General features: G+C 35.9%; 2 protein-coding genes and 1 long non-coding RNA gene across 4 annotated transcripts; all 3 read left to right on the top strand.

The window, feature by feature from the left end:
• The first annotated feature begins 285 nt into the window (after positions 1-285).
• LOC113500962 lies at positions 286-1,956 on the top strand. Its single transcript, XR_003401245.1, has 3 exons — positions 286-544; positions 1,107-1,265; positions 1,588-1,956. It is a non-coding gene; the product is annotated as an uncharacterized LOC113500962 (long non-coding RNA).
• A 51-nt stretch (positions 1,957-2,007) lies between these two features.
• LOC113500961 lies at positions 2,008-99,058 on the top strand. Its single transcript, XM_026881916.1, has 15 exons — positions 2,008-3,249; positions 24,835-24,873; positions 53,026-53,087; positions 88,555-88,671; positions 89,048-89,176; positions 89,394-89,514; positions 89,602-89,726; positions 89,811-90,859; positions 90,950-91,176; positions 91,380-91,553; positions 91,733-91,890; positions 92,186-92,344; positions 93,479-93,736; positions 94,772-94,899; positions 95,270-99,058. Exons 4-15 carry the CDS (start codon positions 88,582-88,584, stop codon positions 95,448-95,450), a joined length of 2,799 nt encoding a protein of 932 aa, XP_026737717.1. The 5' UTR covers positions 2,008-3,249; positions 24,835-24,873; positions 53,026-53,087; positions 88,555-88,581; the 3' UTR covers positions 95,451-99,058.
• LOC113500960 (uncharacterized protein K02A2.6-like) lies at positions 37,518-42,985 on the top strand. 2 transcript variants are annotated; one of them, XM_026881914.1, is made up of 2 exons: positions 37,518-37,706; positions 38,831-42,985. In XM_026881914.1, the coding sequence occupies exon 2, from the start codon at positions 38,842-38,844 to the stop codon at positions 42,727-42,729; it is 3,888 nt and encodes a 1,295-aa protein (XP_026737715.1). In that variant the 5' UTR covers positions 37,518-37,706; positions 38,831-38,841; the 3' UTR covers positions 42,730-42,985. The 2 variants fall into 2 exon arrangements, with proteins under 2 accessions (XP_026737715.1, XP_026737716.1); XM_026881915.1 differs by lacking the exon at positions 37,518-37,706 and having other exon boundaries at positions 38,806-42,038; positions 42,359-42,433.
• Positions 99,059-119,352: the final 20,294 nt, after the last annotated feature.

Here is a 119,352-nt window from a genome sequence, read left to right as displayed (position 1 = left end):
TAGAAATGTAAGAAGATACGTACATTTATGTAAGTATGGGATCTATGGAAGTAGATAAAAAAAATTGTGATGATGTGATAAACGATTCGGTTCAAGGTATAAAAACAAAAAAGTTTTTAATGGCTGTGATTAATGCATGTCTTTGATTGAACTCTTTACGACGCTTAATGGTTTTATGACGGGATTTGTCAAAGACGTTAATAGCGTGGCCATCGCGTTGAGATAAAAATGAAATTGAAAGAAAAAAAGATCTTAGTCCATTCTTTGACGTGATTTCCTTTTTATTAAAATTTCTCAAAGTTTTTTTCGATACTAAACTAAAAACTAAGTAACCATTTAACTTTTTATGATAGTCAAAACTGTTCAAAATTCATGAAAATAACTAAATGTAACTTAGAGTTTAATACAAAGCCACAAAATTACTCATCTATTTTAATATCAGGTGCTGTTACTGTAAATAGGACGTTTTCATCTGACTCAGGCAATGAACCTCGTCCCACGCGCTGCACTACCCTAAATATCATTATCGTACAGAATTTATGAAGTAAGTGGTACAAAGTTGCTTATCTGAAATGTAATGCGATGCAAATGTTATTTACATCTTGATAACTGGGTTTAGTAACCCTGCGCTAAACATTAGGCTATCAGGGAATAGTACTTACTCGATTACTTTCTAACTTAGGGTTTAGGAAAATTTGCTTGCACCAAAATTTGGCACTTAAAGGGCATAAACTTATAGTGTTTAGGTATTAAAACATATCTGCCGTCCCACTGTCCTTATGCACTCTTTTCAGAATGTCTACCACTATCTTTGCTAGCATTCAGTGTTCTACTTGCTACTTGAGGTAGCAAGTAGAACACTGAAAGACGCCTTTTACAAGTGATTATTCTCGTATACTGCCTTGATTGTAGCCAGAGTGCAGATCACATCAACACTTTTACAAAGAGGTAATGAAACCATCATTGTGTACAGCATTATTTATGTAATTCCAAAAACACGTGTTTTCTCCCTTAAAACAGCAATTTCTCGTTAACAAGAACCTCTCAATCTACAAATCTAAACACCGGATCCATCTGCAAGTCGAGTCCTTCTACTTTCTCCGTAGAGCGAGCATCCTTGATGACGTCACCTAATTTCTCCGGGCGTTTCTTCGGCCTTGATGCGAGATGCACGTGGCGGCCAGGATCCGCAGACGTTTCCCCTTGCTTGGTATGCTGGGCGGCGCTCAAGGCCAGGCGGTGCTGTGCGACGCATATTGATCGCGGTATAAGGAGTTTGTTTGATGTCAAATGTCAAATGATTGTAGGCTTGTTAGATCTTGGATCTTTTGATATTAAGTTTAACAAGTCAAACAGATGATGTATGAAAGGCAAAAGTTTGATTGCGTTAGCTTTAAAGATTGTATTTGTATGGTAAAAATGTATGGCAGTAAAAAGTATATCAAAAACCATTTATTGCAATATATTTTTAACTACAAACAGATTATTTAAAAAAATATATGTTTATGCAGATTCTGTACAAAATATTATAGCATATTTCAACCTGTAACCTTTTAAAATGTAAATACGTATTCAATCCATTCACAGTGCCCTGGTACTCTGCTACCTTCGTAACTTTAATTTCTACCAAGAATCGACCACATTAATACGAATGTAGGAACAAGTTGCTCGTGGAATGCGCAGGCGTAACTGACCTTTTGAAGCGGAGTGCCGACTGCAACACAATCGGCGATTACCGGAACACTTCTGCAGAAGTATGAACATGTGTAATCACCGTGATTATGAACCTGGTGATTGGCAGTCCACAAGGCAACCGTGACATGCGAAAATCAACCTTAAGTCCACGAATGAACGCTTTAGTTTGAATTGTGTGTCAAATGTTTTAGTACTCGTATTAATACAGTGATTTTAAACAGTTATGATAATATAGGAAGGTTAGTGTTGTTATAATTAGGTACGGCATAAATCTGGCTTGTTAGCGTTCCTTTTTGTTATTATGATTCGATATTAAGGTGTCAAGAGGTAGTTAGAAATATTATGGGCTAGTTACATGTCTGGTGATACACAGAAAAGGCGGGTTGGTATTCAAATATGTGTGAAATAAGTTACATTCGAGACGAATCAGGAGTTAGCATTCATGCTATAGACGCGGTGTAAGAAATTATATTCTTAGTAAATATATAATTCTATATTAGCAGTGTCAGTCACTTAAAGCAAATATGGCTGATATATGCAACAATCATGTAACCTAAGACTGTTGAGTTTGTTAGTATTTGGTAGTTTCGAAAGCTTGGGCTGATTGGGCATGTAAATATTTTAAGCTGCTTTTATTTTAAGTAACTGAGATCGACAGTATCGGATCATCACAGCTATCTGGATAACAGTTAATGAAAATTTTAATCAGATCTGAAGAGATTGATATCTTTCAACCACGACCTTATTCTCAACCAAAAGCCTCATAAACTTGATAACCATCTGTCGATACCGTTCGTTCTGGCACCTGACAGTACCCGTCCCTTGAGATGACCAGATCAATAGCTGTCGACCATAACCTAGGCTCACTCGGGAACGTGCGGCACTTTCCCTGCGATCGACAGCGACCAGATAACATCTCCCATCTTCATTGATAACTGGCTGCGGCATAGAGAAGGTGACGCAGATGTGTGGGTAGGCAGAAATAGATTGTAGGTATTTACGAGTAAAATGATAAACCTACTTTAGGTGCATGTATTTTTTAAACATGTCTGTATACTACTTAATTACATTACAACGCCATTACCAGTAGGGAGGTAGCATTTGAGTGTTTAGATATTTGGTAACCCTAATTTGGTGATGGTTAAAGGCCATAAAACAGACCTATTTGTTTATCACCGGCTTTTATGTCAAAAACAGTTTTTACATTCGAAATTTTCAATAATCGTCATCAAACTAATCCAGTAAAATCTCAATACTTAGCAGTATACAGCCAAACTTTATACAAGTCCGATCTACGTTATAATCTTTGCGCAGTAAACCGCGACCGCTTTCCACGCTGTGCGCTGCGCTCGCGCCGGCCGACATAACGGCGCGACTGCCGACGACGCGCGCACGTACTTCGACGCTGCGCCCGCGACGCGACGTGAGTGAAACACGCGTGTGAACACATACTTACGATTCTGTGACTGTGCCTGTGTTATCTCCCAGATTTCTGATCATAAAGGTTATAACTAATTAGTGCCTGTACAGTAAGCAGCTATTATTAATACAAAGGTAAGCTTTTACAATTTCGCGTGCTATTTGAAATGATTCCGCGTCTTTGATGCTGCAGGAATTGTTCTGCGGAATGTTATTAAGTATTATTGACTTTCTAATTGTGTTTAAATATGTTGATTTATACATTTTCTGAATTATTCACAACGCGTTAACATAGCCCCGTTTTGTTTTCTATTTTGCTTAGATAGTAAATGCAAAAATTAAATTTTAATAATTTCTCCAGACGTTACGTCTGCCTATTTCAAGTTTAAATATTCAAGTCGTTGTATATTTATAATGCTTTATATTTTGATGGTCGCAGTTAGCGCTACCAATATTCGTATGTCTACCCGCATTTGGACATAGCAAGGTCGACTTTTAATGGGTAAAAGTTGTTTTATATACTCAATTTGTTACAACATAGCCCAACTGCTTAGCAATGCATAATTTCAGAAGAGACTCGTTATAGTTTTTTCAGGACTAAATGATCGGTAAATCTATCTATCAGCAATTATAACATCCTACCAAAATATATAAACGATTCAAAATCTAAGCTGATGTTGTCATGTTTTTCTATCTCGGTAGTCTATGCAAATAGGTTATGTACCTAAGAAAATATACTTTACACATAAGTGACCATTCAAATTTTTTCTAACCTCAAACCGAATTTGTTTACCTTTATGTATTTTTGGCTTTAATATTTCCATAGTTTTCGCCATTGTTCCCACTTTTACCACATTTTATAATCACAACACAAAGATCACAACTTGAAATCTCTAACACCTCATTGTATTCTCGTCGAATCTGTCAAACGACAATATTAGCAGAACCAGTAGAGATCGGAGTGGCGCACCTGTGGATGTAGGCTAATGCCGTAAGATGCGCTAAATTATATTAATATTAACTTCTTTTATGTTCATCGCCGGTTTATGAACGACCGTGAATTTCTTCCGCTAGCTTCATTAAGGTTAGGTTTAAGTTATTTTTCAACTAAGATAACTCTGTGAAGATATATCGCAATATGTGTATTTTACTTTTATATGTTATGCAATCAGCGGCTCGTTACAAGTTTTCGTTGATGGTGAAAGCGATAAAGAAAGGTATGATGACAAATGACAATAGTTTTATGAGAATTTTGATTAGCTGTTTCGCAATGATAGCGAAAAATTCAATTTACGTAATTGCCACAGATACTTATAATGCCAGTGATTTACGAAAAATAGTCTAACGTATTAATTATGTTATCTAGGACAAAGCCACAATGGGTTTAAAATAAAATGAAAAATCAACTAAATAAGTTGTAGGAACCTAGTTTTAATAAAAATCATATTTGATTAATTCACTATTCATACTCTGACGTCACTAATTACTATCAATCTTTTTAAATATTTGCGTTATTGTCAAATATACGTCTCACTTAACAGTTTAATCAATGAATTATTTATAAATGTAATATGTCCTGTGTATCACAGCTAAAACAACAAGTATATTATGAAGGAGGCACGTTACTCGCGTTAATTATATTCTGTATAATATTACTAAACTGTACCTCAACCTTGATACATTAATGAAACATTTGCGTGGCTTTAGATTTATTATTTACTCATACTTGTTGGTGTAGTTGTAATGTTAATTATTAAACTAAGTAATTATGGAGACGTCTGGGTTATTCGGGTTCTACGAAAATCACAAAAAATAAGTAATTAATTTGACTAACTGTCGATTTCTGAAACACTTTCCAATTTAAACTATTTTTATTGACCATAAAACTGATGAAGGTCGGGTACGATTATATTATTAAGTACGATTTAATAAATGCAACATTTATAATTAACTATTTACCCGATAACCAGCTAGTTCCTTCGACAACAAACTATCAATTTATTAGTGTGATTACTACAATGTTGCTTCTGTATTTAAGTAGACTGGTATCAACGTAAAAATGTTTTTTCTCTCACCGCCCGCTTTCCACGCTCCATAAGCTCTGAAACATTGGCAATTACATACAATTAGTACATAAGCTGTGTCTACACTTGATTCCCTACTTCTCTGCGATTGGCGAAGATATCTTAATTAGAGAAAGCGGACTTAATTAATACGATTATCTTGTTTGATACGATGTTGTTTTATTAATTACGAAACTTGTCAACAAGAACAATATTACGTTACGTTAGCGAACTCTTTGTTTTTTTATACTCTTTGAATTTTATTATAAAATTATAAACGGCCGAAACAAAGACTGATAGGTGACAGTTCTCTTTCTGGCAGAATAATATTATTACAAAAATATTAATAATTATTATTAAAGTACTATTTCATATCAAACCCTTTTTGAATTCGAACCGCTAGATTTTCTATTACCGCAAATATACGGCTTACAAATTAGCCATAAAGAGCCTATTAAATAAGAATTCAAAACCTTGGTTACTCGACGTTAGAATGGAAATAATGCCTAATAGAGAAATACATGTTTGGCATATTTCGTGAGGCAGTAATATCGATTTGCTGGTTACAACGAAAATTATTGCATGGATCTAAAACCTAGTACCTGCTGAGAAACTACAAAGATGCAACATTGATTTATAGTAGTAACTTAAGTTTTGCTGATTGAAACATTAACCAAAGAAATCTGAAAGTCCAAACATTTTTTCGAACACTTGATCAATGCACATTATTAACATTTCCTTCAAATATCATCATACACAGACACACCATTCTTCTATCGAAAGATTCAGAACATTTTCAAGATCTATCAAAACCAAGTCTTACATTAGGCAACATGTTCAAGTACTCCAAACTCAGAACCGTCTACTGATTTGCTAATGAACCTCTATAACCTTTATTCCAATACTAAATGATTACTCAGAACGCTTAAATTCAGTAATTTATTCAAGAGACTACAGGATTGGTTAATTTCACCTCGTTTCTGGTTTCCCTGTGTAACGCGCAGGCGCTGCGGATAGGGAACCAGATAGTTAACGCAATACACAATATTGTCGCAACGTCTAATACCAACCAGTTTGTTTACCAATATAGTATCCTCAACATAAATAAAAATAATATATGTTGGTATAAATAATTAAGCAGACTTCTTGGTGTGTTTGAAGTTCAAACGTCACAAAGAAATGATATTTTAAATTTCGATTGATTTCTATACTATTTCTTTGTATTTTAAGTATATTAATTGGTAAAAAGTGTGTTTTTATGTCAAAATACAAAGCCTCAAAAATTGCCCATGTATTGCCCAAATATGTTGCACCATTTTAAAATCGACAAAACGTTACATTAACATTCCGAACAAGTAAATTTATATAAGAATTAATGACAAACGAATACGGTACCCATCATTTCCTTATCACAATAGCAGCCTAAATAACTGGCCGTTACGTACCACTTATAGCGTACTAAAAACCAGCCAGTTCGCAATACCAGAAAACTTAATAGTACAAGGTAATACTCGATATTCGTCGATGTCGCAACACCGGCGAAGTGTGGACATATTTCGACCACGCTATGTCACAGAAGTTCCCTGTTAGGCTTAATAGTATTAGTTTACGAAACTAGATAAATTACCCGCGCTGATACGTCGGCCGAGCAATTACTATAACGATTGGCACACGACGCACGCTCATAATTTAATCGATTTAATACGGCGTTTTTGTTTAGAAACATGTTATTGGTGTAAATAAGTGTAATACTGGAACAGTATTTTTGTCATTATTGTGTGCTTACCTCTTATTTACTACCGATCTGAAAGAAAAGCGGAATCAGAAAAGTAATTGCTACCGTTGAGTCACTAACAAGAGACGAATTTAACGAGTGTCTGCCGCCAAAGTGAACAATATCACAAGTGTTACATCAAGAATACGCAAAAAATATGTATAATAGTAACAGCTCCCATATCCACACAAAATATGTAATCGACACAACAATAGGTTTTCGCGGTGTTCTTGTGTTCAGTAAAGTTTCTCGTGTAACAATGATAGACATTGTAACGACCATATTCTATAACAATATGACTTCTCATGCGCGTTGCACCCGTTTTTCTTTACTAAGAGGTCATTTTATACCTCATTGTTAAGATGGCTGTAATGTTTCGTTAAATCAAATTTTACGTTTGGCGATTGGGTTCTCGACTGTTTTTCCTTATCAGTCATGTTAATAAATTAATTCATTATAACAGTACGCACATTTTCCATGAAGCTGTTTTCAGTTCTCTTAACACTCGCATGTAAAACTGTTAAACCTACGTAATGTAATACAACAGAACATAGAGATTTAACGACCTTGTTGACACGGTATTATTGACCGTTTTCATAAGAACAAAAGGTGCAGAAAACAATAACAGATATTGGCAACAGTTATTTGTGCAGCTGGTTCTAGTTACATCATACTTGTGTACTTGTGTAGTGCACAATGCGTGCTGCGTACTGCACAGATCTCGGGGACTGTGCAAAAAGTGTGGTGCGTTGGGTAACGCTAGTTCTCAGTACTCGCTGATATGTCGACGGGTAATTACTACATTGTTACGTAACAAGGATTATGATACTCCTTTTTTTGCGACTTACAGTTATATGTTCACGACATTATAAAAAGAACTACTAGCAGGACTGTGTATGTGCCAGTAGTAGAGGACGACAGCGAAATCTATTATGTTAGTGAATTAACTTAGAGTCGAAATAGATGCCATTTTCATTTATTATTTTGTTCAAATGTTTGATGGTGTTTTTTTCTTTGTTATAAACTAAACACAAATATCCGTGTTTTAATTTAAGCATAAAAAATATTTCTCTTGCAACAACCTCTATTGTAATGTTTAGGAAATACAGAACAATATTTAAATTATGCAGTAATTTGAAAGAAACGCGGAATCGTAAAACTGTTGTATAAAATATAATTTAAGTTGTAATTAGGGATTGTGAATCTTTTGTGTGGTACTTTATGGTGCTATTAATAATTACCCCGGGATAGTGAGTCACTCTCGATGCGATTTTCTAAATTATTTTTTAACTACTAGTCAGTAATGCATTTATTACGTAATGGTTAGCTTAAAATTATATACAATGGTTTGTATTTATAAAAATAATAGTTGTTTATTCGCTTATAAGTAAAATTTTGTGAAGTAAAAATACATATTAGAAATATAGCAAGTGAGACGTGAGGCATATTTCACTCCATTGTGATTCTTATAATAAAGTAACTCTTTGGCATAGTATCTATCACTCAAACAATCACCACTTTAATATAGTACCCATAGGTAAATGGTAAAATACAATGGGCATTACAACTGTGTAGTAAAAGTTGCGTACACGCATGATAGCGTATGTGATCGTATGTAAACGGAGCGTGCGAAGGGATGACACGTGGGAACAATATTATGTAATTTACGTATAACATCCACTATGTAAAAATAAGCACAAAATTGTAGAACATATTATTTTAGTATAAAATACGAGTTATATGCGTCATAATCAGCTTCTAAGTATTTGTAAAACTCAAAATATTTTGAGTTCTTTATTATTTTTTCTTAAGGTAAATTATATTGTAATGTCTTACCTTTTGAATATTGATTTCTTCTAACAATTAACGGCGAGGGAAAGGCAGTAGCAGGCAATGCATCATACATTAAATTTCTTTATTGTTTAAACCCGTGTGAGGTTATAGCTTTGTCTAACAATGATTAATTAAAGCTCTAAGCGCATAGTAACTAGTTTCTTTCTATTTATTTACATAGCTAATTGGAGTAAGTTCCTTTTCACATAGCATGTTAGATTTACATAATAACGTCTATAAAATTATAGAAAACTTACGAGATCTTATTATCTTTGAATAATGAAATATCTTCTGTGAAGTAAATAATTATAATAATAAATGTGCGATATTATTTTCCTAGGCAGTCACTTTTTAATTTTACACGACAACTCTTTACAAACTTTTCTCAAGCTAAGCACGCATGAGGTAGGTCTTGTGCAGCGGTCAGTGACACCGCTTAAGTATACAAACTTATAACATGTATAAATATAAAATAATGATGAGAACACTGCATTGTAAAACTTAGATAACAGATGTCACCGGCTGGCCGCCGGCGTATGTTCCCTCTCACAGCTCCCACAAGATCTCATCTCAGTTATCTCCGCAAGCCCGACAATGCTGAGATGATCCGGAGTGACGACACAGTCCCAGCTTATCTGATAGACAGCCTTCTTAATCTCGAGATCACCTATCTAGACTTATTACAACTATTATGAGTGCGCTACTGTTTCAGAACTACCCACGACAGATGGATGGAAATTGCAAAATATCCATGCAGCAACCGTGGATTATCTTCTAGACCTACATTTATTTTAAGTTGATTTTATGGCTTCTAGTGATTTCTTACAATTACTCAGAACTGGCACACACATAGGTGAACCAGCTCTATATGGTAAGATATCCTTTGCTCAGCTAAGTGATAACTAAAGCTCCATATTATTATACTCTTATGACTAGCTTGCTACAGTTGCTACAATTATAATAATACTGCAATAATTTGATACTTATTAAACGGATAATTTAATGTACTTTTCAGGAAGCCTCAAACATGTTTGTCAATCAAAACTGTATATTATAATTCCAATAGAACCTCCTAAACCTCCATATACACTAGTATATGTCTTCTAGATAATTCTATGTCTGTCTGTGTGACTTCCTGTCATTGCGAAGAGTTTTTGCTAAAATTGAAGAATCTTAGACGTCGCCTTGCGTGCTGAACGTTTAGCGGTCCTTTTAGTCTATGGAGCAAGTTAAAAACGTACGCGACGGATTTTACAAATTACTCGTTGGGACCAAAACTGTCAACTGCAGCGTGTGGAAACCGATTAATAAGCTAGACTAAACCGTAACACCGTTTAATAAAAAATATAATAGTACTTTTTGCATAACACTTTTGAGGTATCAGCGTCTTTACATTTTTGTGGTACTTTCCTCTATTCTCAATTTCGCTTGTCAAAGTTTTGCGATATTTATATTTTAACGATACGATTAATAACTTTCTTGATCGAGTTGCTATTAAATTAGTATTCATTGTCGCGTGTTCGCCGCGAATTAACTCGTTGCCGATATCTAACGATTCTATCATCTGTGCATTGAGCAGCTTAGGTAATGCCATACTGAATACTGGCACGCAAGCACGCTGATTTCAAATTTCGAATATGACAAAACAATTGAACAATACTTTTTGGTAATTTTACTTTTTAGATTGCAGTTTTCTTTGGTAATTTGAATATGGTAGAACTGAAAAATATTTTTCAATATACTAAACTTTTACTAGAAAAATGGTTTTGTCAAATGATAAACTATTTTCAATTTCAGTATATTTTAGAACAAGAATTAACGTCTATTTATAACTGTCTATTAGTTTTTTTTACTTTCCTTCATAACATAAAACGCCTTTAAGTTGTGCTAAGTTCACCACAGATATAATTGAACTCACACACACATACTCATGGTAAATTGCATAACTCACAGACACGATCCAGCAAGGCTGTATGATACATTTGACAGCACCGGATTAGAATCGACTACAATAGCTGTGAGTGATGGCTTAGTGCGGGACAGGGCTGTGTGGGAACGTAGACATCATTTGAACTGAATAATTAAGTCATTAAGAAGTGTTTTTTGAAGGATAAACCACTTGTTACAGCAAAGAGATAATACGAAATAATTGTATTATCACGTATTTGGAGTATTGTTAAAGACAGTGTCTCAAAATGCAGACTCCATTGTAATTGTATTACACCAAGTAATGTTATAGCTACGTTCTGCTGACTATGTTCTCTGAGGTCAAGGTTTCTGTAAAAAAGTTAACTAAGTATTTATTTTGGCGGGAATCTTGCGTCTTTTACGTTATGTCATTGAGAACTCTTTCATAAAAACCGTCGTTCAATGATTGAGTGATGTTTTTAGTTTCGCTGTTAATTATCACAAGTAACGGTTTATTTTATAAACAAAAAAGATTAATTAGCATTTTTTTTGTTGATAAGAATAAACCTCATTCTAAATTGGAATTAGCTTCAGATTTAGATTTTAATTATTTTTTCTAAGTGTTCATTCATACACCACGTTTTTTGGGATTTATATTGTTGTTCTAAGGTATCATCTACCAATACAAATAATAGCAAAAGTATTTGACCCATCTTCTAAGTATCTAACATGTTTAGTTTATCTCAACACCAGCCCCAAAATAAAGCATTCTACCTACAGTACTGTATTTTACATATTTTACAGTATACCTCTCGATTGCTCTTCTCAATCCTCTCATTCCGATTCTGTTAATCGCTCTGCTACAAACAATAACGGCATCGATTCATTTCATCTGTGATCTGTGCCAGTTGTTGCGCGGCGACGACCCAGTGCGCACCGCGCATGCGCCCGCGCCGCTACGCAATCACAACCCGACAGAGGTTTAATGGGAAAAACTGTTATAGCGTACCAAGTCTTGATTACTTTGTTGCACTTGCGTATTAGCTATGTTAAGAATTGAAATGAACTGTTAGACCACAATAGGATTTAAGAACATTATTAAGATCAAATTAGTTGAAAATTATGTAACTTTCTTTGCAACTTTGCATAACATATTGATCGATATCCAATAATGTATAGGTGTTTATCAAACTATATATAATAGATTTTCTATTGTTGGACATGAAATACTATGATTGTAACATAATTTAATTAATTAAACACGCAAGCTTTGACTTTGCCAACTTAACATATTTTTCTTAGGCTGACCCCTGCGAATTCTCACAATTTATATAAACCTATAAGTCAATAGGACTCACTACGTAGTCTGTAGTTAAGCTTTCTCAATCATAGCAGCGTCATTAAAAGTACAGTTATCTGTAAGTCAGTATAATGTCGCAGCGACATCGACGCAAACGCGATGCCGCTGCGCCTGCGCACTGCGCGACAACAACACGTGTTGTCCAATGAAAACGAAACTTATTGGTACCGCGCAATGGGGAATTTGACAGTTATGAAAGTGAACATTTTATTGGTTGTTGTACATATTACTGTTCTTAATTGACATTTATTAAAGTTTCATAGAATCTTAATATTTTATTCTTACAATAAGTCAACTGACTTATTTACTGGCATTAAAATGCATTCGATGATTTCCTAAGAATACTCCATTTGTTAGGTGCTTAAAAAAAGGTAAATAATTTTTAATGCATTTAATTAAAAGCTGTCCCGGCGAACTACGCACTCTCTAGCAGTTGACGTATGTACAATTTTTTTTTCCAATACGTATTCCCTTAATAGGCCGAATCGGTTTCGCTGTTTTGGAGTTCTTTCGAGACTGACGAACAACAATATTTTTTATATGTATATATACATATAATATATCATGTTATTTCATATAGAATTAGTTTTTGCAACACATTCGTATATTAAACAGTGTGTCAATAGTGTAACGTTATCTAAGCACATTCCGTTCCATTTTCTCTGTTTCCTAGTCGCTTGTATATCAGGAACGCGTAAGCAATAGTTTGTGAGAAGACAGATAAATTGTAGTATTAAGGCAATGCGATCTGCACATCATTATGTTGGTTGTGACTTTCGAATATAGGGTATTGCTATCACACTCTAGGAGTATCAAGACTTGGTTGTTTATTTAACGCTAGAAAAGGTTAAAATAGGAAATACGTTTTTTTCTCTGAGGGTAGTACATTTGGAGTGCGGTGTTAACCTAATCAATTATATTTATTAGGTAAAACAGCAAGAGCATATTCCAAAAAATATATTGTGGCTTTACGGCTCAAAATTTATATATTTATATTCACAGAAGTGGTATTCTTTCAAATTTCCGTAATCTGATTATCAAATATCCATATATGATACATTTCTATCAACTAGGCAAAAAGTCCACGGTAAACATTAAACACGGGTCGAACACAACAAATGTCTTGTCAAGTAACTAATGTTATTTTCAGTATAATTGCCGAGTATTACAGATTTCTCAACGCAATTATGAAATGTGTATCACTGGGTTGACATATAACCGCGGTATTTGCCGATACACCACTTTACGACTTAAAATGTATCGCGTAAAGAATGCGCAAGCGCACACGAACATTATACTTGAGTATATTGGTGTTTAGATAATTTTCTCATTTGTGTCGGTTTAGTTATTGTGTAGATTGGATGGACTTGATCGGAAATCATTGTTACAGTTTACTTACTCGTCGCTAAACTACTTTTTAGATGTTAGTGATCATTAGCGATTAACACGGTAAATCATAGAGACAGTTAAGCTTTTAGCCTGTTTTATGGTAAATTTATAATTTATTTATAAACTACATCTGTGATATGACATTCGTACTTTTGCATAAAATTAGTTATATTTGATACAGAAACCCCTTTTTGTTTAATTTGAGTTATGCGTTTATTGATTGCATATTACATTGAAAACACCCCATATCGAAACCCTTCAACTATTCCAGAAGTGTTAGTCTATTCAGTCAATTTATCGTGGTATTACGCGGCGCCACTGATGACGTCACTGTACGATACGTTTATGTTTTGTAACAGATATCGTGCGATACACATTAAGTTATGGCATCGTGATGTTTCTAATGCGAGCTGATTAATTCTCTACTGTTGATCGATAATGGTGGCTGATGCCGTGTTGTGGCAGGTTGTGGGCATTGCCTCAACTTGTTCTGATGTGCTAATCACGTTATGAGGAATTGAGATTATTTCGAAGATAGCTCAGTGCTGCATTTGTGAATATTTTAGCATTCGTAGATGTTTCAGCAAGTGGTAATGCAAAATTGCCTTAAATAATTCTACTAATACTACTAGAGGGTACCATAATTTCCCACCTATCACAGTTTTCTAGGAATTCGAGCTGTGATGGACAATATCCACAGCTAAAGTGCTGTGGATATTGTCCATCACATATCAAAATCACGATGTCTTATTACCATTCTGGTACTTCTTTCACCATAGGTTTCAAGCAATAAAAGTAAAAGAATAAAGTAGTTCATGAATATTCGACAAATCCCAAGTTTTTAAGAAATGTTTACCATTTCTTCATTTTCCTAGTTAAAAACAAAACATTATAGCTGTACACTACATCATGTTATTCTAACAGTAATTACATCCTTAATACAAGTTGCATGCAAATTAATCGTGCGACTTTTCCAACAAAACCGTTCGCTTTAGGTGATTATGAAATAATAGTCGCACATGCGTTTTTTCTCAGCTTGTATATATGCGTATAACAATACTCGCTGATTAGCTAGCTTTCTACGACGTGACGTAACACCGAGATAATTATTCTAGTGATTATAAAGCGTGTTCACACGAAACGTAACTCTACGAAACTGATGTCGTCAAAATGACATTTTTAGTTTATTTTGTTATTTTTTAATGTCTGAAGTTGAGTTGTGTGGGAATTGATGATATTGGTCTTTTGACAGGTTGTATTGTTATCTTGTAGTTATTGGAATATTGTCAATCGTTTAGTTTGAGGAGTTTTTGTTACGTGCGTGTGTTGTCAGATATTTTTGTGCAAAGATTTTCGTGTTGCCTAGATATTATTACACATGATATTGTTTTTGTCAATGATGTTAGCTGTCTCTCGAAGTATTTTAAAATTATCGTGTAAATAATTATCAATCGTATTTCTCCATCCATAAAAATTTGAATCCGCTCAGTTTGGAAAACTTTTTTTTTAATTTTGAAGACGCTACTTCCATATAGGGAAGTAGCGTCTTCAAAATTAAACATTCTCACATTTTTTTTAATATAGCAAACCTGACTTCACGTTGCCTGAGGCGTAAGCAACAAACTATGAACAGGGAAGTTCACAAGCTTCATGAAAAAGAAAATACGTCTTTCTCTTTTTGTCGCGAGTATTCTAATTGAATTACTTGGTCTATGGTAAACGTGCGTTGCGTAATGGTTCGCAATGTTCCCTGAACGAACATTTGTCGTGAAATCTAAATAGTAATATCAACAATATGTTTTAGAGCTTTTGTTTGTGTGTATTGCTTATTTAACACTTTGACTTTCTTTCTTACCTAACACTTTCTTTAACATCTAATACAAGAGAATGTTTAATTGTATACATTAAATTTATTTAGAGATGTTCTCTACATATAACCAATATGTATGGTAGAAATTAATTTATTTCACAAGATGTGAGTGTTTAAAAAAAAACAAAAAAGTGTGTGTGTACTTATGTACACTTTTTAGATGTTACACTTCTTTGACATATGGAAAAAAATAACTAAAATGCAGTAGTGATTAACAATGAATATTAAAATAAATCCAAAAGATTTTATTTAAATAAAAAACACCAAAATAATATTGAATTGAAGATAGTTGTCGATTTTCATGCCACGTAACTAACTTCACGATGTAGAATTTCAGGTGTCGCTGTGCGCGCGCATCGTAAAAATTCACTCTCATCATTTTTCTCCATCGCGTCAAAAGAAGTATAACATCAAAAACTTGATGATATTTTGTATTTATAACTTCGATCCTAAGTAGGTAATCACAACGTTACCGACTCTCCCAAAAATAAAAGTGTGATAATATGTTGTTGCCATTAAGTTTGGAACAATTTAAGATTCGTAATCTACAATTCATGATGCCGACGTCTGTATGTTTATGACGCTATTACGATGTTACGGCTGATCTGATTTGAATGAGCTTTGCTCTTGCGGTAGGATAGCCCATAAATAAGTACTTATGATACGGATGATACTATAAACACGCTTAAATGAGGCTCGGGAAACATCGATTATTGTGTGTATTTATGTTATTGTATGGAACGTAAAGTATCGCAGAAAGGAGCCAATAGAACAGGCGTAACTACATAGGGGAGAGCATTTTTTTTGTAGTTAGCATTATCACAATAAGATCTCATAATCGAGCGATATCATAATAATATACTCGAACTTAAAAATTAAGCGTACCGTACTTACAACCATTCTAAGGGTTGAACAAAACAATTTTCTGGGAACCGAAGTTCGGAGGTTCAATTATCGAAAATCGAAATTGTACGAAAATATCGAATAACCGAGAGGTTCCCATTGAACCGGCACATTCGAATCGATTACATCGAATCGGCAATAAATTACCGCTCCAATATTCGAGCATGGTAATCGTTACCGGTCCTGATTGGCCGGCGCGGCGCTCGCTGACCGGCGCATGCGCGACACCGCGTGCGCCCGCGCACTTGCGCAAGCTGCAGTGCAATGGAAAGGCTGCAGGCGGGAAAGCGCAACTTATACTCTGTTGAATTGATGTTTAATTGTAATGGGTAAGGGTTGGGGCGAATTGTTTTAAGGAGCTTAACGAAAGTTCTTTCTAATTTATAAAACAAAAATACTTAACAATAAATTGTCTGACACATTAAACCGTATATAGCAACAGTATCTTTTCGACGTAATAGTATCACTTCTTGATTCCGGCATCAAACTAATTCTAACTCTGCCTAACCAGAACCACCTCACCAAGAACCTTGTAACATATTCATAAAGTATCAACAATAGGTCAATCTGCCTCAAGCAGGTGATTAAAATGTGATACTGTTGGTGTTATATCAAGTTTTAATCATCTGTTCTTGATTGTGATTGAAAAGCAAACCGCTGGATCCCTCACCTTGGTCCGAGGTACCGAATTCTCCCACGGCAGCCGCGAAATGGCGGCGCTTCACCTTGGCGCGCAGTCGGCAGGCTATAACAATTGCCACAATTAGCCAATTGTTTCCCAACCTGCTGCACCCAAGGATCCAGATGATAGCAGGCCTGCTGATTGCAGTTTTGTGGTTACATGCCACTTAAATAAGCAAACAAATCAGTACTTATGACTACGTAATACCGGTGCAAAAGCTTTAAGTTTTGGTGGACGAAAAAAAAATGGAACGGTAGTCTTGAGAAAATACGAAGATAAATATTGACAGTAAAAAGTAAAACTAATGAAGATACTGTATAAGTAATACAGTATCTTCATTAGTTTTAATCTTTATAAAACTAGCTCCAACAACAACTTGCACTCCCTTTTGTTTTTGTGAAAGGGGTGAATTATATTGTTACTAGTGTAAAGCAATGAAAGCAAAAATCAAAGATTTTTTATAATAAAGGTATATCAATAAAAGTGCGTGGTAAGTATACGAAGAGCTTCGGGTCTGTGACCTCAACATTAATACCATAAGGTCTCCGGAGTGATGTAACCAAAACAATTTCATGAGTCATCGTGGATAAGAGTATCAACCACTAGAAGTTAATTCGCATTTGATTGTAATAATATCAGTAGCGGCTGATGACCTTTTTGAATTTTTTTCTTCGATTTGTTCACATGAGACTTTCCTAGCTTTTTGGCTATAAACTATTTCTTTTCGGATACTTCCCGTACACTTTTTTGTGTGATTGACGGTTACACCAGCAGTTTCTGTAATGTGTCCCACTGTTGAGCAGCGGTTACATATATAACTTCAGACCTTTCTCGGTCCTGAGCCACTTTAACGAAAGTGAAAATAAAAATATATCATCATTTTCAATCATGATCTACAATTTCATTTTTAACCTTAAAATAGGTACATGTTTATAAGTTTGGTAGCTTCGGCAAGAACCATACGCCCTGTGAAATATTTCGAGCCATAATTACATGTAGTATTGTTTCCATATACCCATATAGATAGGTACATACCTACCACACGGTCAAACTTTTTAAGGTTGTGGCCTCTATCGCCTCAGTAAGCGTATGGGAGATGTTTAATTATATAATTATACGTATTTTCACGTTATTATTACGCTGTGTTACGACTTACGTATCATGCTAATTACTGCGTTGCTTTTTGTTGACAGTGCGAGGTGTTTCGTTCATTAAGCAAGTTATTAAAATATAGTTTGTTTTGGAAAAGTTTTTCCTTATTGAAAGTACAGAAAGAAGTTTGCCAATTTTTATTTTTTAATACATTATTTAAGGAGTTCAATAAATTGTAGTTTATTTTTCTTAACTTTGTTTTACGTAAAGCCATGTGAACTTTACAATAACGACCTGTACATCAGCATACTGATATAATCTTAGGGCTATACATTAAGCTTCCCCAAGGCACATCCAACTGCTAATAAACTCTAAGACTAAACTCCAGAATAGCCGAGTGAAACAGGAACCATGTCCAGATACCCGATATTTACTCAAAACTATCGAGCACTTATAGAATCTGATACAATAATTACATAACTTTATGTTCTAACCGTGCGGGGTTATCGAGTGCCACTCGTGGACGTCTAAGTAGCTGTGTGGGGCCATTAGATACACAACTAATCCCCGGGCCACATTTCGCGCCTATCGGGGAACATCGCATAAATACCGAAAGGACACGGACGCCAATTACACATATCTGTGTGTTCTCAGGGTTGACAGATTATTAAATTTTCTCCTTATGTATTTAATAAGCTTGCTATTGTATATTAGAGGTGCTAAAGGGAATTTAGTTTTTGGAGCGTTTGTTTAAGCGCTTCTAACCTACTGTGCAGTATAATAAAATTACTGTTCTAGGTAGGTGCTCTATTAAACATATGTATGAGATCTACAATTATTTGATTCGTCCATTATCTTGTTTTGCTCTATATCTGATAGGAAAATATTAAGAAATTGTGTGCCTGTCTATTTTTTAGGCTAAAGCACAGCTTAGGAACTATTGATGTTTAAAATCTTTGTTACCGAATAATAACAAAGTTGATAACTTAGTTGTCCAAAATTGGCAAAATACAGGATCAAACTACTTAAATATCCATAAGAAATGAGTCATGATTGAAAGTAGATCCAAATATAATCGATCTGGTCTAAACAGTTTAAAACTAATCGGATCATTTATAATAGGTGGTGTGTAGATTCCTGGCAACCATTATGTTTTGGGCACGCACGCTGCGCCCACGCAGCCGTCCTCGCAGATCAGCCGATACTGTTGCTATCTGACTTACACGGCTTTATCTAATGATCTATCTGAGTTCTCGTTATGAGGCTTCACTTATCAAAATAGCTAAACCCTTATGGATCCTTTTTTCATATTGATTTTATGTGTTTTAAATATATTTTCTTGGCTTTTGTTGGTATGTGTGTGACTGTTACTGGAATTTTCAGAAATCCTTGAAAGGTATGTACATTGACTGATTCTAATACAGAAAATGTGCCTGATTATATTAACGACTTTAGTTGCAAATTTTTCAAAAGTAAATAAGTAAGACAACACACATTACAAATTACAATATTATATTTCGCATAGGTCTCACATTTTAGGAAACCCCTAAATAAAGTCATTAAGATAAATAAGCAGTAACTCAGAGTAAAGTCTTCTGATCAAGTGCCCACCCACATGATCTCATGTCAGCTTTATAAGCAATAAACACTGATACTGTAATCGCTAGCCAAGAGTTCCCAAAGTTAGGGTGGGGAAATAACGGGCCTTCAAGAATGAAGCATAAACTGTTCCTATACAAGGAATACTGGGCTTTGTTGGTTAATAACTCTTTAAGATTTTATCTAAGGCTACCTAACTTACGAAAAGTATAAAAGTCAATACTCAATACGTTTATTGCATTCCACAATGTGAACTTAGGTGGTAGGTACACAAGATACATTAGTTTTGGAGCATTGTGGGCCCTGTAGGGCATAACAAAAATAAGAATTTGGAGGAGGGCTATTAATAACATTTTCAGTTTTACAAATTAATAATAATATAGGTAAAGTATTTCTACAATTCTTATCTACATTTACATAACATAATTAGGTATGTATATTTCTTTATACGTTAAATATTCTAGACATGAGGGACCTAAGATAAGGTGGTCCAGATCTGAATGGCTGTTATATTCGTAAATAATTGATGATTTTTTGAGATGGTGCCTTAGATATAGAGGTACAAATAACATTGAGTTTAACCCTTAACTTAAAAATTTCAAGTCGATTATCATATTTCTTGGATCAAATTTGGGTACAAAAAGTATCAGAGTCGCAAACGTTACATCCATCTAGTCTTTGCGAGCCTCTGTTCCAGGCTATTACAAGCCGACATTACGAGATCATTCGATGCTTGTCATCGTTAAACATTTGTATTAGAAACTCCATGCGTCTGTGTATTGCAAATAGAGAGTTATTGCTATAGTAAATGGACGATTTAGTTCTCTTCTCATGTCGTTATGGCTTTCTTAGTCGACTTGTTAATGTGGGAATCACAAATATAAATTAACGGTAAATGTTCCTATGTTGTATGATTGAAGACATCTTTGTGTAAGTTCGTGGTTTGTCAGGCCTGCTTGAAGTATGTGGTCGTTTATAAAGGAGTTTGTAAGGCGGTGCAAATTTTCCCTTATAAAACGTTGTCAAATAGCGAATAACCTATTCCGTGTTAATTAAGATAGTACAATATACGTGATCTATAACTAATTGGACATACGAAACTGCAATCTGGTACATACTATTATTACTAACTGCGATCAATACTGCGAGCTCTATTACTAAACACACCGATTACTGCTATTAACGCGGCCATTAAACACGAGTACCTTGATCCACGTTCACACCGCACCCACCGTGTTTAATCAAACCTCCAATAATTGTAATTTCTACAATAAATTACAACTTTCACAAAATAAAAGCTAATTGCTTTCCGATGTATCCTAAACAGTTGCGTAAGGGATATGAGTTATTGATCTTACTTGGCCCCACTCACATCTGGTCACTGTATTAGTGTTCGAGGTGCAATTCGTTTGGCGATTGGAAAATTATTTGAATATTTCGGCGTAATAGAGTTCGGAGAAAATTTTAATTCGAGTCCAAGCTTAATAAATATCCGCAGGCATGTACAAATACTACTAAAATATTGTATACTCTATGATATGCGATTGTTCCAATGTCCTACATAATAAACAAAAAATCTCGGCTGTGAAAAATTACAAATTAAAGATTTTATAACTAAGACTTTAATTCGATTATAATTTTAGAGATTAGTTACAATTGGCAGTTCGTTTAATAATAATTCGATTTGAAAATATTTAGATGATTTGCTACGGAGGTTACCTGCTAACGAATACGAGAGACAATAAACAGTTTGACTTTTTAAAATAACGTGAAATTGCTACACTGACAATCATTTCGACTGTCAAATTTTGACAAATTAGCATTGGATTTTTGAATTCTGCTTGCGTAACAGTCGCGCCTTGTCGCGTAGTGAATGGGCGGTCTTAGCGCTAGTGAAAGCACGTCGCTGACCGGTACGTCTTGATGCTTGACATGTATTTTTTATTCTCATATGTTTGAACTTTGAGGTTACGCTAACAGAGTATAGACATGACAGTTGACATTGTTTACGTAACACATTGTTCTGTTAGAAAGGGCTTTCTTATAATATGCGGAAGAGTAGACCATCAATACTGATTTAAAACAATATTTATGTTTATGTAACATTCAAGAATGTATAGAAAATCTTATCTACATTTTTCTCGTGTACCTGTGGCTGTATTACCGCTAATGCTTAATAATTGTATCACAAGTATTCACAAGCTGTAGTTGGCATGGTCATCTAAATTATTGTTATAATCTGGAGCGATAATCTTAAGGTATCAAACCAGTACTTGCTGATTACCACGTCGCCGCTTGGACAAAGATAGTGCCGGTTAAGGGCTGGCAAACGACGAAGAATAAAAATTATTTAGTCAAATGAAAAACATTTACTTACGTGGTCTATTCTCACTCCATGTTTAGTTGCCTAACTTACTCATACAGAACTATTTAAACTGGGTAATTGCCTTATTGTACTGAATAAATAATGAGACACAACTCACACAACAGACTTCAGTAGTCTTTTACTTTGGTATTCTTTTTTTTTCAAGCATTGTTGCATGTAACTATTTTTCAGTCACAAAATTTAACACAAATTGCTTGCTCTCAATACGTCATAAATTCTTGTCATAACCGGGAAAAATGCAGACATGTCGGAAACTTCTAAAGAAATTAAAGTTCTGTCAACCCTAGCGGTGCCTACCGAACCCATTTGACGAGTGTGTCACTAATGCGCGGGCGGCTCGCACAAAGCCGCGTCCGACGTCCATATTACGTATTTACGTCCCACAAAAAGCTGGTAGCGCCACGATGTCACGCCGCATTAATGGGGTTAGGAATGCCGTCCCATTTCCGACAGGGTGTACCTGTATCTGTGTGCGAGACGTTTTTGTTTCTACGATTTAATGGCTCATGGCTTACCATCTTCTTTTCCAGTAGTATTATTGCAGCTGTCGAAAGAGATGCCGATCTATGCTGCGTAAAGTGCTGTCACACTTCCACAGCTGTGGTTGTAGACCCTCAGGTGTGATGTTTGACGGACTCGCGCGCTTTATGCGTATAGGCAAATTGTCGTCGTTTTGATCACATCGTTAAGATACCCGTGTTAAGGGTAATATCATCTCGGTTTAGGATTACAAGTAAATTCTTGTTCGGATTTAAGCCTTATGTCGTCTCGTTAGGGTTAAATTTAAGGAGTTTGAGTGTTTTATTTGGGAAATCAAGTTGGAAAAGGAATGCAGTGGAAAATACAGAATCTGTTTTATAGCATGTCCAGCAATCAAACTTTTTGTTGACCGACTGAAAGGTTGGATACAATTTTAAGGACAAGTTTAAGTCTATTTTATCGTCCAAAAATAAAATATTTAAGAAATAAAATTCAAAATTCATTTATTAAATTTTGGCTACTGAGTAACACTTCGATTATCAAATTACGTTAGACAGTACCAAAATTCAGCCACCTTCCTTTTTCTAATGACTTATCATGACTAGTGACTTAAAATACATAGAAGAGCCCACATTAAACCACTTTAAACTCAGCATGCAGTTATCTTGCAACGTAAAGTGTGGAGTACCGTAAGTTCATCGTATCAGCAATTCAAAGCAGCATCACACTAGAACAATTACTAGAAACATTGTAATTTGTGTAAAGAATTCGAAAGAACAGTTTTTAACGGACACGCATCATTCGTTACGTTACCGTCGTTTCAACGGTTCCAAAATGGAAAACGGTATCACATATTTTTTATATGAAGAAGAAATATAGGCTGGTAATGTAGAAAACTAGCTGTTTCTAGCGGACCCATCCATTACAAACCGAAAATGATTCCATAGGGACATAAAATCTAGATAAACAAGTATCCTATGTGTTAATCCAGATTGTAAACTATCTGTGTATCAAGTTTCGTCTAAATCCTCTCTGTGGTTTTTGCGTGAAAGAATAATAAAATCCTACATGTACACGGTACATGGATAATATTATTACAGTGACTAAGTAACTGTCAAGGAAAACCATGTTCGCATCAGGTTACTATGTTCATACTACAAAATTAGTATTTAACTAAATTGGATACTAGAAATATACCTAACTAGCTGTTGCACCCAACCTCGTTAGGAATTTTTGAATAATTTTCTCCGTTTTTGCCACATTTTCCATTCCATCTTCGGTACTATTAGTTGCAGCGTGATGTTACATAGCCCTTATATACCTTCCTCGAAGAATGGTCTATTGAACATAAAAAATAATTTTTCAATTTGAACCAGTAGTTCCTGAGATTAGCGCATTCAAACAAACTCTTCAGCTTTATATATTAGCATAGAAGTACATATAGATTTACGTATTCCTTACACGTAAATTAGGTACATTTTAAGAGAAAATCAGGAAAAACAATTACAAATATTGTTAAATGCTAGAAAGTAAATAGGGAAGTAATTATGAAAAGATCATAATAGGTGCTAATGTAAAAGTTGAAAGACGTTTTATGAAGGTAGTATGAAACGGTAATATCTATGGTTAATAAATATTAGTAATCATATTTATTACCGATAGATTTTATGTAACTAGTTTTGTTACATTCACTTTAAGGTTGGTTCGAATTCCGATTATACAATATACTCAACAACAAGAAGAAAGAAAGAGGAAAGAATATACTCATATGTTTTCTATAAACTTCTCTTAAACCTTTTCTTAAGGCTTTGATAAAGGTCGTCAACACTTATTGTAATGAATAATGTAAATGCCACACTATTGAAAAAATCGAGAGTTTTTAGAAATAGAAATTTTTTTTCAATTTCCTCTTCCCAGAGCCATGAAAGACCAAGCTTTGAAGAGGAAAGGCAAATTCTACTGCAATCTCGACCTAAGTCTGCAGTTAAGATCACTTTTTTGTAAGGGGTTTGATACATTCGGCTTGGTCGTAAAAACGGGTAGGAGTAATTTGGACGAGTATCGTTCAACAGTCTTGTCGAAACTAACCCATGTACCTAATTGTGAGGATCGAAGATTTTACACATGACGGCATCATCTTCTACCTTATTAAAATAATGCAAAGAAAATTGTGAAGCTTCAAAGCAGCCACAAGACTGCCCTTTATAAGATAAAAGGTTTATAGTTATGTGCACTTACGAGCGTGTTATTATCACTGCATCAGTCCTCAGCTCACTTGATGGTACCTGTTTGTTCTAAAATAACTTTTTTATTGTTGTTAATGTTTTTGTTCTGATGTTCTGGTGACAAGAATGTTTATAATGTGACCTTTTTCTTTCCAGATACTGTTTGGAGTTGCTTCTACTGTTCAACTGTGAATGGTGAGTCTTTATTGCTGTGCATTTGGATTCAGTTTAGCTTAAGAGTTACGACTTTATTTGAGTAGAGACGTTACCGAAAGACTTGTCTGAAAAATATGACTTACAACGATATGTTTCTTTTTGGCGTTTGGCAAAGATATTGTAGGTGCATCAGTCATTATGCACAAACCTTGCTTCTCTCAACAGCCATAACCATTAGAAACACCTAATGTTCAGCATCTATAGTCTAGAAACGAACTAATCTCCCCGACTCACCAAGTCATCAGTAATAAATCGATCTCGAAGTCAACTCTTCTTCAAACTGTGAAAATGAAGACATATATCATAAAAACGTCAAAATAAGCGCAACTTTCCTGCACTCATTAAGACATTTCACCCGGATTCTATCACCAACCGTATCTGTGCCAATAGTTATAGACGCCGCACACGATCACACTTGCGTATGAGTTGAGATGCGATTTTTTTGTCTTGTCGACACACTGACTCGAATGACTGCTGGTGGCTTGCATGCATTAGCTTGATTATCCCTTAAGAAGTAATCACTGTCTATTGATACCTTGGTCGATGCCAGGTAATCTCTTATGTCATTCTCACACATAATATACCGCTCACTAGATGTTCTAATGTTACGAATAGCGTTACTCACCTACCTTATTTAATGTTTTACCTTTGCATGCAGCTCTCAAAACCAACTGATCGCAATGATAATATCTCAGAATCACAAATCTAATTAACACGTTCGGTTCTCATCATTTTTTACCTTCCTTTAAATTTTATCCCTAACTATGTTGACAAGTTACAACGTAGACTATCTGGGACATGATCAGGATTATAATATAATCACTAATTTATTCTCACACGTATTGAAATTCGCTTGCAATACATTCTTCCGGTATTGAAATGTATAGTAAGTAGTAATATGTATAGTAATGTATGCTATATAAAACATCACTTTATGCCGTGGACAGTGGCTTCTTCCGTAGTACATAGTACAAGTTTGTTACACAACGCGGATCGAATACTAAAGACGTAGCAATATTTTTTGCTAGCTCACACATTTCAATGTCGATAAAATTATGTATTTTGATATTTCTTTTATTCCATCGAAATACATTGAGTGAATATCGCACATTATTACCGGTCTTGTTTTCTAAATTCTGAGAAATGTTTAATTTTTGTATCGAAATTTGATTAGCTTCTGCGGGTTTTCATTTGTGCCGTGCTTCCACACAATACTCAGTACAATTATTGACTTACTCAATTTTAACTATTATTGCAACATATTCATATCATTTGACTTAACATCGTAAAAACTTATGATTATGCAGCCAACACGCCTGCGCAGTTTCAACTGGACAAATTAGGAAATGCCAAGTTATTTACATTTAAATGATTGCGAATCCGCGCTGCCGCATGCCGTGTCCGCGGTACGAATTCTTCTTTTTACTATTTTTGCTTAGTAATGTCTCCGATAGATGGCGCAGTGGCCAATTGAGCGTGGCGATCGGTAATGGCGGGAAGCGCGCTGCGCAGGCGCAAAGCTTCCGCCGCTGGCGACACAGATGCCGTTTTAATGGTCAGAGAACTCAGTGACCATTACTAATATGCTTGAATGTACTTAAGGGAATGGGTCGACAACCGCACCGATTTTGTTGGCGTTTCTTAGAAAATCTTCCGAGTTTTAATTGCGGATTACAGACTGGACTTGGGCATTTCCTGAGAATTTGAGTTTGGTGGCTATCGCGAAATGTCTATTTAACGTGATGGGAAACGAAGTGTGAAGAGTATAATCAAATTAACTCTGATTTTTGATAAAGTATATGAGTAACATTATCCATTAGCTAAGGCCGAAAGCATTACGGCAACTGCAATACGGTGAAATAAACATAAGATTAGCGAACCTCATTTTCCTATCAAATAGAAGAAGCCTATATTTAAATGCAATATCCTCTAATGTAAGGCTTTTTCATTTAAATATATGATTACAACATAAAAGTGTTTAACGACAAACACTTGCCTAAGTGATGTCATTTACTTCGCTGCTCTTATTGACCTCATTTTTTTACCGACTCGTGGTTTTAGAAACGTGACCATCTTCAACTGTCTGCTTCACACGGTAAATGTGTAGATTAACGTGCTTCTAAATATTTGGGACAAAATCTTGAGGTCTGGATCTAACAAAGACTGCAAACATAATTTGAATTGAACTCATTACGAATGCAAAAAATATATATAACACACTATGGTGGTATGATAAATAGGAATGATGGATTATAATAATAGATTCCAGTAGAAAAAAACAAGGTTTTCATCTCCGATGCGGCACCACAAGACCGTGACACAATTTACACAAACATAATCGTTTAAAAAAAAACATAACAGTTGAATTGACGACCTCTTCCTTTTTTGAAGTCAACAAAAACTACTATGTAATGGATACGAAAAGGCAAAAACACTGTCTATGCTGATCATAAACACGCTCTGTTTTTTTCTAGATCTGGTCGAATTACTGAGCGTTCTGCTTCAATGGTTTTACACGTCTTCCGTTATTTATCTGAACAAGATCGATAACACATTCCGGTTTAACAGCCGGTAGTCGGATTGGCGACGATGCGTGTGCGCACGACGTCATACGATCTCATCTCGTGCATTCCGCTGCGCAGGAGTTCCCACGAAAGTGCTGAACTATTGAAGCTATGTGGAATTGCATGGTGGCAGATGATTGAAATTTTGATGGTGAAAATCAGTTATATGATGGGTGTTGCGAAGATGGTAGATAAAAAGACCCATCATACTAAATACACCTTTCATAATTCACTCATAATATAACAACACAAGATGTCAGAAAAAGCATACATTTTTCCTACTCCAGAATTGCGTTCATCTAAATATGATAGTTTACGTAATTATCAGATCAACTAAAAACAACTTTATTTATTTCATTATCTTTCTTTATTATTGAGAGGTACTACTGAAAGTGTTGAATAATGCGCACATTATAGAAAACATTCCTTTGAGAACCGCTCAGCTGATGAAATTCTCCATTGAACGGAATGATCACAAGTCACCAAGACTATTGAAACGGTCCAGTGATCAACACAATACAAGCTTCGCATACACATTACACAGTAATATAAATACACTCTTTATATGTGTGTTTCTTTTCTTAGTTATTGCAAGTTTGCGATAGACTGTTAAAAAAAAATTGTGTTCGTAATGGATTTTAAATGTCCCAAACGCATACACAATATTCAATTATTTTTTGACATATTTTTTTTTAAATTGAATTGGGAGACTAAGCCAGCATAGTATATGTGTACTAATTTGTGTATTTTGTTTACATTAAGTGCTCCGCAATCTCTTCGATTTGCCATTACCTACACAATATTGGCATACTTCAGCAAGCACTCTTTGAAAAGTAAATACGAACCGTTGATCGTGTGTATGTGTGCGTTTGTCCGCACGTCACTTATCAAGTGTGTGTGTGTATCGAGGCGCGACGCCGCAGCTTCTGCGTCGCGCTCCATTTCCCGCGCCTGCGCATTGCACAAGCCGGACAATGGTGATCCATAGCCTGTGCTGGACCTCTGCTCACCTACCTGTGTATTGTTTGAACCACCACAATAGATATGGATTATGACCTGCCTGAACTTGTTCAAATAGCGGTTACTATTTCTTTGATTTTAGTCAAGTTTACTTAGAGTCTGTGCAACGGTTTACGAGAAATGTGTGTATTTAAGGGGTGTATGAATATACCGCACATAATTCTGTAAGTTATGAATCACTAACAACTGACGATTTTATACATAATACCAACATTAACAACTCATCGTTATAACGTTTAGATTGTTATTTATTTATCAACAGTTACTGTGTAGGTGTTACTCAACACACGATTCACGGGCAAGCACGCGCAATTCAATTTATTTGAGTCATAAACGATATTTGTAACATCCGGGGTTAAGGCTTCGACGCCGATACAATTTCCCAGCTGGAAACTGCAATCAACAAGTATAACGGTTTGTGGATCTCTTATTCTCCATATACCTACCAATTAATTTCTGTTTGTTTTCCTATAGCTGAAAATTAACTATACGGATTTGTCTAATGTGAAATTTGAAATATATGTAGTAAACCAGGACATAAAAGTTAAGGAAAGAAGACAGTAGACTGAGTAGACAGAAGGTGTTTCGTGAAGATAGCTGGATGTTCGTTAGTATTTGACGCAAGAACAAGATAGATTGAGATCTAACTTGGCACATAGACAATTGGTACTGAGATTACCTTAATTATAATATTTACTATCAACTAACTCATGGGAACGTTACTATTATGAGATAAATGATAGCATTTAAGTAATATTCCGTAGCCTCAAAGTCTCACGAAACAGCTAACGGCCGGCGTCGAACTGGCTGGGCGAGCCGAGCGGCCGGCCCTGCATCACACGACCACGTGCCCATTGAGAAAGTCACATGTTTCACTTTCAATCATATGAACTGGACACTTTATATGCTGGGGATACACGTGTGAATTTAAACGTATAAAAATAAAGAATTAATTGAATCCTGCAAAAGTCCTTGCTGATTGAAAAAAAACTTTTTTTAAAATAAAACAACCAGTTGAAACAACAGTCTGGATATTTTTTGCAGTTAAAGAATATCCACTTATATGGAACATTGTTGTTGATATTATATTTTTGCTTTAAAAAGTGAAGTCTTCAAAAGGTTCTGTCTATACCTGCACGGTATCCGAGGCCATTCTAATTGAATTGCGTCACGAATTAATGCCGTTTAGGGATTTAATGCGTCCCAGATGTCAGAAGCAATCGATACCAAAGATAGAAGCAATTATTTTCAGTTGAGAAACATGTGCCACGAGTATGATTACTGACTGATCGACAGGTTCCATAACTGAATAGATAGGATTAGACTGATAATCTACCTTTTTACGATGTTCGCGAATTCATGCTTTGACCATTTCTCATAAGGGCAAGGGTTGGTAGAGTGAAATAGAATATTTTTAACTATACTTACCAAAAAGCGAAAGAACTAGTCAAGTTTATGGACTTGGAGAATATCTCGATAACATTCGCTTTCGTAAGCTATGTAAAACAAATGAAAGTTTCGTTCCCATCTCGGCTGGTCTGAAGCTTACAAAATGATTGAACACGATGAAGCCGGCGATCGGATCACAGATATCTTTCTCACAGCACCGCCGATGCATATTGCAACAACTCAGCTGCATTTTCTACGTCCGAGAGTTTCTCCTCCAGCTCACAAACAACACATTAGAAATAAATTATAATTACGAGACCCATCATTGCCATTTTCATTAATTTCAAAGAAGCTCTCTCTGCGTCCGTCGAGATATTATCTCTTAGTCACATTAAAGCGAATAGTAATTATTTATTGGAAACGAGAGAAATCTATTTAATTCCAAGTGTGTAACTTTAGTACCTTTGCCTTATAAGCACCTGTTGTAATATTTTTATTAACTTAGAAAGTTATCTAAGTTCGAAAGTGGTTTGGTGTTTATCAAATGGGAGTATGTGGTGCAAGTTTATTTGCTTCTTTTAAAGTTACTGGTAGGTGAGTTTGGACTTTATGGCGTGGGATTAGAGAATGTGGAGTTTTTTTATGTGTCTGCCTATAACTTTGTGATTATTGTGACAGTTGTTGCCGGCCGAGCGGTGTCTGGTCAATGCCGCCGTTGTTTTTGTTTGGCTCTCTGTAATATCACAGATTGCTCCATTTGATGTGTTTTCATAATACAGTGCGCCTATTGTTGTTTTATCTCATCGTAAACACATCACGGTTCGTAGTGACTTAAAAAGTGAAACTTAATTCACTTTCGGTTTAAACGGGTTTTTGCTATGACCAATGTAGATTACATGTGAAAAAAAACAATTAAGTTGGGTTCTAGTAATTAGTGGTCTGTACAAAAAAAAACTGCATCAAGAATTTATTACGGATTGCTGGTCATATTACCTCGACAATTTATTTCGAACATTTAATAATTTTAGTGAACTTAGTATGTAAAACAAGCTCCAAATGCAAATGCTAATTAAAGGTGCGATTAATCGTCTATCTCAATTACTTCAACAGACAAATATTAATCACTCAAAGCCGTGATTATCATTTTATAACCTTCACGTTTCAATACATTAAATCTAAATGCAAAATCACAAAGATCATTTACCTGTATAGCATTAAAACAACTTCTAATTCATTTATATGAAGCTCTACGAAACCGCCCTATACCAATGATTCTACAAGAACATAAAATCGGGAGAGACAATTACCCTATGTGTACAATCCAGGTTATAAACTACCTGTGTATCAAATTTATCCGTATATTTATCAAATCTGTTGCTTGAAAGAGTAACGAAAGTCCACCCATACAAACTTTAGTAGGATTTTTAAACTAAATTATATACTTTGGTTTTCTCTAACAGTATTAATAAGTCTCACTTATAATCAAATGCTCGTCTTTATAACATACCGCGGTGCAACCTCGGTTTATGTGTTATAAATATTTATAAGGCCTGACCTAGTGAGCAATGCTAACCACTGCGCTTTTATTCATATCAAATATTTATGAACATACGGCTAATGTGATGGCTAAATATTAAGAACAAACTTATAAAGATTTTAATTTATGGTAAGTAAAGGAATAGAGGCTTTTGATCGTTGCACATGTGGGAACTATGTTTCAGATCTATTTGGGTTTTGTTGAATACATTGAATTGTGTAATACACGAGATAATCTATAAGTTCTTTTTTTAATCAAATATTGTCATCTTGGAAAAAATATATCTATACTTACTCTATACTAATATATAAAGCTGAAGAGTTTGTTTGTTTGAAGGCGCTAATCTCAGGAACTACTGGTTCGAATTGAAAAATTCTTCTTCTTCTTCTTTTTTTGTTGAATATACCATTTATCAAGGAAGGCTATAGGCTATATAACATCACGCTACGACTAATAGGAGCGAAGATACAGTGGAAAATGTGGTAAAAACGAGGAAAATTTTAACCACGTGGACGAAGTCGCGGGCAACAGCTAGTTTTTAATAAAAATAAACTATGCGCGTGCTCACATGAAGACAATCATGTTCTAATACAATTAAAATTTTGACGTAAATCGGATGCTAAACCTCAAATAAATTTAACTGATTTAAGAAAATCGTTTGATAATACGATAAGTTATAACCACTCAATGTGCTTTCTCTGTATTATCCATATTACTTGTTAATATCGACTCTGTGTGGTTTTTCACAACAGCGTTCGTTTAAAGCGTGTAATACACTATAAAACTAGTCTGTAAGTCTATTAGTTTATGAAAGTATCCAGTTTCTCCAGAGTGGCTAGAAATTGTCCAGTCATTCCCATTAAGATGCTCGGGCTTACCACCACATCTTGAAGATTTGCTGGTTTAGGTGTGCAAGAGGGACGTCGCTACACCCATGTAGCGCGTTGTCGCTTTTCCACATTAGCAATAGTACCAACCGTTTAGATATGAGATTTGTAGAATATGTATCGCTAATCGAATACACAGAATCACGTGATACGTCTTAAAACATGCTATTAAAATTGTCACTTTTTACGGGGTCTGTATGAGATGTTGGAGGCCCTCAGGTCTCCATCCCCTACTATAGCTCTCAATAGTGCAGCCATAAGAACTAGTATTACATACAGTTGATAAAAGGTGTGGCATTTTATGTGTAGGTGGCCAGTTTTCTTAATTTACTTTGGCAATATTTTTCCCATATATTGCTGTGGTGCTGGAGTTTGGCTTTCTCTCGTTTAGTGCCTCCTTGATCACAAGTTTTCATATCCACCTCTCTTGCTAACCATTAAAACATCCTTATTACTAAAGATTATGGTCTCGTACCTTAGTTCATGTGGTCAGGTTCTCTTATATGGGCTTAAAAGCTTTAAGTGCTAAGTACTTTGATTACATAGTCCTTGCCCTGTAAGATGTGAAATTTATGGATGTTAAATCATCCTTAATTATAATTAGCTTGACCAACATGAGCTTGTGATAAATAATTTTAGAATTTACGTCACTTATGTGCGTTTATTATAATTGGATTAGACTTTGTACCAAATGAAGGCAGATTTTATTATGATGGTGGTAGATGGCAATAATAGCTAACCCGGTTATCTAAAAGAAAACATGTAATTTGTGGTCACTCGTCTATTACTGTGTGGTCATTTGAGATCGGCCACAACATCACCACAATGCGTTTCAGTTCAGTAATGTGAAGTTGACTTTATAAATGGTTCTGTTATGAAAGCATCTTTGTCTAGAGATTTACTCTCTGCGGTTACTACTAACTTAGAAAACAAAGCAGTTTTAGAAAACAGGAGATGTTTAAACCAATTATTTCATGCAATAAGGGGAATAAAACAATCGAGATGAACGATAGTTCCTGCTTGATAAAGTCTTTTCGAGCTTTGAGACACTGCCATGGTTGGCTGCAGTTGTTTAGTTGCGAAAATATCCATTTTATGTATTTACAGTACTAGTACAGGTATCTGGAATATATATTAATATCCTATTCTAGCAAACTATTATAACTAGTTAGAATTATTTTACCTGGCTTTACATAAAGACGGCAAAACATTGACGAAGTTCGATAAACGGGAGCATTTTGGTTAACTCCATAGATCGTAAAGCAATTAACATAGCAATCAATGTATTTCAATGCAGGTTCTGCTTAAGGAAAGGCTTTTACTCAACAATAGGACATTTACGAAGTGTTAGTATTATATAACCTGTGGTAAGGAAACACTAAACACTCGAGGAAGCTGCGAAAACAATATGAAATTAGTTTTACGGAAACATTTCCTGTATTAACCAGGAACACAATTAGCCACTTAGAAACCACAACAATTCAATTATTGTCTGCAAAGGATAAGCTTGAAAATTATTGCTAACTATTCGAAAATATTGATATATTGTGTGAGGAAATGGCTAAAGGAAATATCGCTACCGTTGTACGTATTTATGTTACTTCTTCTACTAATACTAAGTACATCTATCATGTTTTCGGGATCTAAGTAGCACTTAATTTTTAAACATGTTATGGGATAATTGTATAGAAGGTCCGAAAGTGGAATGGTTATTGGATTTACGTCTAAGTTTTCAGCATTTTACATGCAGTGAGTTTGTGTTATTACGTGTTACGTTATTGTGTTATTACAAAGACTTGCGGTGTGTATAAAGGGTCGCATCTAATATCTAAAGCATACATACCAACTATACTGACTAATTTATTTCGGTTTTATTTTATGTTAATTTATAGCTTGCTGCAAGAACAATACTTAATTGACATCGCCTTGAACAAATTCTGCAGTAGAGTAAAATGTAGCTCAGGATATACTGGTATTTCATTGGACACCGGTCCAACAAGAACAATGTTAATATAGAGAGAAATCGCTTCAAACATGTTATTTGTCTTTCTACGTGTTTACTTAAAATTGTAACGAGAAAGTTAAATAGCATTATGCTAATACGAACGAGAGTACTGATCGTGCTTTCCCTGCAAATATTGGTACATATTGGAGGGAAAATGTTAACAACCTTCGTTTCAATCTGTACCCAAGGCGAGCAAACATTGTCCAGCTTTACAAATTGTACAAGTCTTGGACTTACTTATAAGTGATATACTCATATTTTCCGAGTTTTAAGAGAAATATAGGTGGATAGAACAGTTTCTTAGATTAGATTAGAATATTCTTTATTGTACACCATGGAATTACAGCAGTGATTCTTAATACATACAATGTTAGGTCTTATCGCTAAAAGCGATATCTTCCAGACAACCTTTGGATGGACAGGAAAATTATCAGTATGTACAGAGGTAGGTGGTGCACTATTGTTAAAAACATGTAAAGGTATATATAAACATACATAACATAGAAATAAGAAATAAAATGAATACATACAATAATCAGATAATCAGTTCTTAACTGTTTAAAGTAGGAACTGTATATAGTTTTGTATGTGTTATAAATATCCATGGCGTTTAAACTCTTGTGTCGCGGTAGTCTTTCCTTGGCAATAAGGAACAGAGATGCACTATGAATAATTACAGTCGGTATACTCTTTTTTATTTTTTTCCAAATAATATAATTATGTTATAACATTTTAAACACACTCATTTATTGGGATCGTCCGCCTTGTTTCGGAACAAACCTCAGTCCTTAATCATGAGCGGCAGCGTGATTGTTTATATGATTTGAGTCTGTATTTATCAGTGTTTTAAGTATGAGAATTACTACCTGTATAGTTTAAGGCACTGTTTACTTTAACATAGGTACGTAATTACAAGTCGTGGTCTCAATGTCCACAATAAAACGCACTTAATTATGATTCTGAATCTACAAAGATCATTATTAAGGAATGTTTAATTATGGTAATGAATCGATAGTTAATCACTTAAAAGGCAATTTAAAACCAAATTGATTCATAATCACTTCTGGCAATAATTGCGTGCATATACAACAGTGATCGGGCAATTTGTCACGACGATAAATACTATATTGAGTATATTGTCTGAGCTAGGTGTAAATAACATAGTATTATAGCGCAATTGATCTCATGCTCGATGTACTCGATGACTTTTATTTCCAACTACGCGCTTCCAATGTACGAAGTTTCGGTTAGTGTATGGCGGTAGTCGTTTGAAGAATTTGGCTTTGAATTTGAGTTTTCTTTTGTTTTGTAACGTTAATTAAGCCACGACGGCGCACGACTAAAAACATCCCGTGCTTGCCTTTAAAGGAACTAAGTACAATGTTTAGAGAAACAAAGCCGAATAATTAAAACAAGTATGTATCTCTTAAACAAACCTGCCGGCTATTGGCTACTGTCATAACATAGAATTTACATAACAATTAGCGGGCAGTGGGTGATCCGCGGCGAACAAGAGGCTGCACTTTCACGCGGTGGGTGCGCCGGCGCCGGCTTTCTCGAGGCCGCTCGTTCACACGCTGGCCCGTGCTGGTCAGTGCTGGCCTATACTGGCATGAGCTGCCCACTCGTGGGCAGATGAAAGGTGCTTCAAGGGAAAAGTCGTGAATTATTCATATCATGTTTAAATTGATTTTCGATGTTCACTTTATACGTGGAACTTTTTGTAACCCATAATGATATGTGTGATTTGCGTATAAATATATTAATATCTATAAAAATAAAGCCTTCATAGAACTATACCAATACCTGTCTTTTAGCACTTAAATAATCCAAAAATGTTATTTTAACTTTATTCGTATGCAAATAGCTCGGAGCATAATTTTCAGAAATCCTAACTAAACACAGCGTCCAAACAGTGCTCGTTGACACTCAATATATAACACTATCGATAAACTACAAGCCAAATATTCGATATGACACGAAACTACACTAGGGTTCACACACGTTGATAATCATAATTGTCCGAAGTATGAGCAAATGTTTTTTTTTAGGAAAGAAGAGTATAAAAAGGATAGCTGTGCTCGTTCATCATTTGCTTTATTAAAGTACTACAGAAAGCTGTTTTATCATCAGCCATCAGCCATCAGCATTCAGATTTTAGTAAAAAGTGTGTGCATTCTACGAACTAAATTGTGTTAATCGATCATGCCTGTATAACATTGTATATACAGCTTTAACAAATTGTGTTAGAACTCTCTATTTTGAAGGAATAATTAACTTTTAAATAATTCATTCTGTTATCAACAAAACCATTTAAATTAAAACATTTATTTGATTGGCAGCCCTAACCATGCGGCAGGACACAGGCGCGGCCCTTAGCGCGTGGTTCGTGAAATGTTGACCGAACCTTCACATTTACCGATACACTGTAATACCGACGGCTAAAAAATGTTTCAACTGGAAGGCGCAGCCTAAGGGCCCAAATGTCACTCGATATTACCGGCAACAGTGGAAAGTCACGAGTTAGTGTTTGTCCTTTTACCAAAATACCGGTAATTTCATTATTTTCGAGGTAAATTGTAACACAACGTGTCTGTAACAGAGTTTAAGACAGGATACATGCCTACACAACAGTATCTTTTTTTTTGTTTTTCAAAACAACTTCCATCTTGAGGCATTTAATCGTTGTGTCGCGGTGGCACCCAAACTCCGGACAGGCATTCGTGGATTAGGTACACAAATGTCTGGCCTACGCGAGGATCGAACGCGCATCGGCTATCAGTGTAAATAAAGGACAAAATATAAGAACAGATAGGCATTTGTCTTAAGTTCAGATCGAGGTGCAAAGATTCCTACTGGAGTAAGATAGAAAAGACAATGTTAAAGATAGCATAGATGATGAATGAAAACATTCTATTACGGGGTCAACATGGGCGAAATGCATACACCAGTTTTAAGTTCCGTTAATATAATAATGCCGATCTATTCTCTACTTCAAACAAGACCCTCACTAGACAAGCAGGTTGAACCTGTTAGGGCTAAACCTTGATAGAATAAGTTCAATTTATTTAGCGTTCTAGTTGTAAGTCGGACAGTACGATGGCGTATCGCATCAGCCAGTGAGCAGTAGCCCGCCGATCAGATGGCCGGCTGTGCGTGAACTAACAATGGAGCCGGGTATCTGATGCCGAGGAATTGGGCTGAGTACACTGACTGTGATGTACACGATTATAAATTAATAAACATTGCGGGTACGAACCGTCCTCGCGCACTACTACCCCCGAGCGGTCGCGGCGAGTGGACGTGTCGCAGGCGCATTGAACATAATAAGTATCTGTTTTATTTGTTATCCTACCTAAACTAATTGTGTACGTGGGAGACAGCACAAACTGGCGACGAGGAAAAAGAACGTGAGTAAATAATTTCATTTTACACGACTACAAAATGTGAACCTTGTGTTATCAGTATGGTTACGATTTTTCTAATACTATACGAAAGGGTTGCAGTGTCTTAACAAATCCTAAATAAAAATCAGCTTAAAATCGTTTCATAATCATATTAAAGGAAAAGAAAGGTTAATATTTTAAAATAATAAGCATCGACTGACCTAAATTTACTAATACCATTAGTAAATTTATCAATTACGTAATTATTATGATAACTAGAATGCTCTAAATCATGTTATTAACTGTATTAATATAGCATTTGCGTGGTAAATAAATCCGTATTGATAGCAAAAGGTTTGAACCTGTGGACATAGTCGTGAAAGTTATGCTATACATACCAATATAATTAGCTCCTCTGGGGTATAGTTGGTACATCCATTAATTAGCTTGCTGATTTTGATCCTAATAAAAAACTCATTCACTTTCCGTTGTGAGATTTGCCAATTAGTTGATAAATAAGTTTTACTTATAGTGACATCCTATTTTAATTTACCCTCATAAATTTATCTTAAGCGGATTCAAGCCCACAAGTAAATAGTACACAACCTACGAAGTAGATAAACGAGGCAGTAATTAAGGACACAACTACTTTACTGTCAGATGGTACGAGCTATTGGGATATACCGATTATACATCCAACAAAATGTGCCTGTATGTATTAGCCTAGTCGGGATAACAATCCGACCGAGTAAGTGCACCGTATAACGAACGAGTAAAAACTCGTCAAGTTCACGTAAACTGTCATTCGATTTTTATGTCTAAATGTCAGTTTATGCTATTAAAAGGTCGTTCCAAATTGAAATTGAGACTGTTTCCAAAGTAATAAAAAGGTCAGCTCTAAGCTAAGCTCATGAGATTTACAATTTAAAATATTAAATAAAGCTCTATTAGGTTACTTATTGATGCAAATTTAAATAATAACTACCTACAGTTAGATAAATAATAATTAGTAGTTAATACACATCTAAATGAATAAAGAAAATGTTTAATAGTTAGACCAGTAAAGATAAATAATAATAATAATAAAAAAAAAAAAAAAAAATACAAAAAAAAAAAAAAAAACTACCTCCGCGTTTATGTACTTACAGATCGTCCCATAATGTCGTCTCAACTACCGGCTATGGATAACTTTGACTGTGAAGGCGATTCAAATTCACTAGGCCATCGTTGGGAGAAATGGAAACGCGCCCTAGACATTTACCTTCTAGCTGCTGGTATTGACAAGCCTTTAAAAAAACGAGCCGTTCTACGGCATACTGCCGGCCTCGCGTTTCAGGAAATTTATTACAATCTTCCCGGCGCACATGTAGAAGAGACGGAATCTAACGACGTTTTCAAAATTGCTGTCGAAAAACTTGACGCGTACTTTTCGCCCAAACAAAGCTTCCTGTATGAGAGGCACATCTTTAGACTATTAAAACAGGAATCCGGCGAAAAATTCGAAAAGTTCTTAGTCAGATTACGTAACCAAAGCAATAAATGCAATTTCGCGCGCAAAGATGATGATCTCATAGACCAAATAGTAGAAAAATGCAGCTCCTCTGACCTAAGAAAAAAAATCCTAAAATTAGGAGATGCGGTTACCATAGATCAAATTATTTTGGAAGCAAATACTATTGAGACTGTCGAGAGACAGTTCCAAGGATTTCAAGGAAATTCCAGCCTCGATATTAACAAAATTGGAACAAGACCTAAAAATATCAATATACGGTGTACTAGATGTGGAAGTCAATATCATGACGGCAATAGTGATAAATGTATGGCAAAAGATAAAATCTGCGTGAAGTGTGGGTATACGGGCCACTTCAGGAGCCAATGTCGCACCAGACAAATAAAACGAAAGGCAATACCGGACGCTCGTAGATCGCATAATGCTAAAAAATCTAAATTAAATGATCCTTCATCTAGAGCATTGAATGAAAACACTACAACTACCTCACCCACTAAGGAACAAACAAAACCAATTCCACCAAATATCAACTACGTGTTTCATATAGACGACGATGCGGAAATAATGTGCCAAGTCGGAGGTGCCAAGGTAAAAATGCTTATAGACTCGGGTAGTAAGACAAATATAATTGACGATAAAACCTGGGAATATTTGAAATCAAACGCGGTTGGTGCAGTAAACCAGAAGAAAGGTTCTGATCAAGTTTTTATGGCATACGGGTCAAAAGACCCGTTAGAGGTGCTTGGTTCATTTGAGTCTACAATCGCAATAGGACCCGAAAAACAATCTGCCAAATTTTACGTCATAAAAAATGGTACTCGAAATTTGTTGGGTAAAGAAACTGCCATGAGACTTAAAATATTAAAATTAGGGGTGAGTATAAATTCCTTAGACACAGAGACTGACACATTCCCAAAATTTAAAGACGTTCAGCTTGATATTGCGATAGACAAATCAGTAACTCCAATTTGTCAGCCATACAGAAGGGTACCCATCCCACTTGAAAATAAAATTAATGACAAAATCGCTAAATTAGTAAAACAAGATATCATTGAGCCTGTCGATAAAGCTTCTAGTTGGGTATCTCCACTCGTACCAATTTTAAAAGCTGATGGCGATGTTAGGCTTTGCGTTGACATGAGATGTGCTAATAAGGCAATTCTACGGGAGAATCATCCTTTACCCACAATGACACAACTCCTTCCGAAATTGCACAAAGCTCGTGTATTTTCTAAGCTGGATATAAAAGACGCATTCCACCAGGTGGAAATAAAAGAAGGATGTCGGGACATAACAACATTTATTACTAGTAAAGGGTTGTTTCGTTATAAGCGGTTAATGTTTGGGATATCGTGTGCACCAGAACATTTCCAAAAAATTTTAGAAAGGATGCTTCTCTCTTGCGAAGGTGTCATAAACTTTATCGACGATATCATCGTGTTTGGAAGTAGCGCGGAACAACATAACGCTAGATTACAAAAAGTTATGCATACATTAAAACAAAATGGTGTATTACTGAATAAAAACAAATGTATGCTCAATAAGTCTAAAATTGAATTCCTTGGCCATGAACTATCTTCAGAAGGTATTCAACCTCTAAACAAATATGTAAAAACTATAGCGTCTTTTAGAGAACCAAAGTCAGTGGAGGAAGTTCAAAGCTTCCTGGGACTTGTTAATTACATCGGAAAATGGATTCCGAACTTAGCCACTGTTACTGAACCGATTCGCGAAGTTTTGAGGCACAAGCTTTCCAAACACGCTGATATTTCCGAATTCTGGAAAAATAGACAAGCAAACGCGTTTGCTGAATTAAAAAGAAGTTTAAGTAACCTACGCACCCTAGGATTTTACGACCCTCATGACAAAACGCAAGTGATTGCAGATGCCAGCCCTGTAGGGTTAGGAGCAGTCCTCATCCAATATGACCTGCATGGTCCACGAGTTATCGCATATGGTCACAAGAGTCTTAGTGAGGTCGAAAAGCGATATTGTCAGACCGAAAAGGAGGCTTTAGCATTGGTTTGGGCCATAGAACATTTTAGCATGTATCTCTATGGCTTAAAAGAGTTTGAATTAGTCACCGACCACAAGCCTCTCGAGGTGATATTCGGGCCACGATCTAAACCCTGTGCAAGAATAGAACGTTGGGTATTAAGGTTGCAATCCTACAATTATAAAGTAGTATACTGTTCGGGGAAAAACAACATAGCTGACTCACTTTCTAGGTTATGTCCCAATCAGAATTCACAGCCTTACGATGATGGTCATCATGTTAACCAAATAGTTCAATTCGCGAGACCCTTAGCCGTATCCACTGAAGATATCATCAGTGAGTCCATAAAAGATGTCGAAATCCAATTAGTTAAAGTTGGTCTGTCAGATAAACGCTGGGATCCAAAAGTGAATAATTATAAACTCTTTGAAAATGAACTCTGGGTTCACGAAGACATATTGTTACGTGGAAATAAAATCGTAATACCTAGGAACCTCCGTAAACAAGTGTTGACATCGGCTCATGAGGGTCACCCTGGCATTGTCGCTATGAAAGGCAGGCTTCGAACTAAGGTGTGGTGGCCAAAGCTCGATAAAGACGCCGAAAGTATGGTAAAAAGCTGCCAGAGTTGCACTTTAGTGTCAGGGCCAAGTCCTCCTGAGCCGATGAAAAGACGAGAATTGCCATCCCAACCATGGGTCGATATAGCCGTCGACTTTCTAGGTCCACTTCCGAGTGGGCACCACTTGTTTGTTATAATTGACTACTTTAGTCGATACAAAGAGATCAAAGTCATGAAGTCAATAACGTCACAAGAAACAATTGCCGTATTAAAAGAAATCTTTTCAAGGTTAGGTGTACCCGTTAGTATGACATCTGATAATGGACGTCAGTTCACCAGCGAGGAGTTTAAATCCTTCTGCTTAGAATTTGGCATTAAACTTTATCATTCTATACCGTATTTTCCACAACAGAATGGCGAAGTCGAAAGACAAAATCGCGACATAATTAAGCGTCTTAAAATAAGCCAATGCCAGAGATCTGATTGGAAGGATGATCTCTTAAGCTACCTTATGATGTACAACAGTACACCACATAGTACGACCGGGAAGACACCATCGGAACTGTTTTTCAACCGTCAGTTTAGAGATAAAATCCCTTCTGTTGTAGATGTCGAAAATAGGCAAGTAAATTTCGAGGTTTATGACAGAGACAAAATGATGAAAGAAAAGGGGAAGATAAGAGAGGATAGGAAAAGAAAAGCACGAAACAACGACATAAGTATAGGAGAAAAGGTTTACGTAAAAAATTTAATTAAAGAAAATAAATTGACCCCAAATTTCAGCCCTACACCACATACCGTGATTAGTGCCAGTGGAGGCGATATAAATATCAGAAATGATGAAACTGGGCAAGAACTGCGAAGAAATATAATACATCTGAAAAGGGTACAAGGTCAATGGAAGATACATAATCAGGAGGAAGATGAAAATTATGAATCTAAACATAGTTCAGGAATGGAAACAGATGAAGAAGAATGAAACAATATAAGCGCTATTAAAGTTAGGATAAGCATGATTTGCAACTAGACTTATATAATCGATCAATTTCAAGATTTATTGAAAAGGAGAGATGTGATGTACACGATTATAAATTAATAAACATTGCGGGTACGAACCGTCCTCGCGCACTACTACCCCCGAGCGGTCGCGGCGAGTGGACGTGTCGCAGGCGCATTGAACATAATAAGTATCTGTTTTATTTGTTATCCTACCTAAACTAATTGTGTACGTGGGAGACAGCACACTGACTATCGCTGATCTAACGATACGCATCTGGGGCTAATGTCGGGTGGCTGCTGTTACTACTATTTGCAATATTTTACTTATTTCGAAGCTGAAAAGTTGTCTTTGGTAACACTTTTTTTCTTGACGTTTTGAGCGTTGAATTTCGCGGTCCTATTATAACCATCATTAAAATTCGCAGTAAAACAGTTACTCAAAGATGTCTTTAAAAAAAGTTAGGAATACTAGCTAAATGTTTACGAGGATAGTAATGATTCACCCAAACAGCCATCAAAAATGAATGATTTAGAAAACTTACTATAACCGGACATCAAACGACATTCAAATGAATTCCGTTCAAAAAACAACCTGCAGATCACATTAGGAGCAAATCAAACTCTTATGTAAATTAGTTGTATAATACAGTTGTGATGAATCACTACATAACATGGCCACTTTCTCTGCCTACCGCCTTATTAAGAAACTTGATTTATAAAGAAAGCAGCTTTGATTTATTTTATATTCCGGAATTTTGTCACCTGATACCACTAGATTTCAATGTTAGGCGTGTGAAATGTGACGCTTAAAAAGTTAATGTTTGTCTACGGGTTTTGGTGTCAAGCCCTTTTGGAAAGTGAAGGTTGGTTAGTCTTGATAAGTGTTGTTTTCATTCAAAATCGTGAAGAAGATATTACAGACGTAGATTGTGTTACTTGAAATTTTTCTACCTCAAGCGAATTGAGACACATTGCCCAATTTCGTTTGAAATTATAATCAACGATCTTTGTGCAATGGTCAAGTGATTTAACTTTAGTACTTAGCACATACTGTTGTTTTGTTGGGTAAATGTTTGCTTAGAATAGATATAGTAAGTAGCATTTCAAGAAAAGAGTAAATTCATAATTCACTTACAGTTCTGAAACACGCTTCAATTCACAGAGAAAGCCTCGTGCGTACTTTTGACATCACGTTATAAAAAAACTACTGAACTATGTAACAAGTGCATGTAATAGTCTATTTACGTCGATCATATGCAAGTCATAGACCTGTCAGGAATGTACGGGCACGCGTTATTATGAAGTAATCGCGTAATTGCCGTAATAATCCTATTACTACACAGAATTATCGATCGAAAAAACACCGCCATTAAAATACGATTCAAAGAGTTCCGTTGCTTTATTAGGTACGCAATTATTGTTAGTTTTTCACTTGGCGCAATTCCAATTTTTAAAATAGGGAATTGTTTGAATTAAAAGTAGAATAAAAAGAAAAATAAAATTAAAGGAAAAAATATAATTAAAAATAGATTCTAATTTCAAAGTCACATTAGTGACGTTATGACAGGTGTCAATACTGACACATAGTATAGGCACCCTAGGTCCGCGTTCGCGTCGGTAGCGTTGTAATGCAAAAGCGACCGGCATTGATAATTGCTGGCAGGTTGTTACCCCGCCATATTTCACAACATAGTTACACATTCAGTTTCGGAACGTGCGAATGTTAGCTACTGGTTTCATTCATAGTTTTTTTGCCCGCTTGTTACAAAATGAGGTTTATCTGTTAGTGATAATTTCCAGTGAACGGAGTTTGTTGCAAAGATCGTGATTGCGTTGAAACAACTCGTTTATTTGTAGTGTTTATTTTGTTATTTATTAAATTAGTGTTTAGATAAACCGGACTCGTGTTTTTGTCGTTGATTGCAACATTGCTGTATTCATTTTGATTTTTTATTTTGATAGCCGCATTCTTTAGGTACCTGTATTGTTAGTTTTCTGAACAAAAAATAACTCTTTATTTATTTAATGTATTTTTATTTCAACTCGCCTAATTTCATACATTTTCTTATCATTTTAAAATTAAATATGTCAATAAACTTGAATACCCTTGAAATCGTTATTTCATATGTTTACGACAATTCCTCAGTATTTACGGCGATTAGCAATTTATTACAGTTTTATGTGCACTTAAACAGCGGATATTATTTATTGGGGCCACATTTGTCACGATTATTTCATTACATGATTTATCCTCGCGCAATTAACGAAAATTAATTCTCACGTATCTGTTTTCATGCATATTAAAAAATGAAACCGCGAATTTAATATTTTCAAATGTAAACAAATACTACCGATACGACACTTGAGTCCTAATTTCCTGGTTTTATATCGCATTCATTCTATTTTTGATTTGAAAACCTTGGAAAACTATGATATTTTAAAATAATGATGCCTCTAAGAATGAATGAAGAGAAAAGGAACAAAAATCTTGAATATTCCATTTCACGTGGAATGAATAAGGAAAATTCATTCATTGATATACAGGATAAAGTCACGTTTAAAGTTGTGAATACTGAATGAACTCATAATATCGGTATACGAACACGGATCGCACGTGTGAGATCCAAACGTGTGGGTTACGCAATACTCGATGAGAAAATGGTGCAAGGGAGGAACTGAAGGATAATGTGACAAAGTAACTTTTAGTGTTTTTTATTTAACGTTTCCATGCTGGCTGGCTAAAACTGTAAAATAATTCGACTTTAAGTAAATAGTGTTTAATATTTATACTTATCTAAACAAATAGCAGAACAAAAAATAAATGTTATACCCAGTGAAGAGTCGTAGAATATGAACTGCGTTTTATTGAATAAATGAATATTGTATATTTATTTAATCTGAACTTATTTTGCGCTTATGCAGAACAATACTCGTTAGGTACTTAATCCTAACCCTATGATACTAAATGGTAATTAAAAGTAACAAGTTTATGACTTGTGCTGCCAAAGATTGCGGCGTATGAGTACTGGTGTTATCGCGGTGAAAGGAAATCATAATATCACATGTTTGTGCCGGCGGCGGGTCCTGCCGGCCGCTGGACCGCGCGCGTTAACTTGGGCTTATTAACACCATTACTCTACCGGTTTGCCTCAGAACCACCTTAATGGAGGGATGTTGTACACCTCTATGTATGATATAGATTTAGACGTCACCTGTCGAAGGCAGACTCAAACATTCAAGTGCTTAACTTTGAACAAGCATAAGGAGATGATTTTTTAGAGAATATCAAATAAAACCAGATTGTTTAAAGCTTTAAGATATCTCAAATAATTAATCGTGTATTTTAATTGCAATCTAATAAATACTCTATTATCCAATTAATTTTAAGGAATTTTAAACACATTAAAATGTCATAAATTTATGGTACTTCATTAAGAATGTAGGTCATTCCGCGTATTAGTGGTTAATTAATAAGATCGTTGACGTTTCCTTGAAGCGTATTTTATCATTGTTTACTGTGTATTCAATAATAATCACGTGCCGGTGACTGTGCAATAGTGTTATCTTATAAAGCCTTAATGAACGGGAAAAAGGATACTTCTTGCATGTTCTGCTTACTTATGATCAAAGGTTCATGAGCTTACGCTGAAGATACAACAAATAATTATTAAGCAGTAAGTAGGTACACGTATAATGGCAGTGCGCAAGCCATTGCAGTATTTGGGAAGTGAAATTTGACTACCGGTTCTTGCCACTCGCCGCGCAACCTGATACCTTGGTCTTCCAAATGGATACAACCGATTCAATTGTCATAATATATTCAAAATTATGTTTGATCTTCCACTTATGTATATCAAAAAAGTTATGACTAATACATTCTCCTTGCTTAAGTAATTGAAAACGGGGATCAATCGGACATATTTGCACACTAGCCTACTTGCTTTCTTCAACACAATTTCAGAAACAACTTGGCTCTTAATGGCTTCTCGTTCATGCAAAACTCAAAGAGTTATAATAGGCACGTGTAAAGGTATTTTAGCACAGAAGATCCTCAACACACCCAATGTAATCCTCATTGCACAACAAATTGATTAATTACAACCGGTCCCAGTTGCAGATTAATTGTTACGTGCGTTTCCTGCAGAATGTGGCTTTATGTAATAAGCCAGTCATCGCCGTCGTCGGCTTGGGGAACTTTGATTTGTAATTAAGAATGTGGTTGTATTACATATCGTATTGATACAATCACATAACAGACATTTTTTTGTGTAATGTAAAAGTAATTGTTGACTTGCCCCGTTGTTTTAGTAGGTCGTTGTGTGGTTTAAGCAATTATTCTGCACTCATAGCTTATTAAACATATTTGTCTTGGAATCTTCACAGTTACAATGTTATGCTAGGAGTTGGTTTTAATGCAAATAGTTAAACTCTTAACTGTGAACTTCGGTCAACGACTGTTACATCAGATTTGTGTGGGAGCTAAGCTCTTGGCAGCCTCTGTAGCAGCTCTTGCCAAAGTTGTAGACTCAGCTGGACTACTAAATAGGTGTAAAGTGGATCTCATCTCAGACGCTTAGGAATCTGGGAGCCCCCACCTTGTATTAAAGTAAGAGTATACACATTCTTTATACCTATGTATGTTCTTCAAGATAGAAATACTGACTGGCCTGTTGGTCTAGTGGTTAGTGACCCTGCCTGCTAAACCTGCGGTCGTGGGTTCGATTCCCAACCAGGACAAATGTTTGTGTGATGACCACGATCATTTGTTCTGTATCTGGGCGTAATTTATCTATATTATGTATGTATTTACAAATATATAAGTATTTTTATCTTAGGTCTCGTGGTTATATTACAAGCTTTATTTATTTTGAATACTAGGTGGCGTTGGTTGAATGTTGTGGAATGTTATATGATATCTTGTGTCATCCCGAAATCATTTTGCGAGTCAGTGGTTCTCTCTCTTACTTGGTTCGTACATTTCCTTGTTATATGTGAATTTTTCAACGATGTTGGCATAAATCGTCTTTCCTATGCAAACATGACATTTTCTTTAAGACTGAGCACGTTTCCCTGAGATTCCATTCAACGTTAACATCGCGTGGGTCACTGAACTTTCTTTTTAACTTTGTTTACATCAAGTTCTGAGTAATTAATTGTGTCGTTTTTTGTATCGCTTCTGTAGGTTTTTTCTTCAAATAGAACAGTTTTCCTTGTTAATTGTTTAGAAGATTAATTAGTTATAGTGCGGCAAAATTGAAATGGGTTTTATGTGCATATTTTAAGTATAATAAAAATAATTTGACGGATTTTGATGAAATGAATTGAATATCATTTAGTTATAGGCACTATAGTAGCTTGAGGCTGGTCACAGCTCACATGTGCGATTGCGAAAAAAGTAATTTCTTGCCATGGCAAGAGGTAAACTATGATCATGTTTATAAGTTGCAACAAAATAAATCTGACAGAAAAATAGACAGAGTTATAATTTTATTTATAATATAAATATAGAAATAACGATCTATTTTCGTTATCATGTAATGTCTCAATCTGAAAACTTAAGCTTATCAGCAGTTACCTATTCATATTTAATTTAAACATGAAAATAATTTGCCTAATCTTTTTACGCACAAACCCAAACCGCCCGCAACTAATTAATTAAAAGATATAGCAGATAATTAGTGAAAAGTGAAAACGTTAACTCCAAGTTATCGTTAACTATTAGTTCATCGACGTAACACTGATGAGATGGAACGAACCATGCTGTCACACCGCCTCGGTCACAAACAATGGACAACCATGGATATTATCATCAAATTCTATGGAGATGGCAACTGTTTCTGAAGTAATCCGTTGACTATTCAACGGAACATTATTTTCAGAATAGATTTTTTATCTTCATTTACAAGAAGACACAAGAATAGCGTTAAAATAACATGGAGGCTTGAATAATGGTTATGATTATGTCGAAATTCTCTAAGGTTTTGTAGCTGGGACTACACATTTACACAAGGAAATGAGAATGGACTAGGATCCGTTATAATGAATATTAATACATTGCCTTGAGGTCCAAATCAAAATGCTTAAATAGATTATTCCCCTATTAGTTCCGTTGAGCTATAGCGCTCAGATCCTGAAGACAAGTTACATTTTCCTGAACCCTAACGCTGATCAGATTACTCAGTTAAGTCAGCGTATCGTGGTCCACTGTTGGACATAGGCCTCTCCAAAGTCATGCCAAATCAAATCACTCAAATGTAGAGGAATAACCTGTCTAAGTTATACAACTTTCCAAAACTCCATGTTTTGCATCCAGGTGTAGATTCTGGAATACGAAAGAGACAATTGCCCATCCATGGGAAATAAGTTACAAAAGAGGTTCAATGAATGTCTTACAACTCTCAGATCCCCGTTACTACGTCATCAAGTGCTTTGAATGAATGAAAGTAACACCTGTTCAATCACAAAATATTTTTTGTCACTTTCTCTCTTTATCAATACATTAGATACGTGACGGTCGTGGTGTACGTGACCACGGTAAGGGTTAAGTCTGTTTACTGCCGGCTATTGTACAAATGTATCTAGGTTTTTTTATGTTAAAATTTTTGATTTTGTGGCGTAGAAAGTTCAGATGAGATAGGGAATTTTATTTTTTGTAAATATCGATTTATGTTTTTAAATAAATGTATTATTGCAATTATGCAGGATTACGTGAAAATCAGATATTCTGAAGTCATTGAGATTGAGATTGAGATTCATTTAAAAGCCTGTTTAACAATACTTTATGATGATGCATAATATCCAACATTCCTATTAAAAAAAAGCAAGCGTGTGTCATGTGAAGAAAGTCATTTAATCCACTCAAGTTCGTGCACTCAGTCGCAAATAAACTTGTAACTGTACTTTTTCTCTTTGTATAATGTCTTATACATATTAATTAATGTTACTGTCAATAATTATCGATCGTTCTCGTCTATCACGATTGTCACCAGCTGGTACCATGCAGTGGACGGTCATCACGTGACTGACGTGACAAATATTATGTGATTGAAAATTGACGTGCTTGGGTTTCATCTTTTTCCTAATGTTATTATGCTGTATTTATATGTTTAAAGTGCTGCAGTTTTTCTTTAATAAAATTTGGATATTTTTAAACCTTGAAGCCTTGAGACTTGAAAATATATTCTGCTGTATGTGACCAAAACGAAGTCTTACGAAATCAACACAAACATAGAAATACCTTCAATAATACCTACTAACTTAAAGCAATTATGTTTTCGACATGTATCTTATCCGACCTTCACCGCAGAGGCTAAGATCCAGCGTCTTGGTTTCTGGTCATCATTCTGTTAGTTTTAATCCTTTATCTGTGCTATCGTGTTACCGCCTGATAGCCGGTATAAATGTTCTCTGTCTAGGTCATATCGATTGCATCGCCACGCTCGCAATTTCTGTATCACGATCTTATTATCACGAAATATGTAAATGTATTAAAATAAATTAATGTTATTAAAATGCTCTACTGTAGTTAGCTTGTGTAGTACCTTGGAAAGGGCAGGCATTATTCCTATTGCTACCATCATAAATATCATGTCTTGAAAGGCGTTAATAATTTTTAGTCTGGGTAATGAAAACTTGAAAAAAAGGTAAAATATTTTAGCCACATTATGCTGATCCTCAAATTGCTGCTTAGTAGCACATTTTCAATATCAAAACCACCACGACGGCAAGGTAGCGCACCCTTTAGCGCTTCCACACTTCGCTTGACTGTGAAGATGAAACGGCAACTAACTAACGCACACTGTTAGTTAACTGCCAAATCAACCACTTCTGTAGCGGTACTGCTGGTAGAGATTTCTAAGAAATGAGGAGCACCTTTGTAATTGTTGTGCTGTAATTTCGTCTTTTCTAGTTTTTGTTGTGTGTAAATGAATTATTAAATAAATAAAAATATATTAAGAGAGCTTTCAAAAAAAATACTGACCTAAACCTGACAAGTGTTGTTATCAATAGATTGAACATCAGTGATAAACCGTTCTCGACGACTGTATTACTGTTGTTTTACTACGAGTACCTTCAATCCAATCTATAAAGCAAAGCGTTACAAATTCTGTAGCGATAAACAAGGTTTACTGCCTTTCGAATAACTAACTTAGATTAATTCCCTCTCCAATAATTATAATTAAAAATTCTCTAATCTCCATTACTGGATGCCCTTTAGGCGTATGATATTTAACGAGTAAAACAACTGCTATTAGAAATCAAATGTGATTCGTTCTCATTGAGTTGGGCGTGGCGCTGTGATTGATAGCTTGTTATCAACTCATTACAGCTGTCACTCAGTACTCGATACTAATGAAAGAATTAACACTGACCTGTGTTACGTCATATTGTTATGCTATTAACTATTAAGTGTAATAGGTTTACGGTCAAACTGTTAAGAATAGTTTATGCGTGAAGTAAGCGTATTTGTTTTTGGACTAAGTTATTTATAAGGCTAGAAAAATCTGAGACAGAACTTCGACAAATACGCAAAAGTTTACGTCACAAAAAGAAAAACTATGTTTGCTTTAATTACAAGTACTATCAATAAATAACAGCAAAACAAGTATTGTGCATAGAAGCGTACATCTAACATTCGCGGTACAGAGGTAGACCAACAAAAGTAGTCCACGTAAATTCGCGTGCATGTCAAAGTCTAAACATTATTAGCTCATTAGTGCAGTGTTGATACTTGATATATTTATCTTTTAATAAACTAGTACGAGTATATGTAACAGTTACTTGTATCGGTAATACTATGTTACATGTGTTACGTCCTAGCTCCGTTGGCCGTGTGTGAGGTCGACGCCCGATGTGCTGCGTTCTGAAATTTCACTTTCGATTGGTTCGTCTGGACCGTGGTCGCCGGTCGTATTGAGAGCAGGGTTGACACTTTTCGTTAATGAAAAAAAGCTTGATGATTTTGTGTTGAAGAGTTAGTTTAGGTCTAGGTATAAATAGAGGGAGCTTACTTTTTGTAGTAACCATAAGGTCTTTTTTTTAAATGAAGTATTTTTTTTTATATTCTTTTTAGTTGATAAATGGCATACAATATCTATTTTAAGAACTTAATCTGAATACATAATTTCTAAAGCTATAATTAATCTATTTCTGTTCAACTTTCCATTTGATAGGAAAGCAGATATCGATGAAGCGATAACAGGTGACAGCCCTGTACGGTTAGCAACTTACGAAGGAATGCTGTTAATTAATTATCCGAATGTTTGCTATCTGTACTTTCTAAATCTCGAGAGTTCTTATAATAAAACTATTGGTCGCCTATACATATGCGTATAATGGAAGATATCAAAAAACGACATCTCTGACTTTTTAAAAACCGGTCAAGCGCGAGTCCGTACAAATTAGACAAAAAGGCTAAAACAAACCAGTTTATATCAGAAATTCGTCACCCATGTAATTTATGACCGTAGGAATCGTTAAGTTATCATGAAAAACTAACAGCATATTACATGTATGTTTTCACGAACAAACATTGTAATCCGACCTTTATTTTATTTCAATAACTTTTAAATACATTATTTATCCTGACCATCTTAATACGTTCTTTTAACAACGGTGTAAGTACACTATCGCGTAATTAAACAGTATATCGAAAGCGTTGTGTAAGGTGCGCCCGCGCAGCCTGGGTAGGCCTATCATTGCCAAGTGTGGGAGCGAGACACCGTACTACACATTATATAGTGGCATCTCTTTTCCACAACTGCAATAAGCTGATGGTGTCTCTCTGAGGTCACCAGTTACGAAATCATGCGTTTCGGGTGTTAAATCTGCGCATGCGGCTTTTATTACACGTTTGTTAACATCGAGTTTATTATGCAATATTGATGATTATCAGATTTTGTCATTTTAAGATGCCTGAACGTTATGTTGCCTTGACCATTTAAAGAGGTGTTAGTTTCTTAATTTTAATTTGCAATTACAATTAAAAAGCTATGTTGTAGAAATTTTTATCATTAACTTGTAGGTATTGATAGGATCAAAAAGCTTACCTAAATAAGTCGAAGATTTTATACTGATGATAATATAATTGAAAAATAAGGAATTCCAAATGGAAAAAAACCAACAATAATTGCATAATTGCCGCAGTTAACAATTGAAGTCGCTTTATCTTCCAAAATATACCTTACCGCTATATATTTATTCTATAAATTCTAGAACCTACAACATAATGAAGTGGTTTAGTTCACAGAGAGTTTCATGATATTTCCTTCCGCAGGTCGGGGCTCGGGTAACAGCGGCCTGCGCACGCGCATACGTGACCGACAGACGACTATAAAGGTACGCTCACACTTCTATTGCTTCTTAGTACTTGTAATGGAACTAGTAAGGTGTATTTGAGCCAGCAGAGTCGTACCCACTTTCATGGGTGTGAGGGGTAAGAGACACTCATTGCTGCATCCATCATCAATCTATCCAAAAAAATCCTTGCCGTGAAGAACAATCCTAGTGAAAAATTGACAAAGATTTTTTTTTGTCAAGAGATATTAATGAAAAAAATATTGGATTTGAATTAAGACATTTAAAATATCCTGAGTTCGTGTTAAAATAGGTGTGTAATCGATTCCGGAAACTCGCAATAAGTCTAGTATACTATAATTGTATTATAGAGATTTATTGCGAGAATTAATTATAATTTGCGATATTTACCTAACCCCGCTGAAAACAGCGGAAACTTCACTCTTGCTGTAATCATCTTTATTTTGCTAATTGGTTTAAGTTTTTAGCCCGGTCTAAGATTTCTCTGGATGCCTGCTAATCGACTGTAAATTTAACTTGTTATGTTCAACGAATTCTTGTGAACGTGAGTAGTTATTAATTTTATTATACTTGAAAATTATTGTAAAATACTGCGATAAAATAAGAGTATATCAATTTGTTTGTTTTGTTAAAATACTCAAATACCTAGGGAAATAAAATTCTGTATTGTAGATCAAACAATTACAGCAGAGAAAGAAATAACATACGGTATGCCTAAGGGTGTAATCTTTAGTGTTTGATTGACCATTAGTCAACGAAGACTAGAACTGACTTACAGAAGTACCAACTGTGTAACATTCCGTTATAACCAATAGCAACATTAAAAAGCGAGTGAAACTGCTAAGCACATCTAGCGAACCAGATTATACATATGTACCGTGTCCTATTAAAGCGGATACAAATATGACAATTCAATTGTTTTATCAGAACTGGTTAGCAACTAATGTTCAGACATATCCAAGATCTATTGTAGGATGTTTGGCATATCAGGTCGTGGGTACACAACGGTTCTCATAAGCCTCCATGGTGTGGAGCGTACTGTGAACTGCATTGTGCGCTAATCTGGTGGCAGATCCAGTACCATCAGCTATAGATCTGTGGCACTGTAATTACTAGGTGTTACATATCATTAGTCTCATCTTGTTGTACAGTAATTTTGTCCAACTTCAACATAATATATGTAACATGCGGAACAACATTCGAATGTTATTTCAGTTTAATTTTTGATATTTCTTTTGTTTCGTTCTTTTTTCCTAAGTCCAACTATCGGAAGAAAAAGCTTTCGATAATAGTCTAGTGTTTTAGACTCCTTCGTTTAGTGGAGTTGCCATTTCTAATAAACTAATCTGAAAATACACCAACACAAACTAAATATAACTCCTTAATCTCATTTTACATTAAATGGCAAATAATAACATGTTACACTCGACCGCATTAATCAATTGCATGTCCCCAAACAATAAGGGCTCGGTCAAAATTTCAATAAGCAAGGCTTTGGGGTCCATTGTGACGTGATTTATAACTCCGAAAATTTGCCCAAGAATTTCGAATTGTTCGTCATGATTGTAGGATTTTAAGGTCTGGATTATTTACGAGGTTTCAGCTTCAATTATCATATTATAGGGTGCGTAGAATGTTTCGACAAAATGCTTGATTTCTGTTGTTATCTTTTCAAGTGATGTCATTTTAGTGGTGAGTTGCTAATCGTCTAGCATTCTCTAGATATCTACTACCATGATGGTCAAACCTTTTACGATGCAATTACCGTCTTAAAACAATTATGAACACCAAACAATTAATCCTAAGCTTTACTAAAACCTTTCGCAACGTTTCTTCCTGTTAATTTTCCTCCGTGAGAAAGCCAGTCCTGTTTGAATTCTTGACGTTAAGCCACTGCATATTAATTAAGGCTTGATTTCGCTCTCGAAATAGCTGAGATAGTCAGCAGCGAGATGTATCGGGTTCCCTGGCAGCTGGTCCGCGTGTATCGCCACCTCGCATCTGAGCCGCGACTGATTGGAATGCCCGCCAATATTTGTATTGCTGACTGCGGGATAAGTGTTGGGAATGTTGCTGTCAACTGCTACTACTTTTATATGCTATTTGATGCTTTTGAAGTAATTGAAAAAAAAAACGTTTTTAATTTGTTTTGAAATTATTTCCTCATGACTACGATTTCTGTAATTTATGTTTTGATAAAGCCTGGCCTTCGATTGGATAACTGTCTACCTAGATTTTTACCGTCAAAACTTTTTGTAGATTCAACATGCCTCTTCCTCTCTTCTAAATATTTACATATTAGTAGGTGCAGTAGAGTCGCTGTCGCTCACATCGTGCGCCGCTTGTCATAAAATCGTCCGGGCCGGCGCACGCGCTCCGCGTAATCTCAGCCATCGATCCTTGTTAATTGATCACCCGCACCTGTCCGGCAGCGGCCGCGCCGGGCTGGCCGGCCGCGCGGTCCGGCCCGGACGCTGCTCGGTGGCTCGCCAGCTGGCCGCGTGCCTTCCCTATCTCATCTTCCACCTTTAATATTAGCCGCGTGTTATCTGTCGCTTCAACTTATTTACGACGAACAGGTTTCGTATTGAATGAAATTATTCACGCCGTTTTATGCGTGTTTCTCTTATGAATATTACTCAGAAAGTGTTAATGAATTATCTTTGTTTTTATTTGTTACTACGGTTTCGCGTTTATGTTTAAGAACCCGTTTACACAGTGGCTAAGTTGCTAAGCGACGCGAGATTAATGTGCACTCGTGCTTGCTTGAATATATTAAGCTCTATGAATATTCAACATTCTGTCCTAGACAGTTCATTTTAAAATATATGTATGCAAAAACACATTTATCTTGTCCAATAAATGAAATTTATTATTTTAAATACATAAGATTAATTAAAAATGCTTTTTGATAACGCGATTTTTATTCATATTCATACACACAGCATGAAGCTACCCACATTTGACATTGATTACCTATGATCACTTCTAGTTGCGATTTCCTAATTTTCTTTTAAACATAATGCTTTAGTACTATGTAGTGTGCATAAAGTTAGCTAGCGTTCAGTTTCACAATTTAATACGAAACAAAAAATCTATGAACAGTGGAACTGGGTCGAACGCGTGTGCTTTACAAATAAAGTGATATGAAATATCAATTGGTAATTTTTACGACTGAAAAATTTGAGAAATAATTGTGTAGAACAAAAAAGGGGTGCTTAATGTTTCATATGACAAATGATAAATGAATTTCTGGACGAGTCTAATGGAAAGCTCTACAATTGTAGAAATATTTTCACAAAAGATCAATCTTTATTACAAAAATATTAACGTTTTAAATTATAAGATTTGTTATAATAGATCTTGTGTTGTGTCAACCATAGGTTAGGGCAGACCTTGCGCGTGCGCAACGCCTTTCATGTTGTCATTTTTAATTGATTCCGCGTAACGTAAAATTTTGAAATTATTGCTTTAAGAAACGGCCCGTAACTATGGTTAGTTACAGGCCACAATAATCACAACAATTTATAGTAATCTCTAGTACAATACACGAGTTGTTTGCTACACAGCAATAGTGTTGACGCAACAACTAATAAACAAACAATTAAATAAACACCTCGTACGTGAGCAACACATACTTGTTTACTTACTTTACTTACAATTTACATACAAATTGATTACAAGTACCGGCTAATCCAAGTAACATTAGGAAACAGCCGATAGACAATACATTACAATCAGGATATAACAGATTATATTCATTATTTATAGATAGATACAAAACTTTACCCTTGAATAGAGCAAAATATAATTGCATAATGGCTCACGCAAGTTGAATGCGCCATTAGTAAAGTGGCGAAGTGGCGAAAAAGTTGAGTGAAACAATAGGTGCGCGTGCGCAGGCCGGGCGAGCGAACAATGAGAGAGGAGCGCCGCGGGCAGCCGCGCCGACCACCTGACCGCCGCCGCGCCGCAGAGCCGCCGCACACACTGCGCACATCCACACTCACACCGAGCTTAATTAGAGCCAGTTAATTTGGTATTAGAGAGAATAGTACCGTCTAGATTAAGAGGCATTTGATGGAGATTTAGATAAGATAAACTTTAGGTCATCTAAGACTTTTTTTGTTGGTGCACGCGTTTTCCATGATGTAAATTCAGTTTCCGGAAAAGCTGAGTTCCTGACTTACAACTTAGCATCATAAGTTTCCAAGACATTACTGTACTGACATCTAAATAATGGAGCTATCCGTAGAATGCCGCATCAACACGCGTTCCTAGCTCGGATGGTTGCGGGCTAGCTATTAGAGCGTTTGGTAGACAATATGGGAGATGTTAGATTGCGTCCATTGTTCCGGCGTCGCCTGCCGGCTGCCGCGCGGCAAAAAGAGCACGCTGCGCCCGCGCAGGACCACACCGAGCTGTGGGTCACTAGAGAACACCATGTATAAGTAGTTGGAACATTCCTCGCCATTGTAGTTTGGGAATGCAACAAAATGAACAACAATGTCTCAGTTTACACGTTTGGTTGGCGAACATGCGCCGGCCAGGTAGATATGGTTACCTTGGGCAGCAAGTGGTTGCTTTAAAGAATTCTCTTCAAGCTTGAAAAAAGGTCCATAAATCTATTTACACTAACACTTGTTCTCTTTAACTCAAGTAAGAAAATAGTTTCGTACTACGAAATGCGTTCAGTTACGTTGCTGCTACTAAGCTTACTAAAGAACTGGAGGGATAATTAAATAAAAAGTATGTGATCGTTAAAGTTTTCATAAGTTTTCACAGACTATGCTTCTACGTACCTACTTCATCCTCAATAAATGGTATCCAGGAAACATCTGCTCAATCCATCGACTAATTTCCTCCATCTAAGTCCATTATATCTTCACTCCGGCAACCAGGTGGTGCAGCAGATCATTCATTAGATTACTCTAAGCCTCGCTAATCTCAACTAAAATTAAAGCTCCATCTGTCGGTACTAATTCAAACTTCTAAAATTTCCTGCAAACGTTTCCTGGATTCTTGATTGACAAATAGATATGGTTAACTTAGGGTTGGACAGAGGTAGTAATATCAGTAGAATTTAAATATTTTATTTGCCATTAATGTTTGGCATTTTTTTTTTTAAATGTTGAATGATGAATTGAATTAGACTGATCAGATCAGCCAAGGAGCTTTTTATTTTTCGAAACATTTAAGTCTCCGTGGTATCACGAAATCTAGAGAAATCAATGTGATTTATACCTCCCAAATATATAGAAAGACTGATTTAAACATCGATCATTTATATTTTTAAATGTGTATACGGCGTAGTGATAATTTTCTCCGCGTTTACAATCCTATCTGAAGCGCGGAGTATGCGGTAACCTGAGCGTATCGTCGCACGCGCCGATTGATGCGCGAGCAGGAAGCGACGCGCGAGATAGTCGCGGCTCACGTTACCTGCGGCCATACCCGGCTATGTGCACTACTGTACAGATAAAACTCGGCGAAAATAGAAACATGTACTGAACTGTAAACTGTCGAGATAATCGGAGATGTCGTAGTCAACGCAGATCTTCAGCAATAATTCCCAGTTTTAACTTTTAGACCGAACAATCTGAAACACTAATGTATGTAGAAAGAGAACTTTTAAACACACAACTTCAACAATGAAAAAGAAATAATACTATTAAGTACTTGATCACCAGTAACATCTTAATTCTCTGTACTCTCATCAGTTCGCTCCCATTGTCCGTCTCCGGCAGTTCTGACAGTCCACTGTATCTGTACCTCCCCACCACCATATCCTTAACTGAAATAAACTTCTTTATGGCTCCAGCTAATTTGGTTATCTCCACCTTCTGTGCCTTTTGTGTGGCATTTTTAATCACCACCACTTGCATAGTCATTGATGTGTTAACATTAATTTCATACTTGAATTTTCAACTCTAAGTGATACGGAATAAAGGTGATTTTCGATCAACAGGTTGTATTGTTGTTTTAATCCCATGATTATCGCAAAGTAGTTATGAGAATGAGTAATCGATTTTTTGATCTTTTGTATCGAGAAATCAGGGATCATTTTAATTATCGATTACATGTGAGTGATTTTATTCAGGCTATTGTGTGGGCTGTTGATATGTCGAAAAAAATAATAAAGTATTACGTCGGTACGCTGCTTTTGGATGTAACTCGAATCGTGGACCACCCTGTAGTGTAAAAGTGTTTTTATTATTAGAGGTTACTCAACATGATCAAAGCTTTTATTTACATTAAATTACCTTGAAGAATTCCTACCAGAATTCGGATCAGTTGAAAGAATTCCAAAGAATATTACTTCTCTCTTTCTTTTTTACAAATAAAATGTAATGTCTCATGTATCAGTAGCCGCGATACTTGAATCACACATGCTCTAAAAATACACTTGTATTTATTACATTTTACATTCTTTGCATTTCTTGCATTCGAAGTGGATCAAATCGGCGATGGGCTGTCGACGTTTGTCAGGCCTGTCTTGTTTCTGTATTAATTTTAAAAAGTCACTTTGCGATGTGTAACCTTTAATATTCTCTTAACAAAAAATCAAGATGAGTCCGTGAAATTTCCCTCCGGCCTGCGCGGGCGCTGCCATCTGGGCTTATTACGCTATGTTTATTGCCTGACATTTCAGTTCGTTTATCTGCAAAAACGTCTGTATATAATTCCAAGTACTGCGTGTATTACACTCGCAACAGATTAAAAATAAATCTTAATATGCTTATATAAAAGTTCTCACAAAACAAAGCCGTATTAACGTATACAAAAGAGTTTTGGTCCGTTCGTCAGTTGTACAAATAATGTGACATTTTAAAATAATTGTCGGAGTGTTTTTGTGGAGATTCCCATTGTTACTTAAAGCGCACCCAATTACTATGTGGAAGAATGCTCGTTTAATAACACCACGGGTAATTATTAAAAATAAGCAAAATTTCGTTTGTAAGTGTTTTCGTAATTAGAGCGGACTATAGCCGGGGCATTAGCGAGCCTCCAGTAGGCTCTGCGTGAGGGTAATTACTTTACATCTTTTTTTAAGATTGCCCCAAAATTGCAGGAGAACTTGCCTTGAGGACAAGTGCAGGAGTATCATTATCTAATTCAAAATTTTGTTACAAGCATCGTACATTCCAGAGCCTACCAAATTCACTCGCACGACCCTTGAGAAGTAAGAATTCCTCTTTACTTATTTCGTAAGAGAGCTTTTCCCACCGTCGTTCTATTTTTATTTCTGTTCGATCAGAATCTGTATTTAAAACCTTGAAGGAGTGCTGCTTAAGTTCATGGGATAATTCTAACAATACAAAAGGTACACAATCCTTAGAATAAATCCTTTTTTTAAGATCTTAATCACAACGGAAGCTGCAATAAGATGTTAAACGCGATATGTATTTCTATTAGCGGTTGCGCTAAAGAAAAAAGAATTTGCAAATAAAATAAGAAGTGTATGTGCCGCGGTCGGCAGGAGGCTTGATTATCATAACAGGGACATATTAATACATCAACTTGTGACGTAGCTCCCACTCATGAGCAAGGATGATGTAGGGAACTGGAGACAGTAAAACCATGACATAGAACTACTTTTTCAGATCTCTATGAACCTAGGTGATTGAAAAATACGTGAGGACAACCGAGAACAGAATTATTTTATTAAGTGTCCCAGGGATGGATTGTGTAAAAGCCGATATGGCTGCAAAGAGTGTTTTTTTGTGAGATGACGTCAGATAGAAAGGTATGGAAGAAGCACTGACCCCAAATAATAATTGGGATAATTGCAGGGGAATGATGATTATGAAGTGTTTTCCAGGGCACCATATTTGGGCCAACTTTATTATTGAAACTGTAGTTTCGTTTAGAATAAGAGAAACGTTTTTTGAGACGCATTTTTATCCTCTAACTTCGGTCATACACAGTATAGGCGGAGTAGTTCCCCGAACACCGCTTTCGACTTGTCCTACTGTTACCACGACACCATGACGTCACTACCTGTCTCGAGAAAGTGTTGGAGATGGTATTGTCACCACCTGAGCTCCCGAGATATTTGCATTCGCCGCCACACACGTGATTGATATCCTTTTTATTTATCTTGTTAAACGTATGAATAAATTTCGCTTTGCTTGTGGGTAGCACTTTCGTTATTGTTTCTTGGTATGAATTACAATGTGGCATTGGTATAGACATTTATTATACAGTTTTGAATGGTTATTTTTGTGGAGTCATTTATTTCAAAATGTGAAGTATTTTTTTTTGAACTAGCTTTTTATTTTTGATGTGATTTAGGGTGCTTTAAAATAAAAAGTGGATGTATAAAGATTTTGTAGTCCTGTATATTCCAACATTTCCAACACAACACAATAAATCGACGATTATCAATTTGTGGTGTTTACAAAAACTACACTATTTCCTACAACATATAGACAAAAAATTTAGTAATTATCAAAATTGCGTTAAGACAATGACCACAAGTAAGCGCGTGGGAGTTCAAGAAAATATTGCGAAACAGCCTTATACAAGCATATACTATTAGGATGTTGAATAATAGTAACACCTTTTAAAGAAGCTATTAAGAAAATTCGCAAGAAACGCCAATCAAAAGTTCCAAACATCGCCATAAGTGCGACATTGACTTAATTTGCAAAATAACGGCAATAGCAAACCTATGATGGCAATAAATAAATCTTAAATTCACACATTTTGCCAATTATCAATGCAAAATACGCTTAATTGAATAGTTTATGTGGGATTAGGTACTAAAATCGTGTTATTACGAAGTCACTGATGATTTTGATTTATGAAATAATTTTGAGAGATGTTAATTATGCAAATACGAATCTAAGCTATGGTTAGATGCCAATATATTCAATAGATCATATGCAAATACCGATGGCAAAATATTGTTTTTCAAGGTGAATAATGAAGATGTACTATTAAAATATTGCTTCATGATTTAATATCAAAAGAATTACTTCATTAACGAAAAATGATGATCGGAAATTAGGGTTACCTATAATGACACATGTTTCCCATGAAACTCCTAAAAACCAGCGTTATATGTGAGAACATGATAGTTTCCCAGGGAGTGTGGCAACACCGCCGCCCAGCTGCGCAGGAATGTGTTGGTCAGCGGCGCCTGCGCATTAATGCTCGTAATCATCACAATTACATGCGCAAGCGCCGAACTTTGTGGGAATATCAATTGTAACGCCTACCGAGCTATATGGATCAATGGCTATAGAGCCTTATCTGAAATTGCCGTCTGAATCACACCGAAGCGATGATATTAATCATTTTAATAACTTACATTGAATTTAATTGAATGACACTGCTTGTATTCTACCTTGACGTGAGAAACTTTCATGTCAAGGTTAAGAATGTTAATAAATATTAAAATTACGCAACATGCGCTAAAAATGAATAAATGCGAAAAAGTAGATGTCTATGTTATAGTTAATCTTACTCACATCGATCTTTACCATCATAAGGGCCGGCTTGATTATTGAAGGATTTCATCCGCAAAAAAAGAGTATATTTATCAAAGCTAAAACATTGAATCATGTGAGATTAAAAATATCATGCCTCTAATTAAAGGTGTGCATGAGTTCATGACACAATCCATGTCAAGTACTGCAAATATAAATATAACATTCGTATGCAGGGCACGAGATTTGCTAAAGAATTCTATAAACGCCGACATTTTACACATAGATCAGTGTTGGCATAAATAGTGCCACGAATGTGCTGACTGCCTTAATGGGGAGTGTGTTAAGCTAGCAACCATTACCGTTTTTGATCGGACTGATTCTGTATGTATTTACATGTTATTTTGTAAGTGAATATCTAAGCAAAATACTTTAAAAGGTTGAACTTTGCCTTTACTTAAAGATATATTTCAGTTTAGAGTAAATAAATGCACATAAAGGGCAGAGAAAGGAACATGGGTGCGTTTAAGTCAGTTAAAGTCTGACACCCTCTTCCACTTACCTAAATTAGAAAAAAAGGATACATTAGTAGTTAGATTAGATACCTAAAAATGCTTAAATGATTTAACAGTTAATAAGTAATTATGATACTGCAGAGTTATTAACTACTTCGAACTGCATCATTGCATAAATAAAGTTCATTAAACAAATTGGTAAACTTGTCAAGGAGTTCGCAACTGGCCTTCTGAAAATCAATACGAGTACATGCTCTATCTTGAACTAACAAAGTGGACAGTATCAATAAACAGAACAAACGACCACAATGTCCACAGTTCCCTAGTGTTACAGCCGAACAAATTCAAATCAAGTGTTATCCTCAAATCGGCATACACTATCAAAAGCTATTAAGCTGCCAAATGGCGTCCATTACACTGCGCACCGGTCAGAATGCAATAAGGGCTGCTTCATACACGATACTAATTTGATAGGCGACTAACTTGCACCAACTATGTTGATGTAGTTTACTGGCAATGTTTATTGTTTAGTTTTATAGGTATAGGAAGGTACAGAACAGAGAATTGTCCTTTGGCAGGTCCTCGATTGGTGCTACAGATTAAGATTAAAGCAAACCTGTAAGGCTTCTTGCTTAATCCCCCCCCCCCCCTTTGTTTCTCAACCCAAATTTTCCAGCCTTTTGGTTTGGACCAAAACTCCAAACTGATGGAGTCATATCTCCACGACACCAAAGTTTTGGGACCCCAATACCAATGGTAATAAAGTGTAGCGTGGTGTATGGTTGTGCCCTAAGCCAGTTATTTTCGTGGTATGCGAGCAGATCGCAGGCTGTACGTGGGTACCTACTGCTGGTAATTTGGCCAAGGTGATCCGGTGCCATATCGATGATGTACCTCTCAAACCTCTTTCGGGCATCATTCGAACTGACCGAGTTTTTTTTATAATCAAACCACTTATTAACATTTAATTATAAACTACAAATAAATTGCCAACAAGAAATAAAACTATGTTTAATAGCTGACAGAATCTCTGTAACCAAGGCAATTAAATACAAAATCACTCGGTAATTTATCCCGCGTACGACGATGAAGTGTGCCCAGATTGATTAAAATAATAAAATATTTGCATAACCGAGGCCACCCAGTAAGGTCGCGTACAATTAACACAATCTTTTGACTGATCAAACAAATAAATTCATCAATATTTACGATAGCAATACACTAATGTCCGAACGGAATGTAAATTAACTGGTATTATGAATTCTTATGCAAATGTGAGGATATATCCCGAGTTCCGATACTAGAGGCCCTGAGGACTCGATCTGGCGTGAACGTTAAGGACAAGCCACATGCCATAATTTCTATTTTATTTCAGTCAAAGTAATGAACATACGTACACTTAAAATTAAATTTCTACAGGTAAAGTTTAATAGAGACTTTATCAAATATTTGCAAATTTAAAATCCTACGAAGCTTTTAGTTTTAATTCTTGTAAAATGAACTCATTTCAAAAATAATTTTGGAACGTAATTTATCTGTGAATCGGTAAAAAGTTCGTTAATACATTCGCTTCTAGTAATTGAATACACACATCAAGAATTAAAATAAGATAACACTCCACCAACTGTTGTCCCTATTGCTAAAAGCAGGTGTTTTTGACTAAAAAGGGTTTTGGGATGGTAATACAAGTGTAAATATATGTATGTTAACAATACTACTAAGATGCGATGCACTCGAAGGCTATATATTAATAGTAATTGTTTTCCGCTTGACACCAGAGCGGAAAATTGTTAGAATACAATTAATTTTCATACTACAATCTTAAGTTTTAAACAACTACTGGATACTGCAGAGCATAGTCTTTTGAAGACTAAAATGACTGGTACCGTAAACTTCAAGACCTCCTCGTGTGCGATGTCCCAAGAATGCGAAAAAAGTGTCTCCAATAAAACAGTTCATTGCTAACAATACCATTAAAAAGAACAACGAGACGGTTATGCTTTTACGATAGGAAGCGGTAGTACACTTCGCAACAATTAGACCTATCCCAAAGTTTCTTCCGCGCCATAAAAATGCTGTAAACACGCGTACATAAAGCTTGGCTGTACATATGTCAAGCTTACGTAAGCGTCGGAAAACATAAAGCATTCTTAAGGCTTTAGTGCTGTGAAGTAAATTGTTTCTGGTGGTGTCAGGTTACGTGGTAATGTGTCAGCTTTGATGACGCTCTGCCTTCTGTCGGTGATGACTCGGTGATAGGTGGATGTGTAATTTCAGTCAATCAAATATTTCTATAGTACGTATATTTTATGAGGACTTATCTATTTTACTATCATACTTACAATGCAATGTTTCTGGCTTATCTCGCTCGAGATCAGGTTCAAGATTAGGGACTCCGGTTGGGTCCAAAACTAGCCGATCAATTCCGATAAATACGCGAAGTTAAACGTTGCATTTGTTATGACTCAAATATCTGTCTCATAAAATTGAGGAATAGTGTACATACAGTCGTATCCACATAAGTATGTATACTCAAGAACCTTAAAAGTTAAATCAGTTTACATAACCATGCAATAAGGCTGCACCTTCCAGCCACCTCGGTCACAACCTCGCAGGTATTTAGCAGACGCACCCATAATTACTCTTGCGTCAACGATGAAAGTATTACGTAAGAAAAGAATTCCTGAGCTTTTGTTGGTGAAAATGAGTTAAATGTGCGTTTACGTAAAGGTGACAATCATTACACGACTTGTGTTGACAAACGAATGTCTTTTTTTTTGTGGAGTTTAATATAACCTGAGATATGTTTGCCAACCAGCTAAAGGGGCCAAAATACACTTGTAGTTTCTCGTCAGGCTTATATTCCAATGTGAGTCCGAACCCTTCCCAACCTTACCTCGATATCCCAACCAATAATTTTGATGAATTTTTCGATAAGATTTTCTTTGTGGTTTTAAGCGGATTTGACTATATGACCCTAAATTAACCTGGCATCATCATCACAGTTATTGCAAATGATAATTGGAATCTCCGCAAAAATTATAACTGCAATGTAGGTAATGAGTGAGCCTCAACGTATTGGGTGGTATTGCGTGGTGACGAGGCCCCGATACCACCCAATATGTGCCAGTCAGCGAGTCATGTCGATACAACGCGTGCGTCATTCAAATGACCATCAACGGTTCTCTGAAGCTTTCGTCATCACACTTATATGTAATTCGCGAAACGCATTAAAAGCTCCGCCATTAATGTTTTTCATCCACATTTCACCAAGCTACAAGTTTATCTGCAAACAATCAGTGCGGACGTGTGTGAGAAATCGTTCGGCAAACACTGCATACCGCGGGATCATCACCGCCTCGCCCACAAATTATCCGGGGAATGACACAGTAATGCCCCTCGGACCACTTTTTAGCCCGGTATTAACATGTCAACGCGTAAAAACGGCACATAATTATTTTTTCCCCACGTCTCAGACAATAATACGATAAATCTGGCCTCATTTAACTACCATTAGTCTGCCTGCTCTATTTTGTTCGTAATCACCATTTAACAAGTCAGGCGGTGATTTTTAGGCATTTTTGCTCGTATCTTAAGATATAATTAAGTAAATTAATATTGTGACTTGAACAACTTAAGTGTTGTTATATCTTAGTTTAATTAAATAAGTTGTTGCTTCATTATATTTTACTTGGCTTTTGTAACTTTCATTTTGCGTTCTCTTTGAACTTGCTCTGCAGTGGTTGAATGGACATTGAACTATGTATAATTCCATTACGTCAGAAAGCTTTGTGAGTGTTTGATGATAACAATATTTGATTTAAAAAATGCATGTAACTATGATTAAAACCGTTCAAGTGCGAGTTGGACTTCCTACCACAAATTCAATTTGTCATACTTATCATAATCACATATTTGTGACCGTAAAAAGCGAATTTTAATTTTAATATATTTTGTTACAACGACAATAGATATAAACCATCAGAATATTGCAACCTCGTAACGATATACATTATTCTCAAGAAGCCTCATAACCAAAAACGGTTTATTTAAACTTTTTACCTCATATCCTGAATGAAGCGTTCAACTTGTATCTAATCTCTCAAGAGCTGTATCAATTAGGTGCAATTACCAGCAGTAAGTGGTCTATTACTATATTAGTGTAATAAACTAATCGACGCAGGCACCGACTTAATACCAACACTATAAAGCTTATTACACACTGTATTACAATACAACAACTCTTAAGGTATGATGTATTGTATACACCCCGTATAATGGGGAGTCTGGGGGTGAATTGAGGATATTGTAATATCAGCTGGATTAAATGAAGGGGATACTACGGCCTCGGTACAAAAGGGGTAAAGGAAGGAACATTGGGGGGTCATCATCATCATCATCTCAGCCTATCGCCGTCCACTGCTGAACGTAGGCCTCCCCCAAAGAGCGCCAACCATCCTGGTCTTGGGCAGCCCGCATCCATCCGCTGCCAGCCACCTTCTTCAAATCATCGGTCCATCCACATTGGGGGGTAGTCAGTCAGTAAATATCAGTAATCTGCTTAATTCAAAGCGGTACGAATTATTTGATGTTTTCGCATCCAGAAAAAAAGATATTGGAATGACTTTTTTTTAGTTAGCTTTTAACAAGTTAAGTTTATGACTAATCACTGCACCACAATGATTTATAATTGTGGTCTTAAGTTTTGGTATAAAACATCTCTAAATGATATATTTTGAAATATTGGTAATGTAAAGACATAAGACGTCTAAAAAAAAACACCAAGCCGACGAACTGATCGAAATAAACACTTAATGCGAATGAACTACAAATTGCGTAACTCAACAATGAGCCGGTATCTCACAATCATGCACCTGCGCGCGCGCAGCCCGGACATTAGGCAGTGGCCGCACATGTACTGACCTTTGCCTCTGTACAGCTATCAAATTAATATAGGCTGTGCGGTGAACGGTGAAGTTTAAAAAGATTAATTTTGGCGCGAATGTCAAGGACGATGATAATGATATTTGACACAAGTATAGTTAGCTACGTAGCTGTCATAATAATAGAACGTGAATTAATTTAATATATTACATCTAAAAGAATTAAAATTGTAATGACTTCAATCAGAAAATTTGTTATCTTGAAACCGGGAGCTTATTATGAACTTTCAAGGCAGAAATGCATTTTTTCTTTCAACTGTTAATATAGATTTTTGTAAACTAAAGTGTCTTAAATATATTAAAATGTATGCTTACAATTAGAACAGAAGTATATCTTAACTACAACATCATTGGTAAACGGAAATTGCAACACGGTGTACAGTCGCTTACAAAACTATTCAAAAACTTCTTTGCTTGTCAAGAACACTAACTATTGCCGGTTATTAGAAAACGGACATAAGAAATTGATCTTCTTCAAAAGCTTAATCCTGATAGTAATTGTAAGCTTTTGGCTTTTCAAGCAAAACAATGTTTTATATTAAGTAGATCAAAACTATATCTTATTAACCTACACAGTTTTGTACGCGAGTAAACGTATAATGAGTGTTTCCACATTGTTTTGTTTGTTCATAGCATGTCACACTAGTAATTATTGTTTACAATGTAAGCAAAATAAACTTCGTTACAGAATAGTAATAAACGTCACGTTTTGTTTCGTCCACATGGAAGATTTTCGAATTGTCGTAAATTGTTTTAAATATCTCTTGTACCTTGTACCGTAAGATGACGAGAATCGGATACAATACCTCCAAAAATTGCAATCCAGAGTATTTTTGTAATATTTCGAACAAATATCCAAAACTCAATCCTAAACTAATCTAAAATTAAACCAGGATCCCAATTCCGCTATTTACTATGGCCGAAGAATGAATGGCAATAGAATTAAATTTGAAATTATTCCTCTTCTCTTAATCTTTTTGCAAATACAATAATTGGAACTCAATTGTATTGACCTTGAGTTTAGCATCCCACATTGAATTTCCAATTATTGTTTAGAAAAATGCTTAAGAGAAAATGAAAATTGTCATTTAAAGCCAAGCTTCATTCATTCATCGGCCATTTTAAATAGCAGAATTGGGGCCCAGATTATCTAAACCTGTCATTTAATCGAAGTTAAAGACTGATATGTGAGTACGTAGAGAGCTTTGAAATAAAAGCACTTTCAATGTTAATTACTGAACATTGATATCCAGTATATCTAGTAAACTTTACTCCAATTATAAATATTCGAAGTAAATCATCGTTTATTGACAGTTACCCAATCGAAGCCGCACTCCCAGGACCGGCTGCCGGCGGCCGGCGGTGGGCGCGGTCACCACAACACTTGTAATATTCAAATTATTTATATTACTTCCCTCCGGCGTAAACTGTGGCCATTCGATTGAATACTAGTTTCGATTACCGCTGGCATTCTAAATGTTATGTACCTAATCAGCTGGTTAGAATAACTATGTTGTTGCTACTGATTGTTATAATGGTCAATAGTTTGTAATTGGATCACCGAATAGGTTGTCTCATCGAACAGAAAAATAAAAGTTTTAATGATTTATATTTCGACCAAATGATTGTTAATTAAGCGGTCTCCGTATTGGACAACACTTGTCATTCTTGTTTTTTTTTTAAAAACAACTCCTTCACCGCCAGAAAAATCCTTCGCCAATTTCTTCCATAGAAGCTGATTTGCACTATTTCGATCAAATTTTCACGGAAGAAGTAACTCCTGAAAAATTTATCTAGCGTCTGAGTCTTCAATATCCCATATGGTATATACTTGTAATATAATTATATGTTAGTACATATAATGTAAGAATTTAGATAGCCCCATGACTCCGCTACCGAAAATCGGTTTAGCCTTCAAAACAAGTGAATGTTTCCAATTTGCTATTAAGCTCGGGATAATTACCGAATATTGTGCGCAGGCGCAGTCGATGATGAGGTTGTTGACGCCACACCACGTGAAGCCCTGACGTGCTAGGTCGGAGATCAGAACAGATTCTCCGTAATACCTGTTTCTAGTTTTTTTAATCAGTTCAGACTGCACTGAGACTATTAATAATAACGTTTTTGTATATCTCCTCTTCCATTTGACTTATTTGTTTCTAATTTCCATTTCCAATTTCAATTAAAAAAAATGGGTAAAATCCTCAAGAAAGATCAAGTTTTGCCTTTAGGATGTCACCCAAAACATACTTAAATGAAAAACCAACAGTTCTAACATTTATCTTAACTAAGCTTTTCTCACTGACGTCTTACAGTCGATGCGAGCGCGGGCCGCGGCAGGGAGAGGTGGGCGTGTCCGCTGCGCGGGCGCAAGGCCGTCCGACTCACGCGCACTTGTCCGCGACTATTTTCCCACATAGGCTCGCCCACTGACCTATTCCTGACCCCGATTTGGATAGCTTATGGGCTATGTCTTATCTATGGTTTCCATAAGCCTGCAGTAATTGAGTGGTGTTTATAGATTTGTGGTTTTAATTTTAATGATATTGTCTCCACGAGCTAGAGAATTGTAGGAATTGTTCTTTTGAGGTTTTAAGATTATGACTACCATAATATTTGTTGTCACTTAGGTTACTTTAAAATTTCCCTATATTACCTTATTGAGATTTTAATTTTGTTTTCAAAGGCAACCTACGAAAAAAGCATTTACGAGTAATAGAGTTGACGAAGTAGAGTAGCGGGATAAAGAATAAGACAACATGATATAATGACATCTCTAGATCCCTTTTCTCTTTCTAAATATCTGTCCAAAAGACTTGATTGGTCTAAATGAATGTCGACTTTAGATTACGATCGTTCAAAATTCAACATTCCGTCCTTGATAATATTCCCACCGCTTCGATTCATCAACAAAACACTTCAGTTCTGCACAGTTTATCGGCAGATCTAATAGTCCACAGCTTTGGTGATTACAACAACAATGGGCAGCTTGACTTCCTAGTACAGCGTTGATCTGTGCGTGCTAATGTCATGGTCATAATTATTGGCCATTTTGGTTGACACCCGAACGCACTATTTACGAGATTGCAGTGAAAATGAATTATGAAAAAAGGTTTTTCAAGTTTCCTGGTGTGTTCATAATTATTTGATAGAACGGCTCACGCACGCACACGCAGGTCTAAGTTCGTACCTGAATAGAGTCCTTAATCATGATATTCCGCGGTGGCAGTTCAACTTGCAAAGCTAACGCAAAAAAAAATCTAATCTAATCTCATTATATTCTATATTTTACTTTCTGTAATAAGTAATAACTTTTGCTGAAATTTGTAACTGAAATATAGGCCTTGTACTATACCTAGGCCTTGTTCAAATCGGTGGTACAGTCAGCTGCCGACAGTCTATGAGCGTTAGGCAGTATATTATTCACTATACCCAGCAGTTCGTTCTACTGATGTGTTTCTTGTAACACTGGCGCAAGATATTCGGGCGCTGACTATACTGCTGTGCATACAATATTTAAGATGTTTATATTTAATACATTTGAAGCAACATTGATTAATGTCAGCCATTGTTTGTTACAGGTGGGTGGTCCATACTCAGCGTGAGTAATTACAAGTTAACATACTTATATATGAAGATTTTAATTACAAAACACGGCGCTGCGTAATTGTTCTGTAACTGTAAGCTAATTAGTGTTCGTTTAGTTTATGTAGCAATAAATACTTAACTTAGGTATGCATAAATTATAATAATTTTAAGTATACCTATTACCGTTTCTTAGGTTTATTCATAAATAACTAATAGTAGTGATTAATGAGAAGCAATATACAAGTATCGTAAGATTTGCTTAATATGATGATATTTCGTTCATTTACAAAATATTGTAGTTTTGTAATTTATGAAACACGATTGATTCGATATGCACGGATAGCCGAGTGTTATTAGCTCACCACGTCAAACACACTGGAGGCAACGTGTCCCGGGTTCGATTCCCGATTTTTATATGCATTTGCAATATAATAATGCTTGTTCTGTGTCTGTGTGCTTTTGTGAAACCCCCGCGATACAAGGATTTAATTCCTTTGCTTGGGACTTGATTCTTTAAATATGAGATAAAATGAGCTCGTCAACTCACTTCAGGCTTCAGATCTATGAGCTAATTGTATAGTTTAACAATTCATAAAAGTGTAACTTAATTATCTGCACTTAATTGCTAGAAAATTAAACTGTTCCATCTGCTGACTTTATAATATACTCATCTCTTCTCGGAATGCGAATTAGTGGATAAGAAAAATAATGGCGCTAGCTCTTATTTAATTTTTTTCGAACATAATTAATTGAGAAAATTGTTAGTATTTAATTTTTCGATGAACCTTATCCATTTCATTTGAGTCATAATATTTGCTTCTGCCCTAGAATCACGATTGTACAATATACCTAACAAGAGCATGACAAGCAAAAAATTAAAATCAAAGGTCAAACAAATAATAAATTTCAAACCGTACTATACATATCCTCGTTTCTATAATCCAAGCCCGTATCAGCTGACGCATCTGAAGTTAGTTGATTAGTTCTTTGTCTCGCGCGTCAAGCCGTCAAGCCATCAAGCTTGTCTGTCAGGCACTTGCGATCTAATTCGATGTAACGATCACTCATGAGCGTTGCGCAAGGAGTTTTGACATTATTGTAATTAGCAGTCACATGGACTGGCCGGTGGCGGCGGCTTGTGATAATTACACGGTGTCATTGATACCGTAGGCCTGCAGCTATTACATTATAGACAACAGACGAAAGATCGCGGCCTACGATAAGCGTAGGGACATTACATTCATGTCTTTCCGATAAAGAATTTTATATAGCCGTCACATAAGTCCATTGAATTTTCTATCCATTCCCCTCTTCTTCATTATGGGATGATGCATTGCGTATAACCAGTGCATTGGACTACTATTAAGCAATAAGCCTATATAACACTATTCATGTCGCAAGCCCATCACTTCTACTCCTGCAAATTTGAATATCCAAAACTGGAAGCATCAATTTTATCATTCCTAGTTTTACGATCTACTATATTACATCAATAACTTTGCTAACACACAAACAAACAGGTATCTATTACTGAAGGAAATCAACTTTCGTATATCCGTTTCCATCGCCGTTTTCTATTGGAAGTCATCTCTAGAGAACATTACTTAATTACTGTTAATTAACTATTAATTATCTTGCTCGTTTTATTTGGTATAGAAGTGACTACTTTCTTGTCTGTTTTCTTCCTGTGTATGTACACGTGTATTCTTAGTAATAGCATAGCAATTGTGTTTAATTACCTACTGTAATTCTGTTTCTATTTTTTTTTTAACCTTTTTGTTTAGTACTGCTTACATGTGTGACCCATTAATAATAATGTCCTGAACGACTTTCGGCCAGGGACCGGCCGGATACTCATTGAAAGGGTTTTTGAAGGGGTTTTTTTAAGCGCTTCAAGAAAAAACCCTATGACATATGTTACACCTTCGAACGGATTACTGGAACTCTGTTCCGAACAGGTTACCCTTTACTACCCTGTAACACTGTAACAGGGTAACCCACTCCAACCTAAGACAATGCAATATGCACTCTTTATCATAGACATTAGTTTGAAAATAGTATAACCACGAGTGCACGTGACATCTTACCGCCCAGCGGCGCCATTGTTGCATTTACCGAGCGACTTGTAAACATGGAATAAAAATCATTGTGGATATGATCTTACAGTTTAATTTTGCTTGTCGCACTTTTCAAACGTTGTGATATATATTTTTCGTGTCTATACTTGTAGACCAGGGTCGATAATTTTTAAAACCAAAAAAAAATAGTAGGATGAAACCCATTAGAAAAGGAGGGGAATATTATAAAAATGAAAGGAAAAATAATTTACGGGTGATCTGAGGTCGGGAAGGGGGTGGGAGTGACGTTTGAAGAGTAAAAAACGGTTTTTATCGATTTCCGGCAAAACTAAAATTCGTATCGAAAAAAGTCAAATGGCAAAGTTCTAAAAGAAAAAGATCTAAAACTTTTGTGTTTACATTTTTTTCACATAACCTCAAAATTTATGTGAAAAATCTAAAAAACCAAGATTGTGGTTTTTTATTTTTATCTTTTACAAAAATTTATTTTTAACGAAATTTGGTGAAAACTTACTTTTTTGTGTCCCAAATACGCTGTAATTTATTTGATTAAAAATATTTATTTTTTCACCTTATTTTGAATTAATATAAAAAAACACTCTAATTTTCAATCGAAAATTCACCCGTCAAATCTTCTCAGAAAATGCAAAAAATGAAAAAAACTTGTATTCGATTTTTTTTTTTTAAATTTGATCTCATTTTGTGTTCAATAGACCAATAATCGAGGAAGGTTTTAGGCTAGGTATATAAAATTACGCTGCAACTAATAGGAGCGAAGATTTAATGGAAAATATGGCAAATACGGGGAAAAATATTTCGTTCAAAAACTCCTAACTTATATCTTCTAACCACGCGGACGAAGTCGCGGGCAACAGCTACTTACCTATATGACGTTTCGCGCGTAGGTAGTTTGTCCGAGAGGCGCGAGTCGCGGCGCGACGCGTCGGCGATAGAAGAAAATCAGCTGTAGTCTTAGTAAAGCAATGAGGGGCCGCTAGGGTGCAAGTATGCAGCTCAAGTTTAGTGGGTAATTCAGGGTAACACGAATAAAAGCCTTTCGTGAAGGTAACCACTTCAAAGGGTTAAGTTATTGAAGGGGTTAACCCCTTCAAGTGGTTACCATAATGAAGGTGTTAACCATTTCGCTGGGTTTCGAGGATGTAACTCGAACAAAAGGTAACACTGCGATATGAGTTACCCCGTGTACGGGTTACCCTGTCAAACGGCTTAACTCTAAAGTGGGGTTGTCCGGTCCCTGCTTTCGGCAGCTGCGCCTGAAACATAATAGTTCACATGCCTGTGCTAAAACACAGGTGCGCTCTCTTGTCCCTGTTTTTTTTTTATTAAGGTAGGGGAATCCTCATGGTCACCCACTCTGTGAAATGGGTAGTGTCAGACTCTTACTGACTAAACTTAAACCGCCGTGCTAAGTCATCTGCGTTTTTGTGTCGGTGTCTGGCAATGCGTTGAAATCTTTGATACACAGTCTCAGGTCCCCTACTCTTCCAGCCCAATAGGACGAAAATCCGCATGACAGAGGAGAGATCGAGCGCAGAAAACACATACGTGCCTTCCAAAACACGGAAGCTGTAATGTTTATTTCTAATATGCACACATAATTGGGAAAGTCGGTGCGTGATTTGATGACACTTGCGCCTTTAACTGGAGTCACACATCTTACCACTAAGTTATATTACGAGTACAACATATACATGATAACCCCTTGAAACAGAAAACGAAATTTAAATATTTTTTTGCAATAAACTTTGTTTTGCGTACGAAACTGAGAGCTTTAGGTACCTAACATCAAATCAAACAATAAAATTCCAAGCACATAAAGAATAAGCAAACATTACCGTGACCGCTGATCTCTGCCAAAAGCTAACAGAACGAGCGGAGGATTGCGTAAACGTAAACACTTGTAGTACAAACATGAGCACGGACACACAGACAAACAGACAGAACCAGTCCGCAGTGTGTCACAAGGCCGCGGGCACCGGTATGGTAATCACTTCGGAAACTTGTGGGTTTCACGTCAATGAAGGTATTTTAGGAATCTAGGCGAGTATTGTGGAGATCTTTTAGATCGAGATACTAAACAACGCGAAAGATTTATTGGTTGTTGTATTCTCTTAGAGTCAAGAATTTGTTACTAGAAAGTTTCTATATATTTCTATAGACGATCTTTCTAGTATTATATCTTGTGTATTTAGACAGAGAATATGGGTACCTCAACCTTACTCATCATCAATCTAAAAACTAAATTCAGCAAGCAATTGACTATCCCTTAAAGTAAGTTCACTACATTCAAAGCTTTGCCTCAGTCACATGCCACTCCTAATAGTAATATGATAATGAAATCTTCTCCCAACAAACAGGTTTATGTCACTCACCAAGGTCCGGTATTTTGGTAAACATTCGGACCTCGGCTATTAGCTAGGCCCCGTGACACACAAACACATTGACTGATAACGGGCCCTTCGAAAGTCTATATAAATAAGATATTTACGACTAAATCTAAAGTGTTTATAGATAAACAATAAAGTGAAGATGTTTCATTGTTTGAATGGCGATGTTACAACCATTTTATTTGGTTCCCCAACCATCATTTTTTCCTTTGGTATAAAAATATGTACGTATCTTATATGACTGTCAAAACAATAGGTAAAAACATGCTAATCAGTGCCACATTGCTAGTAAAATTCGAAAATCTTGTATCGGAATAAAAAAAAAACAATGTAAAGTGTATTTCTATTCATATCTAGACATTCAAATTAGAAAAATAAATAAAATCTGTTTAAATAGTTTTATTTGAATGTCCGAAAATCACGTACACCTCAATTTGGCAAAGGTGGAAAAATCAGAAAGAATTAGCGCAAAACGGTTTTGCGTAATTATAGGATAGGTTGTATCAGATACATATGCAAATCCAGTAGATATATATTCGAAAGGCTTTCACTTTTATCAAAAAATACGAGACAGTAGTCCACAACCGGGTTGCGAATGAAAAGCCCCGTGTTTTGAGAGCGGCCATACGCTCTGATTGTCACGTGCGAACCAGACCAGATGCCGAGATATGTATGTAAATGTCACACGCACAGACTTCACGCAGAAGCATAGAACTCATTTGTGAGTATTTGGAAAAGTAAAATGTACTTTTGTAGACATTATTGAGTAATTACTTTAATGATTTTTGTCTTCTCTTGGTTTCGGTCAATGAAATGTGATAAGTACAATAATTTATAGCTTACCTACATCATTTGGTACTCATAGAATTGCTACTTGGGCACATTGGTCAAAGCACGCTCTCTTCTACTTGAGGAGAGGAACTTACCAAATGGAAGAAAATGTATCTGAAAAGCTTATTTAACCTTCTAAACTAAAAAGGTACAATTTTAAAAGTTTTTTAATAATAACTAATGGGACTAACAATTACAAACGAAATTACTACCTTAAGACGTTTTTATAGAATTTGGCCAGGAAGTTTAGTTTATAAGGAGGAGCTAGAAGAGACTTCCCTTATAATTAAAAGTCAATGAGATTAATTTGATAGCCGCCAAGTGACTGTGTTCACAGAATATTAATTCGCGGTTCATTCTTAACTAACAGTTAGTAATAGAAACACGTAACGTCGTGATAACAGATCACTAGCGTGAGGTACAGATAGCAAAACAGGGTGAATAATTAATTACATCTTTTATTTTGGGTTTTTATACTAATACATATTCATGAATAGATCTATCTATGAAATACTCCACGAATATTAACACACATATTTGTTTAGCATCGATTAGCTTTTAAAACGATTCATCTTGTCAAATTGCTTATTTTTGTCTAATTTTAAATATCATTGAAAAAGAATGAAAACACAGCTGTTCTTAAGTATAATTGCCATTTTTATGTTTGTCCTGCTGTCGGTACATTTGGCTAACGGTTATTCATTAGCTGTGCGTCGTCGTGAAGAACTTATTTAATATTGTATGACATTTCCCGCAGCTTGCTCGGTTATCCATGATGGTTGAAGTCTACTGGAGCATCATATACGTATGGATAATGAAAACTTAGATAGAGAAAATATTGAAAAAGCTTCAACATTACGATACATTATTTAATTTGTTAATTTATGACTACCAATTCCTAACGTAAAAACTGAATTCAACTTTTAGTATAATCATTGAAAATAAATAATATTAGCGTTGACAATTCCTTTCATATCGGGCTTGAATTCTCATCGGGCACTTCACTGATGAATTTATAAAATTGAATAAAATTTCACTCTCGTACAGCCGTAAATACAATATATATTAGCTGAGTGACTTTCCAGAATATCTATACCAAGACAAGGGCGATATTGTGTTGAGTAGAACTCCTTGTTTACTTATTGTCGAGTAGTAACCTTTCAACTTAACTTAGACAATGTATTACCACGGAAACGTGTAGGCCTCGTTAACCGATCTAGTTTAGCGCTTTCCCATGCTAATCTCAGTCAGAGCACAGTTATACTCGCACACGTGTTAACTCGACTTATCAGTGGCACTTCTGTGTTATCTGCGTGATCGCCTGCGCCTGCGCAACGACAGGTGCGTAGTGCGCGGGCGCCGCACGCGAGAGCTACGTACTTTACGTAGCTTCGTTGTTTTTTTAAATACTCATTAGTTAATTAAATTTGTTATTCGTAGTATTGTTTACTTTTTGTGTTGAGCATGATTATTGGTCAAGTAGAAGTTGGGTGCGTTAATACTACTGATAGGTCATAGTATCTTATGTAGCATAAAATGTGACGAGCCTAACTATAGATAACTAGTAGCTTTCAAATTAAATAATAATATTCTTAACTAATAATTTTAGAGTCCAAAAATACCACCATAAAACATTTATTACAACACTACCCATAGTATATCAACGATCTTTGTCTCAAACGGTAGTATTGGTTCCCCGCTGTGAATGGAGTCAGGTGAAGTGGTCAGTGAGCTGCGCAGGCGCCGCTGAACCGGAGCGAGCGACGCGCAGTCTGCGCCCGCGATGACACTCAGACACATTGTTTTTTGGAAGATGAGGATAATGTTTGATATTGTTTGTAGGACAAAAGTACTCTAAGTCGTATAGGGAAAATCATAACTGTCGTGACTACCTATAACGCATTTCTCTATTGGTATTTTAAGTTACTCAAATAGAGATAAAAATCTTCCTTAGTCTTTTCCTTTAAAAATTTGGTTTTAAAAAACACATGTAAATCTAAAGTTACATATTGTAATAATAAACTAAAATTTATGCGAAAATCAAAATTTTTGATTACAAATCAAATTACATATCTAGTGACTCCAGGTTTGGTTTGGTTAATTAATAATTAACCACACAAAACCTAATTAATTTTGGTTTAATTTTAATTAAAAATGAATACAATATTGTACAATTTCATCAATAATATTGAGGCCATGAAATACTACATTCGTATTCCTACAAATTCAATTGTTTTTCGGCAAGTTTCAAATGAGGAACAGCAATTAAATAGCAAACCAGGATTTTCTATCCTTATAAGGGTATTTTTCTTAATATTAATTTAATTAATAGTTATTGCACCCATCTCACAGGCGGACATACCTAAATGCGTTCTCCGTCAGCCAACCTTAATACGTCTATTTGGTGCAACTCATCTTCGGTCACCCATCCGGCAGCTGGCAACGACCTGTCGCCGCTGAACTAGCGCATGAGAGCGACACTATCTTCCACTTGATCATCACAGATGAGCTCATGTTAAAACGTTGCGCAGACGCAGCTTGTTGAGGTTTGCAGAAGGCTTATTCTTGATGCTTAAGGGCATAATGTGTAAGATTGTGTGTAGGTATGTAAGGTTCGGAATTTATTCCGAATATTCCTTTAATATACATAAAACTAGAATTATATTTGAGTATTACGATTGCGTTAGGTTTGATTCAGCCACAAATAATAAGTTCATTGGACGGTTAATTATTAATTTGCGTAGGCTTGAATTCTTATGTGAACTGACTTTACATGCACATATCCTACTTATATTATAAACGCGAAAGCTTGTAGGGATGTTTCAATAAATCTTTCAAGGAAAAGAACTCAACAGATTTGGACTCTTTTTTATCATAAGAAATGTTATCATGTAAAAGTCGACCAATACGTGTTACAGAAACCCTTGCTACAAATACCTCACTCGACGCCACACTTCCAGCTTCCACTTTTCCATTAATTACGCTTCTTGTTTGTCTACCGGCGCTGTTTTTCTGTGCTCGCATCGTGTGCACGGAAGCGCGCGCGCACCTCGGCGAATAATTTTCCACGTCCGTGCGCGCATAACTGTTAACGTTTATAATGATCGCTACGGGCCCGCACGGGGCGCCCGACACGTTGCTATTAATGCACAGCTTTAAACATAATGGGTAATTGTGGATGCAACCAGGTCCTACAGATCGTGATGATATAACTGATATTATCTAGGTGAGCCTACATACCAAGGGTGCTGTTTTAATCTACGGCACATGTGTTTAATGACGGCTTTTCATAACTGTAAAAGCCTGTTATGTAAGATTCAATGTTTTCTTCTTACTTTAATGATTTCACTATTGAATATTACCGGTTGTATTCTATAATTCAAGATTGTTAGGAACTTATGAACTTTTTCAAACTTATGAAATATTATTTGATCTTGAAAAATAATGCACTCTATACCAGTCGAATTATCTTTATTCAAGTAAAATTATGATTAGAAAACCAAGAACAAAATGAAAACATTAGAAAGAAGGAAGGGTTTTGCTTATAATAACAAAACTCCTTGTTGTAACGTAGAGGCGGTGATGACTCGTCAAGAATTACCTTCTACACTCTATGGTAATCTCGACCTATAAAATATAATAACCCGCACTTTTACTAATTAACTATAAGTGAGAATTTATAAGAGACGGCGAGTCTCAAATTGTTAGTTTAAATTGTTTTATTACTAACGCCTTAGATTATCTGGTATACCTAAGTATAATAGGCTAAATGAAAAAATTTGATCGATCTAAAAACCCTTTAAGATCGATCAACCATGTATTAATTTATACTATAAAATCATAATTAAAATTATCCGGTCTAATTAAATTATAGTACGTATCTCGCCTAGTGGCTGCATACATAAGCCTTTGTTTTTGAGACAAATTTAACAAAAAAAAATAACAAAGTTTCATTTACTTTTCATGCTGACCGTAGGTACTATAACCCCAAACACGACACACTTTTATGTAAAAAAAGTTTAATTTTATATATTTATGTTTATATTCAATAAAGATAAAATTAAACTTAGCTTGCATTGTGACAATCGTCTCGTTCAATTACCTTTAACCGAAAGCTTTCTGGTTCAATTGTTTTGATCCAAATAAACTTGTGCAAGTGCGCAGGCGCAGGTAGTTGCTAGTATTACTTCAGATACAGTTATGATATCTGGACCTCTCATCTTTATACTAAACACTTTAACAATCAAATTGCGCAGTTACACGGCGGGTGTTATTTAAATTAAATGTATCTGCGATTTTGTCAAATGTTCTGATTTTGTAAAATTATCGATGGAGGGAAACATGATATAAATATTGATTTACCTAAACGAATATTCTACCTTAAAATTGGTTTCTAATTTTTGGTAGATTATTTATTAAGCTAAAACAATATACTTTTAATATATTAAATATTTCGATCTTATCCATAAATTATCATGGATTAAATGAAAACAAAGAAACATAAGAATGAGGACAATGATTTATTTGCAAGAATATTGTTACAATAGGTGTTACATAAAAAAGGTCCATAATATTCTACTCTTTTCAGCGTTCAAATATTCATATGCCAAACAGTGTTTAAATTTAATTAAATACAAGCTAATAAAAATAATTAATAAATGTGTATCAACATGCTACTTAAGAACCACTTTAATGCGTTATAAAACCTCTTCCGTCACTATCCTACTTGTAGTTTATCAAAATGTAGGCACATCTAATAAAAACTCCTTACACCTTCAAGTTATCTAATTTGACATAAATCTTGTGGTTACGTGTCATCTCGACAGTTTCCGTCACTGCGCGCGCAGTTTTATGGTGAACAATTAATCGTAGATATTAATTAGTGTCGCGAGCCATTATGCCATCATCTCGCTTGCGTGTTAGCTCTCACGCTTTTCTCTTAGCAAATACTTTAGATTCAACATTGTAATAGATATTAAATTAATTTTCACAGCTAGTTTTCTCTATAGTTTGTTAAAGATTAATTGTAAAATCGAAACTTTATTTGTTTCTTAACAAATAACGGTTATTGTATTTTGTCATAATTTAAAAAAGTTTCGCACTTCACGGATAGCCTTATTTAATAAAATGATACCTTTTTAGTGACTACAGACAATTTTGATCATGAAAACAAACTCCTGTTTGATACTGGCAGCACAGTAGACCATACAAAACAAAGATAAAAAGAAAAGATTAATTTTAAAACGTTCTAAATAGCTAACTGTTTTTATAAACTTTCATTCGCATCGCGTAACTAATTTGTTTTATATTCAGTTCTTGATAACTATTGTTTCATGGTTATCTAGGCCTAATGGATGCTAATACACTGGATCTTTATGGGATAAGCGTATGTTAATATTGCTGTGAACCCGGCAACCCCGCGTTATTATCTTGATGAAGTAGGCACATTATATTTAAATAGATTCTCAGATAACTATTTGTCGTCTTGTAAATAATTTTAGTGTTATTATAGCTTGATAATATCAATTAAGTGTTTATTAGTGATGTGTCAATATTATCAGAGGTGTTTGTTTCTCGGGGACTATACACAGAATACGAAAAATAAAGTAACATAGTTCCTTATTTAATTTTATAAGAAGTAATATTATCAGCGGTGTAGGTAGGTATATTTATTTGAAACTCAATACAGAATTCGTAATAAGAAATATACCTACTTAACTGAACTTCAAGCTAAATATTTAATTTAGAGGTTAAATAGAAGCATTAAAAAATCTGTACAATCGCGGACCCTGAAAATATTGGATCTTTTTACTTACTGTACTGTCTAGATACTAAGGCATACTGTATGTTCACGAGAAACATTTCTTTTACAACACTAAATGATTAAAATGATAATTAATAAAATACCAAGTAGTTGTAAGTAAGTAGAGATTATGAGTACTTTGAAATTACAGATAAGTAGGTGCTTACAAAGTCAAGTTACATCAGTTAACTATTACAACAACAGTTAAACCTTAATCCTATATGTTATAACAGTTACACGTAGGTCGTTACTAGAAGAGGTAACTGCCTTAGTTAAATGGTTCGAACGGTAGTTTATTATTAACTTTATAAAAAAGTAAATTGCCCAATTTTCTTTTGATTTCTAAACGATTTATACAATTATTAGGAAAAAAATAACGACCCGAGTGTTGTAATTAAGCGGGTTTGACCTTAACGGACTGGGATACTGTTAAGGATAATTGTGTCTTACAGTGAGTTCAACTTTGTTTTGGAAAATATTTTAACGGGTTAAAGTTTTGCATGAAAATATGCAACTAAATGACCAATGTTTAACAATCATAGCCAACTACAGTAAGTAGTAATACTAGGGTCTCCAATTCGTCGCAGTAAGAAATGTCTACGAAATGGAGAGTTGTTGTTGTTACTTATTTTTAAAATAATGCAAACAAATCCTTTCAACTTTTCATTCATAAAAGCATAAAATTTAATTCTCTGCACGTCCACGTTACTATTCGGCTATAAATGAACAAAAACCTTTCTATTTTCGAAAATCGAATGAATATATCAATTCTACAGATTTCTGAGCTCGCGCCATAGGTTATTTTAAATAATGTTCCATTTTAGAATTTTTTCGGAGGCCATATTAGTTTGACAGCTGACAGTCGGTAAGTTTAATTACTTAAGGATTTTCGTCAAAAACTTATGTTATAATAAATCTAACAGTTATTCCAGTCAACACCTCAAAACTATTACGGCAAGGACGCACTATGTGATTCAGCGGCCACCGATAAATAACACGCAGGCTCCGATACTGGACCATTAATCGTTATTTATAGCATTCCTTCCTCTGCTAGCCCTCTCGTAAATCATGCGCGATAATTGTCCACCGATCTACGATTATAGAACGGTAAAGATAATGTGAGAAGATGTGGTACATGCTGCGGGATGCAATGCCTTCTTATACCGAGATCTGATACTTCTCGAATGAACTTGGTCACTCACCATAGTCAAGTGAGATGTCTACGAACTTTAGGGTTGTAGAAATTACGAAGTCATGGATGTGACAACTCTTTTAATCAAGATAAATAACTTACGGTCATTTTCACACATGAGCAAGACGGTGCTTTCGTCATAATGTGTATTTGAGTCATTCCACTTATCAACAACTTCTAAGTAAGCAACGTTTCTGAAGACGACTTCTAGAGGAGGCACTTCTAGTACAGCCACTTACCTAAGGAGCTTAAGACTAATTATTTTCAGGCTCCCAAGTCAAAAGCCTTGTCAACTCAGAATATAACTCGTGTAGAAAGTCAAAATTAAATGTCATCTAGGAAGATAATTAAAACGAAGCGGAAAACGGAGCATATAATTTAAAACGAATATAGGAACTTGTCAATATTCTATTAACAAAATAGGCACAACAACTATATCTTCTACAACACTTGTTCTTAGTCTTTGGCACAACTCTAGGGGATCATTTACTGTGTACTAATCGCGAAATAAACGGACGTTTCTAAACTGTCTGTAGCTAAATAATATCTCGTTTCTAAGAGGGGCTACAGTTACTTCATTATAGGAGAGGTGTGCGGCACTATGGAGTTGGGGATGTAACACTGAGAAGTTGGACATACCGCACTTGTACACATGCATGACGGTACATACATGCCAATGGTGGAAAGCCTGCTTTTGAAAGAATTACAGAAAAAAAGTTTTTTTCTTATTTAAGTTAAATATCGTTACATGAGCTACGTATGGTATTCCGAAATACCGCTTGCCGAAAGGACGATTTTCCGAAAACACTCTACTCCGACGGTTAGTTGAACGAAAAAATTATTGACCGATGAAACGTTTCGCCGAAAATATTATTTATCGACGCTTGGTAGTCCGAATGAATCCTTCGCCGATGTAACGGTTCACCGAAAACACTCTTCAACGACGATTGGTTAAACGAACGAAACTTTCGCCGATAGCACTCGTTGTAGGGGAATTGTTTTGCCAAATGGATAGTTTTTTTTTCACCTTGACAACACCCTTAGGTCTTGTAGAAGTCATGTTAAAAATACATTATTACAAGTATTGTTCAGCTGCATTTCACATAATTATAAAATATAGTAGCTAGCGTAAACTGAATGAAACTTTCGCCGATAGCACTCGTTGTAGGGGAATTCTTTTGCCAAATGGATAGTTTTTTTTTCACTTTGACAACACCCTTAGGTCTTGTAGAAGTCATGTTAAAAATACATTATTACAAGTATTGTTCAGCTGCATTTCACATAATTATAAAATATAGTAGCTAGCGTAAACTGAATGCTATCGGCGAAAGTTTCGTTCGTTTAACCAATCGTCGTTGAAGAGTGTTTTCGGTGAACCGTTACATCGGCGAAGGATTCATTCGGACTACCAAGCGTCAATAAATAATATTTTCGGCGAAACGTTTCATCGGTCAATAATTTTTTCGTTCAACTAACCGTCGGAGTAGAGTGTTTTCGGAAAATCGTCCTTTCGGCAAGCGGTATTTCGGAATACCATACGTAGCTCGTCTTTAAGTTTGTTTTTAGCTACAAAAGCAGGTTTTTAATTCGTCTGTATTTTTTTATGTTTTTTAATTTCAGAGATTCTTACTGGATAAACCTATTTTGTTGATTATTTTGTATTTAACTTGAAATAGCTGTCCCATACATTTTGGAGCACCATGTTTGACACAGTAGTTTTCATTTAAAGTCGGTCATATTTATGTTGCAAAAATATTATTACGTTATGGAAAAGCTTGTGTATAAGTGGTACTAATTATATGTACCTTCTGTGCATTCCACCCACGAGAGCAACAATCTTAAAGACCAATTGTGTTATTAATCTTCGAGCTTATGACATCGGCAGGTCCGGTGACAACCCTATTCCCACCTGTGCCACCTATTAGTAAATGTAGAGAAAGCTCTAAACTGAATACCGTCACAATGCTTAATATTCAAAAAGCAAATTAACCCTTGAACCACATCTCACGTGTGATTCATCTATCAGCTAAATGCTTGTCTCGTCGAACAGATTATCATAAAGAAAGTGGGCCCGAGCGCATCCGCGACGTTTCCCCGCGAGAAAACGACGGACATTTGCACTTTTGCCTTCGATGAGCAGGGCTGCCAGCTTGCAAAAAAAAATATTCCACTTAACAAGTCATTTTTGTACCTACTTCTTTGCGGGATTTATATATTTTTTCTCAGTGTATTCTGTAGCGATGCAGAGCAACAATTCTGACCATGCCTTTGCTTTTTAACTCTAGACTTTAATTTAAGTTCCTGAAGAAAGAAAAATTACTAAATTAAGAAAAGTGTTGTAAATTGCGAACGGAATACTTAAAACTCTTATTAAAATAGCGGATGAGTTATCCAGCTGACAATCTGACTTAAGAACTCAAACATTCCTTTAGATAAAAAATTCAATAGTACCGTCAACAACCACAAAACCGTTGAATTAGTAATCTATTGTTTCACGAAATCAGTTCAAACCGCGGGATAACTCCACGTTACAATGCGGATGCTATTCTGATTCCCCTCGATCTGTGCCGACTGGCGAGCGAGCCTCTTACATATTCATAGTTCCACGGAACAATGTTTGTTTAATTACAAATTTATTACGTACAAAGTTGGTCTGTTAAGCCAATGTTTACCGTGTACTGTGCCTGTAACATGAAGATTTAAACCAGGTCTGTTGATGGTGTTAAAACGAGACAGGACTACTGTGCGCGTAGCTGCTTCTCATTTCCACAGCAGCATCAGTCTAGCTTTGAAATCGGTTTTAAACGGTGCTGCTCGATTTATTTTAAGTAATACAAACACCGTGGGAATCGCCGTACTGCTGAAGAATACCTTGACATATAGAATCGATACTGAGTGAACTATTGAATGAATTGAACGTATAAATTAACAATGACAGGTGGCTCTGTTTATGTCAAGCATAATTATGTTACTCGACGTCCTTGGTGCGTTAGATATTAACATACAAAACAAAGGAGACTGGGCAAAGCTGATTTGAATTAGTATCCGTAATGTTAGGATAAGTTACTGACCCGACGTCAGTAACGTTCGCAGAACTAAATTAAACTTACAAGTGGCCTAAAATGCCCTTTAATATTTAATTGATATTCAGCAAATTTTTAATACCTATATTTTCGTCTTGAAGTTGTGTTTTCTCCAACCCAAATACATTATTTACTTTTGCTGTGTTAATACACTTACATGTACAAACATAATTGTTTTTCCTCTTTGCTGACTGTGCAGTAATATTGTTCGTCTATTTCTAAGCTATGTTCTATGGTCTAAGTACCATGGAATTTTAATAAGCTGCTTAAGTAAATATCTCCTATCGCTGTATAAGTGACAACCCTCATACATTAGCTGCTAACCACGTGCATACCGGGGACATCCGATGTGTAAATCTCTGTCAGTTTTCTCTATTCGCGCGGTTTTCATCCCGCGTCTATGGTCAAACCAGTAATTACTTTTAAACCACTGGCTTTGGAATTCAAGTGCCGATTTAGCTGTGTGAACAATTTGTTATAAGCTGATTTGTTTTTAGTTGCGTATATTATTTATTTTATTAACTATCTGCGACACTGATATAGACCTAAATAAACGTAAGTGTGTAGATCTTTGTTTTCATATTTTTTCGACTAAAACAGGGACGTTGTGGCATGGTCCTCATTAAAAGGAAAAATATAGTACATTTACCATAAATCTAATAAATAGTTTTCGTTGACCCCGCAGGACATTAACACAGCATGCTCACTACTCAGTTACACGAAAGAGAAACGCAGTTATTTTTAAATCCCTCATTAGAAGCCTCGACGGCTTTCCATTCCCATAAATCTAAGCAGTACTGGTTATCATAAATTACCTAAATTGTTGGTGCGGGCCGCACACAGCGCTCGGAGGGCTGTCCTACCCGGCCCTGAGATATGAGGGCCCCAGGAACTTATTAACCAGGGACTATTACGCCCCGGGTATAACCAGCATAGATACAAATTAGTTGCCAGTTACCGATCCCACTTTTAAATGACAGGCTGAATGACGGTGGCAATGACATTAAAAAAAACAAACGTCATTATGGAACTAAATTGTTTATGGTAGTTTTATCTATTGTAATGAACGGATTCCTTCTGATGATGCTTTGAGCGTCCAATATAATTATACGTATTTATTGAGTTCATTACTCATGATTAATAGTTTTGGCATCAACGTAATGAACTAAATCTTACTGAAATTAAAGGTAGTTTACAACATAATTGCTTCTTTAATTTTGTTTAGATTGAAATTCTTGTAAGATTTAGGCAGCGAGTTGTTATTACTATTATTAATATTAGTCATAAATACAGTATAATATTATCAAACTATTTTACTAAACTGAAATAGTTTCAAAATATCGCCGTTTTAATTTCATATCGGAAAATGTTGTCATATTGTACAATTGGAATATGGCCGTATAGGTCCCATACTGAATGTGAGCGCGCAAACGCGCATCGGGGGTTCGATCCCATGTAGGACAAGCGTTTGTGTTTCACGAGTTTTTTGATATTATTGAGAAATGAATTATGGTACATTTCAATTAGTATCCTTTTATCGATAGCAACTTTTCAACGTTTTTTTTATAATAGCCTTGCTTTTCCATGCTATAATGTAATACATATTGTTACAGATGCGTGTGTGAGTATCGTGGCGCGGCATGGGCCAGGCGGGCAGCCACGCGCCGCCGCCGCAGCGCGGCCGCCGCGCGCACACGCTGCCGCACGACCCGCCGCGACTCGCGCCTAAGGTACACTAATGACTGCACTATAGAGAAGTTATCAGATCGATATTCCTAAAAAAATCTAGAGAAGACGTTTCCAAAAATCGTCTTAAAACTGGTAAAAGTTATTCTGATGTGTCATGTCAAAATATTACATAGTTAAATAATGTAAAAAAAAAACTTTAAATTGGTTTCATTACATTAGTTAAAAATGTTTTTTTCATGGCACAGACACAAGAATATCAATTACAAGATATTATCTGAAATTGAGTTGATGTATCCTGAACTAAGGCGAACTTTTTTTTCTTTGTTATGGCGAGGTAATCTTCCCTTTAGTTCTTAGAGTGACCTCTGCAATGTAAAAACATTCTACAATCACTAAACCCCGTTATGCATCGCGCAGGTCCTCCCGACCCTATGCGAGTCGCCGCGCCTGCGCAGTACGGACAACGGCGCCATCCTACACTCGGGCGGCACCATCAGCGGCCGCAGACCCAACACCATCCACGACAATGTGCCACATGGACATGTGGTGAGATATAACCTACTTAATAAACATACAAAACATCAAAAAAATATCTGAAGATCACGTTTGCAACTGCATTCCGTGTAACAAACTGACTTTTGTTTCTCTTTTTAATACGACTCCCGCTCAAAGGAATTTAATCCTTGAGTCAGGGGTGTATGATGAAGGTATTACTGGAAAATTACTCACGTATGTTTTGAACACACTGTGTTTTCGTTTTCAGCACGCAAATGTGTATCGGTCGAGATCGGCGGGTACATCTGGCGAGAGCGGTGAGCTGCGCGCGCGGGAGAGAGACCCGCTGCACCGCTCGCACACCAACCTGGAGCTCAGACAAGCAGACAGTACGTAGCCAACAAAGAATATGACATAAAATCATTAGTCTGACAGTTTTGAGATATTATAACAGTTTTACTTTCGTTTGGTTATAGGTAGTAGTATAAATAAGAGATTCGGATCTGAACCAGATCTAAGGATCGAAGAGGAACAAAAGACCAGAAATGGCAACAAACACTTCAGAAAAAAGTACAGAGCGCCGCCACCACCCACCCATGACGTAAGTATTATGGACGTATTAAGGTATTAGGTATCTAAGTTTTATCAATCAATATATTGATCACACTATTTTATGGCTTTCCAGAACTTCGAGGGTTCATCGCCAGATTCCAGCGAAGGGAACGCGAGACCCGAACCCCAGAGGAAACTAAGACTGTTTAAAACGAGAAACGAAACCAAAAAACTGAACGGTCAGGAGAACTTACAGTTCAGAAACTCATACCACGAATACAAGTCGCTCGATACGAGTGATAACCAAGCATTCGAAAGAAGATACAGATCGCCTTGCAAGGACAAGGAGCAACACTTCAAATATCCCGATAATAAAGACATGGTGCAGAGCACTGCATCACTCAAAAGGGAAGAACGACTGATACAAACGAAACAAGACTACAGGAAGACGAGGATAGAAAGGATGAGCGGATGTCGAGCCAAGACAGCCAAGAACGAGCACAGTGAAGCGTGGAAGACTCCACTGTTGAACAGGAATTTTAGGTACTCCGAGAGGTTCAAGAAAGATGACAGTGAACTGCCCACGCTCAGGAGAGAGAGGACCTTTGATGAAACCCTGATCGCGAGCGAAAGGGAAAGCGACTCCTCTAGAGCGGCGCACGAGAGCAGGATGAAGGCCATCGGCGAACAGCTCAAAGGGGGCAAACTCAGCCCCCTGGCGGAGACCAGCAAGCCATTGAGAAAATCTCTTCCTTCACTATTGGTTAAAAATAATGAAGAAAAAGATGAATTTCAAGCAGAACTTAAGAAGGCTACGAGTAGAATTAGAAACCAATTAGGTAGTAAAGTAAATAATAGTGTAACCAAAACTAGTCAGGAGAAGAATGAGCAGAAAACCCCAACGAAAATACCGAGTAAAGTCAAAAAGTCTAGTCCAACGAATGCTGCGAGCAAGCCCGACGCGAAGGTCAGCAGGAGGCCCTTGAGTCGTGCAAATGAGGACAAAACTAGACTGTCTAATGTTAATGGAAATGCCAAGACATCGGACAAATATAAGATGAGCAGCAAGGAGAACAGCCGGCCGATGCCGGACAGAGGGCAGGCTTCGGGCAAGGAGTCCACACCGGAACACTCGCCCACCAGGAAGTTGGAGTCGTTGATAAGTCAACCTCCGCAAGAAAAGTGAGTATTTATAAAACAAGGTATTGTTGAAGTTGTGTACTGACCGCACCAAGAGACAATGTTTCTTATTTCCCTTATTATCGTTTTCAGGCAAAAACAGCACGCTCCATCGAAACAGTTTTACTTCGGCATGATCGAGAGCAAGCAGCCGAACACGCACGACCACCTCAAGGACTTTCCCGGCCTGGGCAGCCCCATCATCGAGGAGATCTCTAACTTCCACCTCATCGAACAGAAACTCCTCAGTTATCATGAGGAGGACGCGGAGTTCGATAAATTCAATGCTAAAATGAAAGAAGAATGCAAGATTAAGAATAGTAAGTATTTGTAACAGTGCAACATCGATACTTCATAGTCCGACTGTCTAATCCCAGTTCTACTCCTATTATGTTTTCTAACAAAAATTTGACGATCATCGACCAGTCCAAAATTAATCACTGTCGAGTCCTCTCCATATTTCTGCCAGTTTTGTCTATCCTACTTGTATAATAACATATCTTTTGTTGTAATATTATTCCAGTATCGTCGGAGTCGGCGCTGTCGTCGGGCTCCGAGGGCTCGTGCTCGGAGGGCTCGCTGGGCATCGCGCTGCGGCTGCGGCCCACGCTGCCCAAGAAGCAGCGCGCCGTGCCCAGGTTCTCACCCGCCGCCGCCTGGAGGCAGCTCGCTAGCCTCGATGACCATCTCGCTGCAGGTACAATCTATGAATATTATGTAAGCTGTTTAATTACAAAGTAATTGATGATTGGTAAGATAATCCAGTAAGTTAGTATTTTTATCGGACCGTTTATTGCATATTTTATTAATATTTTAAATATCAATCGAAAATGAATTTTCTAGTTATAAATAATCTTTTATGATTTTTTTTATTAGAGACCCAACCACTGGCCGTTGAAACAAAGATGTCGGGCGACATATCGGCGGAGTCGTCACCTCGCTCGGACCAGTCGGCCGACAAGTCGGGAGACTCCGGCATCTCGGGCGACCACGCGCATTCCGACCATAGGATCGACTCGCCTTCCAGACATCATGTAAACACATGTTTTGTTAAATTTTTTACCGATCATAATTTTAGTGATATTAAGTAATTAAAGCAATTAAATAAATACGATTGATTGGCCGCAAAATGTACAACGACGAAAGTTTTTTTTTTGTGACCTGGTGGCAATCTTCAATGGACATGGAGTTCTATCAAGAGTAGAGGAGTGGAGTATCATTTAAGACCCCCGGTATACTTAGCCCTTCCCTTAACGCTGTGGCACACTACCATGACAGCGGCAGGTCTTACTTAAGGGCTCATAGTAACTGATTTAGGCATCCTCGCAGGGCACCGACAGCGGCGCGGCGTGGACCCCGCAGCAGGACCTGGGCGACAGCAGCTCGGAGGGCGGCGGCGCGCAGCCCGCGCGGGGCGCCGCCACGGCCACGTACAGCCCCGGCCACCAGCCCTTCTGTCTGTCGCTGCCGCGCGACCACCACGAGCGGGTGAGTGCGGCGCAGGGCGCAGGGCGTTAGGAGAGATCGGGACCGCACTGGAACTTGGACTTCAGCTGATGTTGACTGCTGCTGTACTGTGCATGACCCGTGTGCCTTTTAAACACCAGAAACCTAATCTCAGAAGTGCAAAGTAGCATGAACAATAACTATTCCAATATCCAGGACCAGATTACAACTCACTTGCAGTATACCTAACCACTAGAATCCGCATGGAACTTTAAGTGCGCCGGAAGGGTCGTATCAAAGTACCGCCGGCTGAAATAACCCGATTAACACCTTAACAGGGTACGAAAACAAAGTGCAGCGGGCATGCTAAGTAACCATAACTTTTGATTTACCTTTAGAAGATTATTCAGCATTTCCAGTCAACATCAACTGATATTTTAATTAGATGAATTATAATTAACAAGTAGTAACATTTGTGACTAATACAACTCATGGTAACATCTCCCCTAACTCCCGCGTACGCTGACGAGGAGTAAAGGTATTCACTTACTATAACCCTATGTATTGTGGAGCTGGGCAGAAACGGTGGTGGCTTCCAAGTCTATAGCTTAACAATATAACTTATATTAATTATGCTTTTAGGTGCATGTGTGTAGTTTATTTCGTATTTTCCGTATTCTTTGGTAATTTTTCTACACTCTGTTATGTAGTGGTTTGGTTTGGATGTTACTTAGTATCAAATATTTACTTTTTATTTTTCTAAAGCTGTAAAACTGTACTGCTGTGTCTGTGTGGACAATGATAGATTTTTTTAAACCACTTTTGAAATAATTACCATATATAAATAAATAGGTACATTTTTTTTTACTTTATGTCTGTTTTGCAAACACATATTTTTATATGTTATTTCTCATACCTCTTTCTTTTAATCGTGCTTTCATTACAAAGATATTTGAAATATAAAATAAGGAATTTCCCATAATGTATTTAAAGATGTCTTTTGCAGCAAAGCTTCATATTATTTGTATAAATTCTCCTCCAAATATAAATATTTCCCAATTCTGTTTCTATCCTCTTTTCGAGCGAACACCTTTATTCCTCATCAGTCCAGATTGAGACAGCGCAACACTCTTCGCGTAGCTTAAAGGGATGTCGTGCTTCTACGACTGTTTCCAGGGGAAGCAACTGCAGCAGGGTTTCAACAGCCTCCAGAAGCTTCGGAAGTCGGTATCGGGGGCGTTGGGAGCAGCCCTAGGTTCTCGAAGGTTCGACTTGGAACACGAGCCGATGTTGCAAGAGCCGGAACAGAACTGGTTCCTCACTAAATCCGCGCCCAACTCACTGAGCAATCCGCTGCTATTCCAACAGCCCGCGAGGGTGAAGGGATCTGATGAGGATGTTATCAAAGAAGAGTCTTTGCCGTCTTTGGAGAAGGTAAGATTGAAAAAAATATGATGACATTCATTAACATCATGTTAGCACTATTATAGGTTTTTAGAAACTACGGCAAAGATGCTTTTTATAAGTAATGATTAAATGACTCATTACAGTTAACTTGTTATAACTAGTTTTCTTTTAGAAATATGTAATAATTGTAGGCAGTTAAGTGTTGTTTTCAAAAATAAACGCTTGCCATACAATCCTATTAGTAACTAACAATTAAGAAAGACTTATTTAAAATGTTGAACATAAAATGAAAGAGCTTAAAACTCTCACGTTGAACAATTCTAAAATATATTTCTCACATTCTTTGCTCGTTTCAAGCTGTTAACTTAGGCTTATGTTATTACCTTTTCTCGTAATTTTATAGACTTTACATGAGCTGTTTTATTGAAACAAGCCATTGTTTTACATACCACAATCTCTTAAGGAAATGTTTCTTACGTACTTGTGTTTTCGACGGAAGTTCAATATAACAATTATTTTTAGAGGCAATAAATTCTAAGGGAAGAAAGAATAGGCGATTTAATATATATATGATGGTTGGCACATCTTTACTTTTAGTCCTTTCAGTTTGTGAATACTTAAATCCTGATTATTGATAATTTTTATCTTACCTTTAGACAGACAAACAGAAAACATGTATACTTTTTCTTGGTCATTTGTCGGAATGTTTCTACCTTCATGTTTCATAGCTAGAGACAATATTAGGATAAAAAATCTGAGAAAACCTTTTCGTCTTCCGCTTGCTTTGTAGGGAAGTGTAAAATATTTTTTGTCGATTCCTCCTAGTAATTACTTCTAATTTATTTCGATGCGGGTTCCAAGACATTAAAGAATTTCCCGCCGAGCTTAAGTGCTGTATGGTTTTCCGTGGCTATCATTGCTGATCCAGGTTTACAGGAGTTGCAATGACGGGTATGTGTGGCGGGCTTGTCCCAATAAAAGAAAAGTTTCCATGGGATATTCATCTTGCCTTGGGATCGATATACTTAAAGTGGTTTGATATAACTATAGTCATATGTCCAGGAGGAGCTAGGCACGTGGCGCCCAGGCACGTCGTACCTGTCGTGGGGCGGGCACGTCATGTACCTGCCGCCCGCGCCCGCCGCCGACCAGCCGCTCTCCATGCTGGGGCCCATCGAGAGACCCGTCAGGTTCGTGATTAATGAAATGAAACTAAAATTACCAAACAAACAGGGTTGGTAAATGAGAACTAGGAAATGAATAAAGGCAACAGTAAAGACTATAAAAATTTTATTATAAAAGATTGAATTGAAATCAGCAATAACTTTCAACTTCAGAAGTGAATTTAAATAATTTTTTCTATAAATCTGGAATTTTGATGTTCGATTTTTGCCTCTGACGGGCTTTAATTCTAAATGAACAATCAATCAGCAACGACTTGAAAACCCAAATTTTATTTTCGAATCGATGACTCTCACCTCCTTTATTTAGCCAAAAAATTATCAAAAGACCAGTCCAAAGCTGACACCGTAACTAACTGTATCCATGTTTGTGGTACAGGAGCAAGTCTAGCGGCTGCCTGGAGGGCCCGGCGCGGGCGGCGCGCGCGGCGCTGGGCGCGGAGATGCGCGAGCGCGAGCGCTCCGCGTCGCCCGGGCGGGGCGGCCTGCCGCAGCCGGGGCTCACGCGGGCCCTGCCTGCACGCGTGCTGCCCACCAACAACGTGAGTACACACTACTGATACAGCTCATACTAACAAGTTTTATGATGTAAAAATGATGAGAAGTTTTTTTGTTAATCCTATGCTTATTGTTCTGGATTATCTATGCGACGCTATTTAAGGTAGCCCTTGTTCCAATTTGGTAGATGGTTAGATTAGCTCATATATAAATTGTTGGAAAAAGTGTATAGAAACTACTTATTTTGTTTATTGTGGCTAACATCTTTTCTATGACATGAAATGGCCGTTGGCATTGAAAGTATTACAAGCTAGCATTGTATTATAAGCGAATACATCTTTTAACATATGAATGCACATCATTCAACGCCCGTACAACTAATTACTAAACCACGACCAATTGAAACCAGCATCGTTACTCGGTCCTAATGTCTTTCTCATGTCAGCATTGTTTGACATTAAGCAATGTTGCCAACCTTTAATATTTCACCCGCCATTACAGTACAGATAAGTAATCTTATTTATTGCTTGCAATAATGCAATCGTGAGCCGGCACAACTTTGTCATTAGTCTTTTACATTAGTTTAGATAAAATTACTATTGTTTGATAAGTACAGACAACAGCAAAAGTAGGTGATCATAATCAAAAATGCAATACTAATGAACGGAGTTCGCGACAGAAGTATGTGACATTAAAGTGATTCAAAAGTATGTGAACCGAAATTCCAGCCAGCCCGCTTCAGCCGAAAAATGGAGTTCTGACGCGAACTCCGTTCATTAGTATTGAATTTCTGATTTGGATGATCTACTCTTGCTATTTTGATGTACGGCTGTTTTTTATAAAGTTTCTAAAGCACACACGTTTTATTCAATCACCAAACTAGGTGGGAAACAAATGGGTGGAGGTTACAACCCTTATTAGGTAAATGCCTCCAAATTCCATTGCGATTCCAAGAGCATGAGAGCTATACAACAAATAGTATCATGATAATTTCACATATCGATAGGCAATTGTGTTTCTCCGTACCGACTTTTCCTGACTACAGGCAATGCGAATGTTGACACTTTCTCGAATGACATTTACAAATTGTCACTACGGCGCGTAAACAGTTTGTTTCCTTCAATACACACGTTACTATGTGAGAAAATGCAGAAATTTTATTTTTCCTTTACTATATTTGACTTGAGAATAAATTGAGTAGCAAACACAAATTACAAAACTGAGAAACATGTTTTACAGTCATTTCTTAAAACATACGTGCTCTATCACGTTTAAAAAAACAGACGTTGTATTTTATGTTGTAGTTTATTTTCGCTACTTCTTTCCTAGTTTTCAGTGGCACAATACTGCAATAAAAAACTAAATACCTAATTGTTCTGAAATATTGCAAATTAATTTCGATTTATACTTTTTTGTAATAAAACGCTTGATGCATTGTTAAAATGATTGATTGGCTACCTACCTTGATCGTAATAGCATCTATTTCCGTTGCAAGCAAATAAAAATATTGTTTATGATAATGAGTGCATGGCGTTGTTAAAATCAATGTCAACTGTTATGTGCTGGGCCTTGCTGTATCTCAGTTTGCTGTTCGTATTTTCCTGTTATTACATGTGGGAACATCTGTAACGAGATTATTGTATTCTTGTTCAGTAAGGTTAAGCATTTTGCATTAACTAAAAATTAAACTCTGTCTTCCAAATTTTCGAGTACGGCTGGCTAGACTTCATTTAGTTGTGTTCAAGTCAAGAATACTTACTTTATAATGTGGTTTCTTTATAAATATTGTAAGTCAATTTGAGTCAAAGTTTAAGTCAAAAATATCTATCAACGTTTCCTTTAGTGTTTTGTTTTGTGTTGTTTACAACTTTCGTGTGGAAGATTCGTAATTATTTATTTAATAACGGTATTATTATTACTAGCCTGGATCTCCCATTGCTGGGCAAAGGCCTCCCCACACTTCTCCAACTTGTCTCTCTCTCATGAACCGGTAATAACAGTATATTAACGCGAATTTATCAGGATCGCTACGATAGTTACGCTCCCATTGCTTACCTCTCATAGATAGATAGTATCTATATATATTATAAAACTCTTTTCCAAATTCCGCCCTCAATTGCCAAACCACCGTCCTACATGACGCATCTTCTATTGAGCATTTACAAAGCAATTTCCTATTGAATAGATGAAGCGGTTATAAAAATTAACCCGTTTTCGACCACATGTGTTGTGAACTTGCGATGCGGTTTCGTTATTGTCGTCGCAGAGTTCCCACGACTGTATTCTGACGCTGTCTGTTTCCGCGTGTTTGCCTGGCCTTGTTTTATCTACCTTCCGTGGTCCAGATCTAGATGTAGGCGTTGTGATGTAATTTGATCTGAATTGTACATATTTTGGATGGATTTCGGTTCATTGTTTTGAATTACATCATGTAAGTGGGCCGGGGTTCTCATGGTGTTACCTTACATGTGACTTATCTTACTAATCTGCTTATTGTTTTTTGAGATGGGCCTGATTTTTTTAAGTATTTGGTTTCAGAAACTTCGTATCAGAAGTTCTAGTGTTAAATGCGATTCTTAACACCAATATTCCGTGTCAATTGATACATAACGCAACATATTTTTTTGGAAAACAAAACAATGTACGAATACTCCGTCGTGCTCACGGCTTTTCAATCCCACGACGGAACGCCAAACAAAGTTTATTGATCTAGGATATCATTACCATCGATCAAAACACGATAGTCGCCAATCCGTCAGAAATTGAATGTAAATGGCGAATTGATTCAAACCAGCCCACTTAGCATGCGCACGCGCAAGCCGCGGACATGTCGAACATGTCGCGAGTCGGTAATACGACTCACGCTTTGCTCCTGTTTGTTGGTCGTGACCCTTTGCTATGTTGATCGGTAAAACAATAGAATGTTACATACTTGCATGTAATTAAGCACTTGTTCGACTGGTCTTCGTAGTACTTTGAGCTAATTTTGGAAAATAGAGTCGCATAGGGACTGAAGACTGAAACGTGACTCAGATGTCAGTCCCTCACGATGACCAAATTAAGATTCATCTTATCAAGAAATGGTAATGAAGCATGATTTGAGCGTCAAATTAAAAACACAGTAGCAAGCATGGCCCACCCTTCACCGCTTCCTAAGTCCGCTAAGATTGTCACATTCAAGTGGAAGTAAATATTAAAAACCAGTCCAAGGTAGGCGTTTCTCTAGTTTTACTCTTTTTTTACTTTAAAGACCGCTAAACCTTTTTTAGGATTTTTTATTAACACCTATGCCACCCACATGTTTTTTTCGGTGGCAACGTAAATTAGAAGCATAGATTATCCTCAACCGAAATAGTGACATATGTCATCCGTTAAAGAATGGCGCTGTTGAATATTCATTTCGATAATAAAAAAAGATTTTGTAAATATGCAAATAAATGATTTAATTTATTACCTTGTTTAAGACATTTCGGTGTCACTTTGATTCTTTTTCAATTTTACTATCCTTTTGAATGGCGGTGACGTATTAATTAATTAAGGAAAGAGTGAGATAAAAAATAAAAACTCGAACAAAATGGTTTCTGTGTTATTTTCACGGAAACGTAATTATCCAGATGTTGTTTTTTAAAGCTTTATTCGAGTATTTATCTGATACTAGCTGTTGCCCGTGACTTCGTCCCCGTGGGTAGAAGATATAAGTTATGATTTAGGTATACCTGTCCGGTTTTTTTCACATTTTCCATTGTATCTTAGCTCGTATTAGTCGCAGCGTGATGGTTTATAGCCTAAAGCCTTCCTCGATGAATGGTCTATTCAACACAAAAAACAGAATTTTTCAATTTGGACCAGTACTTCCTGAGATTAGCGCGTTCAACCAAACAAATCTTCAGCTTTATATATTAAAAAAATATATAAAAGTATAGATTTCACCGTTTCCTATCCTTTTTTTAATGTCTAAAAAATGTTCACAAAAAAGTAAAACTTTAGTAGGTATACAATATGTATGACCTATTGTTTTCGTAATTAGATGTAAGAAGCATAAGAATTGTGACGGGTCAGTTACTCGAAACACAATAATTACATTGCGTGCATTATAAACACTTAGACAACTCCAACACGTAGAAGACAATTTAATATCATATTATAGAAGACAATCAAGCATAACATTAGTCACTATTCCATGTAAATATGTAATTACCGAGTCGTATTGTTTTGTAGTATCACGCGAATACCGCCCACTCCTTAGTATTCAGCGGCCGGCTGGCAGCCATGGAATCCGTTCTTTCTAAACGGTTCATGGCGACTCGATGGTGCCAAATAGAGTTATCGAGATTAGTAGGTACCTAACGACGTTACGTGCCTTCGAAAGATAGTTTAAGTACTCACTGAATGTGCGATTGTACTCCAATTAAGTTGAGTCGAGCTCTACTCCTGAAATGTGTTAACAAAATAAACGAAATAGTAGGAGTCAGGACGCATGACAAGGTCTAATAGAATTAGAAACTACAGTGGTGATTCGACAATACAAACACGCGAGTAATTCTATTAAATTAAGCATTTCTACCAAATTTTATTTGTATGGAAATATTGAGTGTGTTATGGGGGTGTAGACACAATTGCTAGTAGGCCCTAAATACACGCAATTACGCATTTGACCAAAGGAAAAATTTGACTGAGGTGTTTGACAAAACCTGATTATTATCTAAACCCTTTGTTCTAAAGCTAGCTATCCAGTACTAAAACACATCACCCTACATTGTCTTAGTTTATCACCACGTTTATTAGTATATGAATATGTAGAGTATTTAATTAAATCATTTAAATTGTTTTCGCTACCTTTCCAAACTAGTTTAACAGGCATTAATGAATATACAAATAGATTAACCTGTTTCTTTATTAAATCCATAATTAATTAATAATTCTCTCTTTTTTTCTTGCAACCTTGAGTATTTTTCTAGTAGATATTGTGTCTGAAAATAATGTTGAAGACAGGTAAGAGTACATACCTAGGTATATAAAAATTATAAGTAAACACAATTTTTCTGAATAATTGTTATACCTGAATAACTTTAGTATGATTAATGAATGAAACTTTTGAATGTTACTGAAAATGTAATCAATTTGCGCTTTAAACAAAATGGTCTTCTATCATACTCATTTCGACCATTTATTATAGTAATATTGAACATACCAGTAAGTTAAATAGTTAAGATTGCTTCCTCTCAATCTGTTATTAGAAATATCTAAACGTATATACAAATGCCTGAAAACGTCTATTAGGTAAGTGATATAAGGAAATCTATGTAAATGATCTTGTAATGTGAACATTAATAGTGTCTACTCAAATCAACGCAAACTGTACTGATAAGATGTTCGCGAACTCGCAATAAACAATACGAAACAATACGCTATACGTGTAGAGCGGTGCTCGTAGTGGGAGGATGTGCGCGCGCGCCGCTGCGTCTGCGCATTGAGCACGTGGGCCGGCACGCGCGCACCTGTGTCCACCTGTACCAAGCACTTGTAGCGACGCATCGCGGCATCGTACGCGCACTATTATACAATTTTGAATATTGTTATTTGGTTTTCTAATTTGGAGTGCATCAGGTTAGTGTCTTATTTATTTATGGTTGTATTTTAAATTTGTGTTGTTTATAATTGTTATGTTTTAATCATTTTTAAATCAATTTACGATGAATATATTGTTTACATCATGATTTCGAAAACAAGTGGCACAATGCATAATATAAACTGAATACTAGGGTCTAATTGTTAATTATTTATTAAACTTAAACATTTATATCCTCGTCTTAACAGATATACAATGCGTTTCCTCGTTTTAAACCCCTGAATGAAAGGGAAAACTAGAAAAAAATCCAAACCAGACTAATTATTTAAGACAAGAGAAAGTGAATCGTTATAATTCAATCTTCTAACACATCTAATACGGTGCGCTTGCGCATATAACAGCACAGTCGGATGCACACGACATCACATCTCTGTAGGAAGTCGCACTTACTATGAATTACTATACCTGCCTTAGTTAAGCTGACTCTATTTACATAAAGAAAGGAGAAAGTATTAACTTGTGTTAACAAAGCAATTAGATTAATCTTATCTTTGCTAACCTGCATTTTAAATATAGATAGAGTTTTAATTCTTAGTTTCTGCTTCTTTTATTTTTTTTCCTGTGACTCTCCAAATCCTAAGAGCGTTTGAATGTTTAGTAGAGTTCTGCAAAATATTGGTGTTGAATCTATATCTATACTCTATACTAATATACAAAGCCGAAGAGTTTGTTTGTTTGAACCCGCTAATCTCAGGAACTACTTTTCCAAATTGAAAAATTATTTTTGTGTTGAATTTCATCATTCATTCATCGAGGAAGGCTTTAGACAACATACCATCACGCTGCGACTAATAGGAGTTTAGATACAATGGAAAATGTGAAAAAAACAGGGCAGGTATAAATCATAACTTATATCTTCTACCCACGGGGACGAAGTCGCGGGCAACAGCTAGTTGTTGATGTTACATTTTACGTTGATATATTGATACACGCTAACATTAGCGTCATAGAACATATTACGCTAGTTTCAAGATCTCCATCCTTAATACTTGTCAAACGTACGGGATACTGAAAAACAATAGGAATTTGTTTGCTGTTGTATAAAAAAAATTTGTATAAATAAAAGTTGTATATAAAATGTTATTCGTGAAGTTTCGTACTCTGAGATATTAAGGCACTCGTATTTATATTTATTGCCCAAATATAGACCAAAATAAGATTCTAGACGAAAACCTCAGTACTATAATCATACGATATATCTAACGAATCTAATCTATATGTTTACGAATATTGAGAATACCCGTCGTGACCGAATCTCGGTCAGGAGGACATCATTATTATTAAATATCTTGAAACTCCTTTTTTTGCTAAATATGCAAATCTAGACGGCTTCGCGTAATTTAAATGTGCTTTTTTTGCAATAAATATTATGCATAAATAGTAAAAAAGCGCTTTGTTTACGAAACTTAATATGTGTGCTATAGTAAAATGTATTTACAAATATCGCAAAATATGCTAACCACAAAAAAATATAAGAAATAAGAGAACTTGGAACTAAAAATGACAATCTTGCGATTGCTGACGTATCCGTCGCAAGTCATCATCAGTAACCTTTAAATGTATGTAATGATTATCACATAAATTATCAATTAGTTAACTAAAGACCAAGTTAATCTCCTTATAAATAATTCATATTTAAATCTATCACTAAATGCTTATATAATAGTGTGGTAGTCATTGACACGTGTAATTAATCAAATCAGTTTGCTGATGCTGTCCTTGCGTCATGATGTCATCTGATGCAGGCTTGTGTAGTTACATTATTAATAAGTGTAGGATTAAGTGATGATGTTTCGGAAATATTGATGTGAATTTTATTTAATACATGACAATTGTATAATTTACTTAAATACATATTTATAGCTTTATTCGTTTAGTTGTTGTTTCTGTTCAGGTTTTTATCGTTTCGTGGTTGTAGGGTAAAAAGGATCCGCTGTCCGTCCGTCTGTCAGGGTGCATCTCATAAATCTTGATAACTAGACATGAAAATTTTGCAGATCACATGTCAATGGGTCTTTCCTTAATTACTAAAAGCGCCAATTTCCACTTATAGAATTTATTCAAATGACTTTATTCGTATTTAATTGATTCTGCAACGTTTTAATAAAGTTTTCATTGGCATAATATATTAGCGATAGGTACTAAGTTTTTTATTAGGGTACCTAATCTTCTTAGTTAAAAAAAAACTTATTAACATTTAAAAAAGTCGAACAATTGAACTGGTCAGTATACCACTAGGTCAAAACTCAACACGACATATAATTAGCTGGTCCTAGTTACAATATTAATTTTATCAAGATTATAATATTGTTGAATATAATAATATATTTTGTGTAGCCTATAATTATGTTCAACATCCTGGCTTAATTTTATGTGAATTGTAGAATATATTCAGTTAAGAGGTCACGGTCGCTAGTTGAACAGGATCCTTAGGTCAGGTCGAATGTTATACCTATGCCCAAAAATAAACGGACCATAAAGAAGTGAGTGGACTGTCAATAGATATGCCAACAATTTGCATTGTCTTATAAGGATATTTTTTTTTTTGTAATAGTAGTTGTCCCAGTTTGAAGGTCTTCAGCATTTATTTCATCATACTTAGGTTAACAATACATTATAATATAGCAAGATAATATTGTATTTAATTAAGGGATTCAATACATAAAATATGTATCATCATAATAAAAATAATAAAATTTATTTATTCGGACAACAGAGATCCATTTTGAACGGGTAATTGAGGCATTACAGTCTTAATCGGATGCAGCTAATAGTGCTAGGAACGACTGCCTACCTGACTTCCTCAACCTAGTTCCCTGGGCGAGGATACCCCTTAGGAAGACTGATTGTCAGACTTTGAGCTTCTGAATACCCGTAACGACTGTGGTCCTTAAACTGTAATCGATCAACTTGTGCAGTTGGAGTTTAGCTAAGCTCCTCTATGTTGAGTTAAATTTCTAGAACCCAACAAATCTGTCAATAAGCTGTAACATATTAAAACTCGTTGATTTCAAGTTAAATACCCGTGATTGATAGTTTCTATTCGACTTGTCATTTTGCAAAAATAAATCCGTATTATTATGAACAAATATAAAAACCCACAAAGAAAACTGTCAAGCACCATTGACCATTGATAAATGTAATATTAACGAACAAACATTTATATTGCTCAAGTTTTTGTGTTATGTTATCTTTGTAATAGTTTATTTATACAATTTTTGTATTAAGACTGTTAAGTGAAGTGATGTCATGCTGTTATCGTAATATCGAATGGTTTGACCACATCCTAAAAGCTTAACTTTAGTCTTGCTTTAACCCTCTTTCGACAGTCGGGTAAAAAGTTCTGTTTTGTAAAAATAGCCGGTCAAGTGCGAGTCGGCCTCGCTAAACTGAAGGTTCCATACAAATAGGCTAAAGACTGACAAATTAGTAGTGCAGTCTGGACAGACGGATAGACAGCGGTCTCAGGAATAGGGTTCCGTTGTAACTATTTGTGTACGCAACACTAGAAAAATGTTATTAGGAAGGCTAGGTTAATGAGTATACTCTCTGAACCAAATTCGAATGAAAATTAGTGAAAAACGGTTTTAAACGAATAATTACTAGGGAGTTATATTGATTCGTAGGTCTTTTTAAATTACAAATGCATTCAACTTTTTGTTTGATTCAACAAAAATAACATCAACAATGTATTCTACAGAATCGAATAACAACATTAAACAAAAAAACTTAGAAAAAAACAATATTATTGATGCATTTTTAGATAAAAATCATGAATAAATTGACAAATGTACTTATTATGGTAATCGCTCGATAAATCTCGACTGCGCTGCAACTTTAATAGAGTTTTGGAAAACTAGTCAGTTAAGTAATTTGTGGCTTTACTGGTAAATTACATAATAGGTTATATAATTAAAGAAAATACTATATTTAAGTGCCTCTTAACATATTTTATAGTTGTTGAGTAATTTTCAATTAAGGTTTTCCCATTTTCCCTCGTTTCTTAAATGTTTACCTCTTCTCTATTTGTTTAAGACAATATATTATTGTGTTGGTAAATAACAGTATTCAAGAATGTGAATTAAATTACGTCTTACTAGGAAATTACTTATGTTTGAGCATTACTAACTAAAATTAAATTGTAAAACACAAAGCGTACGAGCCCTTAGTGCCATATATTTACAAATACTTACGAAAACTCTTAGTACGTGACTTTAATAATATTCAACGTTATGCAAATACCAGCTTACTGCTTGAAATTCAACTCCTTCCATCTTCAGTTCACAATATGCGTGACAGCAATGCGTCCTAAAGCTTAATATTTTCATAAAATTATGGAAAAGGTTTTCTACACAACTTTTGAGTAATCTGCCTCGAAGAATCCAAACTCGAAGAATTCAACTGATTTTAAAAATTACTTTTTTCAATTTTCATGTTAGCTGGCTTATACAGCAATTAAGGCATTTTTAGAGAAACTACTCCCATATTTTAGGTATGATGAAAAAAATATTCTTAATAGTTACTAAAACCTAAAAAGTAAAAAATATTTCAACCATATCGTTAACAAATAATATTTAGCAATGCTAATAAATCAATCATTTACACGTCATAAATAACCCGATGCTTATTTTTGCTAAGATTTTCGCAACAAAACGGCAATAATAAAACGCTCTGTATCACATATTAACAACTCTTGCGCAAGTTCGCTGCACATCATAATCTGCGCAGTAACAATTATAACAGGATTCCGATGTTTTTGTGTGACAACGCATCTATGATTTCATAGATTGTTTATGTGATGAACGAGACTCAAGTATCTAGTTTACGTAATATTTAAAATTAACGTATTGCCTCAAGCTTAATTTAGAAAATATGGTAATAAGATACGTTTGACTTACTCTTGGCTAATTTGGTTAATATTATGCCGTGAGACGGTGAGATACGCGGACGTAGTTTAGAGAAAAGGGCCACTCGATTTTTCTCACTATACATTCAAATTTCAAAGTGACCTGTTCACATATCTTTTAAAAGGTGACTGCTTTTGGTGGGTAGTTTTTCCTAAAAAAAACTATAAATTATTCTTAGGACTGAATAGAAATGTTCAGACAAATGTGTTTACCTTCTACATTCGATGTGATCGTGCCATGATTTTCATAGATGCACGCGACACTTTAGAATGCAGAGGAATAAAAATTAGCCTCTAAATTACTTTATAGTTCAATACACCCTAACCTCTTTAGTTATAATGCATTCAAGAATGTGACAACAAACCGTTACATCACAAAAAAAATATAACAAAATCGTATAATTTACAACATAAACAACTTAATCGTAAATGTTAAACTTTTACTGGTTTATATCACTGCCCTATGAATACTAACACGCCACAAAAGACCGTCCCATACATTAATATTCTTATCATAAAGGTGCCCATTCACACTTCATTGCTAAATAGATACTTATATTTGGTCGCAGCAATAAAGTCAATGTTTTTATTTACGATCCTAAGGTCGTCCAAATAAATGGATTCGAATTTCAAATTCGAACGTAGTCCCAGTCACCTTAATTTATTTGTTAGATCGATTGTAAATTTTAAATTTAGAAAGTCAATTTATTTTTAATTTTTATTTTGTTTTTTATTTATGCCGTCCATATTTCTCTGTCAAACATAAATATTAATGTTGGGTATATAAATCTTTAAGTCATCAAAGCGCACTTAATTATTATTTAAAGAGTAACTGTTCTGTAAGATTTCTATGGGAATCTAACTTGAAAACTGTTGGTAAACACCCACATTTAGTTAATTCCTATAGAACTTTTTCAGACGGGTCTTTAAGTCTTGATCACTTGATAGTTAGTATTAGTCAGAACTTCAGCATAACCATTTCCTAAGCCATATCCTGATCTGAAATTCAGCGTATATTCTCACTGTATTTTAAATAGACCAGCCGAGTTAGTAAATACTAAAGTTAATGTTTACACCACTGAAAATTACTCGTTGTCAATCTATCACACTGTTACTGACAAGCTATTGACTCTAAAAAATCACTTTTAAATTAATAACTTAATTTCGTTGTAAACCGTTTTGAATCTGTTACATCATACCGTAATTGCCTCGCCGATAACATTTTAACCATCGCAGTTCGGAAACAGTTATGTTAACTCTCATTCGTTACAATTAGCGCCGTAGTTGTTACTCGAGTTAAACGTTTAATTGTTTACAGTTATTTTTTATCTGTGGTGCGTTGACTGATCCGTTTGAGATTACATGATGGGCACGAGACTACCAGTGCTAACGGTGACTGAGAGCTGCTAGCTTGATGATGGTGCTATAATAAAGTTCATATGACAGGATAGATTCAGAAGCTTGCATACTTAGGTACTTATTAACTTAGAACGCCAAGCTTTCAAATATCATTCCGATACTCAATCAGTCAGTATTCAAATTCGGAATCTTTTCGTGTTTGGTTGATTCAAAATCAGTTCCCAAAGAATCCTATGTTTGATATTTTGGTCTTTAGCACCTTTCTCACTTATCGTAAGGGCAACGAGCTTTTGAATAAAGTTTTGCGATTTTTTCAGACTCACTTATATTTGCTTCACCCAAGTTGAGTAATATGCAGTGATGTTGCTGTATTGTATGGAATTTCTGTTCCGATTCTGTGTTGTGACACACATGTGACGGTTTTAAAAGTCACTGGAGTGTGTGATCATAAGATGAGCACCTTTAAAGTGTTACCTTCGTGAAAATGATGGCACACTGCGAATGGATAAGTAATGCTCTTTAAATACTTGTTGACATATTTACTGGTAGCGCAGACAAGCTTATTTGGGCCTCAAACAGAAATTCTTTGAGGGAGGAGAAAAATTGTTCGTAAATTAAAGTCGTTACATAAAAAAAACTGTCAATTGAGAAAAGATCGATGATTACTAGTATTATCCGTTAAGGAAACTCTTCTTATTTTATTCTCACCTTTTATTATTGAATTGATTATCTATACCCGTGCTAATCTATTTATTAATCCTTGTTTCGCGCGGTGTTTCATAAACATTCAAGATGGCTCTTAATGCACAATCACCTGAACTCAAAACAAGCATTCGTGGTTCACACAAATTGAAACGCTTGTTCTACGCGGGGATCTAACCAGCGACACGATGCGTTGACTTACTCTAAACAGGCCTTCCAGGATTTATCAGAGCTTAGAGTACCTGAAATATGACATCCAATAGCCTAGTTACCAACCAAATAGTAGAATCAAAACAGTATTAGGCAGTGTATCGTTAGTATATTTCGTAACAGCCACTCGTTTGCACAAACGGCTCACGGGCCACCTGTACAAGCAGACATGTTGACTCTCTGATCGAGTGTGACGGCTCGAATACTCGGAATTTACTAACTATTGGGAAATATGTAACACTTTACATATTACACGTTAGTTTACGGTTTACCTTAAAAACATTCGTAGCGGAATAAATTTAATTAGTGCTACATGTCTCGGTAAATGTTTTGGAGTTAAATAGTTTAAGATTTTCATGTATTTATTAACAATATATTTAAAAAAGTAACTTGTAGTTATTTCTCTCTTTTATGCGCAGTTGTTTCAATAATTTACAATAGTTATATTCCTACCGTAATAAATACGAATATTAAATAACTAAATACTGGCGCCATCGTAAACATAGATGGCCTTCACAATATTGACTATTTGTCGCTTAAAAATATTTTGTAAGTTATAATTTTCACGACTGGAGTTGAGTGTTTGATTGGTTGAGGTCACCACGCTAAACCCACTGATCGCGAGGTATCGCGGGTTTGAAGTAGTTTGAACCAAGCGTAAGATATCGATTTGTGTGATCCTCGAATGTTCGAATGATCCTCGAATCTGGGTGCGTTTGACTTGAATGTTTGTGAAAACTCCCGCGACGTTAGGATTAAATTCATAGCAGCGGGGTTTTTTTTAAATCAAATAAAGTTGTTTTCGACTCGTTGCCAATCAGCAGCAAAATCAAAAGTGAAACAAAACTGAACAATTATTGCTGATGTATTGATAATAAATCATTTTCATTACGTCGCCTTTTCTATTAGCAGACAGTTAAATACTATTATTATAGATTTACAACAACTATTGTTCGATTGGACTACATTTCAGTGCTTTGTCACATAATATTTCAAGTTCCATTTTGGTCCGAGTGCGCCATTGACAGACCACGGCCGTTGTTGCGGGTACCATTGTAGTGCCACAAAGGAGTGTCCTTGACTCGTCCTGTATCGACACACCGACTCAAATAGAATCGACTGTACTAATTATATTATAATTGTTCGTAGCGTATATTATTCCAAGTATTGATGTCACGGAAAACTCCACGCGATAGTTTTATGTTCTCCTAGTACTCTGTCACCGTATTATATCTACATAGATTTAACCTAGAAGTTATAATAAAACTTATCACATTAGTAATGGTATTATTATAAAATTTTCTATTTCGTTCATTCACGTTTTGTACAGCTCCTACTCTTTCGGGGTATATTGGGCCGTACAAAATTGCGACCTATATAGGGCTTACATAGAACTGTAAGCTAGACTAGAGAAAAGCCCTCGAATCTCTTACCTACTGTAATATTGACCATCTGCCTACAAAGGGTATAGTAAGATCTGCGACTTCTCGCAGAAAATTACAGTTCACTACAAGCATTATTTCGCGCAGTGTCCTAACAGTTCGTAAACAAGTAATTTTATTATCTTGTTCAATCTAGGACAATAACAGTAAAATATTTATTGAGTACCCGCGTTAATGATCATGCGTTAATTGCATTTGTTCTGAACATTAATGTGCAATAACCTTGTAGCAAATTCTTGAAGGAAAATCACTTGAGTACGCGAGTTCAGCTATGCTAATTATTATATTAGATGATAAATTAATACACGCCAAGATCACTGAGGAAAACGAACGGGATGTAGTAGGTGAGTGATAAAAATTCAGAATGCCTTTGAAAATACGTTATAAAGGATGAAACTTATCTTTGTTTTCTGTAAACCTAGTAAATGTTTTTAATTTTAAAGCAAAACAAAATTTTGTAACACTAGACAAAGGTGTAACAAAATATCAGCCAGATAAACTTGACCCCTGAACTCCTTCACACCTCCACAAATTCGGAGATGACAAGAGCTCTGCTTACGTCGGTGTATCTTCTCAAGTTAGTCACATCACATGATGCGGTCTAGCTTTCACAACCCATTACTTAAGAGTTCTACTTTAAATTAAGTAAGTACAATAGTAAAACAGGGTCCATTGTCCCCCGGTGTATAAATCTGAATTACTTAATACTTAGTTAACGGTGTATTGTTTGTGATGCTCATAAATGTTGTAACATGACAAAGGTTTTAGTTACAGGCTCGTTACTCTTGCGGGAGTACAAAGCATCACTGTATTATGTGCGAATCTAGACCATCGTTCATCTAATCATGTAAATTATGTAAGAAGTACCTTCATTCATCTAAGATTCCTTGGTCAAGATAAAATACGAACGAAATCAAAATAATAGCATGTTTTTAAAACAATTAAGTTTAATAAATTTTAAATAGCTTAATTACTGATATTGAAACCTAGTTTTCTTCAAGAACTTACATTTGCCTGTGACTTGAATGTTCGTGATAACCCACGCACCTCAAGGATTAAGGAGTTGTTTAAAACAAAACACAAACATAGCTGGATAGAAAAGCGCCAACAGTCAAAAGCAAATGGCACTGCCATGAGAACGTCAATTCAGAAACAAAAGAGACCTCGACAGAAACTGAATCATGAGCAACAGCATCTACAGATTCAGATAATCGTGTCATTGAACCTCTTTGTGCCCTTTTCCCAGGTAAATATTAATTTTCCTGTGCCCTTCCGCGGCTCAGCGTCACGCCGCCGAACGGCTTACGACCCACAGATGTATTTTGCGTGCGTAATCTTGATGCACGTGACAATATTTACGTTGAAACTGACTTAACATTAAGACAAAGATTTCCATCTAAGACGTACTCTTTGTTGAGTTTCCGAATTCTGCTTCAAGTTATAATTATATCTGTCAACAAACTTCGAATGTAGTTTTCCAAACAATATTATGAGAGATTATTTCAATTATTAAACAGTTTCTTTACAAGATTGACATGGTTACCTTGATGATATATTGACATCATGGCGTGAGATCATACGAGGTAATCAATCCGCCTCAGAAATCAATATCTGTTTACAATAGGATACGGTTGAGTCTAGTGCAACCTATGCTACATTTGTTTATGTACTTAAAACAGCTAAAAAAATCTTGGTGTGTGAATGATATGCAACTGAAATATGTCAGTCGTTGATTCATTTAATATGATGATGATTCTGTATGACAAGCCACACCAAGATTGTTTATTTCTTTAAGGACCTAATTTTTTTACTACCTCCCAGCAATAACGAATTGTATCCTTGTGTTGTTAGTGATTTTACTTAGGACAAGCATTCGTAGATCAAACAAATGCTTGTCCTACGCTGGGAACGAACACATGACACGTCGTGCTCTGTGCGTTTTGCTTTTTGGATCCACTAAGCTATCCTTGTAGTCGATAAATAAATGGAGCATAAATACCTTGAAAACTTGCCTGTAAACATCTTTATTTAGAACGAAATTCTTAAATAAACTATTAATAGATTCAACTCACGATCGCAGAACAAAACAAATATGTCCGTATGGATTGAGGAGCCACTTTCGATTTAAAAAGGAAGCTCGCCCCCTTATTTTGTAGGAAAGTAAATAATTTTGTAGACCGAATTCTGAAATTTGTAGTATAATATGTCTAAAGTTATGTAACTGTGAATGTGGCTCCTCAATCCAAACATCTGAATTGAGGAGCCACCTGAAACACGGAAAGTATTCCATGTATATTTTTGAAAATTTTGTATCATTTAGTAGCAATTGTGTATAGTGTCTACTAAAAATTTGAGCCCAGTACTGTTTATATTCAAGAATATACAATACTTTTAATGTGGCTCCTCGATCTATACACAAGAGCATGAATTGCCATGAAAGTTATTGGTCAATTTATATTCCACTCTAAAGACATTTAGTAGTAAGTGTGTTCGAATTTGTAGTATATGGACAAAGTAGTAGACTGAGCGAATTTAATAAATAAATGCATTTCATTTGGCTCCTCAATCGTGACGTCTGCATAATAAATAATTGACTGTACCTACCTGAGATCAAAACGGAATAAAATACCAGAGACACTAACATTTAGTATAAACGGTCTACTAAATACATATGCACAGATCAACATTGTATATGTTCGGTATCTGAAAAACAAATCACTTCTAAATATTCCTTACGAATTCGCTATTTAGGGTGACCATGCTATATGAATTAAACTAGGATGATTCATTTTTGAAATTAAATTTTTCGACAATATTCGGTACAAAGATTCTTCATAGGTTTAGGATATTTAGTATCTAGTCAATTTCGACATAAGTTAAAGAATGAATTAATATTGGTTGGTCGGTGCTTTTATGAATTTTACAGTGAGAATCATAGTCATCATAACAAAACATCTCATCATTCGCTGGGTAGTGACATTTATAGTGACCCATTCCAGCTTCGCTAATCGCAGGGATAAATTCTATAACGCCTATTAAAGTATATAAGCTACTTGAAATCATTATAGTTTCTGGTACCTCGTTTACTCTAAACCTCGTAGAAACATTTAGTTCAAATGACACTGTTTTTGATACAGTATATTTACACACTGTTTGGTGGTTACAAGATGTGCAAACGTTATTTTCTTCTACAATACAAATTGCATCTTCTAAACTTTGGATTCCAAAAACATACCGAATATTGTCGAAAAATTTAATTTCAAAAATGAATCATCCTAGTTTAATTCATATAGCATGGTCACCCTAAATAGCGAATTCGTAAGGAATATTTAGAAGTGATTTGTTTTTCAGATACCGAACATATACAATGTTGATCTGTGCATATGTATTTAGTAGACCGTTTATACTAAATGTTAGTGTCTCTGGTATTTTATTCCGTTTTGATCTCAGGTAGGTACAGTCAATTATTTATTATGCAGACGTCACGATTGAGGAGCCAAATGAAATGCATTTATTTATTAAATTCGCTCAGTCTACTACTTTGTCCATATACTACAAATTCGAACACACTTACTACTAAATGTCTTTAGAGTGGAATATAAATTGGCCAATAACTTTCATGGCAATTCATGCTCTTGTGTATAGATCGAGGAGCCACATTAAAAGTATTGTATATTCTTGAATATAAACAGTACTGGGCTCAAATTTTTAGTAGACACTATACACAATTGCTACTAAATGATACAAAATTTTCAAAAATATACATGGAATACTTTCCGTGTTTCAGGTGGCTCCTCAATTCAGATGTTTGGATTGAGGAGCCACATTCACAGTTACATAACTTTAGACATATTGTTAACGCTACTGCTAACGCCATCTAGTGGAAAAGGATTAAGATACGAGACACCCTCTATCGTCCGGCGGACGGAGACGCGGCGAATGATTGTGAGCGACGAACGAGACCGGCGTGCAGCGAGCAGCGAGCTCTGATTGGTCGCCGAGGAACTTCAATTATTCGCTCCTATCGATCACTTCTTTTTGACATCCTTCAATCAGCAACTGCGGTGGTAGTCGGTACACCACCGTAACATATTATTCGCCTTACATAATATTTTTCTGAATGTACTGTACTCATCATAATAAAGTATTTTTATAAGAAGCCTAATAAAGAAAAATTCATTGAAGAGTGACCTGATCCTCACACACAACACACAACATAAATTGGACCTTCGAACCGGATCGGAGCGGCTTCAAGAAGAACACGTGGAAGAAGCCGGCAACCTGCATACGAAGAAAACGGTCAGGCCATTCAACGTTCCTTTCCAAACCCTTCCCTTAGCATCATTTGAGCTAATATCGTGTTTAAATTTCTAGTAACCGAGGCGCGGCGCGTCGTCGCGAGACCGCGTCTTGAAGTACCTACTTGCCGCCATTTTGTGCAGCGTGATTTTCAAGCTCGACCGGGTTAAAAACTGTAAGTACTTTTCTTTTGTTTCTTGCAGTCTCCCAAAATGCCAATAGACGATTATAAAGATTTGGTTAGGAAACGGGGTGTAGTTAAAGGAAAGTTTACTGGATTCGTTAAATATGTAGAATCTTTACAAAACTTAGAATTAACTGAATCTCATAAGATTGCTCTAGAAGATCGATGTAAGAATGCTGTTTCACTGTTAGAACAATTCTCAGGCATTCAAGATGACATAGAATTTCACCTACAGGATTCTGAATTAGAAAGTGAAAAACAATTAATTGAGCGAGAAACTTTTGAAAATTTATTTTACGATTTCACATCTAAAGCGAAATGCATGCTAAAGAGTCAAGAAATTATTGATAACGATGTTAAAGTATGTAATAAGACGTCTAGTATTAAATTACCCACTATTACATTGCCTTCCTTTGACGGTTCATTTGAACAGTGGTTAGAGTTTAGAGATACCTACATTTCCTTGATTCATAATTCTAAAACTATAGATAATATTCAAAAATTTCATTACTTACGTTCCGCGCTCACTGGTTCTGCTAGTCAAATAATAAAATCGTTGCAGTTTACCGCTGAAAATTACGCGATAGCATGGAGTTTATTGGAGAACAGATTTAATAATAATAGATTACTCGTTCAAAACCATGTTAAAGCTCTGTTCTCATTACAGTCATTACACAAAGAATCTGCATCTCATATTCGTAAATTGATAGATAACGTACTAAAGAATATTCGCGCTCTTAAAGGTCTAGATGAGCCCACGGATCAATGGGATACGTTAATCATATTCCTTATAGTTACTAAGATGGACTCAGCCACCGAGAAGGAGTGGGAGAACCATAAAAGTGCACTCTCTAAGTTACCAAGTCACGCTAACAAAAAATTAACATTAAACGATATGATTACATTTCTTACCGATAGGGCGGACATGTTAGAATCCATAAAAAGTACACATGAGTCTAGTAAGCAAACGTCAGAGGGATTCGTAAAGAAAACATTATCCCATCAATCTAAGCATGTTAGCTCACATAGCTACACCGCAACGCGTAATAATAATAATAATTCGTATAATAAATTATCGCAAAAATATAATTCTTACAGTGATTCCAAACGTCAGCATAGGTGTAATATGTGCAAAGAAAATCATCCACTTTATTCGTGCAGTAAGTTCAGTGACCTTCCTATGAAGGACAAGTTATTATTCGTAGACGAAAACAAGTTGTGTAAAAATTGTTTGCGTGGTGGACATGCAGTGTCTCATTGCTGGTTCGGCCCTTGCAAGCTATGCAATCGTAAACATAATTCGCTTCTTCATGGTGAGTGCTGTGATAACAGCAATACGTCAAAGTCTGTAGGTCCGCAGGACGCGCAAGCGCTAGCGTCCGCAACGTGTGGCGAGTCCGAAGCGACGACAACGTCCAGTGTACACAGTACCGCGCTACACAGTGCGTCAACTTCAACGCGTTATCAAGTTGAAAATGGGTATTTATTCCAAGAGCCCGTAATTCTTTCGACTGCATTATTAGATATTTTAGACAGTGATAACAATTATCACACTATTCGTGCAATTTTAGATAATGGCAGTCAACATTCGTTCATTAAAAAATCGTTATGCGATAAATTAAAAATTCGTTTGATACAGTCCACAGTACAAATCGCAGGGGTAGGTAATTCGGTAACCCAATCTACACAATCTTGCAAAGTGCAGGTGCGATCTAAAAATCAAGAATTTAATACGCATTTAAATTGTCTCGTCCTTCCTTGTATTACTGCAACGTTGCCTTCTGTTGCTCATAATGTCGCAAAATTGATGATTCCGAGTAATGTATCACTCGCCGATCCTACATTTTATATGTCAAAGAATATCGATTTATTAATCGGCGCTGATAGATTTTGGGGATCTTTTAAGTGAAGGATTAATTCGCCTTACAAACGGCCCATACCTACAAAATACTAAGTTAGGTTGGGTTGTATCTGGTGTCGTACACACAAAAGGTTCATCCGTTAATCGAGTTCAATGCAATTTTACGCACACGTACGACAACGCAGATATTCAATTAACGAAGTTTTGGGAATTAGAGGAGATAAGTTCACAAACTTCGAACATGTCTAAAGAAGATAGTATTTGTGAAAATTTATTTATAAAAACAACTACACGTGATAATGACGGTCGTTTCTCTGTGCGGATCCCATTAAGCGAATCAGCTGATCAACTAGGCGACTCGTACTCGCAAGCCGAGAGTCGGTTCCTCGCGCTTGAACGTAAGTTAGGTCGCTGCACACCGAGTTATAAGAAATTATACTTTGATTTTATGCGTGAATATTTAGAACTCGGTCATATGACAAAAATAGATACTTATCCGTCTCCACATTATTTCTTACCGCATCACGGTGTATTTAGAGAAAATAGTACGACTACAAAATTACGAGTTGTGTTTGACGCTAGTGCTAAAACTACTTCCGGTCAATCGCTAAATGATATCCAAATGATTGGTCCGTCTTTACAAAATGATATTTTTTCCATTCTTTTAAGATTTCGTCAGTACACATATATTGCCTGTGCAGATGTCGAAAAAATGTACAGACAAATACTAATTCAACCCGATCAACAATATTTACAATTAATTTTATGGAGAGAAAAAACCGCTCGATGCACTCGGTGTATACCGCCTTAACACAGTTACTACGGCACGGCGTCCGCGCCATACCTAAGCATGCGCTGTTTGCAACAACTTGCGTCGGAATGTACTGATAACGACATCGCTACTATTATTTACAAAGATTTTTACGTAGACGATTTAATTACGGGTTGTGATGATAAAAGGGGAATTATTAGACATTTGTAACAAAGTTTCTAATGTGCTAAAATCGGGTTGTTTCTATTTACGAAAATGGTTATTCAATTTCGACTTGTCAACTTTGAATTTAAACGCATCAAAGAATTTATCTCTAGGCGAGTCTTGTCAAAGTAAAACTTTAGGTTTAGGTTGGTTTGCCAACACCGATGAATTATATTATACGACTAAATTTAAATTTACCGAGAATCACGTTACTAAGCGCATTATGTTATCGGCAATCTCACAAGTTTACGATCCATTAGGTTATTAGCACCTATTGTAATACTTGCAAAAATATTATTACAAAAATTATGGACTTATAAAATCGGATGGGACGATCCGGTACCTCACGATATTTTAATTAGTTGGAAAAAATTCGTTGATACTCTTGATTATTTGGATAAATTACGTATACCACGTCAGGTTATAAATAGTAAAATGCAATATATAGAATTGCACATATTTACGGACGCCTCTCAGAATGCGTACGGCGCCTGTGCCTACGTCCGTATGTACTCGGGTAACAATAACAAGGTGTCCGTAGCCTTATTATGCGCTAAGTCGAAGGTCGCGCCCGTCAAACCTATAACTATACCGCGTTTAGAATTGTGCGGAGCATTATTAGGCGCAAAGTTGTACACTAAAATTATTAATTCACTTCGTTCGAATTTCACTAATGTTTATTTTTGGTCGGATTCCACAATTGTGCTAGGGTGGCTAAGAATGTCACCTAATACTCTTAAAACATTCGTACAAAATAGGGTAGCTCAAATTAATGAGCTCACGGGTAGTTTACCATGGTTACACGTAGGAAGTAAATCCAACCCAGCTGACTTGGTGTCACGCGGGGTCACGCTGGACGCACTGCGCACAGCTGATATTTGGTGGCGCGGCCCGGCATTTTTACACGAACGATTGTGTAATTTTAGTTATGATTATAGTTGTCATAATGTTAATTTTAATGAGTTGCCCGATACTAAATTAACGACCACACTGTTAGTACATCAAGTTAATAAGAATACATTTCCATTTGAGAGATTTTCTTCCTTTATTCGTATGAAACGTGTATTTGCTTACATGTTACGTTTCATTGATAACGTTCGTCATAAAATAAAGTTAAATCGTAAATATGGCCCGCTTCAAGTAGATGAGTTAAACAAATCTATTATTAAATTAACTCGAATGTCACAAATTCAGTCGTTTCCTGATCTTGATATATCTTCAAAGGGGATCTTAAAGGGTAATCGTAATATATCTGGTCTTAATATATTTGTTGACAATAATAACATTATTAGAGTAGGAGGTAGGCTAGATAATTCTTTAAGTTTTTCATACAATAAAAAGCACCCCATTTTGTTATGTAGTAAACATACTTTTACACGTTTATTATTTCAATATGAGCATATACGCCAACTACATGTAGGTCCTCAACAACTGTTAGCTGGTATACGAGAAGAATGGTGGCCCCTCAGAGGTCGTAATCTGGCCAGAAATGTTGTACATACATGTGTGACATGTACACGTATTAAAGGTAAAACTATGTCAGTACAAATGGGTAACTTACCTATAGAAAGGCTAGAACCAGGTTATCCATTTATAAGGTGCGGTGTAGATTATGCAGGACCCATGTTTATTTTGAACCGTAAAGGAAGGGGCGCTAAATTAGAAAAATGTTATATTTGTTTATTTATATGTTTCTCTACGCGTGCAGTTCACTTGGAGTTGGTGACTGCTTTGACAACTGATGCATATATATTAGCATTAAAACGCTTTATGTCTAGACGGGGTAAACCCTCTGAAATATTCTCAGACAACGGTAAAAATTTTGTTGGAGCTATGAAAGAACTTACACATTTTTTAAGGAATAATTGTGATAATATAATTGAAGTTTTAGCTAATGATGATATAAAATTTAATTTCATACCACCATATACACCGCATTTTGGGGGATTGTGGGAGGCAGGAGTTAAGTCTTGCAAGTACCACATACGTCGTGTTATAGGCAACGCGAACTTAACTTATGAAGAGTTTAGCACGATATTGGCTCAAATCGAAGCCGTCCTAAACTCTCGACCCATGTATCCACTGTCCGCAGACCCAGCTGACCTTCTTCCCCTCAGCCCTTCTCTGTTTCTGATTGGCCGACCGCTCACCGCACCGGCCTGCCCAGACCTGACGACTACAGCTTCACATCGCCTGTCTTGCTACGACCGCGTGGAACAGATGCGGCAGCAGTTTTGGCAGAGGTGGTCAAAGGAGTACATCGCGGAGCTTCAGACAAGAACGAAGTGGAAGACACGCAGAGAAGAATTGGTACCTAATACTCTTGTACTAATCAAGGAGGACAATCTGCCGCCTCTCAAGTGGCGCTTGGGAAGAATCCTTCATACTTTTCCAGG

Source organism: Trichoplusia ni, chromosome 15 (assembly GCF_003590095.1).
Source record: "Trichoplusia ni isolate ovarian cell line Hi5 chromosome 15, tn1, whole genome shotgun sequence".
Taxonomy (NCBI): Eukaryota; Metazoa; Arthropoda; class Insecta; order Lepidoptera; family Noctuidae; genus Trichoplusia; species Trichoplusia ni.
This window is presented reverse-complemented; position numbering and strand designations above follow the sequence as displayed.

Coding starts and splice junctions, on each gene's coding strand:
- LOC113500960 (XM_026881914.1), top strand. CDS start 38,842: ATGTCGTCTCAACTACCGGCTATGGATAACTTTGACTGTGAAGGCGAT.
- LOC113500961 (XM_026881916.1), top strand. CDS start 88,582: ATGGGCCAGGCGGGCAGCCACGCGCCGCCGCCGCAGCGCGGCCGCCGC. Junction 89,177..89,393: donor ATGTGCCACATGGACATGTG/GTGAGATATAAC, acceptor TTTCGTTTTCAG/CACGCAAATGTGTATCGGTC. Junction 92,345..93,478: donor CGCGCGACCACCACGAGCGG/GTGAGTGCGGCG, acceptor GACTGTTTCCAG/GGGAAGCAACTGCAGCAGGG.